This window comes from Telmatherina bonti, assembly GCF_933228915.1.
Source record: "Telmatherina bonti genome assembly, chromosome: 15".
NCBI classification, from domain to species: domain Eukaryota; kingdom Metazoa; phylum Chordata; class Actinopteri; order Atheriniformes; family Telmatherinidae; genus Telmatherina; species Telmatherina bonti.
Window position 1 is genome coordinate 3,687,373 of NC_136613.1, and position 119,108 is coordinate 3,806,480.

At 47.0% G+C, this 119,108-nt stretch overlaps 2 protein-coding genes across 3 annotated transcripts in view; both read right to left on the reverse strand.

Moving 5' to 3' along the window:
• The window catches only part of ttll4 (tubulin tyrosine ligase-like family, member 4), a 19,486-nt gene extending 8,153 nt beyond the window's left edge, over window positions 1-11,333 (reverse strand). For both annotated transcript variants that reach the window (XM_079254513.1, XM_079254512.1), the window contains exons 1-8: window positions 11,236-11,333; window positions 9,522-10,121; window positions 9,036-9,384; window positions 6,316-6,475; window positions 6,170-6,246; window positions 6,013-6,103; window positions 2,554-2,666; window positions 1,244-1,354 (exon numbers count right to left, since the gene is read on the reverse strand). In XM_079254513.1, coding sequence (XP_079110639.1) covers window positions 1,244-1,354; window positions 2,554-2,666; window positions 6,013-6,103; window positions 6,170-6,246; window positions 6,316-6,475; window positions 9,036-9,384; window positions 9,522-9,932 — 1,312 coding nt within the window. In that variant the 5' untranslated portion in view covers window positions 9,933-10,121; window positions 11,236-11,333. The remainder of the gene's footprint in view (window positions 1-1,243; window positions 1,355-2,553; window positions 2,667-6,012; window positions 6,104-6,169; window positions 6,247-6,315; window positions 6,476-9,035; window positions 9,385-9,521; window positions 10,122-11,235) is intronic.
• Window positions 11,334-52,163: 40,830 nt separating this feature from the next.
• On the reverse strand, window positions 52,164-118,766 carry abcb6b (ATP binding cassette subfamily B member 6 (LAN blood group) b; the record flags this gene model as incomplete). Its single annotated transcript, XM_079254287.1, has 19 exons — window positions 52,164-52,278; window positions 55,664-55,732; window positions 84,136-84,230; window positions 85,781-85,893; window positions 85,991-86,165; window positions 90,213-90,317; window positions 91,862-91,919; window positions 92,278-92,363; window positions 97,119-97,182; window positions 103,205-103,281; window positions 104,603-104,728; window positions 104,836-104,901; window positions 105,052-105,161; window positions 106,886-107,007; window positions 107,075-107,190; window positions 108,234-108,310; window positions 108,397-108,489; window positions 118,081-118,270; window positions 118,731-118,766. 19 exons carry the CDS (start codon window positions 118,764-118,766, stop codon window positions 52,164-52,166), a joined length of 1,893 nt encoding a protein of 630 aa, XP_079110413.1.
• Window positions 118,767-119,108: the final 342 nt, after the last annotated feature.

A 119,108-nucleotide genomic window follows, 5' to 3' on the forward strand; every position in this document is an offset into this window, starting at 1 on the left:
ATACACATACATACATACATATATATATACATACACATACATACATACATATATATATACATACACATACATACATACATATATATATATACATACACATACATACATACATATATATATATACATACACATACATACATACATATATATATACATACACATACATACATATATATACATACACATACATACATACATATATATACACATACATACATATATATATATATATATACACATACATACATATATATATATATATATACACATACATACATATATATACACATACATACATATATATACACATACATACATATATATACACATACATATATATATATATACACATACATATATATATATACACATACATATATATATATATACACATACATATATATATATACACATACATATATATACACATACATATATATATATACACATACATATATATATATACACATACATATATATATATACACATACATATATATATATATACACATACATATATATATATATACACATACATATATATATATATACACATACATATATATATATATACACATACATATATATATATATACACATACATATATATATATATACACATACATATATATATATATACACATACATATATATATATATACACATACATATATATATATATACACATACATATATATATATATACACATACATATATATATATATACACATACATATATATATATATACACATACATATATATATATATACACATACATATATATATATATACACATACATATATATATATATATATATATATATATATATATATATATATATATATATATATATATATATATATATATATATATATATAAAATAATAAACAGGTATGAATAAATTAAAGCAAATATGTTTGGTTTTTTTCCCTCCTTATTTTAGTTTGTAAATTATTCTTTCTTCCAGCTCCAGGTGTATAAAACCCCGTTTTGCAGAAGGTTCCGTGAGCCCGACCAGCTGCCAGCGCACGTTTTCCCTCCATCTGAGCAGCGACTCGTTGGTTTCTCTCGTTTCAGATCTTTCCTGCAGGACGCCGCATGTTTTCTGAACCACTGACTCACAACTTGTTCGGCGTGAGGACGCTTCCTCACAGCGTTTCCTCTCAGTTAGTCTGAATCCTACATTCCGGGTTTGTTCTCTTCCATCACGCAGACGGTCATGTGACCTGTGATGACTCACTCTTGGTGGCTTTGAAGTGCGACCTGGCGACAGTGTTCTTCACCACGTTGGGTGTTACGGTGCTCATCTTCCACTTCAGGAGTCGTCTTTGCTCCACAGGCAGCATCTCCACTGCAAGGTGTTGAGAAACGGGATTATTTTCTGTGAATCGTTTCTCCTGCAGACAGTGAACGCCTCCGTCTGACCGACCGACCGAGGGCGAACGCCTCCGTCCGACCGACCGACCGACGGCGTACGCCTCCGTCCGTCCGAACGACCGACGGCGTACGCCTCCGTCTGACCGACCGACCGAGGGCGAACGCCTCCGTCCGACCGACCGACCGAGGGCGAACGCCTCCGTCCGACCGACGGCGTACGCCTCCGTCCGACCGACGGCGTACGCCTCCGTCCGACCGACGCCTCCGTCCGTCCGAACGCCTCTGTCCGACCGACCGACCGACTCCGTCCGACGGCGTACGCCTCCGTCCGACCGACGTTGAACGCCTCCGTCCGACGGCGTACGCCTCCGTCCGACCGACCGACCGACGGCGTACGCCTCCGTCCGACCGACCGACCGACTCCGTCCGACGGCGTACGCCTCCGTCCGACCGACCGACCGACGGCGTACGCCTCCGTCCGACCGACCGACCGACGGCGTACGCCTCCGTCCGACCGACCGACCGACGTCGAACGCCTCCGTCCGACGGCGTACGCCTCCGTCCGACCGACCGACCGACCGACGGCGTACGCCTCCGTCCGACCGACGGCGTACGCCTCCGTCCGACCGACGGCGTACGCCTCCGTCCGACCGACGTCGAACGCCTCCGTCCGACGGCGTACGCCTCTGTCCGACCGACCGACCGACTCCGTCCGACGGCGTACGCCTCCGTCCGACCGACCGACCGACGGCGTACGCCTCCGTCCGACCGACCAACTCCGTCCGACGGCGTACGCCTGCGTACGCCGTCGGACGGAGGCGTACGCCGTCGGCCTCCGTCCGACTGACCGACGGCGTACGCCTCCGTCCGACCGACGGCGTACACCTCCGTCCGACCGACGGCGTACGCCTCCGTCCGACCGACCGACGGCGTACGCCTCCGTCCGACCGACGGCGAACGCCTCCGTCCGACCGACGGCGAACGCCTCCGTCCGACCGACCGACCGACGGCGAACGCCTCCGTCCGACAGCTACACCGAGGTACCAGGACGCGATAAAAACAACTCAGACAACATGCCAGATCACAGTGTTGCTACACAATGCCAAGGAGGAAAGACACCAGACAAATGGAAAGACTTTTCCTGAGCGGGAAAAGAAGAAGGAGGCTTCTGACCTTTCTCGTTGGCGGTGCTGAAGTAAAGGGTTGCTGGGAAGAGTGGGAACAAACTGGGAACCAGCGCCGGTTTCTCTTCTCGATCATCCTCCAGAACCATCGGCTCCTCGATACTGAAGGACACAAAGTCAGAGCAGCAGGTCGTGACATCAGTGTGGGTCTGAGCCAATCGCGGCGTGAGAAAAGCCGGAGAGGTCGGAGTGAGTGGCGGGAACTGCCCGCTTCCATCAGCTCCGATCAGATCTGTTCTGATCAGCTCAGATCGATCGGCTCGGACCAGCTCGGCTCGGCTCGGCTCGGACCGGCTCGGCTCGGCTCGGACCAGCTCGGCTCGGCTCGGACCGGCTCGGCTCGGCTCGGCTCGGCTCGGCTCGGACCAGCTCGGCTCGGCTCGGCTCGGACCAGCTCGGCTCGGACCAGCTCGGCTCGGACCAGTTCGGCTCGGCTCGGACCAGCTCGGCTCGGACCAGTTCGGCTCGGCTCGGACCAGCTCGGCTCGGACCAGCTCGGCTCGGACCAGTTCGGCTCGGCTCGGACCAGTTCGGCTCGGCTCGGACCGGCTCGGCTCGGACCAGCTCGGCTCGGACCAGTTCGGCTCGGCTCGGACCAGTTCGGCTCGGCTCGGACCAGCTTGCAGTAATTAAAGCAGCTAATTGCAACTTGACAGGATTAAAAGGTAAAGCGGCTGCAGTTTCACTGACCCGTAATTACCAGAAAGCAGATCTCCGCCAGCCCTCGGATCTGTAACCCGAGTCGACATGAAGCCTGCAACGGGACGCCGGTGAGGAGAGGACGACTTCCGCAGCGGCTGGAAGTCTCATCCGACCCAATTTAACCCAACGGAAAGTAAAAACTCACATGACAGTCATGGAGGAAGAGGAGATTCCCAAATCTTCTTCAGTGGATGGAATGATTCCTCTGTGCTTCGCAGCCTGATCGGTGCGGTGTGTTCAAGGGCTTCTGGAGGTGTGTGAACTACACGGCTCGGGGGACAATAGCGGCCCCTTTCCGGGTGGTTTTAGCAGAGAATCAGCTGCCAGTCTTTGGTGGGAGGTTCTACAGATGAGGCCATGACAGCAGCCAACAAAGCTGCAGACCTTTCCACTACGCTCTGCTGCTTTCTGACTCCTAACAATACCCCACACAGAATGCCGGAGAGAACACGGGGCGTGAGCCTCGGCTGTTAGACCAGGTTTTACACGCCGATCGGCTCGGACTGCTCGTCCCAGTTTCTCACATTCAGAAACAAACTGGGTTCTTACCATGAACATGTCTGATGGGATGGGCTGGGAGATCTGCTTTACGACAGATCTGTCCAACAGAGACACAGTTGTCCATTTGTCTCCTCCTGACAGCGACTGAAAGCCCAGGCTACCGTCTGTAGCTCCTGAGATGTTACATGGGTTGGAAGGTGGGGAAACAATTTCCTCATCCATAAAGAAACGGCCTCAAATTTTAACAGTTTATTCACTCCTGAGGTTTCTACAGAGGTTTCTGCATCAACATGTTTCTGTGTTAGATTAAGTTCACCTAGAGAACGTAAACTTCATCTACTCCCAAAGATAAACCACATTACTGTCAATAAATATTGCAGTAAAAAGCCTGGAATAGGTCAAGTCATCCTTGAAACCAGTCAAATTATCCAAGTAAAGAGTCAAGTCATCCTAGAAACGAGTCAAGTAATCCTAGGAACGAGTCAAGTAATGCTAGAAACGAGTCAAGTAATCCTAGGAACGAGTCAAGTAATCCTAGAAACGAGTCAAGTAATCCTAGAAACGAGTCAAGTAATCCTAGAAACGAGTCAAGTAATCCTAGAAACGAGTCAAGTAATCCTAGGAACGAGTCAAGTAATCCTAGGAACGAGTCAAGTAATCCTAGGAACGAGTCAAGTAATCCTAGGAACGAGTCAAGTAATCCTAGCAACGAGTCAAGTAATCCTAGGAACGAGTCAAGTAATCCTAGGAACGAGTCAAGTAATCCTAGAAACGAGTCAAGTAATCCTAGAAACGAGTCAAGTAATCCTAGAAACGAGTCAAGTAATCCTAGAAACGAGTCAAGTAATCCTAGCAACGAGTCAAGTAATCCTAGCAACGAGTCAAGTAATCCTAGGAACGAGTCAAGTAATCCTAGGAACGAGTCAAGTAATCCTAGAAACGAGTCAAGTAATCCTAAAAACGAGTCAAGTAATCCTAGGAACGAGTCAAGTAATCCTAGGAACGAGTCAAGTAATCCCAAAAACGAGTCAAGTAATCCCAGGAACGAGTCAAGTAAACCTTGGAACGAGTCAAGTAAACCTTGGAACGAGTCAAGTAATCCTAGAAACGAGTCAAGTAATCCTAGGAACGAGTCAAGTAATCCTAGAAACGAGTCAAGTAATCCTAGGAACGAGTCAAGTAATCCTAGGAACGAATCAACTAATCCTAGGAACGAGTCAAGTAAACCTTGGAACGAGTCAAGTAAACCTTGGAACGAGTCAAGTAAACCTAGGAACAAGTCAAGTAAACCTAGGAACGAGTCAAGTAATCCCAAGAACGAGTCAAGTAATCCCAAGAACGAGTCAAGTAAACCTTGGAACGAGTCAAGTAAACCTTGGAACGAGTCAAGTAAACCTAGGAACAAGTCAAGTAATCCCAAGAACGAGTCAAGTAATCCCAAGAACGAGTCAAGTAAACCTTGGAACGAGTCAAGTAAACCTTGGAACGAGTCAAGTAAACCTAGGAACAAGTCAAGTAATCCCAAGAACGAGTCAAGTAATCCCAAGAACGAGTCAAGTAATCCCAAGAACGAGTCAAGTAATCCCAAGAACGAGTCAAGTAATCCTAGGAACGAGTCAAGTAAACCTTGGAACGAGTCAAGTAAACCTTGGAACGAGTCAAGTAATCCTAGGAACAAGTCAAGTAATCCCAAGAACGAGTCAAGTAATCCTAGGAACGAGTCAAGTAATCCCAAGAACGAGTCAAGTAATCCTAGGAACGAGTCAAGTAAACCTTGGAACGAGTCAAGTAAACCTTGGAACGAGTCAAGTAAACCTTGGAACGAGTCAAGTAATCCTAGGAACAAGTCAAGTAATCCCAAGAACGAGTCAAGTAATCCTAGTAACGAGTCAAGTAATCCTAAAAACGAGTTAAGTAATCCCAGGAATAAGTCAAGTAATCCTAGGACTGAGTAATCCGGAAGCTGTACTTCACTACGTTACTTTCCATCCCGTCACATCATCTGGACATCAAGACGCCGATTGTTTCCATCTAGTAGCATTGATCTTGATCGATTGAAATCAGGCCAGAAGAAGGGAAAATTGAGTGAAAAGATCAGACAAAAGTCAGAGTCGGGGTGACTTTTACTGGCTGGGCAGATCTAAGAGAAGAGGCAGGACGAAGACTGTACTGGAGGAGACGCCATCGGGACCCGGGAGACAGTTGCTCGCTAAGCTGCCACTAACAGAAACAAATTGAGTGTTACCTGGACAGCAGCGGGATGGACGCTGTGGACGACGTGGATGCTGTAGAAGACGAGGACGACGTGGCGATGATGGAGGACGAGTCCGAGTCATCTGAAAGCAGGAAAATATCGTCAGACTGATGGAGCAGGAAAGTCTGAGCAGACGTGGCGGACTTACCGTCGTCACTGCAGGCGTCCTCCAGCTCAGCAGGACGTCCGTCCTCAACGCCGTCCACCTGCATCACGCAGTCCACCCTGAAGACAAGCAACCAAGAGATGAGGGAGGGGGTGGAGCCAAGCGAAGACTGAAAAACTGTTCCTCACCCCGACAGCCGAGCCTCTCCAAGTCCATCCGCCGGTAATGGCGAGGAGGAGGAGGAGGACAGGGACGGGGAGGAAGGTTGTCCCTGCCTGGTGAGGTGGATGGCTGAAATCTGATTGGTCACCGAGCCCACCAGGGCTCCAGCAGGGTACGACGCCACATCTGCAACACAGAACGCATCATCACACGTCCACGCCGCAACCCTTCATTGGTCTTCATTGCTGATGGAAACATGGCGACATTAACTGGTCGACTCGCTGGTTTCAAACCAACAACGTCGTCGTCAAGCAAATCCTGCTGCCATGTTTTTATTTTCCACGCCGTCTGAGAGTGGGAAATAACTCAACTCATCAAAAATAAACAAAAAGCTCCAACAATAAATATGAACAATGAAAATAAACCGGAAATTTTTTTTTTTTTTAAAAGTCAATTAAAAATAATAAAAATGTGACCATGAAATATTGGCAATATAATAAAAATATGAACAAAATAAAATTGAAAAAGTAAAAATCAAACCAAACCACAAAATAAGAAAATATGATCCCCAGTCTGCACCCCAGGCAGACTGGGGTGGTGGGGGACCGGAGGGTGTGTTCCAATTACAGGGGAAATCACACTCCTCAGCCTCCCTGGTAAGGTCTATTCAGGGGTCCTGGGGAGGAGGGTCCGCCGGAACAGTGGACCAGCTCTATACCCTCTCTGGGGTCCTGGAGGGGGCATGGGAGTTTGCCCAACCAGTCTACATGTGTTTTGTGGACCTGGAGAAGGAGTTTGACCGTGTCCCCCGGGGGCTCCTGTGGGGGGTACTCCGGGAGTATGGGGTACCGGACCCCCTTGTAAGGGCTGTCCGGTCCCTGTACGACAGGTGTCAGAGCTTGGTCCGCATTGCCGGTAGTAAGTCGGATTCGTTTCCGGTGAGGGTTGGACTCCGCCAAGGCTGCCCTTTATCACCGATTCTGTTCATAACTTATATGGACAGAATTTCTAGGCGCAGCCGAGGTGTTGAGGGGATCCGACTTGGTGGCCTCAGGATTGGGTCCCTGCTTTTTGCGGATGACGTGGTCCTGTTGGGTTCATCTGGTCGTGATCTCCAGCTCTCACTTGAGCGATTCGCGGCCGAGTGTGAAGCGGCTGGGATGAGAATCAGCACCTCCAAATCTGAGACCATGGTCCTCAGCCGGAATAGGGTGGATTGCCCTCTCCAGGTCGGGAGTCAGGTCCTGCCTCAAGTGGAGGAGTTTAAATATCTCGGGGTCTTGTTCACGAGTGAGGGAAGGATGGAGCGTGAGATCGACAGACGGATCGGTGCGGCGTCTGCAGTAATGCGGACTCTGCGCCGGTCTGTCGTGGTGAAGAAGGAGCTGAGCCAGAAGGCGAAGCTCTCCATTTACCAGTCGATCTACGTTCCTACCCTCACCTATGGTCATGAGCTGTGGGTCGTGACCGAAAGAAGGAGATCTCGTATACAGGCGGCTGAAATGAGTTTCCTCCGCAGGGTGGCCGGGCTCTCCCTTAGAGATAGGGTGAGGAGCTCGGTCATCCGGGAGGAGATCAGAGTAGAGCCGCTGCTCCTCCGCATCGAGAGGAACCAGTTGAGGTGGCTCGGGCATCTGGTCAGGATGCCTCCTGGACCTCCCTGGTGAGGTGTTCCAGGCACGTCCCTCTGGGAGGAGACCCCGGGGAAGACCCAGGACACGCTGGAGGGATTATATCTCTCGGCTGGCCTGGGAACGCCTCGGGATCCCCCCGCAGAGTTGGCAAATGTGGCTGGGGAGAGGGAAGTCTGGGCTTCCCTGTTTAAGCTTGTTCCATCCTCTACGAGAAGCAAGAACTGACTTCTTGTTCTCGAGGCTGCAAGAACAAGAAAAAACGTCTTGTTCGTCAGGTCCATACATCCTCCAGGAGAAGCAGGTCTGCAGCGGGGAGGGATCACTGCGGGGGGCGACGTCTGCTTTTATGTGCAATGAATCTGGTTGTTATCTCCACCGAGGAGGTTGTTTTTCCCGGCATAATTTTGCTCAAGATAACTTAAAACGTTACGGACGGATTTTTATAAAAATTAATAAAATTATACTATTTCAAGCATTGTTGCAAATGTAAAAATGAAAAACTAAAATTCCGGTGGTGATCCGGATCACGTTTGGTTTCAGTAATTTTTTTAAAGGGTTCTTTAACATCGTGCTTGGCGGAGGTTTCCGCTCTCCGCGTGCTTTTCTGCGGGGCGGGTCGTGCACGCTGGTCCGAGTGTTTTCATAGTACTTTCTCACCACCTCGATCAGCTGTTTTATCAAAACAATCCGTTTTACCTGCAGCAGTAAAAACACCAAGGCAGCATCTCCGCTTCCTGCTTTTTAACCACGCCCACCTCAAATGTCCGACCAATTACACGATACTTATCGCAGCCCTGCAAGGTAAAAGTTCTGCAGCCCGATGTGTCAAGAACTGTCTTCAAATGCGTCCGTGAGAACAAAATGATGTCATTTTCTTCTCGGAGCCTCAAGAACAAGAAGAAAGTTCTGGCTTCTGGTGGAGGATGGAACAGGCTTTAGGGTGCTGACCCCGCGACCCGAACACGGATAAGCAGCAGAAGATGGATAAATAAAAATATCATAAACACGACAAAATAATAATAAAACAACTAAAAATAATGAATAAATAAAAACATTTCATGTTATTGATCGTCTCCTCGCTTCTTGCTGTCGTCACCGAGGGAACCAATCACCTGCGAGGACGTCAGGCTGCGCAGACAGACTGTCTCCTCGGCACGCCGGCCTTCTCTGAGGACCTGGACCGACCGCGGCGCGCCCGTCTACATCATTCACGCTGGGAGCTGCAGCCAGGACGGCGGGAGGACCGCCTCTCACCAGCAGCCCGTTGGTTACCATGGTGACGGCGTAGCTGCGTTTGGGTGGCGCCTTGGCGGAGCGGCTCTTCCTCGCGCCGTTGATTCGTCTCCGTGTACTTCTCTTCTCAGCTTTGGTGGTGTGATGGCTGCCGCCGGTTGTCCCTGACGACGGAGGTTTACCAAGGCGAGGCACGGGCGGCGAGGAGGAGGAGTCTACCGCTGCAGGCTGAGGAGACAAAACAGATGGACAGATGAAGACCTGCACCTCCATTCCACCTCGTCCAGGTCACAGAGGGGTCGCAGCCAACCCCCTGTTACCGGGACAACGCCTAACTATCACGTGTCATGGCGTTCCAGTCTCACCGTCAGCTGGTCGCCGTGCTGCAGCCGTCCTCTCACGAGCGTCCCCCGCCGGCCCAGAGGAAGACTCCTCACAGAGGAACCGTTTCCAGGAGATGAGTGGACAGACGCCGCCGCCAGGCGTCTGCCAGCCTGCTGCAGACTCGAAGGAGGCGATGCCTGGCGGGGGCGGGTCTTCTGGCTCTGGTTGGGGTTTACGTCCCCGCCGTCCCACCCCGTCCCTGCAGGACAGGCAGCAGAAGGCCAAAGGTTGGTTTGATTCTCACACCTGGGCGGCCGGAGGGAAGCCAGGTTGAAAGGCACTTCGGAGGCTGAGCGCGTGTCGTCAGGTGTGCAGCTGGGGGCGGAGCCTTCAGAGGTGGAGGCCAGGACCCCGCCCCCACCCCAGCAGGAGGGCGACTGGTTGGTTGGCATGGCAACGCCAGCAACACAAAGCACAAGTTAATCTGAATAAATCCTGAGCAGAAACACTCATAACGGCCAGCATCACGGCGTGGCGCCTGGGCCGAAGGTCAGCAGGCCGCCGCCATCATCATCATCGTCGTCCTCTGGTCCTCATGAAGGGTCACAAGATCTTCAAGTTGTCCACGTTCAGCCCTGAAACTGAAAAAGGATCAGAGTCAGAGAAGGCAGCCTGCTGTAGGGGAGGAATGAACCAATCAGCTTATTTATTAGTACTGATCAATAAGCTGAAGCTGCAGACTTAAAACCACTTATTTCCTCCCGGTTACCCCCCAGAACCCTGGACTCTGGAGGACCCAGAGCCCTGGACCCAGAACCCTGGACGGACTCTGGAGGACCCAGAACCCTGGAAGATCCAGAATCCTGGACGGGCTCTGGAGGATCCAGAACCCTGGAAGATCCAGAACCCTGGACTCTGGAGGACCCAGAGCCCTGGACCCAGAACCCTGGACGGACTCTGGAGGACCCAGAACCCTGGAAGATCCAGAACCCTGGACGGACTCTGGAGGACCCAGAACCCTGGAAGATCCAGAATCCTGGACGGGCTCTGGAGGATCCAGAACCCTGGAAGATCCAGAACCCTGGACTCTGGAGGACCCAGAGCCCTGGACCCAGAACCCTGGACGGACTCTGGAGGACCCAGAACCCTGGAAGATCCAGAACCCTGGACGGACTCTGGAGGACCCAGAACCCTGGAAGATCCAGAATCCTGGACGGGCTCTGGAGGATCCAGAACCCTGGACGGACTCTGGAGGACCCAGAACCCTGGAAGATCCAGAATCCTGGACGGGCTCTAGACCTTCTGCTGCCTCGGTAACGCGGCTAACCGAGCCAGAGACAGAACTTGGGCGAACCAAATCAGGACCATGGGTCCAGATCCTGCATGAAACCGATCCAGATCTCCGGGTCCTGGTGGTCCCGCTCCAGCTGTCCCGGGAGCGCGCGCAGTCTCACGTGGACACCTCTAGCTTACCTGCCGCTCCTGATTCCTGTTTTCCGGAATCACGACACAAACTGTGACCAGGCGGGCTTTTCTTTTCAACACGTTACTCATCCTTCTGTTACCGCCTAACCAGTTAGTGACCACCTCAGGCCGGCTTAACCAGCTAGTTAACCAGCTTAACCAGCGGCTGTTTACCGCTTCAGAAGGGTTAGCTTAGCCTACAGCCTCACTTCTACGCGAACCGGGAGTTTAAAACACGCTATGTTCACCGGAAGTCCAAACAATTAAACATCAGTTAAAACCCTTTCTTACCAACTTCATGTCCTGCTGTGTTCCCTGCGCGATGTTTTGTTGAACTGACGGGCGGTTAGTCGGTAGTTACACTGCCGGGACGGGCTAAAGAGAGACCGAGTGGCACATCGTCTACAAAGATCGTCTATGGAGGCACCTTTTCTTCTTCTCTCTTTTTCAGATTTGTTGAACGTGCAACACCGCCACCAACTGGCTAATGCGGGAATAGCTTTTTCACCAAATAAGACTAAATAAAATTAGTAAAATAAAATGAAATAAAATATTTAATATTTGAAAATTAAATGTGGCACAAAATTAAATCTACTTAACTGAGCTACTAAATACAGCAGCAAAAGCAAAACAAGTAGAACTATAATCTTGTGATACGGCTGAAAACACACCACCATCTCGAACAGTCGCGCTCAAGTGTTTTAATCATTTTCCCAATAAAGAAAATTTTCATTAAAACAACCTGAAAAGAGAAACGATGAAATAAAGTTTGTTACATTTCAGGAAAAGTGACACTGCTTTGGAACTGTGGTGGAAAAGAATAATCAAAACAAAACTGAAGCGTCCGAGACACTGTCGAGTCTTTCGTTGATGAGCAGCCAGAACACCTGCCGACAGGTGCAGAACTCCATCTGAGGTACAGAAACATCTGCTGCAGGGTTGTTCAACTAGATATTAGTGTTCGGCTCCCTTCATGATCGTTTTATTAAATATTTCTGGTGAACCACAATTCAAAAGCAACGTCAGGATTTTCTTTTGATTTTTATTGAACATTTTTTTGGCCTCTTTCAGCTCATTTCAGAGACAGGGTGTTTATTTAACGGCAGGCTGCTGACACACCTGAGCACGTCTCGGTGTTATAAGTGGAAACGCCGTTGTGTGTCATCATAGATGACTGAAGCAGAGACTCATCTGACCCCTCAGGTCATCCTCCTCCATCCACCTCACGGTTCTCCCCGCCGTCTCAGCACCGTGCGGAGGAGAGCATCAGCCACTCAGCTCCTCATCTCAGGAATTCTCTCCCGCCAGAAAACTGACTTCATCTCTTTAAATCCGGCGTGTTTAAGATCATTACTCTGCCTCACGGTTTTATGTCTGTACTTTATTACTGTTCACTATTTTTCCTTTTTCTAGCAGTTTTGACTTTACAGTGACCTTGTGACCTGAAAGGCACTTTGAAATAATAATAAATAAATAAATAACATACATTTATGATTGCAGGGAAGCTCCTTTTCATCCCCAAAAGGAAAAATAACAGAAGGTCGAGGTTAAAATGATAAGAGAAGAAATAAAAACAGAATCTGAACACTAAGTTCATCTCATGACGTTGCGAAGTGAAGAGTGTGACGTCATAGAGAGCGTGCGTGACGTTGCACGCCGTCCAGACGCTGCATCGTTTTATTAAAATAAACTGTGATGTAAAAGTTGTGAGAAGTAACGTACCTCCTTGTTCCACCAGCAGGAGGCGCCACAAGGCCTAAACCTCCACTTTGTCCCTTTCCTGTTCCAGTTTTACCTCCTTCTTCATCCCTTCTTTTTATCTTTCCTTCCTTTCCTCACGTTCCCTCTTCCTCCTTTTAAACTTGCTAATGGGTGTCATTTATCTTCTCTTCCTCTCATTCCTCTTTTACTTCCTCCATCTTTCCTACTTCAAACATTTTCACATCTCTTCCTCCCATCTTCCATCCTTCCATCTATTTCCTCTTTTTCCCTTCGTCTATCTCGACTCCATCACTAATTTCTTTCCTCTTTTTTCGTTGAAGCAGCTCCATTTTTCTTTAAATTGTTTCCTTTTCCTCTTTTCCACAACTTCACATTCATCACCTTTCTTCTTTTTCTTCTCACCAGTTTGTCATTTTCTTTCCAGCTTCGCACTTCATCCTGTCTTTTTTCTCCTCTGTTCTTCACTTCTTTACTCCCATTTCATCATCGTTTATCCTCTCCATCCTTTCCTTCCCCCTCGGGCATGTCACAGCTCGCAGACCGGAGGAAGAGAGAGAGAGAGAGAGAGAGAGAGAGACATAAAGACAGCAGCTTCTTTCCTCGGAGCTGCAGACGTCCAGCAGGACAAACCGGATCTGAAGCTGCTCCAGCGTGGAAAAGGAATAAAGACCAAACAGAAGAAGTCAATCATCCAACTTGACGTGCCGCCTGTGGAGACTACTGGACCACTTTTCCTTTTCACTGGAAGAGAAAGCGAAGCGAGGAGAGACAGAAAAGGATGTTGTCTGATGGAAACATTGAGATGCAACAGAAGAAAAACAACATGAAATCTGTTTGCATGTGAAGTATTTTCCCCAGAAAAGTGAAGATCAACCAGACTGGAGACGAGTTTGGACTCTTTGAAGATTAAATCCTGTTAAAAAAGGAAGAAATAAGAGGAATCAGCTGGAGAAAAATCTTTGCCTGTTGGAGGTTAGAAAAAGAACATTTTTCAGAAAGAATTGAGCAGAAACGGCACAGGAAGACGTTAAAAGGAGAAACCTGGTTAAAGAAGAGGAAAAGCTGAAAGGAGGGAAAGAAAAGAGGAAAACTGAGATCTGAAAGTGGAAAGTTTGAGGAGAAAGAAGCAAAAAGTTAGAAGTCATGAACCAGGAGGAAAATCTGAAGTAAAGAAACAAAGAAAAAACAAAACATAAAAAACGGATTTAAAATAAAATCCAGAAAAAGTTCAGGTTGAAGACTCCAGGTGTGATGATGCAGCTGCAGGTGCTTCTTCCAGCTGTCCTGTCCGTCCTCGCTGCGGCCCCCGCCGGCAGCGTGGCCCCGGCGGGCGGCGTGGCCCCGGGCCGGCTGGAGCGCTGGGTCCGGTCCGGTCTGCAGTCACTGCAGTGGGACCAGCTGGACCGCTGTCTCCGCCTGTCCTCCGTGTCCGAGGCTGAATGCAGGCGGCTCGCGCACCTGCCACTGTCCTCACTGGCTGTTTACGTAGCGGAGCCGCACGCCGCTGCAGGTAGGAGCCGCCAGGTGTCACACCTGTCATAACTTACACACCTGTCACATCTCACACACCTGGCACATCTCACACACCTGTCATAACTTACACACCTGGCACATCTCACACACCTGTCACCTCTCACACACCTGTCATAACTTACACACCTGGCACATCTCACACACCTGTCATAACTTACACACCTGTCATAACTTACACACCTGGCACATCTCACACACCTGTCACATCTCACACACCTGGCACATCTCACACACCTGTCATAACTTACACACCTGGCACATCTCACACACCTGTCACATCTCACACACCTGTCATAACTTACACACCTGGCACATCTCACACACCTGTCACCTCTCACACACCTGTCATAACTTACACACCTGGCACATCTCACACACCTGTCACCTCTCACACACCTGGCACATCTCACACACCTGTCATAACTTACACACCTGGCACATCTCACACACCTGTCACATCTCACACACCTGTCATAACTTACACACCTGGCACATCTCACACACCTGTCATAACTTACACACCTGGCACATCTCACACACCTGTCACATCTCACACACCTGTCATAACTTACACACCTGGCACATCTCACACACCTGTCATAACTTACACACCTGTCATAACTTACACACCTGGCACATCTCACACCTGGCACATCTCACACACCTGTCATAACTTACACACCTGGCACATCTCACACACCTGTCATAACTTACACACCTGGCACATCTCACACACCTGGCACATCTCACACACCTGTCATAACTTACACACCTGGCACATCTCACACACCTGGCACATCTCACACACCTGTCATAACTTACACACCTGGCACATCTCACACACCTGTCATAACTTACACACCTGTCATAACTTACACACCTGGCACATCTCACACACCTGTCACATCTCACACACCTGGCACATCTCACACACCTGTCATAACTTACACACCTGGCACATCTCACACACCTGTCACATCTCACACACCTGTCATAACTTACACACCTGGCACATCTCACACACCTGTCACCTCTCACACACCTGTCATAACTTACACACCTGGCACATCTCACACACCTGTCACCTCTCACACACCTGGCACATCTCACACACCTGTCATAACTTACACACCTGGCACATCTCACACACCTGTCACATCTCACACACCTGTCATAACTTACACACCTGGCACATCTCACACACCTGTCATAACTTACACACCTGGCAAATCTCACACACCTGTCACATCTCACACACCTGTCATAACTTACACACCTGGCACATCTCACACACCTGTCATAACTTACACACCTGGCACATCTCACACCTGGCACATCTCACACACCTGTCATAACTTACACACCTGGCACATCTCACACACCTGTCATAACTTACACACCTGGCACATCTCACACACCTGGCACATCTCACACACCTGTCATAACTTACACACCTGGCACATCTCACACACCTGGCACATCTCACACACCTGTCATAACTTACACACCTGGCACATCTCACACACCTGTCACATCTCACACACCTGTCACATCTCACACACCTGTCACATCTCACACACCTGGCACATCTCACACACCTGTCACATCTCACACACCTGGCACATCTCACACACCTGTCATAACTTACACACCTGGCACATCTCACACACCTGGCACATCTCACACACCTGGCACATCTCACACACCTGTCATAACTTACACACCTGGCACATCTCACACACCTGTCATAACTTACACACCTGGCACATCTCACACACCTGTCATAACTTACACACCTGGCACATCTCACACACCTGTCATAACTTACACACCTGGCACATCTCACACACCTGGCACATCTCACACACCTGTCATAACTTACACACCTGGCACATCTCACACACCTGTCATAACTTACACACCTGTCACATCTCACACACCTGGCACATCTCACACACCCGTCATAACTTACACACCTGGCACATCTCACACACCTGTCATAACTTACACACCTGGCACATCTCACACACCTGTCATAACTTACACACCTGGCACATCTCACACACCTGTCATAACTTACACACCTGTCACATCTCACACACCTGGCACATCTCACACACCTGTCATAACTTACACACCTGTCACATCTCACACACCTGGCACATCTCACACACCTGTCATAACTTACACACCTGGCACATCTCACACACCTGTCACCTCTCACACACCTGTCATAACTTACACACCTGGCACATCTCACACACCTGTCATAACTTACACACCTGTCATAACTTACACACCTGGCACATCTCACACACCTGTCACATCTCACACACCTGGCACATCTCACACACCTGTCATAACTTACACACCTGGCACATCTCACACACCTGTCACATCTCACACACCTGTCATAACTTACACACCTGGCACATCTCACACACCTGTCACCTCTCACACACCTGTCATAACTTACACACCTGGCACATCTCACACACCTGTCACCTCTCACACACCTGGCACATCTCACACACCTGTCATAACTTACACACCTGGCACATCTCACACACCTGTCACATCTCACACACCTGTCATAACTTACACACCTGGCACATCTCACACACCTGTCATAACTTACACACCTGGCACATCTCACACACCTGTCACATCTCACACACCTGTCATAACTTACACACCTGGCACATCTCACACACCTGTCATAACTTACACACCTGTCATAACTTACACACCTGGCACATCTCACACCTGGCACATCTCACACACCTGTCATAACTTACACACCTGGCACATCTCACACACCTGTCATAACTTACACACCTGGCACATCTCACACACCTGTCATAACTTACACACCTGGCACATCTCACACACCTGTCATAACTTACACACCTGGCACATCTCACACACCTGGCACATCTCACACACCTGTCATAACTTACACACCTGGCACATCTCACACACCTGTCATAACTTACACACCTGTCACATCTCACACACCTGGCACATCTCACACACCCGTCATAACTTACACACCTGGCACATCTCACACACCTGTCATAACTTACACACCTGGCACATCTCACACACCTGTCATAACTTACACACCTGGCACATCTCACACACCTGTCATAACTTACACACCTGTCACATCTCACACACCTGGCACATCTCACACACCTGTCATAACTTACACACCTGTCACATCTCACACACCTGGCACATCTCACACACCTGTCATAACATACACACCTGGCACATCTCACACACCTGGCACATCTCACACACCTGGCACATCTCACACACCTGTCATAACTTACACACCTGGCACATCTCACACACCTGTCATAACTTACACACCTGGCACATCTCACACACCTGGCACATCTCACACACCTGTCATAACTTACACACCTGGCACATCTCACACACCTGTCATAACTTACACACCTGTCACATCTCACACACCTGGCACATCTCACACACCTGTCATAACTTACACACCTGTCACATCTCACACACCTGGCACATCTCACACACCTGTCATAACTTACACACCTGTCACATCTCACACACCTGGCACATCTCACACACCTGTCATAACTTACACACCTGGCACATCTCACACACCTGTCACATCTCACACACCTGGCACATCTCACACACCTGTCACATCTCACACACCTGGCACATCTCACACACCTGTCATAACTTACACACCTGTCATAACTTACACACCTGTCACATCTCACACACCTGGCACATCTCACACACCTGTCATAACTTACACACCTGGCACATCTCACACACCTGTCATAACTTACACACCTGGCACATCTCACACACCTGGCACATCTCACACACCTGTCATAACTTACACACCTGTCACATCTCACACACCTGGCACATCTCACACACCTGTCATAACATACACACCTGGCACATCTCACACACCTGGCACATCTCACACACCTGGCACATCTCACACACCTGTCATAACTTACACACCTGGCACATCTCACACACCTGTCATAACTTACACACCTGGCACATCTCACACACCTGTCATAACTTACACACCTGGCACATCTCACACACCTGTCATAACTTACACACCTGGCACATCTCACACACCTGGCACATCTCACACACCTGTCATAACTTACACACCTGGCACATCTCACACACCTGTCATAACTTACACACCTGTCACATCTCACACACCTGGCACATCTCACACACCTGTCATAACTTACACACCTGGCACATCTCACACACCTGTCATAACTTACACACCTGGCACATCTCACACACCTGTCATAACTTACACACCTGGCACATCTCACACACCTGTCATAACTTACACACCTGTCACATCTCACACACCTGGCACATCTCACACACCTGTCATAACTTACACACCTGTCACATCTCACACACCTGGCACATCTCACACACCTGTCATAACTTACACACCTGGCACATCTCACACACCTGTCATAACTTACACACCTGGCACATCTCACACACCTGTCATAACTTACACACCTGGCACATCTCACACACCTGTCATAACTTACACACCTGGCACATCTCACACACCTGGCACATCTCACACACCTGTCATAACTTACACACCTGGCACATCTCACACACCTGTCATAACTTACACACCTGTCACATCTCACACACCTGGCACATCTCACACACCTGTCATAACTTACACACCTGGCACATCTCACACACCTGTCATAACTTACACACCTGGCACATCTCACACACCTGTCATAACTTACACACCTGGCACATCTCACACACCTGTCATAACTTACACACCTGTCACATCTCACACACCTGGCACATCTCACACACCTGTCATAACTTACACACCTGTCACATCTCACACACCTGGCACATCTCACACACCTGTCATAACTTACACACCTGTCACATCTCACACACCTGTCACATCTCACACACCTGGCACATCTCACACACCTGTCATAACTTACACACCTGGCACATCTCACACACCTGTCATAACTTACACACCTGTCACATCTCACACACCTGGCACATCTCACACACCTGTCAGAACTTACACACCTGGAACATCTCACACACCTGTCATAACTTACACACCTGGCACATCTCACACACCTGGCACATCTCACACACCTGTCATAACTTACACAACTGGCACATCTCACACACCTGTCATAACTTACACACCTGGCACATCTCACACACCTGTCATAACTTACACACCTGGCACATCTCACACACCTGTCATAACTTACACACCTGGCACATCTCACACACCTGTCATAACTTACACACCTGTCACATCTCACACACCTGGCACATCTCACACACCTGTCATAACTTACACACCTGGCACATCTCACACACCTGTCATAACTTACACACCTGGCACATCTCACACACCTGTCATAACTTACACACCTGGCACATCTCACACACCTGTCATAACTTACACACCTGGCACATCTCACACACCTGTCATAACTTACACACCTGGCACATCTCACACACCTGGCACATCTCACACACCTGTCATAACTTACCTGGCACATCTCACACACCTGTCATAACTTACACACCTGGCACATCTCACACACCTGTCATAACTTACACACCTGGCACATCTCACACAGCTGTCATAACTTACACACCTGGCACATCTCACACACCTGTCATAACTTACACACCTGTCACATCTCACACACCTGGCACATCTCACACACCTGTCATAACTTACACACCTGTCACATCTCACACACCTGGCACATCTCACACACCTGTCATAACTTACACACCTGGCACATCTCACACACCTGTCATAACTTACACACCTGGCACATCTCACACACCTGGCACATCTCACACACCTGTCATAACTTACACACATGGCACATCTCACACACCTGTCATAACTTACACACCTGTCACATCTCACACACCTGTCATAACTTACACACCTGGCACATCTCACACACCTGGCACATCTCACACACCTGTCATAACTTACACACCTGGCACATCTCACACACCTGTCATAACTTACACACCTGGCACATCTCACACACCTGTCATAACTTACACACCTGGCACATCTCACACACCTGTCACATCTCACACACCTGTCACATCTCACATACCTGTCACATCTCACACACCTGGCACATCTCACACACCTGGCACATCTCACACACCTGTCATAACTTACACACCTGGCACATCTCACACACCTGTCATAACTTACACACCTGTCACATCTCACACACCTGGCACATCTCACACACCTGTCATAACTTACACACCTGTCACATCTCACACACCTGGCACATCTCACACACCTGTCATAACTTACACACCTGGCACATCTCACACACCTGGCACATCTCACACACCTGTCATAACTTACACACCTGGCACATCTCACACACCTGTCATAACTTACACACCTGGCACATCTCACACACCTGGCACATCTCACACACCTGTCATAACTTACACACCTGGCACATCTCACACACCTGGCACATCTCACACACGTGTCATAACTTACACACCTGGCACATCTCACACACCTGTCATAACTTACACACCTGGCACATCTCACACACCTGTCATAACTTACACACCTGTCACATCTCACACACCTGGCACATCTCACACACCTGTCATAACTTACACACCTGTCACATCTCACACACCTGTCATAACTTACACACCTGGCACATCTCACACACCTGTCATAACTTACACACCTGGCACATCTCACACACCTGTCATAACTTACACACCTGTCACATCTCACACACCTGGCACATCTCACACACCTGTCATAACTTACACACCTGGCACATCTGACACACCTGTCATAACTTACACACCTGGCACATCTCACACACCTGTCATAACTTACACACCTGTCACATCTCACACACCTGGCACATCTCACACACCTGTCATAACTTACACACCTGTCACATCTCACACACCTGTCACATCTCACACACCTGGCACATCTCACACACCTGTCATAACTTACACACCTGGCACATCTCACACACCTGTCATCACTTACACACCTGGCACATCTCACACACCTGGCACATCTCACACACCTGTCATAACTTACACACCTGGCACATCTCACACACCTGTCATAACTTACACACCTGTCACATCTCACACACCTGGCACATCTCACACACCTGTCATAACTTACACACCTGGCACATCTCACACACCTGTCATAACTTACACACCTGGCACATCTCACACACCTGGCACATCTCACACACCTGTCATAACTTACACACCTGGCACATCTCACACACCTGGCACATCTCACACACCTGTCATAACTTACACACCTGGCACATCTCACACACCTGTCATAACTTACACACCTGGCACATCTCACACACCTGTCATAACTGACACACCTGGCACATCTCACACACCTGTCATAACTTACACACCTGTCACATCTCACACACCTGGCACATCTCACACACCTGTCATAACTTACACACCTGTCACATCTCACACACCTGGCACATCTCACACACCTGTCATAACTTACACACCTGGCACATCTCACACACCTGTCATAACTTACACACCTGGCACATCTCACACACCTGTCATAACTTACACACCTGGCACATCTCACACACCTGTCATAACTTACACACCTGGCACATCTCACACACCTGGCACATCTCACACACCTGTCATAACTTACACACCTGGCACATCTCACACACCTGTCATAACTTACACACCTGGCACATCTCACACACCTGTCATAACTTACACACCTGGCACATCTCACACACCTGGCACATCTCACACACCTGTCATAACTTACACACCTGGCACATCTCACACACCTGTCATAACTTACACACCTGGCACATCTCACACACCTGTCATAACTTACACACCTGGCACATCTCACACACCTGTCATAACTTACACACCTGGCACATCTCACACACCTGTCATAACTTACACACCTGGCACATCTCACACACCTGTCATAACTTACACACCTGGCACATCTCACACACCTGGCACATCTCACACACCTGTCATAACTTACACACCTGGCACATCTCACACACCTGTCATAACTTACACACCTGGCACATCTCACACACCTGGCACATCTCACACACCTGTCATAACTTACACACCTGGCACATCTCACACACCTGTCATAACTTACACACCTGGCACATCTCACACACCTGTCATAACTTACACACCTGGCACATCTCACACACCTGTCATAACTTACACACCTGGCACATCTCACACACCTGGCACATCTCACACACCTTTCATAACTTACACACCTGGCACATCTCACACACCTGGCACATCTCACACACGTGTCATAACTTACACACCTGGCACATCTCACACACCTGTCATAACTTACACACCTGGCACATCTCACACACCTGTCATAACTTACACACCTGTCACATCTCACACACCTGGCACATCTCACACACCTGTCATAACTTACACACCTGTCACATCTCACACACCTGTCATAACTTACACACCTGGCACATCTCACACACCTGTCATAACTTACACACCTGGCACATCTCACACACCTGTCATAACTTACACACCTGTCACATCTCACACACCTGGCACATCTCACACACCTGTCATAACTTACACACCTGGCACATCTCACACACCTGTCATAACTTACACACCTGGCACATCTCACACACCTGTCATAACTTACACACCTGTCACATCTCACACACCTGGCACATCTCACACACCTGTCATAACTTACACACCTGTCACATCTCACACACCTGTCACATCTCACACACCTGGCACATCTCACACACCTGTCATAACTTACACACCTGGCACATCTCACACACCTGTCATAACTTACACACCTGGCACATCTCACACACCTGGCACATCTCACACACCTGTCATAACTTACACACCTGGCACATCTCACACACCTGTCATAACTTACACACCTGTCACATCTCACACACCTGGCACATCTCACACACCTGTCATAACTTACACACCTGGCACATCTCACACACCTGTCATAACTTACACACCTGGCACATCTCACACACCTGGCACATCTCACACACCTGTCATAACTTACACACCTGGCACATCTCACACACCTGGCACATCTCACACACCTGTCATAACTTACACACCTGGCACATCTCACACAGCTGTCATAACTTACACACCTGGCACATCTCACACACCTGTCATAACTTACACACCTGTCACATCTCACACACCTGGCACATCTCACACACCTGTCATAACTTACACACCTGTCACATCTCACACACCTGGCACATCTCACACACCTGTCATAACTTACACACCTGGCACATCTCACACACCTGTCATAACTTACACACCTGGCACATCTCACACACCTGTCATAACTTACACACCTGGCACATCTCACACACCTGTCATAACTTACACACCTGGCACATCTCACACACCTGTCATAACTTACACACATGGCACATCTCACACACCTGTCATAACTTACACACCTGTCACATCTCACACACCTGTCATAACTTACACACCTGGCACATCTCACACACCTGGCACATCTCACACACCTGTCATAACTTACACACCTGGCACATCTCACACACCTGTCATAACTTACACACCTGGCACATCTCACACACCTGTCATAACTTACACACCTGGCACATCTCACACACCTGTCACATCTCACACACCTGTCACATCTCACACACCTGGCACATCTCACACACCTGGCACATCTCACACACCTGTCATAACTTACACACCTGGCACATCTCACACACCTGTCATAACTTACACACCTGTCACATCTCACACACCTGGCACATCTCACACACCTGTCATAACTTACACACCTGTCACATCTCACACACCTGGCACATCTCACACACCTGTCATAACTTACACACCTGGCACATCTCACACACCTGGCACATCTCACACACCTGTCATAACTTACACACCTGGCACATCTCACACACCTGTCATAACTTACACACCTGTCACATCTCACACACCTGGCACATCTCACACACCTGTCATAACTTACACACCTGGCACATCTCACACACCTGTCATAACTTACACACCTGTCACATCTCACACACCTGGCACATCTCACACACCTGTCATAACTTAATCACCTGGCACATCTCACACACCTGTCATAACTTACACACCTGGCACATCTCACACACCTGTCATAACTTACACACCTGGCACATCTCACACACCTGTCATAACTTACACACCTGGCACATCTCACACACCTGTCATAACTTACACACCTGGCACATCTCACACACCTGGCACATCTCACACACGTGTCATAACTTACACACCTGGCACATCTCACACACCTGTCATAACTTACACACCTGGCACATCTCACACACCTGTCATAACTTACACACCTGTCACATCTCACACACCTGGCACATCTCACACACCTGTCATAACTTACACACCTGTCACATCTCACACACCTGTCATAACTTACACACCTGGCACATCTCACACACCTGTCATAACTTACACACCTGGCACATCTCACACACCTGTCATAACTTACACACCTGTCACATCTCACACACCTGGCACATCTCACACACCTGTCATAACTTACACACCTGGCACATCTCACACACCTGTCATAACTTACACACCTGGCACATCTCACACACCTGTCATAACTTACACACCTGGCACATCTCACACACCTGTCATAACTTACACACCTGTCACATCTCACACACCTGTCATAACTTACACACCTGTCACATCTCACACACCTGGCACATCTCACACACCTGTCATAACTTACACACCTGGCACATCTCACACACCTGGCACATCTCACACACCTGTCATAACTTACACACCTGGCACATCTCACACACCTGTCATAACTTACACACCTGTCACATCTCACACACCTGGCACATCTCACACACCTGTCATAACTTACACACCTGGCACATCTCACACACCTGTCATAACTTACACACCTGTCACATCTCACACACCTGGCACATCTCACACACCTGTCATAACTTAATCACCTGGCACATCTCACACACCTGTCATAACTTACACACCTGGCACATCTCACACACCTGTCATAACTTACACACCTGGCACATCTCACACACCTGTCATAACTTACACACCTGGCACATCTCACACACCTGTCATAACTTACACACCTGGCACATCTCACACACCTGGCACATCTCACACACGTGTCATAACTTACACACCTGGCACATCTCACACACCTGTCATAACTTACACACCTGGCACATCTCACACACCTGTCATAACTTACACACCTGTCACATCTCACACACCTGGCACATCTCACACACCTGTCATAACTTACACACCTGTCACATCTCACACACCTGTCATAACTTACACACCTGGCACATCTCACACACCTGTCATAACTTACACACCTGGCACATCTCACACACCTGTCATAACTTACACACCTGTCACATCTCACACACCTGGCACATCTCACACACCTGTCATAACTTACACACCTGGCACATCTCACACACCTGTCATAACTTACACACCTGGCACATCTCACACACCTGTCATAACTTACACACCTGTCACATCTCACACACCTGGCACATCTCACACACCTGTCATAACTTACACACCTGTCACATCTCACACACCTGTCACATCTCACACACCTGGCACATCTCACACACCTGTCATAACTTACACACCTGGCACATCTCACACACCTGTCATAACTTACACACCTGGCACATCTCACACACCTGGCACATCTCACACACCTGTCATAACTTACACACCTGGCACATCTCACACACCTGTCATAACTTACACACCTGTCACATCTCACACACCTGGCACATCTCACACACCTGTCATAACTTACACACCTGGCACATCTCACACACCTGTCATAACTTACACACCTGGCACATCTCACACACCTGGCACATCTCACACACCTGTCATAACTTACACACCTGGCACATCTCACACACCTGGCACATCTCACACACCTGTCATAACTTACACACCTGGCACATCTCACACAACTGTCATAACTTACACACCTGGCACATCTCACACACCTGTCATAACTGACACACCTGGCACATCTCACACACCTGTCATAACTTACACACCTGTCACATCTCACACACCTGGCACATCTCACACACCTGTCATAACTTACACACCTGTCACATCTCACACACCTGGCACATCTCACACACCTGTCATAACTTACACACCTGGCACATCTCACACACCTGTCATAACTTACACACCTGGCACATCTCACACACCTGTCATAACTTACACACCTGGCACATCTCACACACCTGTCATAACTTACACACCTGGCACATCTCACACACCTGGCACATCTCACACACCTGTCATAACTTACACACCTGGCACATCTCACACACCTGTCATAACTTACACACCTGGCACATCTCACACACCTGTCATAACTTACACACCTGGCACATCTCACACACCTGGCACATCTCACACACCTGTCATAACTTACACACCTGGCACATCTCACACACCTGTCATAACTTACACACCTGTCACATCTCACACACCTGTCATAACTTACACACCTGGCACATCTCACACACCTGTCACATCTCACACACCTGTCACATCTCACATACCTGTCACATCTCACACACCTGGCACATCTCACACACCTGGCACATCTCACACACCTGTCATAACTTACACACCTGGCACATCTCACACACCGGTCATAACTTACACACCTGTCACATCTCACACACCTGGCACATCTCACACACCTGTCATAACTTACACACCTGTCACATCTCACACACCTGGCACATCTCACACACCTGTCATAACTTACACACCTGGCACATCTCACACACCTGGCACATCTCACACACCTGTCATAACTTACACACCTGGCACATCTCACACACCTGTCATAACTTACACACCTGTCACATCTCACACACCTGTCATAACTTACACACCTGGCACATCTCACACACCTGTCATAACTTACACACCTGGCATATCTCACACACCTGTCATAACTTACACACCTGTCACATCTCACACACCTGGCACATCTCACACACCTGTCATAACTTACACACCTGTCACATCTCACACACCTGGCACATCTCACACACCTGTCATAACTTACACACCTGTCACATCTCACACACCTGGCACATCTCACACACCTGTCACATCTCACACACCTGTCATAACTTACACACCTGGCACATCTCACACACCTGTCATAACTTACACACCTGTCATAACTTACACACCTGGCACATCTCACACACCTGTCACATCTCACACACCTGGCACATCTCACACACCTGTCACATCTCACACACCTGGCACATCTCACACACCTGTCATAACTTACACACCTGTCATAACTTACACACCTGTCACATCTCACACACCTGGCACATCTCACACACCTGTCATAACTTACACACCTTTCACATCTCACACACCTGTCATAACTTACACACCTGGCACATCTCACACACCTGGCACATCTCACACACCTGTCATAACTTACACACCTGTCACATCTCACACACCTGGCACATCTCATACACCTGTCATAACTTACACACCTGGCACATCTCACACACCTGTCATAACTTACACACCTGGCACATCTCACACACCTGTCATAACTTACACACCTGCCATAACTTACACACCTGTCATAACTTACACACCTGGCACATCTCACACACCTGTCATAACTTACACACCTGGCACATCTCACACACCTGTCATAACTTACACACCTGGCACATCTCACACACCTGTCATAACTTACACACCTGTCACATCTCACACACCTGTCATAACTTACACACCTGTCACATCTCACACACCTGGCACATCTCACACACCTGTCATAACTTACACACCTGGCACATCTCACACACCTGGCACATCTCACACACCTGTCACATCTCACACACCTGTCACAACTTACACACCTGGCACATCTCACACACCTGGCACATCTCACACACCTGGCACATCTCACACACCTGTCACATCTCACACACCTGTCATAACTTACACACCTGGCACATCTCACACACCTGGCACATCTCACACACCTGTCACAGCAGGCTTTCTGATCTTATCCAGTACTGTCAAAGTGAATATGCATCCGTTCCTCATCCTGTCCTCCTCGTCCTTCCAGGTCCGTCAGACAAAGTTCTGGCCATCCTGCCAGATTCCTCCCCAGGGATGCTGAGCTCCAAGCTGCGAGGGGGCTTCAGCGTGGGACGGATGCTGAACCGAGGGGAGAGTCCACTCAGACATCAGCAGCCTTTAACTGCTTTCACCCCACATGATGCCGTGTTGGTGCTTGATCCAAACCCAGAAGAAAACTTTGGACACCCGGTGGTCCTTTTTTACGTTGACGTGAACGTGACGAAGAAGAGATGCTCTCAAATGGATGGCATTTACCTGGGTGAGTTAGTGGGCTGTTCATTCATTCATTCATTTTCCGAACCGCTTATTCCAAGTCAGGGTCACGGGGAAGCTGGAGCCTATCCCAGCTGGCTTTGGGCGACAGGCAGGGTACACCCTGGACAGCTCGCCAGTCCATCGCAGTTAGTGGGCCGTTCTGTTTTTGTAATGGTTAGATTTGGTTCATCTCCATGTCGGTATAAATGTAGTACAACCAGGAAAGAGAAGACATGTCTGCTTGCACGTATAAGCTGGGAGCATAACAGTCAAAGTTGTGTTTGAAGCCGTTTTGTAAATTTTTTGCAGTTGTTTGCTCCAGAAAAAAACAGTTTTCAGCCAAATCTAGTCGAGGTGTTGGGAATCGATTCTCAGATACTTACTGATGCTGACATTTACTACTGAGATAGATACCAATAAGCCAAGGTATTGACATTTAACCATAGACGGTATATAAAAGATGGGCGGAGCCTCCGTGACGTCATCCGCAGGTTTCTGAAGAGCTGAATTGAAGCTCGGTGGGCGGTTCCTACCGTCGCCATCTTGGCAGGGACATGCATGTCGTCTCACAAAGTACAAATATGGGCAAAGAGGTGGAGCTGAGAGGGGGGCTGTGAGCGTCATTGTGGATGATTGACATCGAGCGAACTCCGAGCTTTCTGTAGCTAAGAGCTAACCGAGCTAACAGGAGCTAACCAGCTAACGGAGATAAGCGGGCTAAAGCTAAGTCACATTGTTAACCGGCTAAAAACCGTGGTTGTTCTACGTTCTTCTGACTTGAAGCGGGAGATCAGGTACCTGTCAATCAAAAGGACACGCCCCTAAATATGCCGAACTTCGAGATTAAAATACTTTTAAACGGGCGAGTTAGAAAAAAAATTCACTCCCCCCACAGTTGTCATGAAGGTAAACCTGACCTATTAAACCTAAAATGTGTTTTTGAACCAGGCTGTAAACATGTTTATTCCTGCTGTAAACATGTTTATTCCTGCTGTAAACATGTTTATTCCTGCTGTAAACATGTTTATATCTGCTGTAAACATGTTCATTCCTGCTATAAACATGTTTATTCCTGCTGTAAACATGTTTATTCCTGCTGTAAACATGTTTATTCCTGCTGTGAAGTTGGCCTTTTTTAACATGGGAGTTTATGGGGATATTCGCTGTTTTGCAGCCCCTTGTGGATGAGGGGGGAACTGCAGTTTTATGTACTTTCGCATAGGCTTCGCTTTTAACTGCACTTAACTGCCACTCTGGCATCAGCTGGTTCATGGAAAGGACCTGCCACCTCTACCCATTTTCAACCGGCACAGCAGCGGTCAGCCCCTCCCCATACAGCATCTACCTGGTGGATCCACTGTTTACGCTGCTGCCATTTTAGCGACACTCTCGTGCGTTTAATGAGTTTTCAGATCTTTATAGTCATTTTTTTTAAAGGGTAATTTTTACGGTGCTACTGAAGACTTTTGGAGATGGACGGGAAATCATGTTTAGTTTATTCTAACCAATGAGCAGCTGGTGCTGCCGTAAGCTCCTCCCCCATTAAGAAGCATTGAGGAGAGGCTGAGTCCTGGTCAGGATCAGTCCCAGTTTCCACCTTCATTCAGAGCAGATGTTCATCTCTGCTCCATGACTGCTCCTGTGTGGCTTATTAAACCTTTATCAGGATCTCTTTAAAGATTCTTATTGTGACATAACAGGAAATTACAAGACTTTAAAACAGGATCTTTTCCTCAAATAACACAAATTACAGTAGGAAGAGGTCAGTACGAACAGATTCTTCTCATTTTCATGTTGAAAAACTTTTTAAATAAAGTATATGAAAGGAAGCTTGATCCTTGGTAATTGGTTGGAGAACTCCATGGGCCTCCATGCATGGGCGGCTGTAGCCGTCGTTTTTCAACTGGAAAGTTGGGAGGTTGATTCCAGAATTCCCCTGACTACATGCCAAAGTGTCCTGGGGCAAGACACTGAACCCCAAGCGGCCCCCCGATGTGCCTGTCGGGGTATGAGTGTGTGTGTGAATGAGTAAATGTGACAAGTAAAGGGCTTTGAGTGGTCTGCATGACTGGAAAAATCTGATATAAGTACAAGTCCATTTACCATTTATATAAAAAGTAGCATGCAGAGACATGTCCTACGTCCAGTAAAGTGACCAAATACGGTTCCTTGGCTGGTAACAGGTTAATACCCATTTTACACAGTCTTTAGACAAAAACATTTAAAATGTTCGTTTTATCATGTTTTTGTGAAGAAAACAATATTTATACTTGTAAATAAATAGTGTTTTAAAGGTGAACAGTCTGAGAACACCATGTTTGCTCATAGAACGTTAAAATAATTTGTTTTACAATATTAATGTCTTTCTTTATATGTAATATTGTATTTTTATTGCATTGCTGGAGTTGTTTGTTATATTTTGGTGTTCTGACTTTAGTATTGTGATAACTTTAGAATGAAGAACTTGATAAATGTATTTGTTTGACCTAGTGTGATATGTACTGCAGGGAAGGTGATAAGGGGAACAGATCTGGAGGTGTTTGGAATGCAGATTGTTTTATATACCAAATGAAACATGTGATGGAGCCAACGATTATGACGAGTGTGACCAATCCTCTAATTTGTAAAGATCATGGTGATAAGTGTGGAACGGTGAGGTAGTGGAAGAGTGAATGCCTGACTGATAATGTCATAAAGCAGTGCCATTTAGTAGAAGATCCATGGTCCAGATTTGGTAGTATTGTAATCTTGTTTGATTTGAGGGCATTTGGCAAAAGGAGTAAATGAAGCTTTATAACAGAAAGGTTACGCTAGCTTTGACTTTTGTCCAAAGCCTGCTGTGTGTGGAAAATGACAGATAAAATCTCACCAGATGCTGAAATACATGTAAGTTTTAACATAATCCAGGGTCAACCTGTCAGCGCTGCAGACCTTAAGGGTGCTAAAGGCATCATTTTTCCAATCAAAGATGATGCATTTGGTCTTTTTAAGGGAAACACGGAGGTTGTGAAAACACTGGTTAGCAGAGGTAAAGTTGAGCTGAGTATATGATTGCATCATCAGCATAAAGATGAACTGCAGACAGCTTTGGCTACATCATTCATTATTCCATCCATCCATCCATCCATCCATTTATCATATAGCCATTATCCATCAACCATCCATCCATCATACGTCCTTTCATCCATCGATCATCCAGACTTCCCTCTCCCCAGCCACATTTGCCAACTCTGCGGGGGGATCCCGAGGCGTTCCCAGGCCAGCTGAGAGATATAATCCCTCCAGCGTGTCCTGGGTCTTCCCCGGGGTCTCCTCCCAGAGGGACGTGCCTGGAACACCTCACCAGGGAGGTCCAGGAGGCATCCTGACCAGATGCCCGAGCCACCTCAACTGGTTCCTCTCGATGCGGAGGAGCAGCGGCTCTACTCTGATCTCCTCCCGGATGACCGAGCTCCTCACCCTATCTCTAAGGGAGAGCCCGGCCACCCTGCGGAGGAAACTCATTTCAGCCGCCTGGATACGAGATCTCCTTCTTTCGGTCACGACCCACAGCTCATGACCATAGGTGAGGGTAGGAACGTAGATTGACTGGTAAATGGAGAGCTTCGCCTTCTGGCTCAGCTCCTTCTTCACCACGACAGACCGGCGCAGAGTCCGCATTACTGCAGACGCCGCACCAATCCGTCTGTCCATCTCATGCTCTATTTCAGCTGTTTGGGCAAACTTCCACACGCCCCCAGGGTCCTGTCCGACGGACCATCTTCTCCATCTCACATCATTAATTTAGATGGAAAATTAAGATGGGCCCAGGACAAAGCCCTGTGGCACACCTTTATTATATTTATATACAACATTTATCTAGTTCATACTTGCCTACAGCCTACAACAACACAGCAGAGAGATATTTGGCATTTATGAAAGTTAGGACAATACATCACAAGTTAGAACGCCAGAGTCTTTATAGAGTCACTTTTCATGCAACTTCACATCCCCATAACATTCATATCAGCATATTAATGTAGACATGTTTAACATGCCATTTTTATCACGTCCACCTTATAGTACTGGGTCCAGACCCCCTTATAAATTCTTGGTGTCACAGATTCAACAAAGTGTTGTTAAAACATATTTTCAACTCAAAATGCAACTGATGTGCAAAATTTACCCTCTATTCGCTCGGAGTAAGAGACAATAATAGTGTGATAGCTGACATGACTGAATACATGAATAATACAAACAACTGAGAAGAATTCCTGAATTCAAACAAAGGAAAACTATTTAGTTTTCCAGAGTACCTCTCATTACCAGGACATTTTAGAGTAATGTCAGCCTCATTGATAACACCACAAACTGCTTCCAAAAGAACAGCATTTTACTCAGTTTTAGTTTTACACCAAAGTATCCATAGCAGCTGAGTTGATGTAGTTAGGAGGATGGTGATGTTTAGATTATCCAGCCTAGTGACAAATAAACATGTAAATTAAATGGAATCCATCTGCTGATTAGCTTAGAAAACGATGAAAAGAAGCAGAAACATGTTCCTGTAGAAATGATCTGAAAGGACAAAAGTGTGTGTGCAAGTTTCTGACCTCCTGCTGGGAGAGAAGTTAAGGCCAGATGTTGATGTGACTTTGGCCTGTGTCACGCAAACGCATACCTGTTAATTATTCATATGTGCACACGCAACCCTGTGCCCCCTGCTGGGTCCTGTAGATGGGTTTGAAGCACCATCTACTTTCTTCAGACCTTATTTAACCTGCTGGGTGAAGGAGCAGAGACAAAACAGAAGCTGTGAAGGGAGATGGGGAATAAAAAGAGTGCTAAAACTGCAACTTCAGGATCAGCCAGAATGCTCTTTAGGTGTTCTCCAACTTTGCCGTGCAGTTGTTGAAGGGCTTCTGACTAATATGGAAGTATTTTAAAGGTTTAACATGTCGAAATAAAGCATAGAGAAAAGGGTATAAAACAAGTTACTGGAACATGACATGACTTTTCTGCTTCATAAATCCAGAAAAAGAGAAACACAACAGACTTTTCTTCCTGGCTTGATCAGACAACAATGACATATTGTCCATTCACATCTGAATCCGATTTGTTTTGGAAATAAAAAATTAATTTCTCTGAATTTGTGTGCATTTTTTTCTTTTTTTTTTTTTTATTACTATACTGGTTCTAACCTCCCGTGGGCTCACCATCTGTGGGAGGAGCCGTAGGGGTCGGGTGCAGTGTGAGCTGGGCGGCAGCAAGGGGCGGGGACCCTGGCGGTCCGATCCCCGGCTGCAGAAGCTGGCTCTAGGGACGTGGAACGTCACCTCTCTGGTGGGGAAGGAGCCTGAGCTTGTGCGCGAGGTTGAGCGGTTCCGACTAGATATAGTTGGACTCACCTCGACGCATGGCTTGGGCTCTGGAACCAGAACCCTTGAGAGGGGCTGGACCTTCTTCCACTCTGGAGTTGCTCATGGTGAGAGGCGCCGAGCAGGTGTGGGCATTCTCATCAGCCCCCAGCTTGGTGCCTGCACGTTGGGGTTTACCCCGGTGGATGAAAGGGTAGTTTCCCTCCGCCTCCGGGTGGGGGGACGGGTCCTGACTGTTGTCTGTGCTTATGCACCGAACAGCAGTTCAGAGTACCCACCCTTTCTGGAGTCCTTGGAGGGAGTGCTGGAGGGTGCTCCTTCTGGGGACTCCATTGTTCTGCTGGGGGACTTCAATGCTCACGTGGGCAATGACAGTGAGACCTGGAGGGGAGTGATTGGGAGGCATGGTCCCCCCCCTCTGAACCCAAATGGTGTTTTGTTATTGGACTTCTGTGCTCGTCATGGATTGTCCATAACGAACACCATGTTCCAACGTAAGAGTGTCCATATGTACACCTGGCATCAGGATTCCCTGGACCGCAGTTCCATGATGGATTTTGTAGTCGTATCGTCGGACCTGCGGCCACATGCCTTGGACACTCAGGTGAAGAGGGGGGTGGAGCTTCAACCGATCACCACCTGGTGGTGAGTTGGCTCAGATGGTGGGGGAGGAAGCCGGTCAGATCTGGCAGGCCCAAACGTGTTGTGAGGGTCTGCTGGGAACGTCTGGCTGAGTCCCCTGTCAGAGCGAGCTTCAACTCCCACCTTCAGCAGAGCTTCGAACATGTCCCGAGTGAGGCGGGGGACATTGAGTCCGAATGGGCTGTGCTCCGTGCCTCTATTGCTGAGGCCACAATAGAGGCACACCTTAAGGACGGTATGGCTGGAGGTGCCCGGCTGGAGCTGGCCAAGGTCGTTGGAGCCTTTCGTGGCGGTAATCCAAGAACTTGTTGGTGGAGACCTGCAGTGAGGGATGCCGTCAAGCTGGAGGAGTCCTATCGGACGTTCTTGGCCTGTGGGACTCTGGAGGCAGCTGATAGAGACAGATGGGCTAAGCGGGATGCGGCCAAGGTGAAAACTTAGACATGGGAGGAGTTCGGCGAGGCCACGGAGAACGACTTCCAGACGGCTTCGAGGAGATTCTGGTCCACCACCCGGCGGCTCAGGAGGGGGAAGCAGTGCTCCATCAACACTGTGTACAGTGGAGGTGGGGAGCTGCTGACCTCAACTCGTCCCGAGTTGAGGCAGGACAAAAGAAGAAGAGTCAGGACTGCAAAACAGGATCTGAAATTCAGCAAAGACCTGAACCAGGACCTGAGAGATGCATCTGGACCTTCAGTTTATCCATCAATTGTTGGCTGAAGCCTCATTAGACATGGTCTAAAGAAGAACTATTCCTGAAAACGTCATTTTAAAGCTTCTCTAAGAGGGTTCAGATGAGGATGAAGACTAAAATAAGCCCATTAGAACTGGACTGACTCAGACACTGGATTTAAATTGAATGTGTTGCTAAAAGTTGCTGCATTTTTTCTGACTTTCTGTCAGTTGTGAAGAAATGAGTTGTTTGCTGAGTGCAAATTTAGACAGTTTGTTAATCTGCTGCTGAAGATGCCCGTTGCCTCTGTCTTCTGTTTCTGTCTCCAGGTGAGGAGTGTTTGACCCTGGCTCTGAAAGGTCGCTGTCAGAACCAGCTGAAGCGTCTCCAGGCCGGTCCTGAGCGGCTGTTTGGTAATGGCCGGCTGCGCGGCGGCGCCAGCAGCAGCCGTGTGCTGGAACGAACCGTCGGAGGGTTCTGCGAGGTCCATTTCCTGCCGCTGGTGGTCGCAGTCAGAGACAGCAACCGCACACAGAGACTCAGATGTGTCGGTAGGTCAGAAATCTGAATGTTAGTCTCTTTCATGAACACGAAGCTGCCGAGTTGTTGATTCTTCTGTGAAGTTGGGATCCGCTCATGCTGGAATAAATCTAACCATTTAGAAGGTTCCAGGTGAAACAGAGACAGTTTACTCTTTCATACGTTTTATCTGCTCATTCTGAGTCTGCTCATGTTTTGAGAGTTTCAGGGTGACGCCGTGCAGCATCCCCTCTTCTTTTCACAACCCTAGACATCTGGGACGTGAGGAGACCAGTCGCTTCTTCTGCTTTGTACTGGTGGAAGGTCTGGACTGCAGCAGACCAGTTCTCCAGTTCCACCATCAGGATGTGGTCCAGCTGGACCAGTTCTCCAGTTCCACCATCAGGATGTGGTCCAGCTGGACCAGTTCTCCTGTTCCACCATCAGGATGTGGTCCAGCATGGTGGAAGGTCTTCCCTGAAAGAGACGTTGTCTGGATGGGAGCAGATGTTTCAGCATTGATGGAGCTTCCCAGATGTGGAAGCTGCCCACGCCATCGGCACTAATGCAACCCCATCCCATCAGAGATGCAGGCTGATAACAAGCTGGATGCTCCCTCTCCTCTTTAGTCTGCAGGACACGCCGTCCATGCTGTCCACAAACTATTCCACATCTTCATCCAGGTTTCCACTCAGAACATTTTAAATGAGCTTTGGTCCAGAGAAGACGGCGTGTTTCTGGATCCTCTTCACATATGATGGAGCTTTAACCTGCATGAACTGGGTTCACACTGGTTTCTGGAAGCTTCCTGAGTCCATGCACTGGTTTCCAGTAGAAAATCATGTCTGCTGTTAATGCAGAACATCACCAGCATCCAGCCTGGTCCCAGCATACAGAGATTCCTTCATGTTATACAGATGGTGGATCTTCTAAGCCTGAGGAGCATTTTTCTAAATGATTAGATCCAGTTTGTACCAGAAAGTCTCTCCATCTTTCTAACTGGGTGACTGTGCCTCTGCCCAGTCATGTTACTGACCTGTTGCCAGTTAAACCAGTAAAAGCTCCTCCAGATGTTACTTTTCCAGCCTGTTCCAACTTTTTACAGATGTTTCTGCATCAGATTCACGTTTTCCATCAGATGATAAAATGTCTCTGATGTTTCTGTCCTACTGGAGAGGAAAGATGAGTCATCATCATCATCATCATCATCATCACGATGATGATGCAGCGTGGAAGTCCCCCCCCAGGTAAAACAGCCTCCTCTACATGCAGAGACGGAGATCCTGAAATACCAAACAGACCACACACACCTGCATCCCCGTGAGAACAGCTGGGAAAGTGTTTTGTTACTCTGACAAACACAGGAAATCCACGGATCAGACCTCAAACCCTCGTTTGCCACGCGGCAAACATCTGCACATGACCAAATGACTGGTTTGGATTCCTGCAGTGAGGCTGACCCGACCAGTCTGTGCTTTTCCTCATGTCTCCTCCTGCTCCCGACAGACCACGCAGAGTTCGCCAGGTGTCCCGAGACGCTGCCCACGAGCTCTCCCAGCGTCCCCGTCTCCAGCTGCGAGCTGAACAAAAACACCAGACGCTGCCACGAGCAGCCGCTGGCCACGCACCTGTCCTGCCGCCTCTACCAGACCTGCGACCACGCCGTGCTCATCTCAGGTTGGACCACCACGCCTTTCTACCGCCGTTTAGCTTTGAGCTCCGTCAGATGGAGTTTTAATTCCCACAGTTTGGATGTTACCTGGTCAGAGGAGTCTGAGACATAAACTGTCCGTTTAACCAGAAACTAAATTCTCATGAAATAAAAATTACGTTGCCAAATAAAAAAATACATATTTTTAATTCCAAGTTGTCAAAACTTTAAATCTTCATTATAAAATGTGTCTCCTATCCGTCTGTAACGCCGTCACTCATCCAAAACGTCAGTCTGATTTTAGTCCAGCTGTTGTCATGGTAACCCAGCGCAGTAAATGAAACTGGATTCCCAGTTTGTTGGAAAAGTGAAGTGTGTGTGTGTCTGTGTGTGTGTGTGTGTGTGTTTGCAGGCGGCTGGCAGCAGCAGATGATGTTCCAGCGTCATGCCCAGAACCTCCAGAGGTTCTATAAAATGCTCAGAAACAACGGCTTCCACAAAGACCACATCAAAACCTTCTTCGCCAGCAGCGTGCAGCTTCCAGGTACGACATGACCACAACTAACCCGAGTCCACCTTCATCAGGCTGGAGAACTGGGCTGGGTCGCATCATGAGGTTCTAATCGCACAATGCCAAACAGAAAACTGATGATCAGAATGAGAAGATCCGAAATGTTCAGAGGATCCAGGATGCAGGGACTGGTCCCACAGCTGAGGAAGAGGAGGGTACTGGACTGGCCTACCTGCAGTCCTGACCTGAACAAACCACGATGTCATGCACGCTGGAAGTTGGTTTTCCGTCATGAGAAAAGAAACCATTATGAAATGTTCCACCTGAGCAGGTGTCTGTCTGTCTGCTTCCAGACGATGTAGAAGGTGTTTACCCGGCAACGGAGAAGGTGGCGATCCGTAACCACGTGTCCTACGTCTGCAGGAAGCAGCACTGCGCCGACACGCTGGTTCTCTACCTGAACTCGCCAACACGCAGCGACGGCACCATGCTGCTGTGGGACGCCAACATGAACGGCATCGTAAGAGAAACACGCACACAAAGTTTCATGTGATCAGGGTCTGCTGGCCGCTGACGGATGATTAAATATGTGGAGATTCTGGAATCAGGGCTGGGATATACTCGCTGTGAGCAACGTGTCTGCGTATGAATCATGGCTGCTAAACGCTCCTCGCGTTATTTAGTGTGTAGGCTGCTAGCGTAGCCGCGTGTCCGTGTGCTACGTTGTCGTCATGCTAACAAGCATCAACATGCGGTCAGACGTAAACACGTTGGCAAATAGTTGTCCGAGACGACATCCATCTTTATGACCTCTCCCCATCGTACAATGATAAACACACATGCTGTAACCATTGGCAACCTATTGGTAAACCATTATTTATGGAAATACAATGTCATTCAATCAGTCCAGGCAGTGTGTAGCGCCCCCTAGCAATGACCTCCAGCATCGTCCGTCTTGGCCGCACCATGCTTCCATTGTTTGGAGCAACTACAGATGTGTCCGAACGTTGAGGTGTGCACCTGCGCGTTTCCCAGCCTGAAGATGACAAAGCCTTTGCAATAGTGAATCCATTCTCTGAAGACCGCTTCCTCAGAGAGATTCGTGGACTTCATGGTGATGTTTTTATGGGTGAATTTCCACCAGGATGATTTTACTTTGAAACCTGATCCAGTTTTGGGACATGCGTAAACCCTGGTGCCGTTTGCTTGCAGTGTGAACCATCTAGTGAACCAGAGAGAGGAAGAGATGTAGATCATCATGGTGGCTTCCTCTCCTGCTGCTCCGGCAGATTCTGGTGAAAACCAGATCAGGCTGGAACACCAAAGTAGAAACAGAAACTCTAAGCGTAAATTCAGTGTTGCTTCATTCTTTACTCATTGTGAACGAGATGTTTTCTGTCCTGGCCACCGATGATCTGGATTTTCTTCTTCTTCCTTGTTGGCCAGCGCCACTTTAGGGAGTGTCACCCTCGAGTTGACGCGATTTGGTTTGGGTGATTAAAGTGTGGCGTGAAAACAAACCAAACCGAAGGAAGGTGTGAAGAGGTGGATTCAACTGATCCAAGTTCCCCAGACTGTCCTGGTGCGAATGTGGACTGTTTTGTCTGTCTACTGGGTCGGGTTGGTGCATAGTTGGTTGTTTTCAAGCAGCAATTCACCACTTAATGCAGAAAACAGAACAATAAGATGAAATCACAGGGGCAGCGCTGAGTTGCATAGCAGACACACGACAGGAGAAGGAACAAACCAAAGAAGAAGAGTAACAGGAAGACGCGATAAACAGCTAAATAAAAAGCACAATAAGAAAATGCAGAAGTAGTTGAGAACAACGGAAGAATTGTGGTTTTCTTCTTCTTCTGGTGTTTTTGGATGGTTGTAAATGACTTAGCAGTTACCTCTACCAACCGGTGTCAGAACTCAGCACTGCCCCCTGCTGGATGAACTGACGTAGTGACCAAGCCAACGTAAAAGATGTGTGGAAGTACGAGGACGGAGACGCGTGATGTTTTAAACCAACGTTCATGTTTACGTACAAAAGCAGGAATGGAACTTAAAGGGTTTTATTTTAATTTGAGTTTATTTGTGCTCCTAGAACTGTAGAAGTTGTTGTGTATAGAAACGCAGTCTGAGAGTCTGACTGTAAATGTCTCTTCGCTCAGGCGGATCTGAAGGAGCGGTACTCGGTGAACGAGCTGCTGGCTGACCTGGCCGGCTGCAGAGCCACTCGCGTCCTGCTGTTCGTGGATCAGAGCTACAGTGGCGTCCTGTTAAAGAGGCTGCGAGGCTCCCAGAAACACTTCAATGTGGTTCTGATTCAGAGCCAGACCCGTTACACCTACGCCTACCAGAACCAGAAGCCGAGCCCGGGCTGGGACGAGAGTAACTGGTCACTCATCAGCCCTGCCAGCTGCCTGCTGGACCACCTGGGGAAGGTGAGTTTCTGGACTGGTTCTGTTTACAGCATTGGACCACCGGGGAATCTTTTTCAGTTTCAGGAAACAATCTGATGTCCAGGCGGTCGGACCAGTAAAGTGTCAGTATAATAACCTTTAAATGACGAAAACTCCACTTTTTCTGCATAGTTTTAGTACAGAGAAGTACGAAAGAATTATCAAGATATTTATATTAATCTATCTTTATAGATATTATTATGAAAAACACAAAAATTCCAAAGCAAAATTAGGGACATTTCAACACTTATTTAAACATTTGTACAATTTAGTCATTTTACTTATTTACATGTTTTGTTTTGTTTTTTTTTTTGTTATTGGAAAACATACATAAAAAAACATATATATATATATATATATATATATATATATATATATATTGATATTTATAACATATAGATAACATAGTCTGATTTTAATGAAAATATATTTAAATTTCTATTGTAAATTTCACATTTTTTCTTAAAAATGTCTGAAATTGGTCAGTTACATATTTTAAAATTATTATTTTTACATCTTCTATATTTTAAATTCATAATATAAATAATTCTATTTTATAATTTCAGGTATGTAAACATGTTTTATTTAATTTAATTTTATTATTTACATATGACTTTACATATTTGCTCATTAATTCCATCTTCCAGATTATTTATGGGTATTCAAAGCAAATATGAAAAATCCAGTTTTTCTCTTTGGGATCAGAGTAAAGTTGTCGTACAAACTGAAGTTGCGGTTATTAATTCGAAATTAACGTGTCTTACTTTTTTGTGCGTCCCTGCAGCATCTTGTTACAGAAACATTCTACATCGATGGATTTTATTCTCCTGAACGCTCCTTTAATCTCTCCGGATGTTTCCAGGGTTCGGGGGCGTCCCGCCTCTTGGAGCCGTGGGCCGGCCTTCTGAAAGTGACGTTGGCTGGCGCGCCCTGCAACGCCACGCCGCCGCTGACGGACAGCGAGATGCGGCGGGAGTACCAAGGCTGCCAGAACCTGCCCACCGCGCTCTGGCACCTGAAACACAGAAGGACCAACTGAGCCAGACGTCCAGACCTCCTGGGAGACGAGCAGAGGACAAATCATGGACACACACACGACACACACAAGCGCTTCCACTTCAAGTCTACGTATTCGTCGCTGGGTGTGTTACGGAAGACTTCAGTTTCAGTGTGTTAATGACGTATCTCCGTGGTGATGACAGCTCGTCCCGATGGGATGTCATCAGTGTGTTTTGTGTGTTTTTGAGTTCAGGAGGAGGGCAGCTGGTCTCCAAGGCTGGCACTAGCTAATGCTGAGGACACGGAGTGAGTGTGTGTGTAAAACACATCTCCTGGGCACGCTAACGTCTCAGTCCAATCATCCATCTCTACTTCTGCCTTTACACCAGCGTCCTCATATGTTCTCGTCCCTCCTCTTCCTCTCTCTTCTTCACTCCTTTTTCATGTCTTATATTTCTCGTCGGCCACTGATTTCTCGCTCTTTATTTGTTCCATCTTGCTGTTTTCATCTGAACAACCAACAAAACACTGAAACATACAGCGAGTTTTCATCCATGTAGTCACCGTGTGCATTAAATAAGAAACTGCACATTTTTCACAGAAATAAAAAAGCATAATGCTTATTTATTTCCACCTGGTGTTTTAACCAAAGGCCACCAATAACATAGGTAAGAACCACCAGAAACATGCCTAAACGTTAAAATGGTTAAATATTAAACAGAATGATTTGGGAGCAACAAATAAATTAATGTTGTTTTTTTTTTTAAACGTGTTTGAAACAACTGGAAGCTGAACAATGAACAATTTTAATAATCATATATCCTAATTATCAGAATCCATGTAAAGTGTAATGCCATTGCGTCCATGTTGCTGTAGCTATCAGGCTAACATGCCATGCTAACAGCATGCTAACTTCACATTGTCCAACTCGGTTATCAGTCAAACAATCAATAATGTGTATCAGGCCTAATAGAGCTAGTTATGTTCATTTTTTTAATACATTTGATTTTAATCGACTAAAAACTCAAAAAACACAAAAAGTCTAACGTTAAAAGAGTTGCAAACATGCTGACAGAAAACAAGCTAACGATGCTTCATTTGTAAGTAAGTAAATTTAACTTTCATGATATATATTACGGAATGACACGACATCTGCTGATGGATGTTCATTAGATCTGTGTTTACCTAATATTTGGATGTCGGAATCACTTTCTTTTAAATACATTTGTTATTGATAAATCCTGTAAAAAGACTGTAAACCTGCAGTAGCTGCATTTACGCGGACAAATATTTTATCATCAGACGGAGATCAATCAAATGGGAGATTCCAGCCGACATGGTAACATGGGAGCTCAGTAAAGCGATCAATCAGTTGTATTTACGACTGAAGTGCCTGGACAAAGGTGGGACCATTTTTTTTTCTTATTTTTATTTTAGACTTTTTGACCGTTGAAATGATCAATAATCCTGAACTCTTTCAGTTTACAGCCAAAACGTAACTTCTACGGTCACGTTCTGTCTGTTGCTGCCATTTTCCAAGTCTTTCGCTGAAAACTCACTACGTCACGTAAATTCCATGTGGTTCAAGCATGTGCAGAAACATCCACCACAAAAGCCATCAGAAGGATCGTAGACACGATTATCTGCCTGCTGATCAGATCGTGAACAGCTTTAAACCACCCCTCTCAATCCCGATAAAAACTCTTTCCGCTCGAGGAACATCGGATCAGCGGTGGTGTCTCCATGACGGATTTTTAATCTGATTGGACGTTTGGTTGGATTAAAAATGCTGCATGTAAACGTAGCTAAAATCACTCATCTGTCATCCAGAAAAAAGCAGATTAAAGATATTTTACATAGGACGAATCAGACCTGATGAAGACGTATGCGTTGTCATGGAGACAGAAAGCTAGTTTCTATCCGTTAGGTAGAAGGAGTGGAGGAAATTAAGACTGGTTTTCTGACAGCGTTCTTTGTGCTTTTTCTTTCTTTTCTATTGCTGTTGCTGACATGAAATCACAAGTAAATCACAACAACTGAAAACAAGCACCTGTTTTAGAGCCCGTTGCAGGTTTAAATACCTACCTGACACTCAGACCCTGCTAAAGTTACTCCGCTTCTGCAGGTTGCACAGTATCGAAGTGCCATTGGTCCCCAGCATTTAAACACAGAAAAAACCATTGGCTCAGAGTTTTAAGCCAGGGATGTCCAAAGTCGGTCCTCCCCAGCTGATCTCCTGCAGGTTTTACATGTATCCCTGTTCCAACACACCTGACTCAAAATAATCAATCGCTGCAGAACCTCATTGGCTGTCAGATCCAATTAATGTGACCCAGATGTGTTGGAAAAGGGATACATGGAAACCCTGCAGGACATCGAGGACTGACTTCGGACACCCCTGTTTTAAACTCTTGGCTGCTCAAACCTGGCCTGACCTCGCATTGCTTCCAGCTGAATGATGCATACTTAGGTTGGGGCCAACTAAAGAATAGAAAACAAGTACTGCAGTTATTTCAGTTAAAAAATAGTTTTCCATCTTAATTGGACAAAATTTCTAAGATTTACTGATGGGGTTCAGAAAATCAGTGCATGTGCACCTATCGTCCCTTATTTCCTGCAACAGCAGTCTGTAACAGAGTTCCAACCAACCGGATCTGCTGTCAGACCAGATCAGATATTCTTACTTTATTTCTACAGAACCTTTCATGTACAAGACTATTCAAAGTGCTTTACATGAAACATTAAAAGCATTACAGAAAAAAAACATAAAAGAAAATACAAATAACAAAATCATAATAAAATCATAAATCATATTAAAATAATTAATAGCAGAATTAAGTAGAAGTTACTGTGCAGATGTCATTCAGGCGCATGAGAAAAGAAATGTTTTTAACCTGGATTTAAAGGTTTCTGCATTTGGTGAAAGTTTCATCTCCACTGGCAGCTAAATTCTGCTTCTCCATGTTTAGTCTGGACTCTGGTCTGGACTCTGGTCTGGTCTCTGGTCTGGACTCTGGTCTGGACTCTGGTCTGGACTCTGGTCTGGACTCTGATCTGGACTCTGGTCTGGTCTCTGGTCTGGACTCTGGTCTGGACTCTGGTCTGGTCTCTGGTCTGGACTCTGGTCTGGACTCTGGTCTGGTCTCTGGTCTGGACTCTGGTCTGGACTCTGGTCTGGTCTCTGGTCTGGACTCTGGTCTGGACTCTGGTCTGGTCTCTGGTCTGGACTCTGGTCTGGACTCTGGTCTGGACTCTGGTCTGGTCTCTGGTCTGGACTCTGGTCTGGACTCTGATCTGGACTCTGGTCTGGACTCTGGTCTGGTCTCTGGTCTGGACTCTGGTCTGGACTCTGGTCTGGACTCTGGTCTGGACTCTGATCTGGACTCTGGTCTGGTCTCTGGTCTGGACTCTGGTCCGGTCTCTGGTCTGGACTCTGATCTGGACTCTGATCTGGACTCTGGTCTGGACTCTGATCTGGACTCTGGTCTGGACTCTGGTCTGGTCTCTGGTCTGGACTCTGGTCTGGACTCTGGTCTGGTCTCTGGTCTGGACTCTGGTCTGGACTCTGGTCTGGTCTCTGGTCTGGACTCTGGTCTGGACTCTGATCTGGACTCTGATCTGGACTCTGGTCTGGACTCTGATCTGGACTCTGGTCTGGACTCTGGTCTGGACTCTGGTCTGGTCTCTGGTCTGGACTCTGATCTGGTCTCTGGTCTGGACTCTGGTCTGGACTCTGATCTGGTCTCTGGTCTGGACTCTGGTCTGGACTCTGGTCTGGACTCTGATCTGGTCTCTGGTCTGGACTCTGGTCTGGTCTCTGGTCTGGTCTCTGGTCTGGACTCTGGTCTGGACTCTGGTCTGGTCTCTGGTCTGGTCTCTGATCTGGTCTCTGGTCTGGACTCTGGTCTGGTCTCTGGTCTGGACTCTGGTCTGGTCTCTGATCTGGACTCTGGTCTGGTCTCTGATCTGGTCTCTGGTCTGGTCTCTGGTCTGGTCTCTGGTCTGGACTCTGGTCTGGACTCTGGTCTGGACTCCGGTCTGGACTCCGGTCTGGACTAGTTGACCTGAGTCTGCTTGGTTTATATTCTCTGAACGTATCACAGATGGATTCTGGTCCAGAACCATTCTGGGATTCTGTAAACAATCAGCAGGTTTTGAAATCTATCCTGTGACTGACTGGAAACCAGTATAAACTGGAAACCAGTGTAAAGAGTTTTAAACTGGTGTGATGCGTTCAGACCTCTTAGTTCTAGTTAAAGCTCCAGCAGCATCTGGATGAGCTGCAGATGTTTAATGCTCCTTTTAGGAAGTCCTGTTAAAAGACCGTTCCAGTAATCCAGTCTACTGGTTTTACTGGGAAGTCCTGTTAAAAGACCGTTCCAGTAATCCAGTCCACTGGTTTTACTGGGAAGTCCCGTTAAAAGACCGTTCCAGTAATCCAGTCCACTGGTTTTACTGGGAAGTCCTGTTAAGAGACCGTTCCAGTAATCCAGTCTACTGGTTTTACTGGGAAGTCCTGTTAAAAGACCGTTCCAGTAATCCAGTCTACTGGTTTTACTGGGAAGTCCTGTTAAAAGACCGTTCCAGTAATCCAGTCTACTGGTTTTACTGGGAAGTCCCGTTAAAAGACCGTTCCAGTAATCCAGTCTGCTGGTTTTACTGGGAAGTCCCGTTAAAAGACCGTTCCAGTAATCCAGTCTACTGGTTTTACTGGGAAGTCCTGTTAAGAGACCGTTCCAGTAATCCAGTCTACTGGTTTTACTGGGAAGTCCTGTTAAAAGACCGTTCCAGTAATCCAGTCTACTGGTTTTACTGGGACGTCCCGTTAAAAGACCGTTCCAGTAATCCAGTCTACTGGTTTTACTGGGAAGTCCCGTTAAAAGACCGTTCCAGTAATCCAGTCCACTGGTTTTACTGGGAAGTCCCGTTAAAAGACCGTTCCAGTAATCCAGTCTACTGGTTTTACTGGGAAGTCCCGTTAAAAGACCGTTCCAGTAATCCAGTCCACTGGTTTTACTGGGAAGTCCTGTTAAAAGACCGTTCCAGTAATCCAGTCTGCTGGTTTTACTGGGAAGTCCCGTTAAGAGACCGTTCCAGTAATCCAGTCTACTGGTTTTACTGGGAAGTCCCGTTAAAAGACCGTTCCAGTAATCCAGTCCACTGGTTTTACTGGGAAGTCCCGTTAAAAGACCGTTCCAGTAATCCAGTCTGCTGGTTTTACTGGGAAGTCCCGTTAAGAGACCGTTCCAGTAATCCAGTCTACTGGTTTTACTGGGAAGTCCTGTTAAAAGACCGTTCCAGTAATCCAGTCTACTGGTTTTACTGGGAAGTCCCGTTAAGAGACCGTTCCAGTAATCCAGTCTACTGGTTTTACTGGGAAGTCCCGTTAAAAGACCGTTCCAGTAATCCAGTCCACTGGTTTTACTGGGAAGTCCTGTTAAAAGACCGTTCCAGTAATCCAGTCCACTGGTTTTACTGGGAAGTCCCGTTAAGAGACCGTTCCAGTAATCCAGTCTACTGGTTTTACTGGGACGTCCCGTTAAAAGACCGTTCCAGTAATCCAGTCCACTGGTTTTACTGGGAAGTCCCGTTAAAAGACCGTTCCAGTAATCCAGTCTGCTGGTTTTACTGGGAAGTCCCGTTAAAAGACCGTTCCAGTAATCCAGTCCGCTGGTTTTACTGGGAAGTCCTGTTAAAAGACCGTTCCAGTAATCCAGTCTGCTGGTTTTACTGGGAAGTCCCGTTAAGAGACCGTTCCAGTAATCCAGTCTACTGGTTTTACTGGGACGTCCTGTTAAAAGACCGTTCCAGTAATCCAGTCTACTGGTTTTACTGGGAAGTCCCGTTAAAAGACCGTTCCAGTAATCCAGTCTACTGGTTTTACTGGGAAGTCCCGTTAAAAGACCGTTCCAGTGATCCAGTCTACTGGTTTTACTGGGAAGTCCTGTTAAAAGACCGTTCCAGTAATCCAGTCTACTGAAGATGAATGCATGGATGAGTTTCTACTGGTCTTACTGGGAGACTAAACTTTTAATCCTGTTGATGTTTCTCAGTTGGTAAAAAGCTCTTAGTGAAGCTTTTATGTGGCTGCTGAAAGTCACATCTGAGTCTATCAACACTCCAAGGTTCCAGACTTGATTGGTGGTTTTGAGAGCTGGAGTCTCCAGGCGTTTACCAACGCTGACCTTCTCTTTGCTACCAAACAGAATCATCTCAGTTTTGTCTTCATGTAATTGAAGGGAATTCTCTCTCATTCGGGTGTTTACTTGCTCCAAACACTGGCACAGTAAGTCTACTGGACTGTGGTCATCTGGTGACAAAAACACATAAAGCTGTGTGTCGTCTGCATAACTGTGATAATTTATGTTAAAGTTCTGTAGTCTTTGACCCAAAGGGAACATATACAAGTTGAACAGAAGAGGTCCAAGGATGTTTTAAACACATCCGTCGAGCAGAACTTTCTTCTCGGGGGGCTCGGAGAAGTTTTGTTCGAATGGTTGGACATTTGAAGTGGGCATGGTTAATGTATAATAAGGGGAGAAAATAAATGTGAAATGTTTCTGACACCTGCCATCTCGGCCCGTTTCGGGTGCCGGAGAATTAACTTTACTATCAAATCTAGAACTTGACAGGTATGATGATAATCAAACAATTAAGGAATAAATAAATAAACGCCGCTCTGCTACTTTTACTGTTCTTTTTTCCCAACAGTACAAAGAACACTTAGCCAAAAAGAGATGCAATCGTAACTTTTCTCACCATTTTAATTGTCCATAAAGCTGGTAAAGTCGCAAATAATGACTCTGATCCGGTACGGAGTCAGCGGCTGTCTGGCACATAACATATCGTCCTGTGATGAAGAAAAGATTTTTCTCCAGCAGGCGATGAAGTTTGGCCTCAGTTACCGTCCTGATGAGAAGTAGCGGTCGGCGGCGGTCTCGTCTCCCTGAAGGGATTCAGCGGTGTGGGTGGGGAGGGGGAGGTGGATTGTAAATGAGATAAATACAGATGTTGGCAGAAGACAAATCTGGCAAATGTTGGGCAGATTTCAGAGGACTCAGCTATTCAGATAATATAAGATGTGGATCAAACCTTAAAATACTGATTGTTATAAAAATCTTTTTCTACAGCAGACAGATTTCCGTTTTTTCCCGGGAACAGTTGAATGGCGCTAGGTCCTGAAGATGGCGACCGCTGGAAAACCGTCAATGAAACCCATGAATAGATGGCATAGCTATTCAAATCAATCTGACAAGAAATCACAGTCCTGCAGGTTTTCATTATATCCCAGCTCCAACATATGGATTAAATGGATCCAACAAGTTCTGATACCTTAAGAATGGTGTGTTGGAGCAGGGAAACATCCATAGTGTTTAACTGCAAAATATCTACTCCTATGTTTAACTTTCACGTATGATAACGTCCCTGTAACACTATTGATCATTTCAATAGCTGCGTTTCCGTTACAATATTTTACAAAACTAAAGTGATATTTGTAAGTTTTGACAAACAACAGTTGCGATTTACAGGTGTTTCCATTGTTTAGCACATAGGCCTCAGTTACAGAATTATGGATTATGCAAAGTAGCCACGTAGCGTTATTTTGGAGTTTTCTACTTGATGAGGAGAATTTACTAAGATGGTTCTGCCAAGTTGTTGCCAGCCTCTTAGCAACCGCGATTTTGAAGTTAAAACTAAACCGTAGCGATGCAATTTTACACGTAATGATGTTTAATTTATGGTATGCTAACAGAGGAGGAACCTGGCCAACCTAAATGAACCTTTAACCAGATGAGGGTTGCATGAGTTGACTTCTGCTGATCCAAATGAAAGCGTTGCAAGGAGCTTGGATCGCTTGTCTTTTTCTCCGGCTTCATGAGAAACCTGGACTGGTGTGAAGACCCAAATTATTAGAACAACCAAAAACAAGACAATCAAAAGCACAACGGTCACACATGCACCAGTCTGCAAGCCAGGTTGATCACCTGATGTTACCTGGATAACAACAATTTTACCACAAAGAAATAATAAATGGACTGATTTTAATCTTTTTATTGCATTTATTAGAAGAAATCCACTCAGCTAAACGATGCTGGTAAAACACTGGCAGAAGTAAATACCTTGTAATGTTTTATCAAAGAGAATTGTGTACTTACCTGTCCAAGGTACTCAGCAGTGTCCAGACCACCAAACCAGAACCGCTGACGTTAAGGACACAAAAAAGATCTTCCTGAGGTTGGAAGGAAGGATTTAACCCTGACAGTGTGGAGTCAGGAGGTTAAAGATGTCGCGTTAGAGTCAGAAGGTGGTTGACACTCAGGAATCACAAGACAGAATATTAGATTGCAGTGTTCGTAAGTAAGAAATGAAGCACTGAAGCTGCCCTCCCTGCTACTTAGTACGTGTTAAATCACACAAAACACGCACAATGTTCACTCGTCCTCACTCTTCCAGCATATGTGATGTTCTGCACTGTGATGTTTGTCGACGTCTACCATGATCCCGTCAAGCACAGGCCAGATGTTGCTGCTTCCCTTCCTGCTGTGTGATGTGCAGATGTGTCTTCTGACCTTACATCGGAAGTTTGTTCGGTTAAAATGTTGATTTTGATTCAATGAACTTGCGTGGGACATTTCAGAGCAGAAAATGACAATATGTGCATATTCAGCTTGTGTTTTGATCTGTACAGAATGCCGTGTAATTTGAGCCGTTTCTAGATGCATGCAGTGAATCACAAACTATAATCAATAAAGTGCTTTTAGAACGTGACGTACATGAGATTTACTTGTCTCGCTTGCATCTACAAATCACTGACCTGATAGACATAAACGCCACGTTCAGACACATCAGTATAAGTCAACATAAAGCATAAAAAGTGAGCAACCTAGAAAGCGAAAAAATTTAAAACATCACATGGAGCAATCTCTCAAGGTATGTAGTGCTTTGCACTCTTCCAAACTATCTACTTTTACGTTTGTTAATAATTCTGTGTTAATTTTTATCTATCATAGATCAATTTAAGTAAAATTTAAAGATGGCAAACTAGCTTTTTATTTATTTTTTTTTTTTATATAAAACAGTTATATCCTGTTTTGTACTGCATGGACCAGACACAATAGCCATCTTCATTTTAATGTGCTTGAAAGCATATTGGTAACAATTTGTCTCCAAAATGTGTGAAATGTTTGTTTAAACTGAAAATTTCACATACCTTTATTAATTTTCAACGTTTTTATTAGTAATCAAACAAAAGTCTGCCTGACAAATTCTCTTAATTTGTCCGAGTAAGCCCTCAGGGTGCACGTTTAGGTTTACGCCAAACCCTAACCTTTGACACCAGCACTTTCAGCCTATCCAGGATGTTTTTACCAAAACAATCTGAGTAACATTATCACTTTGGCTTTTGACAGCAGGAATTTTCTAAGTTTAACCTGTAGAATATAAAAAAATATTTATTTTGAGTATTAGTGTTACGAAGAACAATGAAGAAAAAGAGAAATCACCTCAGACTCTGAAAGAACAGAAAATAAACACAATGAATTTGATGCTCACTCAAAACCTCTGTGGACAGTTTTTCAGTCACAACAGCCTTGTTTTAGCCATTTGGCCAAAATAAAATATATAACCTACGTCATAGCTAATAAGAGCTTGTTCAGGCTAATGTAGTAAAAACTTAACCAACTTAAGGCTAAAGTTTGGTTGTTCAGGCTAATATGACAGCTTTTTTGGGACAACCAAAGGGTAATGTAATGTTGCCTTGCTCGGACTAAAGTAGCCTCCTGACTAACATTACTTTCTTTAGGCTAGGATCAGGCTCATTTAGCTTGTTTAGGCTGATATTATGGCTAAAGCTACCTTGCACAGCATAATGTAACAGCTAATGTCACTTGTTCAAGCTAAAATAAAGACAAATATTACCTTATTTAAGCTAACTGAATGGTAATGTTAGTTGGTTCAGGCTGAAGTAGTAACTAAAGCTACGTTGTTTTGACTAAAGTGGCAGATAATATTTCTTGTTCAGAATAATGTAGCAGGTGAAGCTACATTATTCAAGCTAATGTAGAAGCTTCTTTTGATCTTGTTCAGTGTAATGTAGCATCTAATTCAACCTTTTTAAAGCTAATGTAGCAGCTAAAGTCACTTTGATCAGGCTAATATAGCACTTTATGCCTTCTTGTCTAATGCAATGTAACAGGTAATGCTACCTTGCTCAGGCTAATGTTACAACTGTTAGCCTGGTCAGGTTAATGTAGCACAAAATGTGCCCTTTAGTCTCGCTCAGGCTAATTTGGTGGCTGATATGATCCTGTTCAGACTGTTGTAGCATCTAAAATGATCCTGTTAAAGCTAACCAAATGCTAATGTTAGCTTGTTTAGACGCTCAGTTTACACTGGAGATGTTTTGGCTGTAGCTAGATTCAAAGGAGGTGAACATTTTGCCAATGTTGCTAAAGGACTTAGTGCATCACACATTTTCATATTAAATTTAGCATTAAGTGTCTTGAATGAAGTCGTCGTTCTGTGTCCTGATTTGCTCTCCTGGACTCTGCTGCTGTTTCTTCCACATAGCTGCGTACAATCCTCCCTGCAGCATCAGCTCTTCATGTCTAAACACAAAACAACATGATAAAATCACAACCTTTACCTTGACTAAAATTTCTGTTAAGTAAAAAGATTAAACAAAAATACAGAACAACAAACAGGAAGCTACTTGTAGTCTCTTACAACACCAGGGCTGCTTTAAGGACCGAGTTAAGCTGTAAAAATAAAAATGCAAACTTTAGCCAACTTTACTATGAATAAATAAAACCAAAAGTGTGTTAGTGTCTGGACTGCCAGACAGAAGGAGACAGAAAGGGTCAGAAATAGAGGCTGAGAGGGCAAGAGACAGAACAGGTTGGCGCAAAACGAGACAGATGGAGGCCAACAGAAAGGGAAAGAAGGATGAAATGGAAACGGTAAAGGGAGGGAAATAAATGCAGGGCTAAGAGGTGAAGTGCAAAGAAGTGATGTCGAAAAAGCTTTAAATTATGGCTGACCATTTTAGGTCTATAAATACTTTATAGTATGGCTGCCTAATTTGAAAGCACATTTTCTTGCTAATTTGGATCATTGAAGCACCTGCAAACTCAGTCTTTTACAGCTTTGGATCCAGTTAATATTTCTGCAGATATGAAATATCCATTTTAAAGTAAATAAAAATAAACAATGATTTAGGTGTTTGACAGATGCTTTAGGGTTTTCACAGACTTAAATAAAAAAGAATAAATGTTTTTTATTACTTTTTCATTTGTTGATCAGCTAGCAGAGGAGTGAGGATAAAATAATGGAAACCTTGTTAAAGGTGGGACATGATATTCTAGTAAGCTGCTAATCAAACACTTCCTCCTGTAGTGTTGGGAAGTGTTTGAGCAATGTTTGGGGGTTCAACAGCACCTTTCTCAATCCCCGCTTTACGGCTTTGTTGGTAGCAGCTGCTGGTGGTGTGTGATACACCTTAAAGCTACCATATAAACACAAATGTAGACACAAATTACACTCAATGACCCTGGAAGTATTACTGTGCACATCCATATCCAGCAAGTGTACATGGAAATGAAGCAGGTAAGAAATATCTGCTTTCTGGAATTATCAGATTATTAACATGATCATGTAGATAAATAATCTAATTAAGTTCTATCAGAGACTTTGACCATCAAAATCATATATCCGGGAGTAATCAGATTACTGTAATAATCAGATTTTACATATCTACATGCACTTCTGAAATGCAGTATAAAATATCTCAATTTTCAGTCTATTAATAAGTTGCTTTTATAGTACATATGTAGTAATTTTCAAAACATCTGGTCTTTGATAAACATGGTGGCGCTAGCAGTATTAGCATTAGCTGCTAATGGGAAAGCTAATAAGCTTTCCTTAGTTTCCTCTGACTTCCCACGGCTGCCCGTCATCGTGGTTTTCTCGAGTTCCACTCGCATTGTGACTCATCGCTTCAGTTGTTTAACCGAAGAAGGTAAAAAGATGGAAACAATGCAGTTTTTTTGCACATGGGCAAATGTAAAAGCTTGATATAATCCAGATATTCAGGTCCACATGCACAAAACATCGGAGGATTGAGGAGAAATCTGTGTTAATCTGAATTCTCAAATTAAGATAGTGGCAGTCATCTGAAAAAGTACTTAACATTTTGTTTCTATGTGACCACTTGGATTATCTGATAACTTCAGAAATCAGGGAATGAGCTTTGGTGTGGATGAAATGGCAGATATATGATTATGACAAATCAGAAGATAGAGTTTTCCTCAACACTTCACGTATGTAGTACGTAGTTTAGTCCAGGGTACATGCGGGTATATGGAGTATACCCACATCTTTATCTGTCAGCATTAAGTATAACCACTTCTAAACCCCTGTGATGCTGCTTTTACAATTAAAAACATCTCTGCACAATACCTGCATCAACCAGCAGCTCTGCTAAGGTTAGCTACACTGGTGCAGTTAGCCATCGGCAGAGTTAACTTCAGCCTGAACATAGACATAAAACTGATATATGTATATAAGTCTATGAGCCTGTCTCTCACCAGTCTGTGTCCCAGTACTGGTTTAGTCATATCATAACCCTTCCTCCCTGAAACCGAAGAGCAGAAACTACGTGACAATGAGCAGATCTACTGATAGTAGTCCTACATGTCACTTTTTCTGAAAGTGTTTTTCGGGGATACTTATTTTCTGTTTTAAAAAAAAAAAAAGGGTGAAAAATTGAGATTGTACCCACTTCTTTAGTGACCACAACACAACCGCGTAGATCTGCTTCACTGCTTTCTTTTAAATCTGCACATGTGAGAAAAATATTAGTTTTTCTTCCATCATTCTACATCCTCTGTTAAAATGGTGGAAGCGCTGTTGCCACAACATGAGCAGAACGCAGAAGAAGAACGTGCAGTGGCGCGAAGTCGGCGTGTGAATGATGTTAGCTTCCTTAGCTAACCCTAAGACGATGCCGCTATGTTCCAGTACTACATGTTTTGAAGTTTACACAAAGTTACGTCGCAACGTATTTGAAAAGAAATCTAATAATAGACTGGAAATGACCGGGTTTATATTCATCCCTTTTGATTAGAGCATGATGTGCCACTTATCTGATTTTTAAGCTCATATAATTTACAGTAGTCTTGAGCAAAAACTCCTCGTTTTACCAGAATTAACCAAGAAACCAGTCGATTTAAACCAAAGACAGGCAGCAGGTACATTTATTCCAGACCAGGAGGTATCAGATATGTATCAGATGAATGGAATGAATGAATGAATTGAATTTCCCTTGGGGGATTAATAAAGTATTTTTCATTTAATTTCATTTAATTTCATAAAGATTAAAAAACAGAATTAGCTGCAGGATTCATGTCAAAACTCCACCTACATCCTTTATATTTGTCTTATTAGCCCAGGTGTGGGATCAGTGCTAAGGTGATGTGTGTAACCTTAATGTCCACAGTGTTTGTAGGATAAATTTAACAGCCCGAGGACAAGATGAGCGCTCTTCCTGTTCAACCACACCGGAGGTTAAACGGGTCGGCTGATGTTTACATCACAGGGTCAATCAAAAGATGGATGGTTTTGTTTCGGTGTTCAGCGAACACGCCTGCAGGGCCGAACAGAAACGACTGTGTGATCGAATCAACTCTCAGGTGAGCTCTTATCAATACCTCAGTGTTGTCCTCTTTACCGAGGTTGTGTGGAAAAGGAAGTCTTCAGACCCAGCTCCTATATCAAAGGCTTGTATGCATCAGTGTGTGTGTGTGTGTGTGCACGTGTGTGTGCATGCCTCTGGCTGCTAGAAAAGATACCAGGAGGTTTAAAAGCAAGACAAAACACACTCTTGGGTTTTGATCAACAGATAACAAATTTGCAGGCACTTAGGACACACATGGTCATTGAGGTGTAACACGCTCACACATCTTGAGATGCAGCACTTCCTGCCATCAGCCTTACCTTCCTCGCTCTGCAACCTGCCCTCTGTCAAGCACCAGGATCTGGTCTGCCACCACGATGGTGGACAACCTGCAACGTCGGATGAACATGCATCTTTTTTAGTCTCCTTACGTCAGTTTAATAATGGTGGAGGGTATTTAGTATCATTAGCAGCTTTCATATGTTCACATCTCACAGTGTCTCAGCAGGATTATTGTTTATCATTAAAGGGACATTATGTAAGATTTGCTGTTGACTGCTTTTCTACATGCATTATCACTGGTGTATCACGACCTCCGATAATAATCGGACACAGTCTTGGAAGTGAAGATTTGTTTATACATACGATGGGTAAGCCACTGTCTGACAGTCAGCCATCTTGAAACTATGGATGCTAGTAAGGGACAAATAGCACTAACACAGAATAAGAATGCGGTTTCTTGCAAGCCAGCATTAGAGCCTCCATGACATCACCTGTAGGTTTCAAAGAGCTGAACTGAAGCTCGATGGGCACCTCCCATGTCGCCATCTTGGAAGCGTCACCCGTGTCTTTGCTCCCGAAATATACAAAAATGTGCAAAGATTTGAAGCTGAGCGGGTTCTCTGAGCCGCCTGTAGCAAAGAGCTAAGACCGTTAACTTGAAGCTAACGGGAGCAAACCAGCTACCACAGGCTAAAGCTAAAGTTCACTTTCAGCTAGCTAACAACCACAGTTGTGCTACGCTTTGCCTTCTTGCTGCTGGGTATCAGGTACCTGTCAATCAAAAGGGTATGAATTTCCAGATGAAATAACATCTACACAGATGAGTTATAAACCCTCCCACCCTGCTTTCTGCAGCTTTCAGTGTCGTAGTAAACAGCAGCTTTTTGTCCCAGTAAATGCAGCGTGTAAAGCCTTCCACCTGCTTTTAGTTTGACTTTACCACCACTATGAAAGCTATCGAAACCAGGTGAAGATACCTTTCCACCAGAGGAGAAGATCCGGATGTAACCGGGCTAATGATGCCACACAGTTTGCAATATTTATGAAATCACAAACTTCTTCACCTGAGTGAAAACTAATGATAATGTGTTTTTATTTCATCTGTGTTGATGATGCTTTTTGACCCACAGTGGCTACCGTTGTTGCTGCAGGCATTCGAAGAGGTGAGGAGATAGAATACTACTAATAATGACAATACGTTTTATTTCTGGGCATGCATTTTTGGTTTGATACACAATGCCAATGTAAAATGGGAGAAATTCTTACAGATTGTCCCTAGACCAGTTCAGCCTGTCAACAAACTCAGGGTGATTTCAGGGTAAAAAGAAAACAACACAGTAAATACTCCCCTCCCTGAGCCGTCACCTTATCGTGGTGGAGGGGTTTGTGCGTCCCGAAGATCCTAGCAGCTATGTTGTTGGGGGCTTTATGCCCCTGGTAGGGTCACCCATGGCAAACAGGTGTCTAGGGGAGGGACCAGACCAAGCACGGCTCGTCGGCTCATCAACTCCTATGATAAACACAAGCAGAAATGTTCCCTTGCCCGGACGCGGGTTACCGGGACCCCCCTCTGGAGCCAGGCCTGGAGGTGGGGTACGAGAGCGAGTGTCTGGTGGCCGGGCCTTCGCCCATGGGGCCCGGTCAGGCTCAGCCTGAAAGGGTTACATGGGCCCCACCTCCTGTGGGCTCACCATCTGTGGGAGGAGCCGTAGGGGTCGGGTGCAATGTAAGCTGGGCAGCAGCAAGGGGCGGGGACCCTGGTGGTCCGATCCCCGGCTGCAGAAGCTGGCTCTAGGGACTGTAGCTGGCTCTGGAGTTGCTCATGGTGAGAGGTGCTGAGCAGGTGTGGGCATTCTCATCAGCCCCCAGCTTGGTGCCTGCACGTTGGGGTTTACCCCGGTGGATGAAAGGGTAGTTTCCCTCCGCCTCCGGGTGGGGGGACGGGTCCTGACTGTTGTCTGTGCTTATGCACCGAACAGCAGTTCAGAGTACCCACCCTTTCTGGAGTCCTTGGAGGGAGTGCTGGAGGGTGCTCCTTCTGGGGACTCCATTGTTCTGCTGGGGGACTTCAATGCTCACGTGGGCAATGAGAGTGAGACCTGGAGGGGAGTGATTAGGAGGCATGGTCCCCCCCCTCTGAACCCAAATGGTGTTTTGTTATTGGACTTCTGTGCTCGTCATGGATTGTCCATAACGAACACCATGTTCCAACATGGATGGATGAGATCCGCCCGGATCGGTGCAGCGTCTGCAGTAATGCGGACTCTGCGCCGGTCTGTCGTGGTGAAGAAGGAGCTGAGCCAGAAGGCGAAGCTCTCGATTTACCAGTCGATCTACGTTCCTACCCTCACCTATGGTCATGAGCTGTGGGTCGTGACCGAAAGAAGGAGATCTCGTATACAGGCGGCTGAAATGAGTTTCCTCCGCAGGGTGGCCGGGCTCTCCCTTAGAGATAGGGTGAGGAGCTCGGTCATCCGGGAGGAGATCAGAGTAGAGCCGCTGCTCCTCCGCATCGAGAGGAACCAGTTGAGGTGGCTCCGGCATCTGGTCAGGATGCCTCCTGGACCTCCCTGGTGAGGTGTTCCAGGCACGTCCCTCTGGGAGGAGACCCCGGGGAAGACCCAGGACACGCTGGAGGGATTACATCTCTCGGCTGGCCTGGGAACGCCTCGGGATCCCCCCGCAGAGTTTGCAAATGTGGCTGGGGAGAGGGAAGTCTGGGCTTCCCTGCTTAGGCTGCTGCCCCCGCGACCCGACCCCGGATAAGCGGCAGAAGATGAAGATGAAGAAGATGAAGATGAAGTAAATACTGCTGAACACGTCTCGTGGTAGTAAGACATATCAAAAGTGTACGCCGAGTTTCCCTCCTACGCCGAGTTTCCCTCCTACGCCAGGTTTCCCTCCTACGCCAGGTTTCCCCCCTACGCCAGGTTTCCCTCCTACGCCGAGTTTCCCTCCTACGCCGAGTTTCCCTCCTACGCCGAGTTTCCCTCCTACGCCAGGTTTCCCTCCTACGCCAGGTTTCCCTCCTACGCCAGGTTTCCCTCCTACGCCGAGTTTCCCTCCTACGCCAGGTTTCCCTCCTACGCCGAGTTTCCCTCCTACGCCGAGTTTCCCTCCTACGCCAGGTTTCCCTCCTACGCCAGGTTTCCCTCCTACGCCAGGTTTCCCTCCTACGCCAGGTTTCCCTCCTACGCCGAGTTTCCCTCCTACGCCGAGTTTCCCTCCTACGCAGAGTTTCCCTCCTACGCCGAGTTTCCCTCCTACACCAGGTTTCCCTCCTACGCCAGGTTTCCCTCCTACGCCGAGTTTCCCTCCTACGCCGAGTTTCCCTCCTACGCCGAGTTTCCCTCCTACGCCGAGTTTCCCTCCTACACCAGGTTTCCCTCCTACGCCAGGTTTCCCTCCTACGCCAGGTTTCCCTCCTACGCCGAGTTTCCCTCCTACGCCGAGTTTCCCTCCTACACCAGGTTTCCCTCCTACGCCAGGTTTCCCTCCTACGCCAGGTTTCCCTCCTACGCCAGGTTTCCCTCCTACGCCAGGTTTCCCTCCTACGCCGAGTTCCCCTCCTACGCCAGGTTTCCCTCCTACGCCAGGTTTCCCTCCTACGCCGAGTTTCCCTCCTACGCCGAGTTTCCCTCCTACGCCGAGTTTCCCTCCTACACCAGGTTTCCCTCCTACACCAGGTTTCCCTCCTACGCCGAGTTTCCCTCCTACGCCGAGTTTCCCTCCTACGCCGAGTTTCCCTCCTACGCCAGGTTTCCCTCCTACGCCAGGTTTCCCTCCTACGCCGAGTTTCCCTCCTACGCCGAGTTTCCCTCCTACGCCGAGTTTCCCTCCTACGCCGAGTTTCCCTCCTACACCAGGTTTCCCTCCAACGCCAGGTTTCCCTCCTACGCCGAGTTTCCCTCCTACGCCGAGTTTCCCTCCTACACCAGGTTTCCCTCCTACGCCGAGTTTCCCTCCTACGCCGAGTTTCCCTCCTACGCCGAGTTTCCCTCCTACGCCGAGTTTCCCTCCTACGCCGAGTTTCCCTCCTACGCCAGGTTTCCCTCCTACGCCGAGTTTCCCTCCTACGCCGAGTTTCCCTCCTACGCCGAGTTTCCCTCCTACGCCGAGTTTCCCTCCTACGCCGAGTTTCCCTCCTACGCCGAGTTTCCCTCCTACGCCAGGTTTCCCTCCTACGCCAGGTTTCCCTCCTACGCCGAGTTTCCCTCCTACGCCGAGTTTCCCTCCTACGCCAGGTTTCCCTCCTACGCCAGGTTTCCCTCCTACGCCAGGTTTCCCTCCTACGCAGAGTACGTGTCATGTCATTACAAAGCAAAAGCTCCTTGTTTAATCTTTCATACCGAAACTGAAAAAGCAGGTCTGACTCGGTTCTACAGGGCGGACGGTGAGTTTATGTTTTCTGAAAAGATTGAAATAATCCGACAAGGATGCAAGGTTTTCTTTCTTCATCTTTCATGACTAACATGAGCGTGAAAGTGGCGAGAAGCGGACGGAGAGGCTGGAAGTGCAAGTGGACGTTAAACATTCAGCTGTCCGATAAAAGAAAAGCAGCTGCCGTCAACAACAGAAAACACTTCTGTCATTCCTACTGCACATGTGCAGCGGACACAGCCGAGTCCTTCTGGGTTGGAGAACTCTGAATGAACTCGTCTGTAAATTATTAAAGTTAATATTTATGACCACTCTCTGATGAACCTCTGATTACAGTGGCTCAGTCATCTCGCCGCTTCTTCTCTGCTCTGGATTCTGGAGATCTTTTCACTTCCTGACGTTTACAGCTGAACGATTTCTCATGAGTCCAGAATTTCTACAGTTTGTAGGTAAATTTTGCAGAAAGAACAGGAGGAAATGATATTTTTGTACATGCTGGTGTTTGCCCCCTTTCCTCTCCAAACTGATGAATGTTACTTTCAGCTTCAGCCGAGCCACCGCGGCGCTTTAATGTCAGAGAAGGCTATCTTTGGACAGCCGCCTTCAATATTTGATAGAAAACCTCGGTCACAGGAAGAAATATCTCTCGCCAGAGACGGCGGATGTCAAGGGGCTTTTCTTCACCCATTCAGGCATTTCATTTGGAAAAAAACACTCCGGGTGTTTACATGCAGGCAGAATGTTCCATAAATGAGGTCCACATCCTGGATTTTAGGTTGGGAGGAACACAAAAACCATTTAAAGGCATTTGGCAACAGGGTGATCGTGTTTGTATCATGCATGTTGCTTGCTCACCTCCAGGAAACCAACTAACCAGGAAACATCAAGTCCATCAACAAGACAGGAAACATTACTGGATGTTTCTCAGAAGCATCATTATTTAGACGTTAAATTCAACATTCCCACCTGAGTTTTACTCATTTATCCCATAAAACTTCAAGAAATTTGTGTTAACCTCGGTTCGCCTGGTTCTTTTCATAAAAACAAGCCTGTAAAAGCAGAATGTTTTTTCTCAAGTCAGCCTGCAGACATGACGTTTCCATGCAGATGTGAGGTTTCCATGCAGACGTGATGTTGCTATGGAGACGTGACGTATCCATGTAGACGTGACGTTTCTAAGGAGACGTGACGTTTCCATGCAGATGTGATGTTTCCATGGAGACGTGATGTTTCCATGGAGACGTGATGTTTCTATGGAGGCGTGACGTTTCCATGGAGACGTGACGTTTCCATACAGACGTGACGTTTCCATGGAGACACAATGTTTCCATGCAGACGTGATGTTTGAGGTGAAGCAGTACAAAAAGCAACTAGGATAACAGCATACGTAACTGACAGAACTTTGTAGAAACAACACAGAGACGGATCTGCAACGTGGGATGATTATGTTGCAGCACGTTTCCGTAGCAACAGCCAACATCAGCTTCATTACGCTTGTTACAGTAGTTTATTCCTGGTCAGGGAGAAGTCTGACGCCAACAGTATTTTTGTAAATATGCACACATAGTTTAGTAAGGTGAATCAGTTTTATTACACTGCTGCTAGCATCACCATAGCAACGTGTTAATCACCTGGTTCAGATCAGCTGCCTTTGACAGTTGAATGAGAGAAGCGCGCTGTAGCTTGACAACGGCTGTTTAGCAATAAAACTACATCAAGCCAACATAAAATAGCTCCTGTACTTTAGAAAAAGTCATGAAATAAAAAGAAAAAAAAGAAAATAGAAAAAAGGATCCAGAGGGAGGAATGAACAGTTGTTTTAATGAAAAGAGTTTCTGCAGACCTGCAGGTTTCTGGGACTTTGTTCCACATGTAAGCAGCATAAAAACTGAACGCTGCCTCCAGGTTCAGTTCTGGATCATAAAGTAGATCTGATCCCAATCAGGGTTCTGGTTGGCTCAAAAGAAACCAGAAGATCCTGAATGGATTTTGGTCCGAAACCATTCAGTGTTTGATAAACTAACAGAAGATTTAGCATCCAGTCTGAAGATCTGAAGACTGGATTTCTCTGATCAGTTTCCTGGTTTTAGTGAGGACTGGATCAGCAGCGTTCTGGACCAACTGCAGCTGTCTGATGGACTGTAGGGAGACCTGAAAGGACTAGAAGACAGTAGTCTAGTTAAAGATAAATGCAGAAACCTGTTAAGGATTAGACCGATCCGGTTTGGGACCGGTTTGTAGGGACGGATCTGGTTCAGGCCAGTTTGTTGGGGTCAATCCAGTTCGGGACAGGTGTATATTTCTCATCAATATTAAACTCTAACGCAGTGAAAGCGAAACATTGCACAGCAACGTGTCCCTGGTTCAATGGAAACGAGGTTTGACTCCTTAAATCAGATGGGTTTTGTGTTTGTTGGGAGAGCCGTCTGGGCGTTGAGTCGTAACAGGAAGCCATCCGTTTCCAGTCAGGCGTTCAGGTTCCAGGATGCTGCGAATTAATCAGCAAGTCCTTTCAAAAGCCAAAGAAACAAATCTCCATCTCATACGATGAGAGGAAGCATTAAAGCCGAGACCATGACTCGTCCTTTTGGACCGCGTGTTTTAATCTAATTAAAGGCCAGACTGGTCCTGATCTGAGGCCCAGACTCCATCTGTTGCTGCTGACGCTAAGAAGCTGCAGCATCATCGGATGAAAGAACAATGTAAAGCTGGACCCGCATAGAAACCGTTCTGCTCACAGACGGTTCGGAACCACTTCCAGAACCATCAACATCATCACCAGCTGATAGAACCACGTAAACAAGGGTTGCCATGGCAACCAGCTCTACAATCCATTCACGTCTGACGTCACTTCAGACTTTACCGACCCTGTTGACCTGGTCCAGAGGTGCAGAGTCCAGTTCTCAGTTCACACTGAAAACCTGGACTGAGGTCGGACCAGTTTGGATTCCAGACCTTTGATGGAAAAAATGGAAGAAAGAAGTCCAAAAACCTGGTTCTGATAGTACGGAGTTAGATCAAGGTTCTGATGGTACGGGGTCGGATCGGGGTTCTGTGACGGTACGGGTTGGATCGGGGTTCTGTGGCGGTACGGGTCGGATCGGGGTTCTGTGACGGTACGGGTCGGATCGGGGTTCTGTGACGGTACGGGGTCGGATCGGCTTGGCCGAGGAAGAAGAGGGTTAGGGTTAGACTTTGAAACAACCTCGACCCGGTACTCAGACGATCCATTGGGAGCAGGAATGGGAATGTTTCGGACTGCGAACGGGTTTCCTGGACCACCTGTAACTGGACCGGTTCGCGGATCTAAAACTGGATGGATTCTCATGAACGAAGTGAAGCCGCTGAAACAAAAGAACGAAGGTTCATGTTTCTGTTTTCCATTTAAACAATCCAAACAAAAAGCTTTAACTTCTGTCCTGTGAGATGAAACCTGCAAACCGATTATAGAAGAATCCCTGCAGGTTCTGCAGAACCAGCAAACGGAGCGGTGCAGGCTTCTCTCATCTCACATTTTCTGTCTGAAACATTATAAAGCTCTTTGAAGGCAAACTTATGGACCTCATAGTAATTTTACTGCCTTAATTTAGCATACATGACAAGTGTTTTAGAGCCGTGGCCACCTGGCTCAGCGGACCAGGTATTAAACCTGCGTCATAAGAACAGAGAAATAAACGTTTATCGCCAGGTTTACAGCAGTTCATCCTGAGGGGAGCCGAGCATCTGAGCTGAATGTGGAAACAATCAGTGAGGCCTGCTGTGAGATGTTCACACCGCTTCGTTTCTCCTTTTACGAGTCCAGATTCCTCCAACACATTTGATTAATTCACCTCACGCTACGACATGATGCTTTATAATTCCATCAGAGGGATTTTCGTGGGTTACGCACATTAATATTTAAGAGCCTGCGTGGTGTTTTAGGGAGACCTTTCGGTATGTTCGAACAAACCAAAGTGGATTTAATTTAACTGGAGTTGGATCAAATATAAGTTGCTGTTCAACAGTCTGCTTTCACTCGACACAAATGTGGCTGACAGGTATTTACACCTCCCATGATCTGAGGGATCAGTCACTGATCTGATGCACAGAGGGAACTAATTAAATAATGGAACCAACTCATGTTTCGGGATCAGTCTGACTGATGAATAACCTGACATGTTGTCGATCACCATCATGCATCACCTCATATCCTCCAATCAGCTTTCCATTTAATCTCAGCATCCCTTTGTCCCGCCTGTAATCGCGTCTCATTGCTGCTGCTGCTGCCAACCACCCAACAGAAATCCAACAAGTTCAGGAAGTTGAACATGATGGTGGTCTGGAAGGTTGAACGGGGACCAAACTACTGGTTGGTGAAACCAATGTCCAGATAAAGTCATTCTACCGGTCTGACACAGAATCTGTGCTGAAGACAGAACATCATCTCAAAGCCGAACGAGTACGAACATGAAGCAATCGAATCCTTTTGGACTAAATAGAAAACAATGTGCTCAACAGGGGAAAACTTGAGCATTGACTCCATGTGTTTACAGAGGTAACGGAGGTGACATAAATGGTAACACGGAGGTAAACATAAATGGTAACACGGAGGTAAACATAAATGGTAACACGGAGGTAAACATGGATGGTAACACAGAGGTAACATGGATGGTAACACAGAGGTAACATGGATGGTAACACGGAGGTAAACATGGTTGGTAACACAGAGGTAACATGGATGGTAACACAGAGGTAACATGGATGGTAACACGGAGGTAAACATGGATGGTAACACGGAGGTAACATGGATGGTAACACGGGGGTAAACATGGATGGTAACACGGAGGTAAACATGGATGGTAACACGGAAGTAAACATGGATGGTAACACGGAGGTAACACGCAATTAACATGGATGGTAACATGGAGATCACAGGTATCACGGAGGTAACATGGATGGTAACACAGAGGTAACATGGATGGTAACACAGAGGTAAGATGGATGGTAACACAGAGGTAATATGGATGGTAACATGGAGGTAACATGGATGGTAACACGGAGATCACAAGTAACACGGAAGTAACATGGATGGTAACACAGAGGTAACATGGATGGTAACACGGAGGTAACATAGATGGTAACACGGAGGTAACATGGATGGTAACACAGAGGTAAGGTGGATGGTAACACGGAGGTAACATGGATGGTAACACGGAGGTAAACATGGATGGTAACACAGAGGTAACATGGATGGGAACACGCAGGTAACATGGATGGTAACATGGAGGGTAACACAGATCACATGTAACACGGAGGTAACATGGATGGTGACACGGAGATCACATGTAACACGGAGGTAACATGGATGGTAACACAGGAGTAACACAGAGGTAACATGGATGGTAACACGGGGGTAACGTATCATGGACGGAACATGGATGGTAACACAGAGATCACAAGTAACACAGAGGTAACATGGATGGTAACACGGAAGTAACATGGATGGTAACACGGAGATCACAAGTAACACGGGGGTAACATGTAACACGGATGTAACATGGATGGTAACACGGAGGTAACATAGATGGTTACACAGGGTTAAACATGGATGGTAACACGGAGGTAACATGGATGTTAACGCGGAGGTAACATGGATAATAACACAGAGTTAACATGGTTGGTAACACAGAGGTAACATGGATGGTAACACAGAGGTAAGACGGATGGTAACACGGATGTAACATGGATGGTAACACGGAGGTAACATGGATGGTTACACGGGGTTAAACATGGATGGTAACACGGAGGTAACATGGATGGTAACACAGAGGTAAGACGGATGGTAACACAGAGGTAACATGAATGGTAACACGGGGGTAACATGTAACACGGATGTAACATGGATGGTAACACGGAGGTAACATGGATGGTAACGGGGGTAAACATGGATGGTAACACGGAGGTAACATGGATGTTAAAGCGGAGGTAACATGGATGGTAACACAGCGGTAACATGGATGGTAACACAGAGGTAACATGGATGGTAACACAGAGGTAACATGGATGGTAACACGGAGGTAAACATGGATGGTAACACGGAGGTAAACATGGATGGTAACACGGAGGTAACATGGATGGTAACACGGTGGTAAACATAAATGGTAACATGGAGGTAACATGGATATTAACGCAGAGATAACATGGATGGTAACACGGAGGTAACATAGATGGTAACACGGAGGTAACATGGATGGTAACACGGAGGTAACATGGATGGTAACACAGAGGTAAGATGGTTGGTAACACCTGAGGTAACATGGATGGTAACATGGAGTTAAAGATGGATGATAACATGGATGGTAACACGCAGGTAACATGAATGGTAACACGGAGGTAACATGGATGGTAACAAGTAGATAACATGGATGGTAACACGGAGGTAACAAATGGTAACACAGAGGTAAGACGGATGGTAACACAGAGGTAACATGAATGGTAACACGGGGGTAACATGTAACACGGATGTAACATGGATGGTAACACGGAGGTAACATGGATGGTAACACGGGGGTAAACATGGATGGTAACACGGAGGTAACATGGATGGTAACACGGAGGTAACATGGATGGTAACACGGAGGTAACATGGATGGTAACACAGCGGTAACATGGATGGTAACACAGAGGTAACATGGATGGTAACACAGAGGTAACATGGATGGTAACACAGAGGTAACATAGATGATAACACGGAGGTAACATGGATGGTAACACAGAGGTAACATGGATGGTAACACGGAGGTAACATGGATGGTAACACGGAGGTAAACATGGATGGTAACATGGATGGTAACACGCAATTAACATGGATGGTAACATGGAGATCACAGGTATCACGGAGGTAACATGGATGGTAACACAGGAGTGATTTGTAACACGGAAGTAACATGGATGGTAACACAGAGGTAAGATGGATGGTAACACAGAGGTAACATGGATGGTAACACAGAATACATGGATGGTAACACGGAGGTAACATAGATGGTAACACGGAGGTAACATGGATGGTAACACAGAGGTAACATGGATGGTAACACAGAGGTAAGATAGATGGTAACACGGAGGTAACATGGATGTAACACAGAGGTAAGATGGATGGTAACACGGAGGTAAACATGGATGGTAACACGGAGGTAAACATGGATGGTAACACGGAGGTAACATGGATGGTAACACGGTGGTAAACATAAATGGTAACATGGAGGTAACATGGATATTAACGCAGAGGTAACATGGATGGTAACACGGAGGTAACATAGATGGTAACACGGAGGTAACATGGATGGTAACACAGAGGTAAGATGGTTGGTAACACCTGAGGTAACATGGATGGTAACATGGGGTTAAAGATGGATGATAACATGGATGGTAACACGCAGGTAACATGAATGGTAACACGGAGGTAACATGGATGGTAACAAGTAGATAACATGGATGGTAACACGGAGGTAACAAATGGTAACACAGAGGTAAGACGGATGGTAACACAGAGGTAACATGAATGGTAACACGGGGGTAACATGTAACACGGATGTAACATGGATGGTAACACGGAGGTAACATGGATGGTAACACAGAGGTAACATGGATGGTAACACAGAGGTAACATGGATGGTAACACAGAGGTAACATAGATGATAACACGGAGGTAACATGGATGGTAACACAGAGGTAACATGGATGGTAACACGGAGGTAACATGGATGGTAACACGGAGGTAAACATGGATGGTAACATGGATGGTAACACGGAGGTAACAAATGGTAACACAGAGGTAAGACGGATGGTAACACAGAGGTAACATGAATGGTAACACGGGGGTAACATGTAACACGGATGTAACATGGATGGTAACACGGAGGTAACATGGATGGTAACACAGAGGTAACATGGATGGTAACACAGAGGTAACATGGATGGTAACACAGAGGTAACATAGATGATAACACGGAGGTAACATGGATGGTAACACAGAGGTAACATGGATGGTAACACGGAGGTAACATGGATGGTAACACGGAGGTAAACATGGATGGTAACATGGATGGTAACACGCAATTAACATGGATGGTAACATGGAGATCACAGGTATCACGGAGGTAACATGGATGGTAACACAGGAGTGATTTGTAACACGGAAGTAACATGGATGGTAACACAGAGGTAAGATGGATGGTAACACAGAGGTAACATGGATGGTAACACAGAATACATGGATGGTAACACGGAGGTAACATAGATGGTAACACGGAGGTAACATGGATGGTAACACAGAGGTAACATGGATGGTAACACAGAGGTAAGATAGATGGTAACACGGACGTAACATGGATGTAACACAGAGGTAAGATGGATGGTAACACGGAGGTAAACATGGATGGTAACACGGAGGTAAACATGGATGGTAACACGGTGGTAAACATAAATGGTAACATGGAGGTAACATGGATATTAACGCAGAGGTAACATGGATGGTAACACGGAGGTAACATAGATGGTAACACGGAGGTAACATGGATGGTAACACAGAGGTAAGATGGTTGGTAACACCTGAGGTAACATGGATGGTAACATGGAGTTAAAGATGGATGATAACATGGATGGTAACACGCAGGTAACATGAATGGTAACACGGAGGTAACATGGATGGTAACAAGTAGATAACATGGATGGTAACACGGAGGTAACAAATGGTAATACAGAGGTAAGACGGATGGTAACACAGAGGTAACATGAATGGTAACACGGGGGTAACATGTAACACGGATGTAACATGGATGGTAACACGGAGGTAACATGGATGGTAACACGGGGGTAAACATGGATGGTAACACGGAGGTAACATGGATGTTAAAGCGGAGGTAACATGGATGGTAACACAGCGGTAACATGGATGGTAACACAGCGGTAACATGGATGGTAACACAGAGGTAACATGGATGGTAACACAGAGGTAACATAGATGATAACACGGAGGTAACATGGATGGTAACACAGAGGTAAGATGGATGGTAACACAGAGGTAACATGGATGGTAACACAGAATACATGGATGGTAACACGGAGGTAACATAGATGGTAACACGGAGGTAACATGGATGGTAACACAGAGGTAACATGGATGGTAACACAGAGGTAAGATAGATGGTAACACGGACGTAACATGGATGTAACACAGAGGTAAGATGGATGGTAACACGGAGGTAAACATGGATGGTAACACGGAGGTAACATGGATGGTAACACGGAGGTAACATGGATGGTAACACGGTGGTAAACATAAATGGTAACATGGAGGTAACATGGATATTAACGCAGAGGTAACATGGATGGTAACACGGAGGTAACATAGATGGTAACACGGAGGTAACATGGATGGTAACACAGAGGTAAGATGGTTGGTAACACCTGAGGTAACATGGATGGTAACATGGAGTTAAAGATGGATGATAACATGGATGGTAACACGCAGGTAACATGAATGGTAACACGGAGGTAACATGGATGGTAACAAGTAGATAACATGGATGGTAACACGGAGGTAACAAATGGTAACACAGAGGTAAGACGGATGGTAACACAGAGGTAACATGAATGGTAACACGGGGGTAACATGTAACACGGATGTAACATGGATGGTAACACGGAGGTAACATGGATGGTAACACGGGGGTAAACATGGATGGTAACACGGAGGTAACATGGATGTTAAAGCGGAGGTAACATGGATGGTAACACAGCGGTAACATGGATGGTAACACAGAGGTAACATGGATGGTAACACAGAGGTAACATGGATGGTAACACAGAGGTAACATAGATGATAACACGGAGGTAACATGGATGGTAACACAGAGGTAACATGGATGGTAACACGGAGGTAACATGGATGGTAACACGGAGGTAAACATGGATGGTAACATGGATGGTAACACGCAATTAACATGGATGGTAACATGGAGATCACAGGTATCACGGAGGTAACATGGATGGTAACACAGGAGTGATTTGTAACACGGAAGTAACATGGATGGTAACACAGAGGTAAGATGGATGGTAACACAGAGGTAACATGGATGGTAACACAGAATACATGGATGGTAACACGGAGGTAACATAGATGGTAACACGGAGGTAACATGGATGGTAACACAGAGGTAACATGGACGGTAACACGGGGGTAAACATGGATGGTAACACAGAGGTAAACATGGATGGTAACACGGAGGTAACATGGATGGTAACATGGAAGTAAACATGGATGGTAACATGGAGGGTAACACGGAGATCACATGTAACACAGAGGTAACATGGATGGTGACATGGAGGGAACATGGATGTAACACGGAGATCATAAGTAACACGGAGGTAACATGGATGGTAACACAGAGGTAACATGGATGGTAACACAGAGGTAACATAGATGGTAACACGGAGGTAACATGGATATAACACAGAGGTAAGATGGATGGTAACACGGAGGTAAACATGGATGGTAACACGGAGGTAAACATGGATGGTAACACGGAGGTAACATGGATGGTAACACAGAGATAAACATGGATGGTAAAACGGAGGTAACATGGATGTTAACGCAGAGGTAACATGGATAATAACACAGAGTTAACATGGATGGTAACACAGAGGTAACATGGATGGTAACACAGAGGTAAGACGGATGGTAACACAGGTAACATGAATGGTAACACGGGGGTAACATGTAACACGGATGTAACATGGATGGTAACACGGAGTTAACATGGATGGTTACACGGGGTTAAACATGGATGGTAACACGGAGGTAACATGGATGTTAACGCGGAGGTAACATGGATAATAACACAGAGTTAACATGGATGGTAACACGGAGGTAACATGGATGGTAACACAGAGGTAAGACGGATGGTAACACAGAGGTAAGACGGATGGTAACACAGAGGTAACATGAATGGTAACACGGGGGTCACATGTAACACGGATGTAACATGGATGGTAACACAGATGTAACATGGATGGTAAGACGGAGGTAACATGGATGGTAACACGGGGGTAACATGGATGGTAACACGGAGGTAACATGGATGTTAAAGCGGAGGTAACATGGATGGTAACATGGAGATCACAGGTATCACGGAGGTGACATGGATGGTAACACAGGAGTAACTTGTAACACGGAAGTAACATGGATGGTAACACAGAAATAAGATGGATGGTAACACAGAGGTAACATGGATGGTAACACAGAATACATGGATGGTAACACGGAGGTAACATAGATGGTAACACGGAGGTAACATGGATGGTAACACAGAGGTAAGATGGATGGTAACACGGAGGTAACATGGATGGTAAAACGCAGGTAACATGGATGGTAACATGGACGGTAACACGGAGATCACATGTAACACGGAGGTAACATGGATGGTAACACAGAGGTAAGACGGATGGTAACACAGGTAACATGAATGGTAACACGGGGGTAACATGTAACACGGATGTAACATGGATGGTAACACGGAGGTAACATGGATGGTTACACGGGGTTAAACATGGATGGTAACACGGAGGTAACATGGATGTTAACGCGGAGGTAACATGGATAATAACACAGAGTTAACATGGATGGTAACACGGAGGTAACATGGATGGTAACACAGAGGTAAGACGGATGGTAACACAGAGGTAACATGAATGGTAACACGGGGGTAACATGTAACACGGATGTGACATGGATGGTAACACGGATGTAACATGGATGGTAACACGGAGGTAACATGGATGGTAACACAGAGGTAACATGGATGGTAACACAGAGGTAACATAGATGATAACACGGAGGTAACATGGATGGTAACACAGAGGTAACATGGATGGTAACACGGAGGTAACATGGATGGTAACACGGAGGTAAACATGGATGGTAACATGGATGGTAACACGCAATTAACATGGATGGTAACATGGAGATCACAGGTATCACGGAGGTAACATGGATGGTAACACAGGAGTAACTTGTAACACGGAAGTAACATGGATGGTAACACAGAGATAAGATGGATGGTAACACAGAGGTAACATGGATGGTAACACAGAATACATGGATGGTAACACGGAGGTAACAGATGGTAACACGGAGGTAACATGGATGGTAACACAGAGGTAAGATGGATGGTAACACGGAGGTAACATGGATGGTAAAACGCAGGTAACATGGATGGTAACATGGACGGTAACACGGAGATCACATGTAACACGGATGTAACATGGATGGTAACACGGATGTAACATGGATGGTAACACGGAGGTAACATGGATGGTAACACGGGGGTAACATGGATGGTAACACGGAGGTAACATGGATGTTAAAGCGGAGGTAACATGGATGGTAACATGGAGATCACAGGTATCACGGAGGTGACATGGATGGTAAAACAGGAGTAACTTGTAACACGGAAGTAACATGGATGGTAACACAGAGATAAGATGGATGGTAACACAGAGGTAACATGGATGGTAACACAGAATACATGGATGGTAACACGGAGGTAACATAGATGGTAACACGGAGGTAACATGGATGGTAACACAGAGGTAAGATGGATGGTAACACGGAGGTAACATGGATGGTAAAACGCAGGTAACATGGATGGTAACATGGACGGTAACATGGAGATCACATGTAACACGGAGGTAACATGGATGGTAACACAGAGGTAAGACGGATGGTAACACAGGTAACATGAATGGTAACACGGGGGTAACATGTAACACGGATGTAACATGGATGGTAACACGGAGGTAACATGGATGGTTACACGGGGTTAAACATGGATGGTAACACGGAGGTAACATGGATGTTAACGCGGAGGTAACATGGAAAATAACACAGAGTTAACATGGATGGTAACACGGAGGTAACATGGATGGTAACACAGAGGTAAGACGGATGGTAACACAGAGGTAACATGAATGGTAACACGGGGGTAACATGTAACACGGATGTGACATGGATGGTAACACGGATGTAACATGGATGGTAACACGGAGGTAACATGGATGGTAACACAGAGGTAACATGGATGGTAACACAGAGGTAACATAGATGATAACACGGAGGTAACATGGATGGTAACACAGAGGTAACATGGATGGTAACACGGAGGTAACATGGATGGTAACACGGAGGTAAACATGGATGGTAACATGGATGGTAACACGCAATTAACATGGATGGTAACATGGAGATCACAGGTATCACGGAGGTAACATGGATGGTAACACAGGAGTAACTTGTAACACGGAAGTAACATGGATGGTAACACAGAGATAAGATGGATGGTAACACAGAGGTAACATGGATGGTAACACAGAATACATGGATGGTAACACGGAGGTAAAAGATGGTAACACGGAGGTAACATGGATGGTAACACAGAGGTAAGATGGATGGTAACACGGAGGTAACATGGATGGTAAAACGCAGGTAACATGGATGGTAACATGGACGGTAACACGGAGATCACATGTAACACGGAGGTAACATGGATGGTAACACAGAGGTAAGACGGATGGTAACACAGAGGTAAGACGGATGGTAACACAGAGGTAACATGAATGGTAACACGGGGGTCACATGTAACACGGATGTAACATGGATGGTAACACGGATGTAACATGGATGGTAACACGGAGGTAACATGGATGGTAACACGGGGGTAACATGGATGGTAACACGGAGGTAACATGGATGTTAAAGCGGAGGTAACATGGATGGTAACATGGAGATCACAGGTATCACGGAGGTGACATGGATGGTAACACAGGAGTAACTTGTAACACGGAAGTAACATGGATGGTAACACAGAGATAAGATGGATGGTAACACAGAGGTAACATGGATGGTAACACAGAATACATGGATGGTAACACGGAGGTAACATAGATGGTAACACGGAGGTAACATAGATGGTAACACGGAGGTAACATGGATGGTAACACGGAGGTAACATGGATGGTAAAACGCAGGTAACATGGATGGTAACATGGACGGTAACACGGAGATCACATGTAACACGGAGGTAACATGGATGGTAACACAGAGGTAAGACGGATGGTAACACAGGTAACATGAATGGTAACACGGGGGTAACATGTAACACGGATGTAACATGGATGGTAACACGGAGGTAACATGGATGGTTACACGGGGTTAAACATGGATGGTAACACGGAGGTAACATGGATGTTAACGCGGAGGTAACATGGATAATAACACAGAGTTAACATGGATGGTAACACGGAGGTAACATGGATGGTAACACAGAGGTAAGACGGATGGTAACACAGAGGTAACATGAATGGTAACACGGGGGTAACATGTAACACGGATGTGACATGGATGGTAACACGGATGTAACATGGATGGTAACACGGAGGTAACATGGATGGTAACACAGAGGTAACATGGATGGTAACACAGAGGTAACATAGATGATAACACGGAGGTAACATGGATGGTAACACAGAGGTAACATGGATGGTAACACGGAGGTAACATGGATGGTAACACGGAGGTAAACATGGATGGTAACATGGATGGTAACACGCAATTAACATGGATGGTAACATGGAGATCACAGGTATCACGGAGGTAACATGGATGGTAACACAGGAGTAACTTGTAACACGGAAGTAACATGGATGGTAACACAGAGATAAGATGGATGGTAACACAGAGGTAACATGGATGGTAACACAGAATACATGGATGGTAACACGGAGGTAACAGATGGTAACACGGAGGTAACATGGATGGTAACACAGAGGTAAGATGGATGGTAACACGGAGGTAACATGGATGGTAAAACGCAGGTAACATGGATGGTAACATGGACGGTAACACGGAGATCACATGTAACACGGAGGTAACATGGATGGTAACACAGAGGTAACATGGAGGGTAACACAGGAGTAATATGTCACACGGAGGAAACATGGATGGTAACATGGGGGTAACATGTATCACGGACGTAACATGGATGGTAACACGGAGGTAACATGGACGGTAACACGGAGGTAAACATGGATGGTAACACGGAGGTAACATGGATGGTAACACAGAGGTAAGATGGATGGTAACACAGAGGTAAACATGGATGGTAACACAGAGGCAAACATGGATGGTAAAACGGAGGTAACATGGATGGTAACACGGAGGTAACATGGATGGTAACACGGAGGAAAACATGGATGGTAACACGGAGGTAACATGGATGGTAACATGGAAGTAAACATGGATGGTAACATGGAGGGTAACACGGAGATCACATGTAACACAGAGGTAACATGGATGGTGACACGGAGGGAACATGGATGTAACATGGAGATCACAAGTAACACGGAGGTAACACAGAGGTAACATGGACGGTAACACAGAGGTAACATGGATGGTAACACGGAGGTAAACATGGATGGTAACACGGAGGTAACATGGATGGTAACACATAGATAAACATGGATGGTAAAACGGAGGTAACATGGATGGTAACACATAGATAAACATGGATGGTAACACGGAGGTAACACGGATGGTAACACGGGGGTAAACATAAATGGTAACATGGAGGTAACATGGATATTAACGCAGAGGTAACATGGATGGTAACACGGAGGTAACATAGATGGTAACACGGAGGTAACATGGATGGTAACACAGAGGTAAGATGGTTGGTAACACCTGAGGTAACATGGATGGTAACATGGAGTTAAAGATGGATGATAACATGGATGGTAACACGCAGGTAACATGAATGGTAACACGGAGGTAACATGGATGGTAACAAGTAGATAACATGGATGGTAACACGGAGGTAACAAATGGTAACACAGAGATAAACATGGATGTTAACTGAGATAAACATGGATGTTAACATGGAGGTAACATGGATGGTAACAGAGAGGTAACATGGATGGTAATACAGGGGTAACATGTAACACGGAGGTAACATGGATGGTAACAAGTAGATAACATGGATGGTAACACGGAGGTAACATAAATGGTAACACAGGGGTAAACATGGATCGTAACACAGAGGTAACATGGATGGTAACACAGAGGTAACATGGATGGTAAAATGGAGGTAACATGAACGGTAACACAGAGGTACCATGGATGGTAACACGGATGGTAAACATGGATGGTAACGAGGGGGTAAACATGGACGGTAACACGGAGGTAACATGGATGGTAACACAGAGGTAAGATGGATGGTAATGAGGGGGTAAACATGAACGGTAACACGGAGGTAACATGGATGGTAACACAGAGGTAAGCTGGATGGTAACACAGAGGTAACATGAATGGTAACACAGGTGTAACATGAAACACGGATGTAACATGGATGGTAACACAGAGGTAACATGAATGGTAACTAGGAGGTAACAGGGGTGGTAACATAGGGGTAACATGTAACACGGAGTTAACATGGATGGTAACAAGTAGATAACATTGGTGGTAACACAGAGGTAACATGGATGGTAACAAAGAAGTAACATGGATGTTAACGCGGAGGTAACATGGATAATAACACGGAGTTAACATGGATGGTAACACAGAGGTAACATGGATGGTAACACGGAGATCACAGGTAACACGGAGGTAACATGGATTAACAAGCAGATAACATGGATGGTAACACGGAGGTAACATAAATGGTAACACACGGGTAAACATGGATGGTAATACAGAGGTAACATGGATGGTAACACAGAGATAAACATGGATGGTAACATGGCGGTAACATAGATGGTAACACAGGGGTAACATGGATGGTAACACGGGCTAAACATGGATGGTAACAAGGGGGTAAACATGGATGGTAACACGGAGGTAACATGGATGGTAACACAGAGGTAACATGGATGGTAACACGGGCTAAACATGGATGGTAACACGGGGGTAAACATGGATGGTAACACGGAGGTAACATGGATGGTAACACAGAGGTAACATGGATGGTAACAAAGAAGTAACATGGATGGTAACACGGAGGTAACATGGATGGTAACACAGAGGTAAAATGGATGGTAAAATGGATGGTAACACAGAGGTAACATGAATGGTAACAAGGAGGTAACATGGTTGGTAACACAGGGGTGACATGTAACACGGAGGTAACATGGATGGTAACACGGAGTTAACTTGGATGGTAACACAGACGTAACATGGATGGTAACACAGAGGTAACATGGATGGTAACTCGGAGGTAACATAGATGGTAACAAGTAGATAACATGGATGGTAACAAGTAGATAACATGGATGGTAACATGGAGGTAACAAATGGTAAGACAGAGATAAACATGGATGTTAACACGGAAGTAACATGGATGGTAACACAGAGGTAACATGGATGGTAACACAGGGGTAACATGTAACAAGGACGTAACATGGATGGTAAGAAGTAGATAACATGGATGGTAATACGGAGGTAACATAAATAGTAACACAGGGGTAAACATGGATGGTAACACTGATGTAACATGGATGGTAGCACAGAGATAAACATTGATGGTAACACGGCGGTAACATGGATGGTAACTCAGGGGTAAACATGGATGGTAACACGGATGTAACATGGATGGTAACACAGAGGTAGCATGGATGGTAACATGGAGGTAACATGGACGGTAACACGGAGGTAACATGGATGGTAACACGGGCTAAACATGGATGGTAACACGGGGGTAAACATGGATGGTAACACGGAGGTAACATGGATGGTAACACAGAGGTAACATGGATGGTAACAAAGAAGTAACATGGATGGTAACACGGAGGTAACATGGATGGTAACACAGGAGTAACATGTAACACGGAGGTAACATGGATGGTAACACGGAGGTAACATGGAGGGTAACACGAGATCACAGGTAACACGGAGGTAACATGGATGGTAACACAGAGGTAACATGGATGGTAACACGGATGGTAACATGGAGGTGACATGGACGGTAACACAGAGGTAACATGGATGGTAACATGGGGGTAAACATGGACAGTAACACGGAGGTAAACATGGATGGTAACAAAGAGGTAACATGGATGGTAACACGGAGGTAACATGGATGGTAACACAGAGGGAACATGGATGGTAACAAAGAAGTAACATGGATGGTCACACGGAGGTAACGTGGATGTTAACGCAGAGGTAACATGGATAATAACACGGAGTTAACATGGATGGTAACACAGAGGTAACATGGATGGTAACACGGAGATCACAGGTAACACGGAGGTAACATGGATTAACAAGCATATAACATGGATGGTAACACAGAGGTAACATGGATGGTAACACAGAGATAAACATGGATGGTAACACGGAGGTACCATGGATGGTAACACAGGGTAAAGATGGATGGTAACGAGGGGGTAAACATGGACGGAAACACGGAGGTGACATGGATGGTAACACGGGGGTAACATGTAACACGGATGTAACATAGATGGTGACACGGAGGTAACATGGATGGTAACACGGAGGTAACATGGATGTTAACGCGGAGGTAACATGGATGGTAACACAGCGGTAACATGGATGGTAACACAGAGGTAACATGGATGGTAACACGGAGGTAACATAGATGGTAACACGGAGGTAACATGGATGGTAACACAGGGGTAAACATGGATGGTAACACGGAGGTAACATGGATGTCAACGCGGAGGTAACATGGATGGTAACACAGCGGTAACATGGATGGTAACAAAGAGGTAACATGGATGATAACGTGGAGGTAACATAGATGGTAACACGGAGGTAACATGGATGGTAACACAGGAGTAACATGTAACACGGAGGTAACATGGATGGTAACACGGAGGTAACATGGAGGGTAACACGGAGATCACAGGTAACACGGAGGTAACATGGATGGTAACACAGGAGTAATATGTAACACGGAGGAAACATGGATGGTAACACAGGGGTAAACATGGATGGTAACAGAGGAAACATCAATGGTAACATGGGGGTAATTTGGATGGTAACACGGGGGTAAACATGGATGGTAACACGGAGGTAACATGGATGGTAACACGGAGTTAATTTGGATGGTAACACAGACGTAACATGGATGGTAACACAGAGGTAACATGGATGGTAACACGGAGATCACAGGTAACACGGAGGTAACATGGATTAACAAGCATATAACATGGATGGTAACACAGAGGTAACATGGATGGTAACACAGAGATAAACATGGATGGTAACACAGGGTAAACATGAATGGTAACGAGGGGGTAAACATGGACGGAAACACTGAGGTAACATGGATGGTAACACGGGGGTAACATGTAACACGGATGTAACATAGATGGTGACACGGAGGTAACATGGATGGTAACACGGAGGTAACATGGATGTTAACGCGGAGGTAACATGGATGGTAACACAGCGGTAACATGGATGGTAACACAGAGGTAACATGGATGGTAACACGGAGGTAACATAGATGGTAACACGGAGGTAACATGGATGGTAACACAGGGGTAAACATGGATGGTAACACGGAGGTAACATGGATGTCAACGCGGAGGTAACATGGATGGTAACACAGCGGTAACATGGATGGTAACAAAGAGGTAACATGGATGGTAACGTGGAGGTAACATAGATGGTAACACGGAGGTAACATGGATGGTAACACGGAGGTAACATGGATGGTAACACAGGAGTAACATGTAACACGGAGGTAACATGGATGGTAACACGGAGGTAACATGGAGGGTAACACGGAGATCACAGGTAACACGGAGGTAACATGGATGGTAACACAGGAGTAATATGTAACACGGAGGAAACATGGATGGTAACACAGGGGTAAACATGGATGGTAACAGAGGAAATATGAATGGTAACATGGGGGTAATTTGGATGGTAACACGGGGGTAAACATGGATGGTAACACGGAGGTAACATGGATGGTAACACGGAGTTAACTTGGATGGTAACACAGACGTAACATGGATGGTAACACAGAGGTAACATGGATGGTAACTCGGAGGTAACATAGATGGTAACATGGAGGTAACATGGATGGTAACACAGAGGTAAGATGGATGGTAACACGGAGGTAACATGGATGGTAAAACGGAGTTAAACATGGATGGTAACACGCAGGTAACATGAATGGTAATACGGAGGTAACATGGATGGTAACAAGTAGATAACATGGATGGTAACATGGAGGTAACAAATGGTAACACAGAGATAAACATGGATGTTAACACGGAAGTAACATGGATGGTAACACAGAGGTAATATGGATGGTAACACAGGGGTAACATGTAACACGGACGTAACATGGATGGTAACAAGTAGATAACATGGATGGTAACACGGAGGTAACATAAATAGTAACACAGGGGTAAACATGGATGGTAACACTGATGTAACATGGATGGTAGCACAGAGATAAACATTGATGGTAACACGGCGGTAACATGGATGGTAACTCAGGGGTAAACATGGATGGTAACACGGATGTAACATGGATGGTAACACAGAGGTAGCATGGATGGTAACATGGAGGTAACATGGACGGTAACACGGAGGTAACATGGATGGTAACACGGGCTAAACATGGAGGGTAACAAGGGGGTAAACATGGATGGTAACACGGAGGTAACATGGATGGTAACACAGAGGTAACATGGATGGTAACAAAAAAGTAACATGGATGGTAACACGGAGGTAACATGGATGGTAACACAGAGGTAAAATGGATGGTAAAATGGATGGTAACACAGAGGTAACATGAATGGTAACAAGGAGGTAACATGGGTGGTAACACAGGGGTGACATGTAACACGGAGGTAACATGGATGGTAACAAGTAGATAACATGGATGGTAACACGGAGGTAACATAAATGATAACACAGATAAACATGGATGGTAACACGGAGGTAACATGGATGGTAACACAGGGGTAAAAATGGATGGTAACAGAGGAAACATGAATGGTAACATGGGGGTAACTTGGATGGTAACACGGGGGTAAACATGGATGGTAACACGGAGGTAACATGGATGGTAACATGGAGGGTAACACGGAGATCACATGTAACACGGAGGTAACATGGATGGTAACACAGGGGTAACATGTAACACAGAGGTAACATGAATGGTAACACAGGGGTAAAATGTATCACGGACGTAACATGGATGGTAACACGGGGTAAACATGGATGGTAACACAGAGGTAACTTGGATGTTAACGCGGAGGTAACATGGATGGTAACACGGCGTTAACATGGATGGTAACACAGAGGTAACATGGATGGTAACACAGAGGTAACTTGGATGGTAACACAGAGATCACATGTAACACGGAGGTAACATGGATGGTAACACAGAGTTAACATGGATGGTAACACGGAGGTAACATGGATGGTAACACAGAGATAACATGTAACACGGAGGTTCAATTCAATTCAATTCAACTTTATTTATATAGCGTCAAATCACGGCAATGCCATCTCAAGACGCTTTACAGACAGAGGGGAAAACATAATGAAGGCCAATTCATAACAGCCTATATAAGGAAACCAACAGGTTGAGTTGAGTCCAACTCAATCTCCCATCCTGAGCAAGCACACTGGCGACAGTGGGAAGGAAGAAACTCCCTTTTAACAGGAAGGAAACCTCCGGCAGAACCCGCTCAGGACAGGCAGCCATCTGCCTCTGCTGTGTGGGGGGAAGAGGACAGAAAGACAACAGACAACAGGAACTGCTACTCCCGGCCAGGGAGACCTGCTGAGACAGGAGACATGCATGTTAATGATGCAACACTGTTATTGGGGGGGGGGGGGGGGGGGGGGGGGGGTAAAAGAAAGAGATAAAGAGAAAAAGAAAGAAGCTCAGTGTATCAGGAAATGTCCCTCAGCAGTCTAAACCTATAGCAGCATAACTACGGGATGCTAACCATCCCTAGCTATAGGACTTATCAAAAAGACAAGTCTTCAGCCTAGTCTTAAAGGTGGGGAGGGTGTCTGCTTCCCTAACACTAACTGGGAGCTTATTCCATAAGAGAGGGGCCTGATAACCAAAGGCTCTGCCTCCTGCTCGGCTCTTTGAGACTCTAGGAACCACAAGTAAGCCTGCAGTCTGCGAACGAAGTACTCTGCTTGGTATATGAGGAACAATGAGGTCTTTGATATATAGTGGTGCCTGGTTGTGGAGGGCTTTATATGTAAGGAGAAGGATTTTAAATTCTATTCTAGATTCAACAGGCAGCCAATGAAGAGAGGCTAAAACTGGAGAAATATGATCTCTCCTGCTGGTTCTGGTCAGGACTCTGGCTGCAGAATTCTGGATCAGCTGAAGGCTTTTCAGGGCATATTTAGGACAGCCCAGTAATAGAGAGTTACAGTAATCTAGTCTCGAAGTAACAAAAGCATGAACCAGTTTTTCTGCATCACTCTGAGACAGAATGTCCCTAATTTTGGCTATATTACGTAAATGAAAGAAGGCTGTTTTAGTAACCTGCTTAATATGTGGACAGAACCTTGAGGAACTCCATGACTTACTGTAGTTTGTGAGGAGGACTTGTCATTTACATGAATCAGATAAATATGATTTAAACCAGCTTAACGCTGTACCTGTAATTCCAATCACCTGTTCTAGTCTTTGTAACAGAATGTTTTGATCGACTGTATCAAATGCAGCACTAAGATCAAGCAAGATAAGTACGGACACAAGTCCTTTGTCTGAGGCCATAAGAAGGTCATTAGTAACTTTCACCAATGCTGTCTCAGTACTATGATGAGCTCTAAATCCTGACTGAAACTCCTCGCATAAATTATTTCTGCTCAGGTGGGCATGTAGCTGAGCTGAAACTATTTTCTCCAGAATTTTGGACATAAACGGGAGGTTAGATATAGGTCTATAATTTGCTATCACCTCTGGATCCAGAGATTGCTTTTTAAGTAAAGGCTTGATTACAGCAGTTTTAAATGATTGTGGTACATATCCTGTCACTAAAGACATATTGATAAGATTTAGTAGTGATGTATTAATTAAAGGGAAAATGTCCTTAAAGAGGCTCGTTGGGAGAGGGTCTAAGATACAGGTGGATGGTTTAGATGAAGCTATTATGGTAACATGGATGGTAACACGGCGTTAACATGGATGGTAACACAGAAGTAACATGGATGGTAACACAGAAGTAACATGAATGGTAACACGGGGTAACATGTAACACGGAGGTAACATGGATGGTAACACGGGGGTAACATGTAACACTGAGGTAACATGGATGGTAACACGGAGTTAACATGGATGGTAACACGGGGGTAACATGTAACACAGAGGTAACATGGATGGTAACACGGGGGTAACATGAATGGTAACACGGGGGTAACATGTAACACGGAGTTAACATGGATGGTAACACGGGGGTAACATGTAACACAGAGGTAACATGGATGGTAACACGGGGGTAACATGTAACACGGGGGTAACATGGATGGTAACACGGGGGTAAACATGGATGCTACACTTGTCAGAGTGCATTTCAGTATTTAAGTTGTACAATCAGAGGTTCGGCTGTTTCCATACGATCTGACCAAGCCCCGCCTCCTCCCGCGCAGAATGATCACGTAACAGTCTGATGAAATGCAACTTGAACGTTCAGGTTGCTTTGAACAATGATCAGATATGGATCCGATCTAGTAGCACGTATAAAAGCCTCCTGGGTCAGACCCTCATAAAAATATCCGATGTGTGTCATACGTACAGAAAAGATGGATTTAGGCTACTCTTGGCTGTAGTGTGGACTCGCTACATCTGCTCAGAAACAAGAATATATCCATACAAGTTAACATAATTTACATTTACCAACCAGTTAATAAGATTATTTATCATTTGATAAAAACAGAGAAATAAATATAATATTCCAACATGAACATTTCCAGCTGCTTTCTTGGGTATTAGTTTCAGATGTAACAACTCAGAACAGCTCTGAGTAGTTGCATCTGAATACATGCTGTGTAACAGCGGAGATATAAATAAAGTTTTAATGTCACCTGTGTGCAACAACCACAGTGGTTCTGTTGGTGCAGACCTTGGCTAGCGAGGCCTGGATGTTCCGCTCCGTCTGGGTGTCCAGTGACGAAGTCGCCTGGAGGAACCGACAGCGTTGCAGTGAGAAAATGATGGCGCATGAATAATTCCTCCGAGTGGAGGCATCAGACGAGGATGTAAAACTTTATTTTAATAAAATATTCAGTGACTAGTTGCAGTTTATTAAGGTTTTCAGATCCTTCAGTTTAGCTCCATTTCCGTCGTTTTTCCCAGAATAAAACTGATAATTTCTGAGATTTCCACAGACTACGATTGTAATTTGCAGCTGGGTCTACTGAATCATGTTTAGTGCATGATCGCGTTGTTTCAGGGTTTCCACATCCTGAGAAGGATTTGTTAAGTCGTTCTCCCTCATTTCCTTTTCTAATTCATCATTCATTTGCTGTTTGCTGTCAAACAGTAAGGCCATATTTTTCTCTTTACTTGTTTTCGGATCAAACGACCCCCCCGTCACACCCATAACACATTTCTGTGATAAATGTCCATATGGATGTGTTTGGAAAACCACCTCATGAGAGCAGAAAAACTTTTTAGCAATATTTGAGTTTTTTCTAAACGTAGATTTTTATTGCAATATTTGAGTTTCGCACAAGTTGAGGGATGATGAAAATTCAGCAACTCTCTCTATTTTCTTCTCAACCAAAATCTTCCTTAAGTGGAAATAATGAATTCTGAATTTACAGGCTGGAGAGATCTCAGAGAAGAGACAGGATGCAAGATGGCCGCTTGATTAGCCGTCATCGAGGGTAAAAATTAAATAGATTTTTCTATCAAATAAAACTAGTTGTTTGTAATTATTTAAGACTTCTGACAACTGCACTCCCCCTTCTGAAGCGTGATATATCAAGGATTCTTCACCATTTTTATTGGGAGCCCAACTTTTCCAGTACACACTGGTCTGGGACCCATTCAACATTGTACTGGTTTAATTGATCTTCCTCTTGGTTTAATCTGAAATCAGTAACTGAACCAAACCCACGTGTTGTTTTACAGTTAAAAGCTTGTAAAACGTGACATGATAACTGGACATATGTTTATATAACACATGCATGTGAATCTGCACATACATCAAGATGTCCAAAAAGCTGATCATGGAATAAAAAACAGCTTCAAGAACAAAAGTCGGGATTTTTATCACAAATTTTACTTATTAGATTTTACTACAGCTAAAAAGGAGGGTTTACATTCTAAATACTTCTTCATGATTTTGGTTAACAGCTAGCTGCTAGCTGAGTGACTTCTTCTGCTTATCTGAGTTTGCTGAACTGAACATTACCACCACCAGGTGGTGGGAAACCATATTGCAACTGGGATTTATAGACAGCAGTAAGACTTCTTGTGTCTTCTTCTGGTGAGTTACGTTGTCCTATGGCCCACAAGCGTAAACCTGAAAGTGTTTTCACGCCGTCTAGGTGGCGCTTGAGGCTCAGCACTAAACAAAACAATGACTTCCAGAGTCTGCTGAATCTCACGTTTCCTATTTACGAGACTTTTTAATGAGTTTGTTTCAGTTTTCAGAAGAATTTGTGTTCATTGCTGCTGAATCCAAGATTTAAGCAGCTCAAGTTGGACCCTCCTCATCCTCACCTCATCCAGCAGGATAATCTGAGGATCCTTCAGGATTGTACGAGCGATGGCGACTCTTTGCTTCTCCCCCCCGCTGAGTTTCAGACCCCTCTCCCCCACCTCCGTGTCATAACCTGCAGAAATACCATCAATGTTTGTGATTCTCGCCATTTGTCACCAAATATCCAGTCAAATCAGATCATGTTCATGGTGCACACACCAGAGCCTGACCCTGAGGCAGCTCCAGGATCCGACTGTGGATGTCGGCGGCCATGGCGGCTGTCTGCACCTCCAGGTCGCTGGCGGTAACTCGGCTGTAGCGGATGTTGTTGCCGATGGTGTCGTTGAAAAGGACCGTATCTTGAGGAACCACGCCGATGCAAGACCTGAGAGAAGACTGACGCACCTGGAATAGCAGAAGGAACTAATCCAGTTATTCTGGTGTATTTCTGCTGGCTGTAATTCTCATTAAATTGTCAATAAGTGACTTTTAGAGCACACAGAGATGTATATATAAACCTAAAATACATCAGCATTATTTTCTTTGTTGATCATTTCATATTTGTTGGGAGGAAACTCCTCGAGTGTTGTCAGTTTTTAGGATCTTCTCTTCACAAACCTGCAACATGTTGAACTGAGCGGAACTCTCCTCCTTCCAGGGAGCATACATCTACATCAAAGTTTCATGGCGAGATCCATCCTATACTATATAATGCATGCTGCCGCGGGTCACAGACAGCACACATGTCCTGAACTGAGTCCTGTTTCTTTTCCAGGTTTCCACATTCAACTCTCACCTGCTTTCTGGTGGTCCACAGACTGAAGAAGCCTTTTGGAAAAATGGTGACATGTTTTCAAGAACCAAAGAAAAAAAAGGTCCAGTCACCCTTTTTCAAGCTCCAGTGTTAGCATGACCTGGATGTATGAGAACCTACACCAACACCGTCCATTTATCCATTTATGTTCATGTTTCATTGCCTGTCGAAATTCTGCTGCTTAAACTATTCAGATTTTCACACTCTGGCACCCCTAACGACAGCTAATCTGGCATCATCTTCATCCAGCCTCTTCTCTGAGATCACTCCAGCCAGTAAAAGTCAGTGTGCAGTCTTATCTCTTTATTTTCCTGTTGTTCTCCTCTTGGGTTTTATTTGCTGAATGATTCAGAAAAAGAAAAACGACCCACTGAGCAGCAGTTACCTGGTCAGAATGGACGGACTGGTTGCAGATGACAGAATCAGACCCAATCAGCACTGGTTCCCACCAAAATCTGCAGAACATCGTCTCTGAACACACAACACAAAGTAGATGTGTTGTGAAGAAGACCACACCGGGAAGGTCCTGGTGTGGTCTTCTGGACTCAGAAGCCGGATGGAGAGTTGTGCCCGTCTGCTGCGTTGGTTACGTACGTAGTTTGGTCCATTTTGAAGAAGCTTTGCTATCTGTCCAATCTCAAAATGAAGCCAATGCTAACTTTTTTCATCATTGTTTCCACCTACTAATACACCTGTATCTGGTCTGAGAGCCTCTGATACGCCCCCTAGTGGAATCTCCCAGTAACAGGCGTAGGAAAAGGCAGATCTGGAGCAGAAAGGAGGTCTGACCTGAGGCTAGAACATTGGACTTGATAAAGTGACCAGTCATGATCAAACTTTGTCATTTACATCCTTATTTGTTGTGAATTTCACCTGAACAATGAAGAACCTTAAAATAAACATCTTGAGAGCATAAACAAGAGCAAATTGTCCATGTTGGAGTCGACCCAGAAGCCAGTTTGAAGGGGAATCAGTCAGCTAACAGCTACTCTGAATGCAACCACAGAAGAACAAATTTCCTCCAAACAAACCTCAGAAAAGTCCAACTGGCTCAGGAGATGCTTTATTGGAGAGTTCTTACACCGCCTCGGTTTGGCAGGTAATCACTCACTTCGCTCTAATTTTAATTTTAATTTTGCTTTCAGATGTTCTTTTTTTTATTTAATTCCAGCATCTGGTTCTAATGGAAGCAGAGCGGCAGCAGCAAATGGAGAAGATGAAACTGAACCCAGAGCAGGTGAAACTGATCCCAGATCAGATTTATTAGCTGGACATCTACAGCTGGGACATTTTTTCCTAATCCATGGATGCATGAAGCTATTCCAGAACCACTGTCAGTAGCAGAGACGTGATGCAGAAACATCAACCATCTGCAATAAAAAGATCTCTGATGATTCACCTGCAGAAGGATCAGAATTTGTTCCTGCGGTAAACATGTTTATTCTTGCTGTAAACATGTTTCTTTCTGTGTAAATGTGTTTATTCCTGCTGTAAACATGTTTATTTCTGCTGTAAACATGTTTATTCTTGCTGTAAACATGTTTCTTTCTGTGTAAATGTGTTTATTTCTGCTGTAAACATGTTTATTCTTGCTGTAAACATGTTTATTTCTGCTGTAAACATGTTTATTCCTGCTGTAAACATGTTTATTTCTGCTGTAAACATGTTTATTCCTTCTGTAAACATGTTTATTCCTGCTGTGAAGTTGGTCTTTTTAACATGGGAGTCTATGGGGATTTGCTTTGTTTTGCAGCCCCTAGTGGATGAAGGGGGAACTGCAGTTTTCTTCACTTTGAACCGCCGGAGGTTGCTGATTGGTGGAGGCACAGAGAAACTGCAGCCACACGGCCCAGAGCCCTGACCCAATCAGCTGTTGGCCCAGAACCTGAAGTCATAGCTCAGCGTCATGTTGAGGAGTGCTTCGTGTGCAACGGACCGCTAACCAAGTGGCGAGTCACCGTTTCCGATAAACACACAGGTACTGAGAACACTGATTAGAGCTTTTAGATGTGGACAAAGAACTGTACGGAGAGACAAACCCCCACCTGGTGACAGCTACGACTCTACGCGGATGATGCAGTGTTTTATGCCTGGAGAAGGCAGCGGGGGTTTAGTCCTCCTGGACGGCTGACTTGGTACTGAATCTACAATCAGTCCACCATATTTATGTACGAACAGCCAACTGGCCACAAGACTTCTGCTTCCTCAAATAATATTCACATTTATCAAGAATTTAGTGCCGGAGACACTAAAAAAACAAAAACAATTTCCACTCTGCAGAACCAGATCCCAGTCCAGGAAGCAGAACCAGATCCCAGTCCAGGAAGCAGAACCAGATCCCAGTCCTGTTTAAGGGAGACGTCCCATGATGCACTGGGTTCCTCTCTGCTCTCCATGTAGAAACATCTGATGATGTTTTTCTTCTTCTGTCTTCTTCTTCTGGATCAGGATTCTGCTGCTGGTGGATCCTCGAACCTGTCCTCTCAACCCCCACAAGTCCAGGACCCAGTTCTGGTCCTGATGGAGGTTTTCCTCCCTGGTTCTGGTCCTGATGGAGGTTTTCCTCCCTGGTTCTGGTCCCTCCAGTTCTTGGACAAACCAGAAGATTAACAACAAGTCAAAGAATTTCACCACTTCCTGTTCAAGCATCAAAACCAGTCTGGAAGTGATGAATTACACAACTCTGTGTGTGTGTGTGTGTGTGTGTGTGTGTGTGTGTGTGTGTGTGTGTGTGTGTGTGTGTGTGTGTGTGTGTGTGTGTGTGCTGATCAAACACACCTCCTGCTGCGTGATGATGAACCAGCAAACTCGTAACCACCAGCAGCCTCCTCATCCGAGCCAGCAGGTGTGTGTGTGTGTGTGTGTGTGTGTGTGCGTGTGCGTGCCGAGCGCCGTCGGGGACTTTTTATTGAGAATTTTAGCAACTCAGAGAATGAACTGTTTTACACACACACACACACACACACTCTGGATGCGTTGCTTCATTATTCAGAAAGCTTTTACTATGATTTATTCACAGCGCGGCTGGAGCAGCTGTGTGCGATGGAGCCGAGGTGTCGTCAGAAAGCGGAGAAGAGGAGCTGGACTGTGAGGGACGAGACAGCTGCTGGGATCTGTAACATCTTTTACATCATGTCTTAACCTGAAGTCTTGTGGTGTGTGCGCGAGACGCAGTGTTCAGGTCCGGCGGGGTCATTCTCAGAACCAGAACCGTGGCAGCCTGGAGTCCACCAGGAAGTTCAGCGCATCGGAACATGTTATGTAACCATAGCAACCTAGGAAAAGACGTCCACATGGGTAACGGCCACGTTAAAGGAGGGATCCTTCATCTCTGAAGGGACGAAGTGCTGCAGGTTTTAGACGTTTCGCTGCTGCAACGCGCCTGACCAGCCTCAGCTGCTGCAGCTGATCTGAGTCAGCGGCTGTCCAGAGGAGACGGGAGGCTGTTAGTTAGGCTAACCCTAACCAACACTGCAGGTTACTAGTGTATCACAGCTTATAAACATCCCGTCCATGTGAGACAACCTGTCCTCTCGTCTCCAACAGGTCGCATCGCCTTTCAGAGCCGAAACATGAAGTCCAGCGTTTATCCAGTTCATCACACAAACCAGTCTTCTGGAGGACCGTGTGTGTGTCACCTTGGAGATGTCCTGTCCGTCGATGCGGATGCAGCCCCTCTGAGGGTCGTAGAACCGGAACAACAGACGCAGGACGGAGCTTTTCCCAGATCCAGATGGACCAACCTGAACACAACGTTTACCTCGTTACGACACACTGCATGCTCACACACCTCATGATGCAAAGCTTCACGTTTCTCATTTACAGCCGGTGGAAGTCCTCTCATGCTGACAACACGTTGTTAGGTTAGAAAAATGAGAGAATAATCAATAATCTTGGGTTTCATAATTACATTAAGGCTATCATGCTAACAGCGCTGTGTTTCAGGTCTTATCCAGGCTCTTTATTAGGTATTATTATTATTATTATTATTATTATTATTATTATGGCCCTGCGATGGACTGGCGAGCTGTCCAGGGTGTACCCTGTCTGTCGCCCAAAGCCAGCTGGGATAGGCTCCAGCTTCCCCGCGACCCTGAATTGGATTAAAGCGGTTCAGAAAATGAAATGGGAAAAAAATATATATATATATATTATTAATATTAATTATTATATATATTATATAGAATTTTTGCTTTAAACAAGATAAGTTTATGTTAGCATAGAACTGTTAGTATATTATTTCTAGCTGCTACGGTATTAGCTGCTTTATTAGCTTCATCAATATTATTTTAGCTCAAATTTGAGCTTAAACGAGATAAAATGAGCTGCTTTGTTCGTGTTCATTGCTAATTTCAGCCTGAGTGAGTCGTATGTCAGAGATAAGCGGCTCAACAAAGAAAAGAATGGACTGGACTTAACGGGAGAGAAAAGCAGAAAATGTCCAAACATAAACAATAAAATCCTTCATAAAGCTGCAGAACTGTTGATAAAAATCAATTTAAAGGTAGAGTATGTAAGATTTTCAATATTTTCAAAATAAATTAACTAAAAAAAATAACTACAATAATAATTAGATCGTTTTTTAAACATGTAGGTTCCAGTCTGTCCATATTTGATGCGTTATTAAATTACAAGTTTAGATTACAAAATTACAAGACCCTTCTTGAATGCTTTCTGACCAGTAAAAAAAAAGTACTTTTTTCCACCAGTAGGGGGAGTATAAGCCCATTTATTGCAGAGCGGCTCTGAACTACAGATCACAAGCGATTCCTGCCCTTATTGGAGCTGGCAAGGAGGAGGGGTGAGTTTTGCTCATTACTGCCAACCTGTGGTCGTTTGTGGAGGTAACAGTTTTATGGTTTTGCTCACAACCTGGTGTTTGCCACCTGGTGGTGGAAAGAATCACCTTGAAATCTTACATACTCTGCCTTTAAATGACTACAAAGGTAGAAATATGGCAAGTCTAACAAAAGAAGGTTTCCCAGACAGTAGCCGATGGTTGTAGCACCGTTAGCTGCGCCGCTCAGAGATACTGACGTTAAAAGTTTTCTAAAACTCTGGAAAGTATTTGGAAACATTTTCCTGCTGTGGGTTTTTTTGTGGGCCGCCAAGGCTGAAAGAGGAAGAAGGGAAACCAACGTTTAGGGAACGGTTATGGACGTTTCCCAAATGTTCTTTGTAACTTCCAATAATTGTTCTTTATCTCAAAGGTTTACTGCACATGGAGTGAAGCCTTCCCGCTAAGCTAACCGTCTGTTGGCAGGCGGGCCAGAGAAGGGAAACGTACCAAAGCGACGGTCTGTCCTGCCTCCACTCTGAACGTCACATCCTGCAGAACCTCGGTGCTGCAAACAGATGACAGAAAATCAGCTTAATTCAGTGTCTGTTCATGAATCCAGCAGAGAAATAGTTGCGTCTCATGCAGCGAATATGAACCCTGAACCTCCACACGTCTATTTTCCGTGGAATGGGACTTATGGCAAATATAAATGCCGTTGCACATATGAAGCTCGGCGTCCAGCAGGTGATGGAAACCAGATGCAACAGATTTCATGGAATGTGTTCTGTACAAACCAGAAACCATCAACAACGGCCGACAACCCCAGCACCCCCCCCCCCCCCCCCCCCACACACCCCCCGCTCCCCCCTCCTCCCCATCCAGCCCAATCGGATGGAAAAGCTGATGTTTCATTGCCTACGCACCCAGGAACATAGCTGAAACACACCCCGTCAAACTCCACCTGACCTGCTGACAGATGCAGGTCCTCAGCATCGGCAGCATCTTCAACCTGTGAGGAGGAGGAGGATGAAGAGGAGGAGGAAGAGGATAGAGATGAAGGGGAGACTAAGGAAACCAGGAAATGAGACAGAAAATGGTTTTAATTAATCAGGACATCACCAACAAGACGTGGACTGGAAGCAGTGGATTTCCCAGACCAGCTGCGTTTACATGGAAACTCACTAAACTGATCCGATCAGATGGATTTACTCGGCAGTGTGATCGCTGTACATTATATTGATTTTGATGATTAGAGATTTGCTGAATCCAGGCCCAATCTGACAGAGATTTGGTTCTGTTTAGAATCGATTAATATGAAATTAAATCACAGTTCAGCGTTGATATTTTTATTCCTGAGATTTTTTTACATAACATAAAACGTTCTGAAGACAAACCAATAACAATGTAAAGCCACATGACAGTGGAACTAAAAGTACCATTATTTTCCAAATACATGAACCATTTCTTCATTTTGGATCAATGTCACTGACTCATCGACCACACAATCAATATATTGATGTAGATGGAAATATCAATATGAATCAATATTTGGCCCCACCCCCCGTCACATTGTGCATACCTGTCTGGAAAAACAGATTTTCTCCTTTTTTTTTTTTTTCCTAATCTTTGTTTTGACTGTCAAACTAATCAATATTCTTGAACTCATTCAGTTTGTCATAAAAATGTTCTGAAAAGTCATCACACCACGTGGCCGCTAGCTGTCGGGTAGCCGCTATCAGCCACATACTCACTAGCTGCCACGTAGCCGCTAGCTGCCACGTAGCCGCTAGCTGCCACGTAGCCGCTAGCTGCCATGTAGCTGCTATCAGCCACATACTCACTAGCTGCCACGTAGCCGCTAGCTGCCACGTAGCCGCTAGCTGCCACGTAGCCGCTAGCTGCCACGTAGCCGCTAGCTGCCACGTAGCCGCTAGCTGCCACGTAGCCACTAGCTGCCATATAGCCACTAGCTGCCACGTAGCCGCTAGCTGCCACGTAGCCGCTAGCTGCCACGTAGCTGCTATCAGCCACATACTCACTAGCTGCCACGTAGCCGCTAGCTGCCACGTAGCCGCTAGCTGCCATGTAGCTGCTATCAGCCACATACTCACTAGCTGCCACGTAGCCGCTAGCTGCCACGTAGCTGCTAGCTGCCACGTAGCCGCTAGCTGCCACGTAGCCGCTAGCTGCCACGTAGCCGCTAGCTGCCACGTAGCCACTAGCTGCCATATAGCCACTAGCTGCCACGTAGCCGCTAGCTGACACGTAGCCGCTAGCTGACACGTAGCCGCTAGCTGACACATAGCCGCTAGCTGACACATAGCCACAAGCTGACACATAGCCACAAGCTGACACGTAGCCACAGCCACAAGGGTCAAGCATACGCAGAACGGCATCCACCATCAGAACGAGCGCAGACATGGCTGATCAAACCTGTGGATCCGATCATTTAAAGGTTTAAACCGTCACTTTTGATCCAATTGGACCAGGTGTGCTTTATTCTGATTGGAGTTGCATTGGATTAAATAATGTCCAGATTAATGCTTCCAGAAAGAGACAAACTGAGTTGTTACAACAGCATCAGGCAGCGGTAAAAGTTCCATACATGTTATATCTTCACTTTTTTAGGTTACATTTAAGTCGTCTCAAACATTTGTTAACGAATATTAATTATCATTATGTAAACAAGACAATACAAAACAATATTTTTCCACTGAATTCCTTATTCAGAATAATTTTTTAATTTCTGTAGACAATTATTTTAAAAAAAGTTGACTATAAATTCTTTTCTATTTTTAGAAAAACTTTTATTTATATTAATATGTTATAACTATTCCATGTAGTATGAATAATATCTGAGTGAAACATAAAATATTTATATTTAAACTATATCTTTTATAATTATATTACAGATTATATTTATGATTTAATAATAAATAAATATTTAAAATGTTTGTTTTTTTTTTTATTAAAGTTTTAAAGCTGGATTTTACTCATAATAATATTTATAAATATATCTAAATAAATGTAAGACTACTGTAAATATATATTTAGATAATGAAAAACATAAATCAGACTGTCACACTGGGAAAGTGAGTTGACAGCTAATGTGGACACAATAATCTGAATATTGTCTTAATCAGAATAAAATCAATACTCTGAATATTGCTGTATGTAAATTCATCCAGGTATCCACGTGCTCTAACTCTGTTACCACGGTAGCTGAGTGAAGTAAAGCAACTTGCTAGTAGGTTTACTATGTAGAACATGAGTTTTACCCATATTCTCCAGTGCTGTCAACTCCTCCATACTAATAACAGCCCTGTTTTCATCTAATTAGCATGATCAATCTGGTACATATTGTTATATGGATGAAGCTACAGAGAGAAATAATGTTGGTCATTTGCATGTCGGCAACATGCAAATGTTCATGGTGATAAACAGATAAAGAAAGCAGGCTAGCTGCTAGTGGCTTGGCTGCTACAGCAAGCTAGCGGCTACAGCAGGCTAGCTGTGAGTGGCTTGGCTGCTACAGCAGGCTAGCTGCTACAGCAGGCTAGCTGCTACAGCAGGCTAGCTGCTACAGCAGGCTAGCTGCTAGTGGCTCGGCTGCTACAGCAAGCTAGCGGCTACAGCAGGCTAGCTGTGAGTGGCACGGCTGCTACAGCAGGCTAGCTGCCAGTGGCGCGGCTGCTACAGCAGGCTAGCTGCTAGTGGCGCGGCTGCTACAGCAGGCTAGCTGCTAGTGGCGCGGCTGCTACAGCAGGCTAGCTGCGAGTGGCGCGGCTGCTACAGCAGGCTAGCTGCTAGTGGCTTGGCTGCTACAGCAAGCTAGCGGCTACAGCAGGCTAGCTGCTAGTGGCGCAGCTGCTACAGCAGGCTAGCTGCTAGTGGCGCGGCTGCTACAGCAGGCTAGCTGCTAGCAGCTCGGCTACTACAGCAGGCTAGCTGCTGGTGGCTCAGCTGCTACATCTAGCTACAGACTTTTTCGTTTATGGTGTCAAAAACGTTGTAAAATATCAGTTTTCTCAGAGTAACTTTAGCACCTAAATAAAACATGGAGATGTTCTTAATTTTTACATCTTGCTAATGTTTTGTACGTCTGCTGGTTTTTAAGCTGACATGAAGAGGAAAAAAAACTGGAGGTCTGATTCCCATCCAGGAGGCATCCTGACCAGATACCCGAGCCACCTCAACTGGTTCCTCTCGATGCGGAGGAGCAGCGGCTCTACTTTGATTTCCTCCCGGATGACCGAGCTCCTCACCCTATCTCTAAGGGAGAGCCCGGCCACCCTGCGGAGGAAACTCATTTCAGCCGCCTGGATACGAACTGACCAGTCAAACTGACCAGCTAGTTGTAAACGTGCTGGGTAGCTAAACCTGCTAGCTAAATCTCCATCAGCTGGTAGTTTTGGAGGTTTGTAAAGCAGGATTTTGGAAAATCCTGCAGGTCTTGATCACCAACAAACTGTCTGACATGAACATATAAGAGCTGAACTGGTTTGGAAAGTGTGGTGTTTACTAGCATCATGCGAGCTGAGAAGCAATTGATTGCAAATTAAGAGTCACTCCAGAATCCAACATGGCAGCATATGAGACAATGTGACATCACGGAGATGGTCTGTTATAGTAATGGACGAAGCCACGGAGATAATACCGTGGTGGGAGTGGCAATATGACGCCTCGAATATGTTTAAAACATGAAACTTTAGGTCAGTATGATCTCATTTTTGTTAAGTTTTTATCAATTATAGTTTGGTTTTTAATTCGGGTTCTACAGAAAGAGGGTTCCAGCACAGATCTCTGTGGAACACCTCCTGGTTTCACGCTGCTGTCCTGTACTGTATTCCACACAAGGGTTAAAATCTGCAGCTAGTCAGAAATTCAGTTTTTCTTCTTTTCACATCTCTTTTCTTCTAACGTTCATAAATCCTTCCTCCCTCCCTCCCTTCCTTCCTTCCTTCCTTCCTTCCTTCCTTCCTTCCTTCCTCCCTCCCTCCCTCCCTCCCTCCCTCCCTCCCTCCCTTCCTTCCTTCCTCCCTCCCTCCCTCCCTCCCTCCCTCCCTCCCTCCCTTCCTTCCTTCCTTCCTTCCTTCCTTCCTTCCTTCCTTCCTTCCTTCCTTCCTTCCTTCCTTCCTTCCTCCCTCCCTCCCTCCCTCCCTTCCTCCCTCCCTTCCCATTTGCCAAATGGAGTCTGCCTGAGAGTTTACCATCGCCAGGCCCAGCAGACGGCCTCCTCCTCCTTGGACTCGTCTCGCCTGCAGCTTCCAAAGGCGAAGAAAAGGCCGCTGTGTTTGTAAGGTGCTCCGATGCTTTTGTCCACATTCATGGGACTGTTTACCATATCAAGGGCCTGTGAATGATGGAGCCTTTAGTCAGGCAGCCGGAGGACGACTTTTCCCACCGAAACACAAATAGAGACACACACACAGACGTGCACACAGTGTGCGTTTATGAAGGAAAATACACACATTCGCACACAAACAGTTGCTGACTTCCTAACCTAAAACTTCTGATGTTTTCTGGGCAGGAACCAGGTGACCTTCAGTCACAGGAATACCTGCGTGAAGTAAACCCGATGGAGGCTGTTGGATCGGATGACGTGTTTACACGATGCGTGTTTATTCTGACTGGATGTTTGATCAGATAGAAAGTGTTCCATGTAAACGCAGCGAGGTATCACCACACAGAGCTGCTGCCCATCCAGATCTTCCAACCGGAAGCAGGAGAGGAGGCTTCTCAGCAACTCTGGCCGCTCGCTCACCTCTTTCTGCTCTGACAGCAGCGACAACATGTTGTCCATGTCCACAAATGAAGTCTGAATCAGTCTGCAGACACAGAAGATCCGTTACAACACAGTCTGGAAACTCTTTAAATGACTGATCCTCCAGCAGCAGGATCACAACCATGATGTCCGTCTGTGCATTCACATGACTGCAAAATGCTTTTGTGGTCGTTACAACCGATTCGCTGTGAAACCGCCCATTTTCCTGCATCCAGTTAAAAGCGATGGAAGAAACCAGTAAGTCTGAGTTCAGGTTATCTGCGGGGGTCCAGCTGGTCTACAACACAAACGCTCACAAGACACAGAAAAACACAGACTTTCAATTCTTTTCAAAAGAAATAAAATAAACAGAACATTGTTAGACGCGTGGTCTAAAAGATCTTCATCGTGTGACTCTGTCCCGTCATCCTCGTTCATGGACACTTGTCCCACGACATTCAGAACTGGTCTAACTGGTTAAACTGTGTTTCTGTGTGGGGTCGCCCTGCAGAGAACTACCTCAGTGCTTTGGTCCGAACCGAGTCCAGTCTGAACACAGACCAGACGGAAATCTGTCCAGAGTCCCCCCAACTGTCCTGATGTGAACCCAAAGATCCTTTTTATTCCCAGTAAAGGTCCCGATATGTTCCCAGTTAATCTGACTGGTTTCATCCTGTTCCTCCATCTGATACTCAGTTGAGAGCCACAGCCCCGAATGAGGGTCCTGAGGGTCCTGAGGGTCCTGAGGGTCCTGAGGGGTCTGAGGGGTCTGAGGGGTCTGAGGGTCCTGAGGGGTCTGAGGGTCCTGAGGGTCCTGAGGGGTCTGAGGGTCCTGAGGGGTCTGAGGGGTCTGAGGGGTCTGAGGGTCCTGAGGGGTCTGAGGGGTCTGAGGGGTCTGAGGGTCCTGAGGGGTCTGAGGGGTCTGAGGGGTCTGAGGGTCCTGAGGGGTCTGAGGGTCCTGAGGGGTCTGAGGGGTCTGAGGGTCCTGAGGGTCCTGAGGGTCCTGAGGGGTCTGAGGGTCCTGAGGGGTCTGAGGGGTCTGAGGGGTCTGAGGGTCCTGAGGGTCCTGAGGGTCCTGAGGGGTCTGAGGGGTCTGAGGGTCCTGAGGGGTCTGAGGGTCCTGAGGGTCCTGAGGGGTCTGAGGGTCCTGAGGGTCCTGAGGGGTCTGAGGGGTCTGAGGGTCCTGAGGGGTCTGAGGGTCCTGAGGGTCCTGAGGGGTCTGAGGGTCCTGAGGGGTCTGAGGGTCCTGAGGGTCCTGAGGGGTCTGAGGGGTCTGAGGGTCCTGAGGGGTCTGAAGGTCCTGAGGGGTCTGAGGGGTCTGAGGGTCCTGAGGGGTCTGAGGGTCCTGAGGGGTCTGAGGGGTCTGAGGGTCCTGAGGGGTCTGAGGGTCCTGAGGGTCCTGAGGGGTCTGAGGGTCCTGAGGGGTCTGAGGGGTCTGAGGGTCCTGAGGGGTCTGAGGGGTCTGAGGGGTCCTGAGGGGTCTGAGGGGTCTGAGGGGTCTGAGGGTCCTGAGGGGTCTGAGGGTCCTGAGGGGTCTGAGGGGTCTAAGGGTCCTGAGGGTCCTGAGGGGCCTGAGGGGTCTGAGGGTCCTGAGGGGTCTAAGGGTCCTGAAGGTCCTGAGGGGTCTGAGGGGTCTGAGGGTCCTGAGGGTCCTGAGGGGCCTGAGGGTCCTGAGGGGCCTGAGGGGTCTGAGGGTCCTGAGGGGTCTAAGGGTCCTGAAGGTCCTGAGGGGTCTGAGGGGTCTGAGGGTCCTGAGGGGTCTGAGGGTCCTGAGGGGTCTAAGGGTCCTGAGGGTCCTGAGGGGTCCTGAAGGTCCTGAAGGTCCTGAGGGGTCTGAGGGTCCTGAGGGGTCTGAGGGTCCTGAGGGTCCTGAGGGTCCTGAAGGTCCTGAGGGGTCTGAGGGTCCTGAGGGGTCTGAGGGTCCTGAGGGTCCTGAGGGGTCTGAAGGTCCTGAGGGGTCTGTAGGTCCTGAGGGTCCTGAGGGTCCTGAGGGGTCTGAGGGGTCTAAGGGTCCTGAGGGTCCTGAGGGGTCTGAGGGTCCTGAAGGTCCTGAGGGGTCTGAGGGGTCTAAGGGTCCTGAAGGTCCTGAGGGGTCTGAGGGTCCTGAGGGGTCTGAGGGTCCTGAGGGGTCTGAGGGGTCTGAGGGTCCTGAGGGTCCTGAGGGGTCTGAGGGGTCTGTAGGTCCTGAGGGTCCTGAGGGGTCTGAGGGTCCTGAGGGTCCTGAGGGTCCTGAGGGGTCTGAGGGTCCTGAGGGGTCTGTAGGTCCTGAGGGTCCTGAGGGGTCTGAGGGGTCTGAGGGTCCTGAGGGTCCTGAGGGGTCTGAGGGGTCTAAGGGTCCTGAAGGTCCTGAGGGGTCTAAGGGTCCTGAGGGTCCTGAGGGGTCTGAGGGGTCTGAGGGTCCTGAGGGGTCTGAAGGTCCTGAGGGGTCTGTAGGTCCTGAGGGTCCTGAGGGGTCTGAGGGGTCTAAGGGTCCTGAAGGTCCTGAGGGGTCTGAAGGTCCTGAGGGTCCTGAGGGGTCTGAGGGTCCTGAGGGGCCTGAGGGGTCTAAGGGTCCTGAGGGGTCTGAGGGTCCTGAAGGTCCTGAGGGGTCTGAAGGTCCTGAGGGGTCTGAGGGTCCTGAGGGGTCTGAGGGGTCTGAGGGTCCTGAAGGTCCTGAGGGGTCTAAGGGTCCTGAGGGGTCTGAGGGTCCTGAAGGTCCTGAGGGGTCTGAAGGTCCTGAGGGGTCTGAGGGTCCTGAGGGTCCTGAGGGGTCTGAGGGGTCTGAGGGTCCTGAGGGGTCTGAGGGGTCTGAAGGTCCTAAGGGGCCTGAGGGGTCTGAGGGGTCTGAGGGTCCTGAGGGTCCTGAGGGGTCTGAGGGTCCTGAAGGTCCTGAGGGGTCTGAGGGTCCTGAGGGGCCTGAGGGTCCTGAGGGGCCTGAGGGGTCTGAGGGGCCTGAGGGTCCTGAGGGGTCTGAGGGTCCTGAGGGTCCTGAGGGTCCTGAGGGGTCTGAGGGTCCTGAGGGGTCTGAGGGTCCTGAGGGGTCTGAGGGGTCTGAGGGGTCTGAAGGTCCTGAGGGGTCTGTAGGTCCTGAGGGTCCTGAGGGGTCTGAGGGGTCTGAAGGTCCTGAGGGGTCTGAGGGTCCTGAGGGGTCTGAGGGTCCTGAGGGTCCTGAGGGGTCTGAGGGGTCTGAAGGTCCTGAGGGGTCTGAGGGTCCTGAGGGGTCTGAGGGTCCTGAGGGTCCTGAGGGGTCTGAGGGGTCTGAAGGTCCTGAGGGGTCTGTAGGTCCTGAGGGGTCTGAGGGTCCTGAGGGTCCTGAAGGTCCTGAGGGGTCCTGAGGGGTCTGAGGGTCCTGAGGGGTCTGTAGGTCCTGAGGGGTCTAAGGGTCCTGAGGGGTCTGAGGGTCCTGAGGGTCCTGAGGGTCCTGAGGGGTCTGAGGGGTCTAAGGGTCCTGAGGGGCCTGAGGGGCCTGAGGGGTCTGAGGGGTCTGAGGGTCCTGAGGGGTCTGAGGGGTCTAAGGGTCCTGAGGGGTCTGAGGGTCCTGAGGGTCCTGAGAGGTCTGAGGGTCCTGAGGGGTCTGAGGGGTCTAAGGGTCCTGAGGGGTCTGAGGGGTCTGAGGGTCCTGAGGGGTCTGAGGGTCCTGAGGGTCCTGAGGGTCCTGAGGGGTCTGAGGGGTCTAAGGGTCCTGAGGGGCCTGAGGGGCCTGAGGGTCCTGAGGGGTCTGAGGGTCCTGAGGGGTCTGAGGGTCCTGAGGGTCCTGAGGGTCCTGAGGGGTCTGAGGGTCCTGAGGGGTCTGAGGGGTCTGAGGGTCCTGAGGGGTCTGAGGGGTCTAAGGGTCCTGAGGGGTCTGAGGGGTCTGAGGGTCCTGAGGGGTCTGAGGGTCCTGAGGGGTCCTGAGGGTCCTGAGGGGTCTGAGGGTCCTGAGGGGTCTGAGGGGTCTAAGGGTCCTGAGGGGTCTAAGGGTCCTGAGGGGTCTGAGGGGTCTGAGGGTCCTGAGGGGTCTGAGGGTCCTGAGGGTCCTGAGGGGTCTGAGGGGTCTGAGGGTCCTGAGGGGTCTGTAGGTCCTGAGGGTCCTGAGGGTCCTGAGGGATCTGAGGGGTCTGAAGGTCCTGAGGGTCCTGAGGGTCCTGAGGGGTCTGAGGGGTCTGAAGGTCCTGAGGGGTCTGAGGGGTCTGAAGGTCCTGAGGGTCCTGAGGGTCCTGAGGGGTCTGAAGGTCCTGAGGGGTCTGAGGGGTCTGAGGGGTCTGAGGGGTCTGAGGGTCCTGAGGGGTCTGAGGGGTCTGAGGGTCCTGAGGGGTCTGAGGGTCCTGAGGGGTCTGAGGGGTCTGAGGGGTCTGAAGGTCCTGAGGGGTCTGAGGGATCTGAGGGGTCTGAGGGTCCTGAGGGTCCTGAGGGGTCTGAGGGTCCTGAGGGGTCTGAGGGTCCTGAGGGTCCTGAGGGTCCTGAGGGGTCTGAGGGATCTGAGGGGTCTGAGGGTCCTGAGGGTCCTGAGGGGTCTGAGGGATCTGAGGGGTCTGAGGGTCCTGAGGGTCCTGAGGGTCCTGAGGGGTCTGAGGGTCCTGAGGGGTCTGAAGGTCCTGAGGGGTCTGTAGGTCCTGAGGGTCCTGAGGGTCCTGAGGGGTCTGAGGGTCCTGAGGGGTCTGAGGGGTCTAAGGGTCCTGAGGGTCCTGAGGGGTCTGAGGGTCCTGAGGGGTCTGAGGGGTCTGAAGGTCCTGAGGGTCCTGAGGGGTCTGAGGGGTCTGAGGGTCCTGAGGGTCCTGAGGGTCCTGAGGGGTCTGAGGGTCCTGAGGGTCCTGAGGGGTCTGAAGGTCCTGAGGGGTCTGAGGGTCCTGAGGGTCCTGAGGGGTCTGAGGGTCCTGAGGGGTCTGAGGGGTCTGAGGGTCCTGAGGGGTCTGAGGGTCCTGAGGGGTCTGAGGGGTCTGAGGGGTCTGAAGGTCCTGAGGGGTCTGAGGGGTCTGAGGGTCCTAAGGGGTCTGAGGGTCCTGAGGGGTCTGAGGGTCCTGAGGGGTATGAGGGTCCTGAGGGTCCTGAGGGGTCTGAGGGTCCTGAGGGTCCTGAGGGTCCTGAGGGGCCTGAGGGGTATGAGGGTCCTGAGGGTCCTGAGGGTCCTGAGGGGTATGAGGGTCCTGAGGGTCCTGAGGGGTCTGAGGGTCCTGAGGGGTCTGAGGGGTCTGAGGGTCCTGAGGGTCCTGAGGGTCCTGAGGGGTCTGAGGGGTCTGAAGGTCCTGAGGGGTCTGAGGGTCCTGAGGGGTCTGAGGGTCTTGAGGGGTATGAGGGTCCTGAGGGGTCTGAGGGTCCTGAGGGTCTTGAGGGGTATGAGGGTCCTGAGGGTCCTGAGGGGTCTGAGGGTCCTGAGGGGTCTGAGGGTCCTGAGGGTCCTGAGGGGTCTGAGGGTCCTGAGGGGTCTGAGGGGTCTGAAGGTCCTGAGGGTCCTGAGGGGTCTGAGGGGTCTGAAGGTCCTGAGGGTCCTGAGGGGCCTGAGGGGTATGAGGGTCCTGAGGGTCCTGAGGGGTCTGAGGGTCCTGAGGGTCCTGAGGGGTCTGAGGGTCCTGAGGGGTATGAGGGTCCTGAAGGTCCTGAGGGGTCTGAGGGTCCTGAGGGGTCTGAGGGTCCTGAGGGTCCTGAGGGGTCTGAGGGGTATGAGGGTCCTGAGGGTCCTGAGGGGTCTGAGGGTCCTGAGGGGTATGAGGGTCCTGAAGGTCCTGAGGGGTCTGAGGGTCCTGAGGGGTCTGAGGGTCCTGAGGGGTCTGAGGGGTCTGAAGGTCCTGAGGGGTCTGAGGGGTCTGAGGGTCCTGAGGGTCCTGAGGGGTCTGAGGGGTCCTGAGGGGTCTGAGGGGTCTGAGGGTCCTGAGGGTCCTGAGGGGTCTGAGGGGTCTGAGGGGTCTGAGGGTCCTGAGGGTCCTGAGGGGTCTGAGGGGTCTGAGGGTCCTGAGGGGTCTGAGGGGTCTGAGGGGTCCTGAGGGGTCTGAGGGGTCCTGAGGGGTCTGAGGGTCCTGAGGGTCCTGAGGGGTCTGAGGGGTCTGAGGGGTCCTGAGGGGTCTGAGGGTCCTGAGGGTCCTGAGGGTCCTGAGGGGTCTGAGGGGTCTGAGGGGCCAACAGGATGATCTCACCTGTAGTAGGTACCAAACCAGTTTAGCGGCGTGTACAGCTGGATGATGTAGGTTCCAAACAGGACGTAATCTCCAACCTGAGGGACAAAATCACCTTCAGATCAGGTTTAACTAAAACTTTTCTTCTAACTAAAACTATTAAAGTTGAATCCAGAACAGCTGATATTTATAGTCAACGATTTATTTATTATGAATAAATCAATTTAATTTAGTCAGTTTTTCTATTAATCCTTAAAACTTCGTCATTTTGGTTCATTTGTGATTTTTTTAAGTGTAAAACTGCCTGGAAAATAAATCCTTTGAATGTAAATCAGCTTCCTGTTTTCAGCCTCAGCTGCCAGATTCTATTCAACTTTATTTTATTTATATCGCGTCAAATCACGGCAACGCCGTCTCCAGACGCTTTGCAGACAGGAAAACAACGTCATGAAAGCCAATTCATAGCAGCCTATTTAAGGAAACCAACAGATTGAGTTGGAGGTCCATCCAGAAGTTTGTAGAAATAACACACATAGATCAGCAGTGACGTTTTCTCATGTCTGAAACACACACACACACACACACACACACACACACACACACACACACTGTTTCCATGTTTCCACACATCTTCCTGCTACTATCTACCTGCTGTCCTCACTGCAGCACCTCCACCTCAGCTGCATCCCAAACGTCTTCTTGGCTTTATTCCAGCCATAGAGGATCATTATTTTCCTGCTTTTCTCATCACTTGTTGATCTTTGGCTGCTCCTGATTGGACGTTACCGTCAGTTTAAGCTCTCTGATTGGTGGAAAGTCTGACAGGAAGTGTCTTAGCAACATGGTAGTGATGGTGATGAAGATGTGATAAATAATGGTGGATTTACCATCTAGAGTCTCTGAATAAACACTACATGTTGTGTCTGGATTGTAAACCTCCTGGACGGATAGAAACGCTGGAAAACCTCCGTAGACCAGCTGGAGGGTCACATGACCGTCACAGTTACACCCTGCTGGTCCTGATGGTGATAGAAGTGATGGTACTCTGGGAGGTCTGCTGGAGTTTTTAGGGTTAATATTAAATTTTAAAAAATGTCAGAAATTCCAAAGAAAGCATTAATCTTACTGGCCCAATCCAACTTTACTGTATTTACAGAAATCTGATGTTTGATGCAACACACCCAAACAACAGATTAACAGGTAAGGGTGTCAAGATTGGGTATAAAACATCCCTGAACATAGTCCACATCTGGACTCATGTCCAATAAACATTTAAATAAAGAAAAATAGTTCTGATTTAAACTAAGATGGTTTAAATTTGCTGAAAATGTGGTTTGTAGTTGGCAGCTATGTTACGCCTTATAAAACAAAATGTGGAAACTTTTAACTGTGAATCTGATTTCTTCTTTTGGCTGATACCTGGAATGGACCCTGAGAGACCAGGTAGGCACAGAGGAGCGATCCAGCCAGGAGTCCTGATCCGATAATGATGTTCTGGGCTTGATTCAGCAGCGCGAGAGACGCTGAGCTCTTCCACTCGGAGCGCTACCCGAACACAACCAGCAACGTTTTCAGTCAAAATGAGGAAGAAAGCCAAATGAAGCAGAAGTTTGTCCTTTTCTGTCAAACAAAACCAAAAGCAGCAATCTGACCTGATATTTCAGGATAGCCTCATCAAAGCAGCGGACTTCATAAAGTTCAGCGTTGTAGTATTTTACCTGTTAGAAGAAGGAATGTGGCTAAAGAGTACGACAAACTGGAGCTTCCAGAAAGTTCAGCCTGGTTTCATAAATGCAGTTCAAACAAACATTTCAGCCAAAAGAAGAAACAGCAATCCTCTCAGGAAGCCTTGCCAAGAAGAAATCTACCGTCTCAAAGTTGAGGAGTGAGTCTACAGCCCTGGACTTGGCGTTGTTGTCCTGGAGATTCATCTCCCTCCTGTACTTCGTTCTCCACTCGGTGATCAGGATGGTGCACGCTGCAGGCAGGAAACAAGCGAATGAAGCTCGACTCTCGTCTTCGTGCTGCTTATCCGGGGTCGGGTCGCGGGGGCAGCAGCCTAAGCAGGGAAGCCCAGACTTCCCTCTCCCCAGCAACATCTGCCAACTCTGCGGGGGGGGATCCCGAGGCGTTCCCAGGTCAGCCGAGAGATATAATCCCTCCAGCGTGTCCTGGGTCTTCCCCGGGGTCTCCTCCCAGAGGGACGTGCCTGGAACACCTCACCAGGGAGGTCCAGGAGGCATCCTGACCAGATGCCCGAGCCACCTCAACTGGTTCCTCTCGATGCGGAGGAGCAGCGGCTCTACTCTGATCTCCTCCCGGATGACCGAGCTCCTCACCCTATCTCTAAGGGAGAGCCCGGCCACCCTGCGGAGGAAACTCATTTCAGCCGCCTGTATACGAGATCTCCTTCTTTCGGTCACGACCCACAGCTCATGACCATAGGTGAGGGGTAGGAACGTAGATCGACTGGTAAATTGAGAGCTTCGCCTTCTGGCTCAGCTCCTTCTTCACCACGACAGACCGGCGCAGAGTCCGCATTACTGGAGACGCCGCACCGATCCGTCTGTCGATCTCACGCTCCATCCTTCCCTCACTCGTGAACAAGACCCCGAGATATTTAAACTCCTCCACTTGAGGCAGGACCTGACTCCCGACCCGGAGAGGGCAATCCACCCTATTCCAGCTGAGGACCATGGTCTCAGATTTGGAGGTGCTGATTCTCATCCCAGCCGCTTCACACTCGGCCGCGAATCGCTCAAGCGAGAGCTGGAGATCATGACCAGATGAAGCCAACAGGACCACGCCATCCGCAAAAAGCAGGGACCCAATCCTGAGGCCACCAAGTCGGATCCCCTCAACACCTCGGCTGCGCCTAGAAATTCTGTCCATATAAGTTATGAACAGAATCGGTGATAAAGAGCAGCCTTGGCGGAGTCCAACCCTCACCGGAAACGGATCCGACTTACTACCGGCAATGCAGACCAAGCTCTGACACCTGTCGTACAGGGACCGGACAGCTCGTACAAGGGGGTACCGGTACCCCATACTCCCGGAGTACCCCCCACAGGAGCCCCCGGGGGACACAGTGGAACGCCTTCTCCAGGTCCACAAAGCACATGTAGACTGGTTGGGCAAACTCCCATGCCCCCCCCAGGACCCCAGAGAGGGTATAGAGCTGGTCCACTGTTCCGCGACCAGGACGAAAACCACACTGCTCCTCCTCAATCCGGGATTCGACTATCCGGCGGACCCTCCTCTCCAGGACCCCTGAATAGACCTTACCAGGGAGGCTGAGGAGTGTGATTCCCCTGTAATTGGAACACACCCTCCGGTCCCCCTTCTTAAAAAGGAGGACCACCGAATGAAGCATCGAACAAAAACTACAGCTCAGGTCCACCCTCCTCATACCGGTTTTAACTGCTTTTAATTTACATGCAAATCTAACCAGCTGTGAACGTAGGTTCCCGTAGGTTTGCAGTTTCTCTGCTCCAGAAACATCTCCACCAGTCCACCAGTTATTTCTGATTTAACACCAGTTTAGTAAATCAGGTCCAGCGTTTATCTTTTGGTAATTACATCATCATTACACTCTAAATGTAACCCAGAAAAGCCTGCGGTCAAAATCTGTTCTGTGCTTTTTCCAGAGCTACAAAAACAGCTGGAATAAACGTCAGAACAGGAATAAAATGAAGGACTCACTGAGATAGAGGACCATGCAGGTGAACACGATGAGTCCGAACCAGATGCTGAAGTAGGAGACAAAGTAGACAATGGCGATGACGATGTCACAGATGGTGGGGAGAATACTGAACAGGATGTAGCTGAAAGCAAACAGATGTCAGTTTGAGGAAGCGCGGGACTCTTTCAGCTGAAGCCAGATGTGTTCACCTCAGCAGATTGTTGATGGACGAAGTGCCGCGGTCGATGCTCCTCAGAACGTCGCCAGTCCGTCTGTCCAGGTGCCATCGCAGAGACAAGTAATGCAGGTGAGAAAACAAACGCACCTGAAGTGTGGCGGGGCAAAAAAGGTTTGTGGACAGAAAGGCAGATTTTACCAACCAGTTCTTACTGGTAATTCACCACAGACACAAGGGCCATTGTTGTCGAGACAGAAGACGGATACGTAGACAGATGGAGCGTTTTGTGCATCTTTTGCATCGTTTACAAACGTAATTTAGTCTGTTTTCAAGAGGCTTAACCATCCGTCACTCGTTGCAGAAAACAGAGCAATATCACCAGAAATCATGGGGGCAGTGTTGAGTTTTACAGCTAAAAAAAAACCAAAGAAGACGAGGAATGGGAAGAAGACAACGCAGAAGAAGTTTAGAACAAAGAAAATCTGTTTTTTTTTTCTTCTGGTGTTTTTGGATGATTGTAAACAACTTTATATCATTCTGTTACCACTACCAACCAGTGTGAAAATGTGGAAGTGAACTCTGAACTCACCACTGCCCCTAGTGGACAAAGTGACGTAACATCCATGGCAATGGAGAAGATGCATGGAAGTATGAGGACAGAGACATATGACATTGAAATGGACGGGCGGAAATGGAAGTAACCCATCTGCGTCTCATGTCAACATGCGTGGTTGCTCTCAGGCAGTAACGGCGACTCCTCAGTAAATCCAACAATCCAAAATGAAATGCAAGACAGAAATCCAGCAGAAGAGAGAAGCTGAGTGGAAAACAGAAACTGAATGGCTGGTGATGAGGACAGGACATGAAAGCATGAAGCAAGGTCAGGTTGCAAGCAGAAGCTTTAATCAGCTGCTTCAAAACAACAGAAAATAAACTGCAGAAGGAAACTTCCTAAACAATAAGGGGAGTAAGATTAGAACGATAACACAAATACACAGAAGCAGGAGCTTCATAAAGGATTCAGCATGCTCTGCACCATGGAACAGGCTTGCATATAAACAGTTGTGTCATCGGCGTAAAGCTGTATTTTTACAGGAATTTCCATGAATTTGGATCTAAAACCTGAAAGTTAAAAACTAGATTTACTTCTAAATCACAGTGAAGACACATGATGGGACACTACAAGGTACCTGAACGCCTCGGCTGGTGAACTGCTGAACTTTGATCCACAGAAACTGACGGAGGTTGCTGATGAAACCAGAGGTACCTTCCAGAAGGATGAAGATACGGAGCGAGAGATGTGATGAAGATGAAATACAAGACAAAGAACAGTTGAAAACATGACAGTCTCACCTGCTCCTCCACCTTGCAGGAACTTCAGCAGCGTGTAGATGCAGACAGGAGAAATGAGGGAAGTCCAGCGGCCTCCTCCAGAAAGCTCGTTCACTGTCCAAAGCACATACACACGGTCTCTTCATCACCAGCATCATCATCGTTGTTGTTTCCACATCGAGTAGATTCAGGATTTTGATTCTTTATTTGAAAACAAGGTTAAACATGTTTTCTCCTCTTCAAGGCTTCAGGTGTGATTAAAACGTCGTCACAGTGCAAACACACAAAGACCTTCTGCACCGCCGACAGTCTGGTTCACATCGTCACCATCGTACACCGGAGCTGTCAGTCAGAGCAGCGGTAACAGCCGCGGGTCATCTTTTCTGCCAGGTTTCCCTCCTTTTCTGACCACTGTATTTGTCTCATTTAGTTTTTGCCTGTAACCCCATATGAGCTGATATGTTTTATAAGAAAATGTTAAATTCTCATCTCACTTTTTCTTAAATGTCAAAAGAAAATAAATTACAACCTGTCGCGTCATTATGGAGGGAAAAGATTCTACTATGAACAGCACAAATTATTAGTTTTTACCATAGACATTATATGAAAGATGGACGGAGTGTTCGGTGGTAAAAAGTAAAGCCTATGCGGAAGTGCATAAAACTGCAGTTCCCCCTTAATCCACTAGGGGCTGCAAAAGAGCAAAACCCCATAGACTCCCATGTTAAAAAGACCAACTTCACAGCAAGAATAAACATGTTTACAGCAGAAATAAACATATTTACAGCAGAATAAATATGTTTACAGCAGAAATAAACACGTTTACAGCAGGAATAAACATGTTTACAGCCTGGTACAAAAAATCTATTTTAGGTTTAATAGGTCAGGTTTACCTTCATGACAACTGTGGGGGGAGGGAATTATTTTCTAACTCGCCCGTTTAAAAGTAATTTAATCTTGAAGTTCGGCATATTTAGGGGCGTGTCCTTTTGATTGACAGGTACCCGATCTCCCGCTTTTAGTAAGAAGAACGTAGAACAACCGCGGTTTTTCGATGATTAACAACGTGACTTAGCTTTAGCCCGCTTACCTCCATTAGCTGGTTAGCTCCTGTTATCTCTGGGTTAGCTTGGTTAGCTCTTAGCTACAGAAAGCTCGGAGTTCGCTCGATGTCAATCATCCACCATGACGCTCACAGCCCCCCTCTCAGCTCCACCTCTTTGTCCATATTTGTATTTTCCGGGAGAGACGACACGCATGCCCCTGCCAAGATGGTGATGGTAGGAACCGCCCACCGAGCTTCAATTCAGCTCTTCAGAAACCTACGGGTGACGTCACGGAGGCTCCGCCCATCTTTTATATACAGTCTATGTTTTTTACACTTCTTTTACTTAAAAGACTCAGTTAACTTCAGTCTAAAACAAAATAACCAAATGACAATTATTTTAACTCTTTAAATGCCACAGTGACTTTTTCCATAAAAACATCAACATAACATCATCATAAAGGTGTATTGAGGGTTAAATTCATTTAAATATAAATCTGTCATTAGCGAAGAGAAAACTGAATTAGTCTTTAACCTTTAGAGGCGGTCAAACTATTAATCTGACACTAGAAATAAATTCATGCATGAATTAGTTTTTAAAAAGTCTCTAATTTGCAGTATTTTTAAAATGGATTTTTTAAAAAGTATTTAAAGTACCTTTCTTTTTATAAAAACAGTGACTTTCAGAATTTAACAAATATTTTAAAAAACAACATATTTTGTTTTTTTGCTTCAAACCAAAGTTGAGCAATAAAGCAAAAGAAATATTTTTCTACTTTTTCCAGCAGTTTCTGTGAGGAAGTTTTTGTCCTCTAATAATGCGAAAGGTTTGTTAAGTTTCATCTAAAAGTACAATAATTCAAACAATGCCTCAAAATCTTATCTGGAAATTTATATGATCATTACATTAAGGGTGCATTCAAATCATCGGTCCAGCTGTAGGGGGGGGGTGTATCCATGCAGACAGAGATCGTGTTCACGCTGCTCTTTGGTCAAACCAGCCAAACCATTAGAATAATATATCCCCATTTCCACCAGAGGTGGCGCTGCACTAGTATTTAGCAGAAGAGAGGACCAGACCGGCGTGAAGAAGAAAACTGTTTCCTCCACCTGCCAGTTAAACATGGAGACCAAACTATGGCTGTTTTGGGTTTTTATTGTGTCTTATGCAAGTATCCTGCAGAAATCCACTGCAACAATGGAGGCAGTATGAACACCAGACGAGGCAGAGGACCCTTAACGCCATCGCTATGGATTTACCCACAATGCAATGCTACGTCACATGCAGGAAGGGACTGGTTTTGTAGTCCTGTATTTGGTTAGCTTGAAATGGGCCGAGACCTGTGTTTGTAGACGGACCGAGTCTGGTTCTCTGGTCCGAATCAGAAATCATTTGGCGCGTTCACATTTCCCCAAACGAAGCGACTTTCTGAGCAAACGGACCCTGCAAAAAAAAGGGTGCCTTAAATTTCCCGTCACCTAAAATTTATCATATATAAAATATTTTAATTTTCTTTTATAAAAGCAGCGACATCACATCGGCAGAATGGCATCAGATGGTTCATGTAGAGATTCAATAAAAACATGTTAATAATGAATAATTAAAAATATCAGTTCTGAAGTTAACTGAAACAATCAGGTGAAAAAAAAAGGAGAAAAAGTTCCAGATACAGTTACAACGGTCGTGAAGAAATGTGTGGTGTTCTTTAAAGTTTCAGAGTGTGTGTGTGTGTGTGTGGGTGGGTGGGGGGGGGGGGGGGGGGGGGGGGGGGGGGGGGGGGGGGCAGCATCCTGCAGTCAGAGGGTGGGAGGGGAGGCAGCTCGGACACAAAGACAAAACCTCTGTTGTGCCGCAGTGTTAACTCCAGCAAAAAAGGCTGCTAATGCTGGCTAAGCATGACTGGCAGGAGGGGTGACCTCTGCAAAGCCTCAACACACACACACACACACACACACACACACACACACAAACACACTGCCCCACGCCTTCCTCATCACACAAAGCAGCACTCAGCCTCTTTCTAGCTGCGTCGGCGCCGTCTTTCATGTTAGTCCAAAAGCCAAACGGCTGTTTCAGAAAAGACAAAATGGACAAAATGGACGGGGACTTCCTCTGAAGTGGAGCTTCTGGGTCGCTGCCGTGCGCTAGAAGCAGACCTGCCTACAAAACAGGCCAGGCAGGACCCCTGCAGATGACGACGGGACCCCCCCCCCCCCGACCTGGTCAACATTTAAAAACTTATTTAAGTTTCTTTGGATAAATAATTGCCATGTCTGAGTTTAAAATCTTGCTTCCTGCAGGAGAACATGATGCTATTTTGTGGTCCTGGAAACTATAAATGGGCCTTTTTATTCTCCATTAACAGCTTTCTGCCTTCCCTGAGCTGCCACCCTATTGTGGTGGAGGTGTTTGTGTGTCCTGAAGATCCTAGCAGCTGTGTTGTCGCGGACTTTATGCCCCTGGTAGGGTCACCCATGGCAAACAGGTATTTAGGGGAGGGACCAGACTAAGTGCGGTTCAGAGACCCCTATGATAATGACAACCATTGGTGAAGATGTTCCCTTGCCTGGGCGCGGGTCACCAGGGCCCCCCTCTGGAGCCAGGCCTGGGGCTGGGACACGAGAGCGAGTATCTGGTGGCCGGGCCTTTGCGTGTGGGGCCCGGTCGGGCTCAGCCCTAAAAGGGTTACATGTGCCCCACCTCCCGTCGGCTCACCATCTGCGGGAGGAGCCATAGGGGTTGGGTGCAATGTGAGCGGTTCGATCCTCGGCTGCAGAAGCAGGCTCTAGGGACGTAGAATGTCACCGCTCTGGTGGTGAAGGAGCATGAGATTGGGCTCTGGAACCAGTACCCTCAGAGGTGCCGGACCTTCTTCCACTCTGGAGTTGCTCCCGGTGAGACACTGAGCGGGTGTGGGCATTCTCATTGGCCCCTGGCTTGGTACCTGCATATTGGGGTTTACCCCAGTGGACAACAGGGTAGCTTCCCACCACCTTCGGGTATGGGTACGGGTCTTGACTGTCGTCTGTGTCATTGCACCAAACAGCAGTTCAGAGTACCCACCCTTTCTGGAGCCACAGTTAGAGGGTGTTCCTTCTGGGGACTCCATTGTTCGGGCAATGACAGTGAGACCTGGAGAGGAGTGATAGGGAGGGATGCCCCCCCCCCGCCCCACCAAACCCACTGTTGTCCTGTTGGACTTCTGTGCTCAGCATGGATTGTCCATAACAAACACCATGTTTGAACATAAGAGTGTCTATATGTACACCTGGCATCAGGACTTCCTGGGCCGCAGTTCAATGATTGATTTTGTAGTCCTATCATCGGACCTGTGACCACATGCCTTGGACACTCGGATGAAGAGGGGGCAGAGCTGTCAACTGATTTGAGTTGGCTCAGATGGTGGGGGAGAAAGCCTGTCAGGTCTGGCAGGCCCAAACGTGTCGTGACGATCTGCTGGGAAGGTCTGGTGGAGTCCCCTGTCCGAGTGAGCCCACCTTCAGCAGAGCTTCAACCATGTACTGAGTGGGGCGGGGGATATTGCTGTGTTCTGTGCCTCGATTGTTGAGGCGGCCAGTCGGAGTTGGCCGTAAGGTCGTAAGGTCATTAGTGTCTGTTGTGGCGGTAATCCCAGAACTCGTTGGTGGACACCTGCAGTGAGGGATGTAAAGCTGAAGGAGGAGTCCTATCGGGCCTCCTTGGTTCGTGGGATTCTAGGGGCAGCTAATAGGTATCGACAGATCAAGCGGCATGCGGCTTTGGCTGTTGCCAAGGCAAAAACTCGGGCATGGGAGGAGTTCGGCGAGGCCATGGAGAAAGATTTCTGGACAGCTTTGAGGAGATTCTGGTCCACCATCCTTCGGCTCAGGAGGTGGAAGCAGTGCTCCATCAATACTGTGGACAGTGGAGATGGGGAGCTGCTGACCTCAACTCGGGACGTTGTGGGTCGGTGGAAGGAATATTTCGAAGACCTCCTCGATTCCTACCAACACGTCTTCCGACTCTGGGGTGGACTTTCCTAACTCTGGGGCTGACGTTGCTGAGGTGGTTAAGAAGCTCCTTGGTGGCAAGGCCCCGGGAGTGGATGAGATAAGCCTTCCTTAAGGCTCTGAATGCTGTGGGGCTGTCCTGGTTGACATGCCTCTGCAGCATCGTGTGGACATCTGGGACAGTGCCTCTGGACTGGCAGACTGGGGTGGTGCTTCCCCTTTTCAAGAGGGGGGATCAGAGGGTATGCTCCAACTACAAGGGAATACTCCTTCCCCAGGAAGGTCGATTCAGGGGTCCTGGAGAGGGGGGTCCATCAGATAGTCTAATCCAGCTCTATACCCCCCTTGGGGTCCTGGAGGGGGCATGGAAGTTTGCCCAACCAGTCTACATGTGTTTTGTGGACCTGGAGAAAGCAAGTGTCCCTCAGGGGCTCCTGTGTATCCTCCAGGAGTATGGGGTACCGGACCCCCTTGTACGAGCTGTCCGGTCCCTGTACGACAGGTGTCAGAACTTGGTTCGCATTGTCGGCAATAAGTCAGAGTCGTTTTCAGTGAGGGTCTGACTCCGCCAAGGCTGCCCTTTATCACCGATTCTGTTCATAACTTATATGGACAGAATTTCTAGGAGCAGCCGAGGTGTTGAGGAGATCCGGTTTGGTAACCTCAGGGTTGGGTCTCTGCTTTTTGTGCTGTTGTCCTGTTGGCTTCATCTGGCCATGATCTCCAGCTCTCGCTTCAGCAATTTGCAGCCGAGAATCAGCACCTCTAAATCTGAGACCATCGTCCTAAGCTGGAATAGACTGGATTGTTGTCTCTGGGTCTGGAGTAATGTCCTGCCTCAAGTGGAGGAGTTTAAATATCTCAGGGTCTTGTTCACGAGTGAGGGAAGGATGGAGCGCGAGATCGACAGACGGATCGGTGCGGCATCTGCAGAATCTGCGTCGGTCTGTCGTGGTGAAGAAGGAGCTGAGCCAGAAGGCAAAGCTCTCGATTTACCAGTCGATCTACGTTCCTACCCTCACCTATGGTCATGAGCTGTGGGTCGTGACCAAAAGAACCAGATCTCGTATACAGGCGGCTGAAATGGGTTTCCTCCGCAGGGTGGCCGGGCTCTCCCTTAGAGATAGGGTGAGGAGCTCGGTCATCCGGGAGGAGATCAGAGTAGAGCCGCTGCTCCTCCGCATCGAGGGGAACCAGTTGAGGTGGCTTGGGCATCTGGTCAGGATGCCTCCTGGACCTCCCTGGTGAGGTGTTCCAGGCACGGCCCTCTGGGAGGAGACCCCGGGGAAGACCCAGGACACGCTGGAGGGATTATATCTCTCGGCTGGCCTGGGAACGCCTCGGGATCCCCCCGCAGAGTCGGCAAATGTGGCTGGGGACAGGGAAGTCTGGGCTTCCCTGCTTAGGCTGCTGCCCCCGCGACCCGATTCCAGATCACCAAATGAAAATAGATGGATGAATTTGGAACAGTTGCAGAAGCCTCATTTGCATCAGGCTGAGCTGAAATTTTGCACCAACACAAACATTTCTCCCATTTTTCTGAAAATTCTGTGAAACTTAAATGTTTCGGTCATATGTTAAATTATCAGAATCAGTTTTTTTTTTTCCTAAATGTGAATGGAACAAGGCAGAAACAGCACATTGTAAAAAAGTTAAGTTAAAATCAATGTTGAGCTGCAGCTGTAACAGCTGGACTCCCTGCTAGGTCCCGGCAAAGCCATCCTATTAAGCCTTTCAGGGTCTCCTTGGTGAGTGAAGAGGTACTGGCCTTCTCTCCCTGGTGTTGGGCCGTGCTTTCTGCAGGGTGGTGGACAGCTCCTGGCTCTGCAGGGTTCTGGGTCCCAGACTCATGAATGGGAGGCCGGTGCTTGGTGGGGCTGGTGGTCTGCTGGTATGGGTACCCTGGGGCCTGCACCCTCTGGTGGGGGAGGGGGCTCTGGCTGTGGCTTTCCTCTTCCTGCCTGGGTGGGCATGCGGTCGCCCTTGCGGTGGGCCCTCCTGATCCGCCCCTGACATAGGAAGGGGCAGGGTTGCATTTGCATGATCACCTTTAATAACTCGCCCTTAATAGATGCAGTAAACACCACCCATGCACATGGAAGCACGGATACACACTCATACCCCGGCATTCACACATACTCACACACAGACACCTCTATGCATATACATATACCTAATCCAAACCCACAAACATCCATACACACCAACACACACCCTTGTATACACAGTTGTGTGTGTGAGACAGTTTCTGTGTGGAACAGTTGTGGCTTGTTTTTACTTTTTGTTTGAGAATAATATAAAATAATAAAGTTTAAGAATCCACAGCAGCCTCATATCTATGGGCTCCTGTTGAAAGATGGTGGCCAGGATAGGTTTTATGATGCTACGTTTGAATCTCAGCAAGTCGTCTTCACCATGGCTACATGACTACATGCTGCCTTCTGATTGGCTGGCAGGATACTAGTTAAACAGGCAGAACTAATTGGACGGTGACTTGTGAGGACAAACATGTCAAACACGGACACATAATTGGTACGTTTAGCATGAGGACTGTAATGCAGCAACGTGCCTCGTTTCAGACATGGAGTCAATTAGTGGGTGAGAAACTGTTATTATCCAGCTGAGTAAATGTTTATGAAGACGAATGTCTAGAACCTACAAACAGCTGGTTGATTAATCACAGCTCTGCCTGCTGAAATCAGGCCAACAGGAAGCAGGTGTGCAGCAGCAGGACACGCTCTTTAAAACTGGCCTAGTTTCAATGTTTTTCTGAGGAGAAGAAACACGAAGCACTAGTAAAGATCCTGTTCCAGCTTTTTCACAAATCCCACTTCGGACAGAACTTCCAGGTTTTATCCAGCGGCTCATAGCTAACAGTGGCTAACAATGCTTACACTTGCTAACAATGGGTAACAGTGGCTAACAGTGGCTAACGGTGGCTAAAAATAGCTAACAGGGGCTAACGGTTACTAATAATGATTAACAATGATTAACAATGGCTAACAGTTACTAACAGTGGCTAACAATGGCTAATGGTAGCTAACGATGGCTAACGGTGCCTAAAAATGGCTAACAGAAGCTAACAATGGCTAACGGAAGCTAACAATGGCTTATGATGGCTAACAGTGGCTAACAATGGCTAAAGGTAGCTAATGATGACTAACAATGGCTAACGATGACTAACAATGGCTAACGATGACTAACAATGGCTAACAGTAACTAACAATGGCTAACAGTCAGTAACAGCGGCTAAAAGTCCATAATGATAGTTAACGATCGCTAACAGGGACTAACGGTGGCTAATAGTTGCTAACGATGGTTAACAATGGCTAACAGTCGCTAACAGTGGCTAAGGATGGGTAATGATGGCTCATGATAACTAGCTATAGTTAAGAGTGGACTAACGGTTGCTGATGGTAGCTAACAGTCTTGAACTCTGGCTAACATTGGCTAACGGTACCTAACAATGGCTAACAGTAGCCAACGGTAGCCAACAGTCACTAACTGTGGCTAACAATGGCTAACGGTCGCTAACAGTCCCTCACGGTGGCACACTTCCAATGATTAAACCTAAAAACTGCTGGTTATTTTTAAATCGTCTTAAAGACAAATGCCCTGGTTCCTCTGGTGTTAGATCAGGGGTGTCCAAAGTCGGTCCTCGAGGGCCGCTGTCCTGCAGGTTTCCCATGTATTCCTGTTCCAACACATCTAGCTTCCACTAAATGGATCAAACAGCCAATGACGTGCACAACTGATTAAGCTCTTCTACTAATTAATTTGAACCTGCAGGATTCTGGCCCTCGAGGACCGGAGCTGGACACCTCTGTGTTAGATCAACGCCAGGAGGACCGTAAACCAGACCACACGCCAGCTGACCTGACCACGATCAGATATCTCTCACATGCATGCTGACATGCATGAAACTCCACAAAAGCAACAGGAAAGAGGGAAGTCAATGTGACCGTGGAAGAATTGTCATTCTTCATCAGCTTCATCACAAACATGATTTTTAATTACAGATTCTGAAGTGCAGCAGTTTCACATTTATCAGTATTTATCAGTCTGACAAAACCAGTCACTCCAGTTACTCCAGTTACAGGTTTGTTCTGAAGACAGAAATGCGGGTAACCAATCATTTTCTGTTTTATGAAATGTAGCAACACTAAAGGTAATGTCAGTGCTTCCCCAGAGCCTTAACATTACCATCGTCCAGGGTTATCCTCCGCACACAGGGATTTCTTCTGATTCTTCTTCTACACCAGGAATCCTCAGTCCAGGTCCTCGAGGGACGGTGTCCTGCGGGCTTTCCAAGTGTCTCTGCTCCAGCACACCAGATTAAAATCAGTGTGCATTTAGCAGAAACATGTGCAGAGCTTGTCTAAGTCAGACTCAGGTGAATTACAGCAGGGACACCTGGAAAACCTGCTGGACTCCAGTCCTCCAGAACCAGGACTGAGGATCCCTGGTCTACACCGCCGGCGGTGGATCTTCTGTCAGAGGAAAACTCTTTTAGAGCCAGTTTGTCTCTAAATACATAAATATATTTATCTCCAGGAGGAGGGAAACGTCTCCAGACATGAACTTCTCAGAGGAAGAGCTCGGTGTGATGAAGGTGGTCCACGGCGCCCTCTGGCGGCCTGAAGCCGAACTGCTGCTCTCTGGGATCTTACCGATGTTCTTGGAGAAAACGGGCACGAGCACGTTGACCAGCCGCTCTGCCGCCAACAAGGCCACACACAGCAGCACGAGTCCCTGCAGCGCCGCAGTGCCCTCGGGCCAAACGTAGGGCAGCAGGAGTCTCACCTTCCTCCTGAAGCCCCGCCAGGCGGAGGGGGGGGAGGAGGAGGAGGGATGTTGGAGCTGAGTATGGACAGAGAGGAAGGGGAAGATCAGTCACACTGATCAGCTGATTGACTTCTTATCAATAGTTTATCTTTCCCTCCTGCGTGGAAGCAGAAGCTGCGAGATGGGTCACGTGCTGGGTCACGTGATGCCAACCTGGTCTCCATCACGTCCAGGATCAGAGCCAGTCGAACCGGATCAGCCGCAGTGAGCCTGGACGTGATGGACCCGGATCCTCCGGACTCCCAGTTGGGTCGGAACTGGTGGGAAGTGCGCACCTCGCGCTCCAGCTGGTCCCAGACCAGCGGACCAGTTCATCCCGACTCTTCAGGGTTCAGCAAGAGCAGATCCAAACCAGGTCGGAACATGCAGGTCAGCACGTGTGTCCTTTCATCCCTAAGCTGATATTCACGCGCACGGAGATGAACACAAACCGTGCGCGTGGAGTAGCTGCTGTGTGAGAAGGAAAGAAACTCACCTCCACCTTCACTTCTCCTCGTTTCCTCTTTTCCATCACGTCCTCCATCAATCAGCTGTTCCTGCAAACATCTGATGTGTGTGATTGTCTCATCCTGCAGCGCGCGCGCACACACACACCTGCTGCTTCAGCGCCGCGTGGAAACTGGCAGCTCAGCGCTTTCCTTTCAGTGTGTAAAACCTGCACAGTGTGTGTGTGTGTGTGTGTGTGTGTGTGTGTTAACCAGGCCGGTGTGTGTTAACCTGAATAGTGTTTGTCTAATGCCGTGTTTCCCAGTCCCGGTCCTCAGCCCCCCCCCCGCAGGTTTCCTTGGCAACCCAACCTGAACACACCTGTATGGAATACACAGGCTGCAGAACCTGATGAGGAAGTTCAATA